This window comes from Oncorhynchus gorbuscha, linkage group LG01, assembly GCF_021184085.1.
Source record: "Oncorhynchus gorbuscha isolate QuinsamMale2020 ecotype Even-year linkage group LG01, OgorEven_v1.0, whole genome shotgun sequence".
Classification (NCBI taxonomy): Eukaryota; Metazoa; Chordata; class Actinopteri; order Salmoniformes; family Salmonidae; genus Oncorhynchus; species Oncorhynchus gorbuscha.
This window is the reverse complement of record NC_060173.1, coordinates 92,707,136-92,851,314: the sequence shown is the minus strand read 5'-3', so window position 1 is coordinate 92,851,314 and position 144,179 is coordinate 92,707,136. Positions and strand designations below refer to the sequence as shown.

The 144,179-nt window shown below is 42.7% G+C and overlaps 3 protein-coding genes and 1 pseudogene across 6 annotated transcripts in view; 1 reads left to right on the top strand and 3 right to left on the bottom strand.

Moving 5' to 3' along the window:
- Window positions 1-13,601: 13,601 nt before the first annotated feature.
- LOC124048827 lies at window positions 13,602-22,077 on the bottom strand (annotated as a pseudogene).
- A 57,079-nt stretch (window positions 22,078-79,156) lies between these two features.
- wdr3 (WD repeat domain 3) lies at window positions 79,157-93,687 on the bottom strand. 2 transcript variants are annotated; one of them, XM_046365976.1, is made up of 24 exons: window positions 93,498-93,687; window positions 92,311-92,512; window positions 91,630-91,839; window positions 91,375-91,493; window positions 90,205-90,283; window positions 89,958-90,053; window positions 89,726-89,818; window positions 88,601-88,702; window positions 88,360-88,457; window positions 88,024-88,125; window positions 87,715-87,945; window positions 87,427-87,520; window positions 87,223-87,324; window positions 86,956-87,038; window positions 86,426-86,621; window positions 86,157-86,257; window positions 81,546-81,657; window positions 81,173-81,307; window positions 81,006-81,056; window positions 80,850-80,918; window positions 80,592-80,735; window positions 80,300-80,472; window positions 79,598-79,691; window positions 79,157-79,509 (listed from the first exon to the last, which is right to left on the bottom strand). In XM_046365976.1, the coding sequence occupies exons 2-24, from the start codon at window positions 92,482-92,484 to the stop codon at window positions 79,354-79,356; spliced, it is 2,814 nt and encodes a 937-aa protein (XP_046221932.1). In that variant the 5' UTR covers window positions 92,485-92,512; window positions 93,498-93,687; the 3' UTR covers window positions 79,157-79,353. The 2 variants fall into 2 exon arrangements, with proteins under 2 accessions (XP_046221932.1, XP_046221924.1); XM_046365968.1 differs by lacking the exon at window positions 93,498-93,687 and adding an exon at window positions 93,311-93,409.
- Window positions 93,688-94,655: 968 nt separating this feature from the next.
- On the top strand, window positions 94,656-127,766 carry LOC124046016 (ganglioside-induced differentiation-associated protein 2-like). Of its 3 annotated transcripts, none has more exons than XM_046365935.1 (14): window positions 94,656-94,921; window positions 96,265-96,468; window positions 100,291-100,430; window positions 100,860-101,013; window positions 101,670-101,758; window positions 102,188-102,264; window positions 102,687-102,846; window positions 105,119-105,269; window positions 105,399-105,475; window positions 105,854-105,930; window positions 106,061-106,200; window positions 110,436-110,490; window positions 111,314-111,457; window positions 111,625-111,815. In XM_046365935.1, exons 2-14 carry the CDS (start codon window positions 96,302-96,304, stop codon window positions 111,676-111,678), a joined length of 1,485 nt encoding a protein of 494 aa, XP_046221891.1. In that variant the 5' UTR covers window positions 94,656-94,921; window positions 96,265-96,301; the 3' UTR covers window positions 111,679-111,815. The 3 variants fall into 3 exon arrangements, with proteins under 3 accessions (XP_046221891.1, XP_046221909.1, XP_046221900.1); XM_046365953.1 differs by lacking the exon at window positions 111,625-111,815 and adding an exon at window positions 127,364-127,766 and having other exon boundaries at window positions 94,664-94,921; XM_046365944.1 differs by lacking the exon at window positions 94,656-94,921 and adding an exon at window positions 94,943-95,100.
- Window positions 127,767-141,510: 13,744 nt separating this feature from the next.
- The window catches only part of LOC124046013 (terminal nucleotidyltransferase 5C-like), a 3,897-nt gene continuing 1,228 nt past the window's right edge, over window positions 141,511-144,179 (bottom strand). The window contains exon 2 of the mRNA XM_046365920.1: window positions 141,511-144,179. This exon is cut by the window's right edge and continues 220 nt beyond it. Coding sequence (XP_046221876.1) covers window positions 143,196-144,179 — 984 coding nt within the window. The 3' untranslated portion in view covers window positions 141,511-143,195.

Sequence of the window (144,179 nt, the reverse complement as noted above, 5' to 3'; positions counted from 1 at the left end):
TGTTTGCAAAAATGTCCTAAAGATATGTTTTCACTTTGTCATTATGAGGTGTTGTGTGTTGAGACAAAAATATTTTGAATTCAGGCTGTAACACAACAAAATGTGTAATACAGTGCCTTGCAAAAGCATTCATCCCCCTTGGCGTTTTTCCTATTTTAAATGTATTTTAATTTTTATTTAATGTAATGGACATACACAAAATAGTCCAAATTGGTGAAGTGAAATGAAAAAATATTAATTGCTTCAAAAATATTTAAAAAATAGAAAAGTGGAGCATGCATATGAATTCACTCCCTTTGCTATGAAGCCCCTAAATAAGATCTGGTGCAAACAATTACCTCCAGAAGTCACATAATTAGTTACATAAAATCGACCTGTGTAATCTAAGTGTCACATGATCTGTCACATGATCTCAGTATATATACACCTGTTCTGAAAGGCCCCAGAGTCTGCAACACTACTAAGCAAGGGGCACCATGAAGACCAAGGAGCTCTACAAACAGGTCAGAAACAAAGTTGTGGAGAAGTACAGATCAGGGTTGGGTTATAAAAAATATATACAACTTTGACCATCCCACGGAGCACCATTAAATCCATTATTTAAAAAAATAGAAAGAATATGGCACCACAACAAACCTGCCAAGAGAGGGCTGCCCACAAAAAACTCACGGACCAGGCAAGGAGGACATTAATCAGAGAGACAACAAAGAGACCAAAGATAACCCTGAAGGAGCTGCAAATCTCCACAGTGGACATTGGAGTATCTGTCCATAGGATCACTTTAAGCCGTACACTCCAGAGAGCTGGGCTTTACGGAAAAGTGGCCAGAAAAAATAAGCAAACATGTTTGGTGTTTGCATAAAGGCATGTGGGAGACTCCCCAAACATATGGAAGAAGGTACTCTGGTCAGATGAAAGTAAAATTGAGGTTTTTGGCCATCAAGAAAAAAGCCCAGACCTCAATCCAATCAATCCAATCTGTGGATTGACTTAAAGATTTCTGTACACCAGCAGAACCCATCCAACTTGAAGGAGCTGGAGCAGTTTTGCCTTGAAGAATGGGAAAAAAAATCCCAGTGCCTAGATATGTCAAGCTTACAGAGACATACCCCAAGAGACTTGCAGCTGTAATTGCAGCAAAAGGTGGCTCTACAAAGTGGTGAATAGTTATGCACACTCAAGCTTTCTGTGTTTTTGTCTTATTTCTTCTTTTTTTTTCACAATAAAAAAAATATTTTGCATCTTTAAACTGGCAGGCATGTTGTGTAAATCGAATGATACAACCCCACCTCAAAAAATATATTTTAATTCCAGGTTGCAAGGCAACAAAATAGCAAAAATGCCGAGGGGGTGAATACTTTCGCAAGCCACTGTAGGTCAAGGGGTATGAATACTTTCTGAAGGCACTGTATGTTTCCTTACCCTGAAAACAATCTACAGCCAAGAATTAAACCTAAAGTGTAAAAACAAATGCTTGGTGTTAGCTTTTCTCATTGGAAAACATGTCACAGTTAGCAACCTGGATACCATGAGTCACTTGTATTACCAGGTACAAATAAAAAATCAATCAATGCAAAAAATGTATGGTAGTAGTGCGCCAACCAATGAAATGTCTTGAAACATGTAAGTTTGGCCACCAGAGGGAAATCCAAAAAAGGCTCAACTTGATCCTCTAGGTCTGGAACAACTGGACCAATGTACAGTGCATTCGAAAAGTAATCAGACCCCTTCACCTTTTCCACATTTTGTTATGTTACAGTCTTATTCTAAAATTGATTAAATAGTTTTTTCCCCTCATCAATACCCCATAATGACAAAGCAAAAACAGGTTTTTAGAAATTCTTGCAAATGTATGAAAAAAACTAACAGAAAAATTAAATGTACTTAAGTATTCTGACCCTTTGGTAGTGATTACAGCCTCAAGTCTTCTTGAGTATGATGCTACAAGCTTGGCACATCTGTATTTTGGGGGGGGGTTTCTCCCATTCTTCTCTGCAGAGTCCCTCAAGCTCTGTCAGGTTGGATGGGAAGCGTTGCTGCACAACTATTTTCAGGTCTCTCCAGATATGTTAGATCGGGTTCAAGTCTGGGCTCTGGCTGGCCCAGTCAAGGACATTCAGATACTTGTCCTGAAGCCACTCCTGCGTTGTCTTGGCTGTGTACTTAAGGTCGTTGTCCTGTTAGAAGATGACTCTTTCCTCCAGATGTGACGTTTGGCATTCAGGCCGAAGAGTTCAATCATGGTTTCATTAGACCAGAGAATCTTGCTTATCATGGTCCGAGAGTCCTTTAGGTGAATTTTGGCAAAATCCAAGCGGGCTGTCATGTGCATTTTACTGAGGAATTTCTTCCGTCTGGCCACTAACATAAAGGCCTGATTGGTGGAGTGCTGTGTTCTTGGGGACCTTCAATGCTGTAGACATTTTTTGGTACCCTTCCCCAGATCTGTGCCTCGACACAATCCTGTCTCGGAGCTCTACAGACAATTCCTTCGACCTCATGGCTTTTTTTTCTCTGACATACACTGTCAACTGTGGGACCTTATATAGACAGGTGTGTGCCTTTCCAAATCGTATCCAATCAATCGAATTTACCACAGGTGGACTCCAATCAAGTTGTAGAAACATCTCAAGGATGATCAATGGAAACAAGATGCACCTGAGCTCAATTTCGAGCCTCATAGCAATGGGCCTGAATATGTTCTGTTTTTTACAAAAAAAAACCTGTTTTTGCTTTGTCATTGTGGGGGGTTGTGTGTAGATTAACAAGGATTTTTATTTTATTTAATCCATTTTAGAATAAGGCTGTAACGTAACTAAATGTAGAAGTAGTTGGTCTGAATACTTTCCGAATGCATGATGCATCCTTACTACTTGACAAAATTCAATAGGCACGTTTTGCTCCTTTTTGTCATTCACAGCCATGTGCTTTTACGGATAAAGAAAAGTCCTGCTCGTCCTTCAGTCAAATAATGCATATGTGACGAAGTAGATCATTTGAATAATGTTATACGTTGTACTGTTAATTGTACATTTCTATGGTATATATGTAATATACATTATTATTTGCAGGGGTTAAACTAAGCCGGTATGGTCCGGTACTGTGCCCCGGGCAAAATAAATAGTGGGGGTACGCCATACCAGTCTATTACAATAATACATTTAAAAAATATTTTTTAAATGTAGGCTATTACACCATTATTTATCATTACCACATGTCAGAGGCTCGACGAATGAGCGAATGGACTTGTAAACGGACTTGTAAACACTCTAAAATGCAATGTGGTTCAAAGAAAACACTGACATTTTGCCAAGACAGGGATGAGTGGACGACACCAACGTGCGCGGACAACAGTGAATGCATAAATTCTGACAATGGACAAATGTCATCACACTTTTTGGTGTTTTGTGTAACAGATGTCTCTTTCCATTCACCACTGTTTGGAGGCTGTAAATATGTTGTGAGTGGATGAACATGCGCAGGTAGCAGTAATGGAGCACTTTGGAGAGATCGTTTGACAATCAGATGACAACATCATAACTGGTTGTGTTTATGCCACAATAAAAGGTCATTTGTTTAAAAGATTCAAGGCAAATCTTTACGACTAGGTCCACAGAGATCCTATTGAATTAATAGTAATTCTATGTAATTCTGTGATCAGGCCCATACATGTTTTTATCACACATATGAGGTCCTGTACCTGGTTAGCTGGGGGTGTTGGCATAGTGGTTAAATGTGACAAGTTTTCTGATGGGAAAATCTAGCACTAAGCATTTTTGTTTGAAAAGGTTTACACCTGAGGTTTAGGCAAGAGTATGGACCCACAGAGATTCAAATCCACACTATTCACTGTCATCAACTGCTAGCATTTTTAGCAACAAAAAAAACAATAGATATAATAGATATCGATGTACCCGAGTGTTTATTTTGGCATGCAATTCATATGATGCTTATATCGAGGGTGTTGACAACCAGTTTTATGAGGAGGGCAAACTGTTAGCATGTGGAGCAACAAGGTCAATAATGGATTATTGTAGATGCCATCTCTATCTTATCAAGACAACTCAAGGTAAAATGAATTTCATGGAAATAAGCTCAATCATCCTTTTAACTGTGACAATCATCTAGGGCTGCAACTACAACAACAACAAAATGTATTCAAATGTTTATGCTTGAGTAGTTCAACTTTATTCCCCAAATACTAAAATTAGTATTTTGGGGTCTACCCTAACTCTATTTAGCCACTAGCTAAACACCACTGGTAAATACTAGCCAGCCCAGTAGTATCTGTTAGGGTAAGGTTCCTGTCTCAACTCTAGATGATCCAGAACGGAGCAGCCAGGATGCTCTCAAACTACACAAAAAATCCACAATCCCTGTTTTATTCCACAACAATTGGCTTACTTCAATACAGGACTACATTTAAGATTCTGCTGCCCACCTTGAAGGCTCTACCTACATACATATGCCAACTTCTAGATAACTACTCCCCAGCATGCACACTTCCATCATTACACAACCTAGTCACACCAGCCACAAACCTGTGCCAACATGAGTGACAGAGCCTTCTCACATGTGGCCCCTCGGCTCTGGAATGCTCTATCGACATATTTCAGCTTTAATTTCCCTGTCTACAACACAACTAAAGACCTGCCTATTCAAGCTCATTTTTAATGCTTGATCGCATAATCTCTTTCAAGTCTATATTTTGCATTAGTAGTCAATGGTTTGATGTATTGTGATGTAGTTTTTTATGCTTTTTTTATGTATTGTTGCTGTTTTTTGTTTTTGTTTTGCTTTCTCCCTTATGCACATTGAGTGTGGAAAATTTGCTGTATTAAATATTATTATTATTATTCTAATAATCATTATTATTATCTAGCTAGCTACATGGCAGTAGCCCACGCTCAATGTGAAGCTTGTTGGTGCTTTCTTCTGTGCGCAAATCATTTGACCGGTGCAGTTTGAGATAATTTATTCCCTTTTATTTATGAAAAGAAGCTGGCCTTTATTATTTACGATTTATTTAGGATATTTTAGCTTAATCAAATTGATTATATTATGGTGTTTCTATTCCAAGAAAAACTCAAATACATATTACTATGTATCGCCTACCTAAAACATCCGTTAATACATTTGAAGTCCTTCAAAATAGAAAATAAATATCTAATGTTAGAAAGTAGAATATCAACTAGATATAGGCTACTATGGGTGGGGTAGACTAAATCATTACAACCGAATATGCCTAATTAAAAGAATGGTGATAAAGGAAACGAAAAATGCTAGGCAGAGCATGTCCAGAGCTTGCGGCTGAGCAGTCCCAGAGCAAAATTGGTGAGGGAGAGAAGGCTAACAAATGTTTGTTTTTTAAATCTGCTCTAATTATGCCCTGCTGCTCACTCCACACTTGCCCACTTACATGCTCTGGCATTCAAAAGTAGCCCTTCTTTAGGTTATCAAAGAACTGAAAATGAATAATAATTTCAATGGATGGACTCAGTGAATGAATGGCTGCAGCAACCATTACATGGTATGACAAGTTGCTTAAATCTTCTTCAGGCTAGGCATCCCGCCACAGCAGGACACCTTTTGACAACTTCCGGTGAAATTGGAGGGCGCGCAATTCAAATAAATAATCATAAAAATGATGGATAACATTTAGGTACATACAGTACAAGTGTCTTATATTGGTTAAAAGCTTAAATTCTTGTTCATCCTACTGCATTGTCTGACTTATAATAGGCTTTACAGTGAAAGCATGCCATGCGATTGTTTGAGGATGGCGCCCCACATCAAAATATTTTTCAACCAGCACAGGCTTCATAAAATCACAAATATTTTAACTTACTTTTTGAAAATCTTCCTCTGATTTTGCAATCCAAAGTGTCCGAGCTACAACATGCATGGTCGTTTTGTTAGATAAAATCCTTCTTTATATCCCAAAAAGTCAATTTAGTTGGCGCCATCGATTTGAGTAATCCACTCGTTCAACATGCAGAGAAAGGAATCCAAAAAGCTACTGCTAAACTTTGTTAAAACAAGTCAAAATATGGTTCTATTAAATCCTCAGGTACCCAAAAATGTAAATAAACTATAATATTTTATTCGCAAAGAAGTATGTTCAATAGAAATGCAAAATTAGCAGGTACCCCTCCTCTTCGTCTCTCGCGCACAGACTCATTTCCAACTCTGACTCCCAGTACTAAAACTCAAAATTCTTCCTCGTTTTGGAAGTTACAAGCCTGAAACTTTGAACAAAGACTGTTGACATCTAGTGGAAGCCATAGGAATTGCAATCTGGGAGCTGGATTTGGATATGACCCTATACGTTCCATTGGAAGAGCATGGGTTTTTCCAGTTGGTCTTTCTTTGGATTTTCTCCTACCATATCAATTGTGTTATAGTCTCATACATTATTTTAACATTTCTACAAACTTCAACGTGATTTCTATCCAATGCTACCAATTATATGCATATCCTGGCTTCTGGGCCTGAGTAACTAGCAGTTTACTTTAGGTATGTCAGTCAGACAGGAAGTGGAGAAATATAGACCCTAGCCTGAAGAAGATTTATATAACAAATGAGGCCTAATTAGACAAAATAACAATTAAGTCATTCAAACAAAATAAGTCATTCATTTTTCCTATGTTAATTTTTTATGAATGATTCCTGACAAATAATTGATGTACTGTCATTGAAACCTGAAAAATCTAAATAGTGATATTGGTAGCTACATTCGCTGCTTAATAATTCTTGAGAGTTTCTGGATTGAAATACCTTTATGTAGAATATCAGAGCACATAACGATATAGGGGGTAAACTCCCCTCTTCCACCAGCAGTATGTAGCACCCACCTGGTCTATTCTCAATAACCTTTTCCACTGTGGCTAATAGTCACATTTTCCCTACTTCTGTGGTGATTTAAGGACAATGCAGTCACTTATAATCCTTTCTGCAGTACAGTATATGTGGGTAAATGCCATAATTGCATAGTGTGCTGCCCTGAATGTATTACATTGGAGTTAGAAGTGGGATATTGAGCTCTTTTCCTGGAATGTATTGTCTACTCTAAACAAAACAGATGTCATTGATATTTACTTTAAACGATGTATATAATTTGAATGAATACATAAACCACTCATTGTGAGTAAGATGACATCTGTTATTTTATTTTTTTATTTGACCTTTATTTAACCAGGTAGGCTAGTTGAGAACAAGTTCTCATTTGCAACTGCGACCTGGCAATGATAAAGCATAGCAGTGTGAACAGACAACACAGAGTTACACATGGAGTAAACAATTAACAAGTCAATAACACAGTAGAAAAAAGGGGAGTCTATATACAATGTGTGCAAAAGGCATGAGGAGGTAGGCGAATAATTACAATTTTGCAGATTAACACTGGAGTGATAAATGGTCAGATGGTCATGTACAGGTAGAGATATTGGTGTGCAAAAGAGCAGAAAAGTAAATAAATAAAAACAGTATGGGGATGAGGTAGGTGAAAATGGGTGGGCTATTTACCAATAGACTATGTACAGCTGCAGCGATCGGTTAGCTGCTCAGATAGCTGATGTTTGAAGTTGGTGAGGGAGATAAAAGTCTCCAACTTCAGAGATTTTTGCAATTCGTTCCAGTCACAGGCAGCAGAGTACTGGAACGAAAGGCGGCCAAATGAGGTGTTGGCTTTAGGGATGACCAGTGAGATACACCTGCTGGAGCGCGTGCTACGGATGGGTGTTGCCATCGTGACCAGTAAACTGAGATAAGGCGGAGCTTTACCTAGCATGGACTTGTAGATGACCTGGAGCCAGTGGGTCTGGCGACGAATATGTAGCGAGGGCCAGGGGACTAGAGCATACAAGTCGCAGTGGTGGGTGGTATGAGGTGCTTTAGTGACAAAACGGATGGCACTGTGATAAACTGCATCCAGTTTGCTGAGTAGAGTGTTGGAAGCAATTTTGTAGATGACATGGCCGAAGTCGAGGATCGGTAGGATAGTCAGTTTTACTAGGGTAAGCTTGGCGGCGTGAGTGAAGGAGGCTTTGTTGCGGAATAGAAAGCCGACTCTTGATTTGATTTTCGATTGGAGATGTTTGATAGGAGTCTGGAAGGAGAGTTTGCAGTCTAGCCAGACACCTAGGTACTTATAGATGTCCACATATTCAAGGTCGGAACCATCCAGGGTGGTGATGCTAGTCGGGCATGCGGGTGCAGGCAGCGATCGGTTGAAAAGCATGCATTTGGTTTTACTAGCGTTTAAGAGCAGTTGGAGGCCACGGAAGGAGTGTTGTATGGCATTGAAGCTCGTTTGGAGGTTAGATAGCACAGTGTCTGTGACGTAGAAGTCCAGGGCAGCATTTGGTTCTTTAACGCACACACATATTCATCACTCCTCCCTGCGCCATTATAAGATAAGTTAACAATGTGGGTCGACACACAAATTAACTTCTGTCTTGGTGCATGCATTTCACACTTATCAATGTTGTGGATGAGCGCATTGTTTGTTTGTTCTGTTCCTCTCTCTCCATCTCTGTAGCTTCCGGGTATGCTGGAAAAGGACCCGAGCTAAGGGAATTGGGTTGGCTTTATAGTGCCTGTCCCAAATGGCTCATTAATGCATATGGGCATATTGAAAGATATTGTCAGTAGTGATGTAATGTTGTAAATGTTATGTTGTGATATTGTTTAAAACCGTGTTGCAATGTATATCCTTTAGTATGTTCAGTTCATGGAAAATGTAGGTTTGTATTGTTAATTGATTAATTAATTAGGGTTAATTGTTCTGAGGGGAGGGGCTAGCCCTACAAAAGGAGCCTCTCTTTCAGTCATGGGGAGGCATTTTTGGATTGAGCTGTGGATGGGGCAGCATTGTTTTTAAGCTGTCCCATAAGGTAGACGTTGATGGCAGTACTGTTGTTTTTTGTTCCGGAATCACTTGTAAATAAACACCTTTGCACAGAAGAACTTTTGCGGCTCCGCCATCTTTTTATTTTGATAGAGGTTAGGTTATTCAGTTTAGCCTTCTGGCCTACTCTACGTGACCAATGACGGGCCGAAAGTATATAGAATGGTGTCGTCTGCGTAGAGGTGGATCAGGGAATCGCCCGCAGCAAGAGCAACATCATTGATATATACAGAGAAAAGAGTCGGCCCGAGAATTGAACCCTGTGGCACCCCCATAGAGACTGCCAGAGGACCGGACAGCATTCCCTCCGATTTGACACACTGAACTCTGTCTGCAAAGTAATTGGTGAGCCAGGCAATCCGAAAAACCGAGGCTACTGAGTCTGCCGATAAGAATATGGTGATTGACAGAGTCGAAATCCTTGGCAAGGTCAATGAAGACGGCTGCACAGTACTGTCTTTTATCGATGGCGGTTATGATATTGTTTAGTACCTTGAGTGTGGCTGAGGTGCACCCGTGACCGGCTCTGAAACCAGATTGCACAGCGGAGAAGGTACGGTGGGATTCGAGATGGTCAGTGACCTGTTTGTTGACTTGGCTTTCGAAGATCTTAGATAGGCAGGGCAGGATGGATATAGGTCTGTAACAGTTTGGGTCCAGGGTGTCTCCCCCTTTGAAGAGGGGGATGACTGCGGCAGCTTTCCAATCCTTGGGGATCTCAGACGATATGAAAGAGAGGTTGAACAGGCTGGTAATAGGGGTTGCGACAATGGCGGCGGCTAGTTTCAGAAATAGAGGGTCCAGATTGTCAAGCCCAGCTCATTTATACAGGTCCAGGTTTTGCAGCTCTTTCAGAACATCTGCTATCTGGATTTGGGTAAAGGAGAACCTGGAGAGGCTTGGGCGAGGAGCTGCGGGGGGGCGGAGCTGTTGGCCGAGGTTGGAGTAGCCAGGCGGAAGGCATGGCCAGCCGTTGAGAAATGCTTGTTGAAGTTTTCGATAATCATGGATTTATTGGTGGTGACCGTGTTACCTAGCCTCAGTGCATTGGGCAGCTGGGAGGAGGTGCTCTTGTTCTCCATGGACTTCACAGTGTCCCAGAACCTTTTGGAGTTGGAGCTACAGGATGCAAACTTCTGCCTGAAGAAGCTGGCCTTAGCTTTCCTGACTGACTGTGTGTATTGGTTCCTGACTTCCCTGAACAGTTGCATATCGCGGGGACTATTCAATGCTATTGCAGTCCGCCACAGGATGTTTTTGTGCTGGTCGAGGGCAGTCAGGTCTGGAGTGAACCAAGGGCTGTATCTGTTCTTAGTTCTGCATTTTTTGAACGGAGCATGCTTATCTAAAATGGTGAGGAAGTTACTTTTAAAGAATGATCAGGCATCCTCAACTGACGGGATGAGGTCAATGTCCTTCCAGGATACCCGGGCCAGGTCGATTAGAAAGGCATGCTCACAGAAGTGTTTTAGGGAGAGTTTGACAGTGATGAGGGGTGGTCGTTTGACTGCGGCTCCGTAGGGGATACAGGCAATGAGGCAGTGATCGCTGAGATCCTGGTTGAAGACAGCGGAGGTGTATTTGGAGGGCCAGTTGGTCAGGATGACGTCTATGAGGGTGCCCTTGCTTACAGAGTTGGGGTTGTACCTGGTGGGTTCCTTGATGATTTGTGTGAGATTGAGGGCATCTAGCTTAGATTGTAGGACTGCCGGGGTGTTAAGCATATCCCAGTTTAGGTCACCTAACAGAACAAACTCTGAAGCTGGATGGGGGGCGATCAATTCACAAATGGTGTCCAGGGCACAGCTGGGAGCTGAGGGGGGTCGGTAGCAGGCGGCAACAGTGAGAGAATTATTTCTGGAGAGAGTAATTTTCAAAATTAGTAGTTCGAACTGTTTGGGTATGGAAAGTATGACATTAAAGTATGACATTACTTTGCAGGCTATCTCTGCAGTAGACTGCAGTAGACTGAATAAGAGGAGCAGGTTTCTGGGCATGGTAGAATATATTCAGGGCATAATGCACAGACAGGGGTATGGTGGGGTGCGGGTACAGCGGAGGTAAGCCCAGGCACTGGGTGATGATGAGAGAGGTTGTATCTCTGGACATGCTGGGTGTAATGGGTGAGGTCACCGCATGTGTGGGAGGTGAGACAAAGGAGGTATCAGGGGTATAAAGAGTGGAACTAGGGGCTCCATTGTGAACTAAAACAATGATAACTAACCTGAGCAACAGTATACAAGGCATATTGACATTTGAGAGAGACATACAGCGAGGCATACAGTAATCACAGGTGTTGAATTGGGACAGCTAGCTAAAACAGTAGGTGAGACAACAACAGCTAATCAGCTAGCACAACAACAGCAGGTAAAATGGCGTTGACTAGGCAACGGGGCCGACAGATAAAACAAACAAGCAGAATGGAGTACCGTGATTAATGGACAGTCCAGCGTGCATCAGCTATGTAGCCAAGTGATCAGTGTCCAGGGGGCAGCGGTGGATGGGGCAGGGAAGCTGGACTGGCGAGTGTTATCCAGGTTTAAAAAACTAACAATGACTAAATAGCTTGTAGCTAGTTAGCTGGTTAGCTTCTGGAGGTTCTTGAGTGTGTTCTAAAAATTAAAATAATAGCGATTCCGTATCACATTGGGTGAGGCAGGTTTCCGGAAGGTATAAACAAATAAAAAAATCGGAAAGAGATAGAAAGTACATATGGGTCCAGTGAGTGTTTGGGACGCGGCGATGCAGACGGTTAACAGGCCTGTGCTAACAAGCTAACAGTTAGCAGGCCGGGGTAAACAAGGTAGCAGTTAGCGGACCAGGGCTAAACAAGTTAGCAGTTAGCAGGCCGAATTAGCAAGCAAGGAGATAGCAAGGGCTGGAGAGTTAGCCTTTGGGGGATGTCGCGATGGGGTGAGTCTGTTTATTCCTCTTCATGCGGTGACATCGATAGACCGGTCGTGGGCCCGGGTATTGTAGCCCAGGAGTATGCTACGGTGGTAAGCACAGGTGCTCTGGCCGGGCTAGCTTCAAGCTAAGTGTTTGGAAATGCTAGCCAGAAGTAATCATCTGGGTTTGCGGTTTAGCTAGATAGCTAGTTGTGAAGATCCAGCTGAAAAATGTTCCGTTTGCGGTGAGAATCCGGGGATAAAAAATAAATAGGTCAGTTATGCTCCGGTTAGCGCCGCATTGTTCGAACTGGCGAGAGCTTTCCGAGCTAAAGGTTAGCTGATGACCGGTTAGCTGAAGACCGCTAGCATAGCTGGTGGTTAGCTGGCTAGCTTCAGTTGAGGGGTTCCGGTTCCGAAGTAAATATAAATACTTTAGGAAAAAGTAGCTACATTGGGTGAGGCGGGTTGCAGGAGAGTATTTGGAAGCTTAGGTTTAGCAAAATGTTTTTAAAGATATGCGAAGAAAAATATGTAAAAACGAAAAAGAAACGATATATACAAGGGACACGATACGACAGGATGACTTACTGCTACGCCATCTTGGAATCAATGTTGTTATGAATGTGGACATATTGTGGATTGACATGAAATGTGATGTCTTAATCTTAAACCCATAGGAATGTGGTAATGAATACAAATTGTTACACCCTGATCAGTTTCACCTGTCTTTATGATTGTCTCCACCCCCCTCCAGGTGTCGCCCATCTTCCCCATTATTCCATGTGCATTTATACCTGTGTTCTCTGTTGTCTGTTGCCAGTTTGTTTTGTTTGTCAAGCCTACCAGCAGTTTTCCCCCTTGCGCCTATCTTTGCTATAGTTTCTGTTTTCTTGTTTCTAGGTTTTGACCATTCCTGCCTGCCACATTGTACCTTTGCCACACCTATCTGGATTACTGTCTTCTGCCTGCCCTTGACCTGTCCTTTTGCCTGCCCCTGTTCGAATAACACACTTTTGTTCATTCGACACTTTCTGCACCTGTGTCTTACCTTAAACGTGATACAAATTTTGGACTCAGGCCATTTTGACATAGATCTGCAGGTGGCAATATGTTTATTAGGATAAAGCAGTTAGATCATTTTAATAAATATCAATAAACAATACTTTTGAATGGTACAGTTAGTTCACTTTTGAAACACCACAGACTTCACACAAAGTCTAGTCTCTGAATAAATGTATATATTTTGTGACAAACAGACAATTCATTTTAGGATTATATGTTTTTGCAATTTAAACAGCATATGTTCTCCAGATCTAATCAAGGGTATTAAACATTCTGTTATTCTACTGCACACACTACTATTTAAAAAAAACACTTTCTAAAATATGTGTTTTATCCTCTTCCCTAAATCTTTTAAGTATGTACACATTCATTATTGCTAATGCCTGGCAGATTATGCTAAACCACATCTACGAAACAACGTTTTTGCTCTTGCCCTAAAGTTAACAAATCTGAATAAGTCAGTCTTCCATCGGAGTTCTGAGGCAGGCAGACGGAAGCACTACTGTGTGAGCTGCTGTCTCCCATTTCAGCCGATGTGAGCACAGTCTCCCCTGTAATGTTTGAGCCTGCTGTAGAAGACAGATGGAGAGGATGCAGGTGAAGGTCAGGAAGCCCACTGCCACTCCAAGACTTGAAGTGGAGTTAGAGTTGTGGAGTTAGAGTTGTGGAGTTAGAGTTGTGGAGTTAGAGTTGTGGAGTTAGAGTTGTGGAGTTAGAGTTGTTGAGTTAGAGTTGTTGAGTTAGAGTTGTGGAGTTAGAGTTGTTGAGTTAGAGTTGTTGCTGCCCATGAGTTGTTCTTTTGATGTTACAATGCTCTCTGCTTTGGTGGTAATGGAAGGATAAGTGATTGTTTTGTACTCTGTCACTCCATCTACATTTTCAGGAACAACACTCCTTCTCCTCCTAATGTTACAATGCTTGAACTTACTGCAGGTGCTCCTCTGACAGAGACGGGTGATGCAGTGGACGAAGCAGGTGGGTACGGTCTCATTCTGCTGCTCAATGAAGCGGAAGGCCGGGAAGGAGATGCAGGCATTATGACTATCTTCGTTTTCCTGCATGGTCATCTGGTCCTTGTTGCTGGCGACAAACAGGTTGAAGTAAGTGGAGTTAGTGAGTGGAGGAGAAATGGAGGGGTTGCATCGGTCCAGGAGCACATGGTACTGGGAGGTCAGGTTGGTTGCCTTGCCTTGCACATGGACTTTGGTTCTCAGCTCAATACCCAGTTTCGGAATGACCATGGGAGTAGTGTGGTTGAGTTCAAGGCTCAAAGTGCTGATGAAACTCTCATTGTTGTCCTACACTGCAATGGAGGATGCTGACATCAATCAGGATGTTGTTGATCAGGTACTCTAGGGGATAGGTGCAGGAGTAGTGATAGCTCAGCGTTATAGGTGTCAGTCATATGATCAGACCACACCACTGATGTTGACTGTCTGGATGTTGGAGAAGTCAGAAAATATCTCTGTGCCTGGAGTGCTGGTTGTCCTGAAGAGGCTACCACAATAATTGGTCGTGTTGAGGGGGAATTTAAACCTACTGAGATATCAGTGTATTCTGGGCGTCTTAAGTTTGTTCTGCATTCACTTAATTGTAGTTGACTGCTCTTTGCAACCATCATGGCCAAAAGGAAAAAGCTTGGAAGATGCATTTTGAGTTCCTTGCTGTGTTGGTATCTTGACTGGGACACTAAAATGTGTACTTTGCTGGTTGTCTCCTGCTTTTTGATTCTGTTGAGATGTATGGAGATGTTTTCATAGCCAAGCAGGGCTTCTTGGGATTGAACAGAAGCAAACTCATAGTCGCTCTGTGTATTGAAACAATTGCATTGTTTTGATGGTTACGCCTCACCACGACTCACCACCTTCCCTCCCCTCAGAGAGTTTTAAGCAGATGCTAAAACCTACAAAAAATGTTGTTAGTTTATTTGGCTCGCTAAGTTAACGTTGTTTTTGTTCTTTTTGTTTTACTCTGCCTGCAAACACGCTGGATGATTCAGAATCCATTGAAGAGCCTGAACGATTCATTGACGAGAGATACTTACAAACTCAAAGAAACATGTCGCTAGTTTCGGAGGATTCAAGGATTCAATGAAAGGCTTGTCAAACTTGATATCTTTGATATATTACGAGAGGACATCAGTGCATTGTGCCAGTCTAGCATTCAGCCAACTTCAGATTGATGATCTAAGGAAAGAGAAACGCTTGGATTGCGTCCTACCTGACAGGTCGCTCCTACCAGGTGGCGTGGCGAGAATCTGTCTCCTCACCATGCGCTCTCACCACTGGTGTCCCCCAGGGCTCTGTTCTAGGCCCTCTCCTATTCTCGCTATACACCAAGTCACTTGGCTCTGTCATAACCTCACATGGTCTCTCCTATCATTGCTATGCAGACGACACACAATTAATCTTCTCCTTTCCCCCTTCTGATGACCAGGTGGCGAATCGCATCTCTGCATGTCTGGCAGACATATCAGTGTGGATGACGGATCACCATCTCAAGCTGAACTTCGGCAAGACGGAGCTGCTCTTCCTCCCGGGGAAGGACTGCCCGTTCCATGATCTCGCCATCACGGTTGACAACTCCATTGTGTCCTCCTCCCAGAGCGCTAAGAACCTTGGCGTGATCCTGGACAACACCCTGTCGTTCTCAACTAACATCAAGGCGGTGGCCCGTTCCTGTAGGTTCATGCTCTACAACATCCGCAGAGTACGACCCTGCCTCACACAGGAAGCGGCGCAGGTCCTAATCCAGGCACTTGTCATCTCCCGTCTGGATTACTGCAACTCGCTGTTGGCTGGGCTCCCTGCCTGTGCCATTAAACCCCTTCAACTCATCCAGAACGCCGCAGCCCGTCTAGTGTTCAACCTTCCCAAGTTCTCTCACGTCACCCCGCTCCTCCGCTCTCTCCACTGGCTTCCAGTTGAAGCTCGCATCCGCTACAAGACCATGGTGCTTGCCTACGGAGCTGTGAGGGGAACGGCACCTCAGTACCTCCAGGCTCTGATCAGGCCCTACACCCAAATAAGGGCACTGCGTTCATCCACCTCTGGCCTGCTCGCCTCCCTACCACTGAGGAAGTACAGTTCCCGCTCAGCCCAGTCAAAACTGTTCGCTGCTCTGGCTCCCCAATGGTGGAACAAACTCCCTCACGACGCCAGGACAGCGGAGTCAATCACCACCTTCCGGAGACACCTGAAACCCCACCTCTTTAAGGAATACCTAGGATAGGATAAAGTAATCCTTCTCACCCCCCCCCCCCTTAAAATATGTAGATGCACTATTGTAAAGTGGCTGTTCCACTGGATGTCATAAGGTGAATGCACCAATTTGTAAGTCGCTCTGGATAAGAGCGTCTGCTAAATACTTAAATGTAAATGTAAATGTAAATGTAGAAACACGGAACTGAAAGGTACTGTAGACTCTATTCATGGCAAGGTGGAGGGGGTGCAAAGGGAAAACAAACAACTAAAAGAAATCTTGCTTGATATACAGTGTCGATCAACGCGGGACAATCTAATATTTTCAGGGATACCGGAGAATGACCACAGCAGAAGCTGTGAGGACACAGTCCGATACTTTGTCAACTCAACTGAAACTGCCCACTGATGTTGTGCATAATGGCACTTTCTCCAGAGTCCATAGAATAGGTAAGGCCTCTGGGAATGGACCTCGGGCTGTTGTTGCATGTTTTGACAAATTTAAGCAAAAGGAAATGATGAAGAGCAGGGGCAGAGAACTCAGAAACACTGATTTTGGAATGAATTATCACTTCCCCACTGAGATCAATGAAAGGAGAAAAAAAGAAAAAGCATTGCCTGAATCATTGAGTCTCCATGGTGATGGATAAACTTTACATCAACGGGCAATTGTTTCAGGACTCTAGAGTAACTCCCTGGTTATTTGAATTGTATGTTCAAATCTGAGTTTGTGTTGTAGTGTATCATGACAACTTCAACTATAATGAATACATGCTCTATTGATCTCCACTTGACAAGGAAAGGGTTGCATATAGCTCAGGTTAATGTATGTAGCCTTCCTAACAAAATGCATGAGGTTTTTAACTTGGTCAACATAAATAATATTCATATTTTGGCTTTGACCGAAAAGCATTTAGATGCATCTGTAAATGATGGGCAAATTAACATTCAAGGATATAGTCTACTGAGAAGGGACAGGAACAGGAATGGTGGGGGTGTTACACTGTATCTTCAGAATCATATACCTTTTAAGAGGAGGGATGACCTTAATGTAGGTTAAATAGAGGCACTATGGGCTCAGGTACATCTGCCTCAACAGGCAGTCATATTGGTAGGATGTGTGTATAGACCTCCTAGCTCTAAGGTGTCCTATCTGGATGACTTAAGCACTGGGTTTGACCAGGCCACAGACAGCAACAGAGATGTATTTATCTTGGGTGATTTTAATATAAATTGGAAGAATCCTAATAGTTTGAATAGAACTAAATTGATGAGATATTCCGAGAATTGTGGTTTGAAATAAATGGTAATGATACTACTAGATCATCCAGTTGGGTCATCGTTCAGACACATGCATTGATCTGATCTTCTGTAATATTCCATTGCAATGTTTTAAAGCCAGATCAATGCCAGTGGTCTGGACAGACCATAATTCCAACAAGACAATGATCCAAAACACAAAGCAAAATCTACAATGGAATGGTTCAAAAATAAACATATCCAGGTGTTTGAATGGCCAAGTCAAAGTCCAGACCTGAATCCAATCGAGAATCTGTGGAAAGAACTGAAAACTGCTGTTCACAAATGCTCTCCATCCAACCTCACTGAGCTCGAGCTGTTTTGCAAGGAGGAATGGCAAAAAAATTCAGTCTCTCGATGTTCAAAATTGATAGAGACATACCCCACGCGACTTACAGCTGTAATCGCAGCAAAAGGTGGCGCTACAAAGTATTAACGTAAGGGGGCTGAATAATTTTGCACGCCCAATTGTTCAGTTTTTGATTTGTTAAAAAAGTTTGAAATATCCAATAAATGTCGTTCCACTTCATGATTGTTGTTGAATCTTCACAAAAAAATACAGTTTTATATCTTTATGTTTGAAGCCTGAAATGTGGCAAAAGGTCGCAAAGTTCAAGGGGGCCGAATACTTTCGCAAGGCACTGTATATGTTAAAACAGCATGCATGATCAGAAGGATAGCTAAATATATACCGGGAAAGATTCTTAAGCAAATAACCCAAGCATTAATTGAGAGTCAGGTGAATTACTGTTCTGTGGTCTGGGGAAATGCGTCAGTAAGTGAAATTAGAAGGCTGCAGATTGCACAGAACAAAGCAGCAAGGATTGTTTTAAGGTATAGATATGATTCTTCTGTTGTAGTCATGCACAATGCTCTTGGTTGGTCATCAATCAACAAGATAATTGAAAAAAACATGCTTATTTTATTTCATAATATACACCATTTAAAACAGCCAAACTCTATTCACAACGGTATTCAGTTGGTAAGAGACAGACATTCAGTAAATATTAGGAATAGACAGTCCACCATCTATGTGCTATCCAGACAGAAAAGAGAAATAGGCAAAATAACATTTTGATTTAGAGCAATAAAGAAATGGAATAATTTAACTGAGCAAATCAGAAACCTCTCAATATATAAATTTAAACAATACTTTAAAACCATTTAAATATAATACGTAGAAATGTTGTGTTGGACTATAGTAGATGAGGAATCAATATCTTCTTAGACTGAGTATTTATCTGGTCAATATGTTAGTGTATTATGTCTGTTTGTAACAGTGTGTTTTATGTGAAAATGTGTTCAGATTATAAATTGTATTTTAATATTTAAGGACTATTGGAAGATTAGTCCAAATGAGGACTAAAAGAGATCCAAATCAAATCAAAACCTTGTAGTCACACCTTGGTCTTAGTATTTTGTGTTTTCTTTAATTATTTGTTCAGGCCAGGGTGTGACATGGGTTTATTGTATTGTCGTATTGGTTTTTTTGTAGGCATTGGGATTGTGGTTGATTAGGGGTGTGTCTAGCATAGGCTTGGCTGCCTGAGGCGGGTGATTCTTGTTGTCTCTGATGGGGAACTGTATTTAGGTAGCCGGGGTTTCACTTTGTAGTTCGTGGGTGATTGTTCCTGTCTCTGTGTAGTTTCACCAGATAGGCTGTAATTAGGTTTCACGTTCCGTTTTGTTGTTTTATATTTGTATCAGTTATTTAATGTACCGCGATTCATTCATTAAATACATGAGTAACCACCACGCTGCATTTCGGTCCGACTCTCTTTCAACAAACGAAGAAACACAAGACACCTTTGGTCTTCAGAAATGAAGTATAGACAATGGCCTGATTCCTTTGTGGCTTTGCTTTAACAGATTTGGAAAGTATTCAGACCCCTGACTTTTCCCACATTTTGTTACATTACAGCCTTATTCTAAAATGGGTTCAATTGTTTAGTTTTCCTCTCATCAATCTACAAACAATACCCCATACCCAAGACAAAATCACTTTTTTTTATATGATAATATAATATTTCATGAAGTAAGCAACAAAACTCAGTCAATACTTTGGTTGTCTAATTTATTGATTCTCAACAATACCCTTCTGACCTTTAAATTCTTCTGACCCAAAGGTTTTCATTATAAAGCACACAGTGCAGTGCCCTACAGGGTTATCTCATCACTTTGCAACTATGTCACTTTGACATTAAACAGAGGGAAAATTGACAACTTTTCTTGGATTCAGGCATTCTTTTTATTCAAATTATTTCCTTAATTTTAGCCAGCATCCTGGTTCCCAGTAACATGCACACCCTCACCATTCTCCACTGTCCGAGATGGAACATGAGTAGGGGTCATGGTTTAAATCGAAGAACCCTTTCCGCAGGAAGGTGAGAGAAAAGCAGCTACTCTTACCCAGAGCCACTTATGTGAAAGTCCATTCAGCTAAAACAACCACCTATAATATAACATACACTATATATATATAAAAAGTAGGCGGACACCCCTTCAAATCCGTGGATTTGGCCATTTCAGCCACACCTGTTGCTGACAGGTGTATAAAATCAAGCACAACACCATGCAATCTCAATAGACAAACAATGGTAGTAAATTAGCCTTACTGAAGAGCTCAGTGACTTTGAACGTGGCAATGTCATAGGATGCCACCTTTCCAACAAGTCACTTCATCAAATTTCTGCCCTGCTAGAGCTGCCCCTGTCAAGTGCTGTTATTTGGAAACGTCTAGGAGGGACAAGGGCTCAGCCGTAAAGTTGTAGGCCACACAAGCACACAGAACGGGACCTCAGAGTGCTGAAGCACGTAGAGTAAAAGACCTCTTGTCTTCGGTTGCAACACACACTACCGAGTACCAAACTGCCTCTTTGTTGGGAGCATCATGAAATGGGTTTCAATGGCCGAGGAGCAGCACACAAGCCTAAGATCACCATACGCAATGCAAGAGTCGGCTGGAGTGGTGTAAAGCTCGCTGCCATTGGACTCTGGAGCAGTGGAAAGGCGTTCTCTGGAGTGATGAATCATGCTTCACCATCTGGCAGTCTGACAGACTAATCTATGTTTGGAGGATGCAAGGAGAACGCTACCTAATATAACATAGTGCATAGTGCCAACTGTAAAGTTTGGTGGATGACTAATAATGGTTGCAGGCTGTTTTTCATGGTTTGGGCTAGGCCCCTTATTTCAAGTGAAGGGAAGTCTTAACACTACAGCATACAATGTAATTCAAGACGATTCTGTGCTTCCAACTTTGTGGCAACAGTTTGGGGAAGGCCCTTTCCTGTTTTTGCATGACAATCCTCCCATGCACAAAGCGAGGTCCATACAGAAATGGTTTGGCGAGATCGGTGTGGAAGAACTTGACTGACCTGCACATGCCCTGACCTCAACCTAATAGAATGCCTTTGAGATTAATTGGAACGCCGACTGCGAGCCAGGCCTAATCGCCCAGCATCAGTGCCTGACCTCAGTAATGCTTGTGGCTGAAAGGAAGCAAGTCCCTGAAGCAATGTTCCAACATCTAGTGAAAAGCCTTCCCACAAGAGTGAACAGCAAAAGGGGGACCAACTCCATATGAATGCCTGTGATTTGGGAATGAGATGTTCGACAAGCGGGTGTCCACATACCTTTGGTCATGTCGTAAATCCTTCTTCAAAATGTGCTGCTTACCGGCAAAACAGTTGTGGTTGAAGTTTTGTGTGCACACATTACTTTGTGTCAGACTCTTTAATGTTGTTACTGTAGCTGTGCCAGCCGCTAGCTAACAGACCTCTGGCTTTTACAAATGTATGTGCTTTGTCATGCCTATTGAATAAAATGCTTCCTCTCGCTTTCTCCCCCAAGCCAGAACGGGTTCCTTATCATCCCTAAACCTTAAACTTATCTTTGTCTGCCAACAGACTTTGCTGTTAAGATAAGTCATTGACCACTTAACTCTCATGACAGTTTTCTGTCTTGTAAGGCTTTTCAGGAGTTTATCAGCTCATAAAGCTCAGTGGTGTTCACATTGTGTGGGAATTCTCTGTTCTTCATTCTGCAACTACCTCCCCCTAAAAAGCAAAGTTTGAAATGTGTTCTCTTGTGACATTGAGTCTAGTGACTCTTGTCAAGGCTCTGGTCAGTCTGGATATATAGTGTGTATATAAGTTTTACTGATCCAAATATACACAATAGCACATCTCCTAGGCAACAGAAACTGGCACAAATATGTCATATGCTGGAAATCATCTTGAAATACATGTAACTACCCTCAGAAAATATAGGCATACCTAATTTTACTTTCTAAAATGTTAACAAAGATCTATAATTAACCTGTCACCAGTAATTCTTTGCTATATTTTCAGATTCCAGACTTTTTCATCTCACATGTGTACCTACCCCTTAACAGTGTACATTCATCAATGGCTTTGCACAAAACTATAACATACTAGTATCTTGCTGTCTGCGGATCAGACATTACACAGCAGACCTAGTTTACACATCTGCCAAATACTTGAGGTGCGCTTGATTTAGCTTGCACTTTTGGGACTATTCATTGGTTCCATAGTACAGGACAAGCTAAATAATGCACAGCTCAAGCATTCCAAAGTATTTGACTGTCACATCTTCTCCTGATCTCCCTCTCTGGCGCTTGAGGTCGCCAGGCTGACTCACACCTGTCGCCATCGTTAAGAGCAACAGTTCTTCATCGGACTCACCTGAACTCCATCACGTTATTAATTACCTTCCCTATATCTGTCACTTCCTCAGTTTCTTTCCAGAGTTAGCATTAATGTTGTTATGTGTCCCTTGTCCAGACGCTGTTCATGTTTTGTTTCCTGTCTGTTGATTCATTAAATATTCACTCCTTATACTTTCTTCTCATCTCCCAGCATCTACATGAACATGTATTTGACCTAGGTGTCCCTCACCAAGAAGAGAAGGAGACGGAGGTTATGCTAGATACCCAGAGAGATGAGAGATGAGCACATACAGTATAATAATCCAAATTACACAAGGGAACAAAGAGATCCAATAATGGCCCTATATCCTATTAAAACACTCATTCTCAGCAAGTACTGTAGGTTATGGCTTTTGTGTGATAGAGGTCAACTGAAGACATTGTTAACAGGTACATTAACTGAGTCATTAGTGCCACTGAAAACAAGAGAACCCGTTTTGATTCACTGTAATTGCTATGTGAGTCAGAATGGCTATGCCAGCTGTGTGTTTTATAATGTGCATACAGTTCGATCGTAAATAGTCTCCAGTTTGTTTGATTTACAGGAACTTTTCATAATTGTCCTCTTTTAAAAACATTTCTTAAAGTTTTTGGGTGTAGGAAAGACAAATAATTTGGGGTTTCCTCGACAAGTGTACTAGCTCTTTTTCTTTATACTGTAAGAATGATTAGATAAAATAACTCAAGTATCCTCCATGCCAATTTACAACCGTCCCTTGGTCCCTCTCAGAAAATGCCTAGATATCCCTGTCCCTGGACAACACTGCCCCCACATTCCCCTTCACTATATATACACCCTGTCTGTTGTGATGAAGACGGAGAGGAAGAGGAGAGGGACAGCGCCACGGATGGACAAATGCCTCAAGGTCTCCCATAGCTCCCCTTCCTCTCTGACTATGGCATGGGGGAGATTTATGGGGATTAGCATCCCCACTTCCCTTTTCCTCACCTCCCTTATCCTCTCCCCTTCACTTCCCTCACCTCCCTCAACTCCCTCTCCTCCTCCTCCGCTCCATGGCATATAACTGGTCCCTGGGATTAATGGAAAGACATACAGGTAGAACTTGAGAGTCTCAGGAGCAGATGAGTTGCAGCAGCGGAAATAGACAGGAAACTAGAGGGAGAGAAGGAGGAAGCAGTGAGAGTGCAGGGATTAGTTTGGTCCTTATAGATACTTGGTTAAGAACAAGCCTGTAGATTAGAAGGTAGGTGATGATAGCCACTGTCTGGAGACTGTGGTGCACTGATGGGAAAACAAGACTTATAAATTCACTTAAAATATGTTTTAGTGTGTACCAGGCTAAAAAGTCAGCAAACATGATCCTTTTAGCCCTCATCTACAAACACATCCACACATACAAATAATACTACCTTTTTAATACCTTCACAAAGTTATACATACTTACAGTGCCTTCAGAAAGCATTCAGACCTTTTGACTTTTTCCACATTTTGTTACGTTATGGCGTTATTCTAAAATTGATTAAATAAATACAAATTCCACAGCAATCAACACACAATACCTCACAATGACAAAGCGAAAACATTTTTTTAGAAAAAAACAAACAGAAATACCATATTTACTTAAGTATTCAGACCCTTTGCTATGAGACTCGAAATTGAGCTCAGGTGCATCCTGTTTCAATTGATCATCCTTGAGGTGTTTCTACAACTTGATTGGAGTCCGCCTGTGGTAAATTCAATTGATTGGACATGATTTGGAAAGGCACACCTCTCTATATAAGTCCCACAGTTAACAGTGCATGTCAGAGCAAAAACCAAGCCATGAGATCGAAGGAATTGTCCGTGGAGCTCCGAGACAAGATTGTGTCGAGGCACAGATCTGGGGAAGGGTACCAAAACATCTCTGCAGCATTGAAGGTCCCCAAGAACTCCATCATTCTTAAACGTAAGAACCTTCCAGAAGGACAGTCATCTCTGCAGCACTCCACCAATCAGACCTTTATGGTAGATTGGCCAGACGGAAGCCACTCCTCAGTAAAAGGCACAGTAAAAGTTTGCTGAAAGGCACCTAAAAGACTCCCAGAGCATGAGAAACAAGATTCTCTGGTCTGATGAAACCAAGACTGAACTCTTTGGCCTGAATGCCAAGCATCACATCTGGAGGAAACCTACGGTGAAGCATGGTGGTGAAGCATCATGCTGTGGGTTGTTTTTCAGAGGCAGGGACTGGGAGACTAGTCAGGATCGAGGCAAAGATGAACAGAGCAAAGTACAGAGATATCCTTTATGAAAACCTACTCCAGAGCACTCAAGACCTCAGACTGCGGCGAAGGTTCACCTTCCAACAGGACAACAACCCTAAGCACACAGCCAAGACAATGCAGGAGTAGCTTCGACAAAAGTCTCTGAATGTCCTTGAGTGGCCCAGACAGAGCCCGGACTTGAACCCGGTCAAACATTCTGAAGAGACCTGAAAATAGCTGTGCAGCAACGCTCCTGATCCAACCTGACAGAGCTTGAGAGGATCTCTAGAGAAGAAAGTGAGAAACTCCCCAAATACAGATGTGCCAAGCTTGTAGCATCATACCAAAGAAGACTCGAGGCTAATTGCTGCCTAAGGTTATTCAACAAAGTGCTGAGTAAAGGGCCTGAGTTCTTAAGTATATTTATATTTCAGTTTTTATAAAATGTATAAAAACCTATTTTTGCTTTGTCAATATGGGGTATTGTGTGTAGATTGATGAGAAAAAAAATATTAAATTAATTTTAGAATAAGGCTGTAATGTAACGAAATGTGGAAAAAGTCAAGGGGTCTGATTACTTTCCCAATGCACTGTTTTGTGTTTGTGTCACACACCCTGGCCGAAAGGGGTTGTGACTAAACTAAATTCAGTAGAATAGATCCGACTGCCTCACCCTATGTTTACACCAAGAGCATACTTCTACCATAGCCTACACAGGTTCTTATAGTTTGGGATTAAGTGGAAGAACATGGAAGGAGGGTCCGAGGCAGATCACAATTCACTGTTTATTTTATTTCTCTCCCAATTTCCATAAATCAAGTTAGCGTTAGCTCTGCACGAAGCACGGAGAGAGGCTATAACACAAAACAATTAACAAAGTGACCTCAGAGTCATCATTTCATTATAAGTGATACCTTCTTAGCAAAACCAAGGTTTACAAAAAAGGCCTTAGCTTCAAAACAAAATGTCAGCTCCCCTTTCAACTGCACCTACCCCTGGGCAGCTGCACCTGAAAATAAAATAAACAAGGGTTATAAAGAGAGCCAATCCCATACAGTATGCACACACTCATACACCACACAGTCATTCTCTCATGAGGCCGTATTAATTCAGTAGTCATTTGTTTCATTCTTTACCATTTCCTCTAGTCCGAAGTGGTAGTTTAATTAGACCAGCTGACCTGGTTCACGGCAGATGATATATCAGATAATATATCAGGGTAAACTGAGCCCCTGTTGAAGTCAACCTGAGTAGAGCTGTTATGTTAAGGAAATGAAATGTCACGTATAAAATGTGTTAACTCTCAGGGGTACAACATGCAACATGTTTAATAGTGGAATTTTTGTAAGAAAAAAAATCATGACTTTAATATACAGTACAAGCTATTTAAAAACCATTGAGATGGGAACTAATGATACATCCTGGGTTTTCCTTAGTGGGATGAAGTAGAGGTAGGTATCCACACATGGATAACACCTGAATAGAAACATGTTTTTCCAAGAAGTTCACACCTCACATCCATTCTGCTGTATTCATTATTTGATGTATTTAATCAGTTAGGTAAATGAACAACAACTTCTCATAATGACCTGTTTCCCCGACATCCCTTGACCCTGCCTAACAGGGTCGCATTGCATAGAACAACAACTTCTCATAATGACCTGTTTCCCCGACATCCCTTGACCCTGCCTAACAGGGTCGAACAACAACTTCTCATAATGACCTGTTTGACATCCCTTGATAGAACAACAACTTCTCATAATGACCTGTTTCCCCGACATCCCTTGACCCTGCCTAACAGGGTCGCATTGCATAGAACAACAACTTCTCATAATGACCTGTTTCCCCGACATCCCTTGACCCTGCCTAACAGGGTTGCATTGCATAGAACAACAACTTCTCATAATGACCTGTTTCCCCGACATCCCTTGACCCTGCCTAACCTAACAGGGTTGCATTGCATAGAACAACAACTTCTCATAATGACCTGTTTCCCCGACATCCCTTGACCCTGCCTAACAGGGTCGCATTGCATAGAACAACAACTTCTCATAATGACCTGTTTCCCCGACATCCCTTGACCCTGCCTAACAGGGTCGCATTGCATAGAACAACAACTTCTCATAATGACCTGTTTCCCCGACATCCCTTGACCCTGCCTAACAGGGTCGCATTGCATAGAACAACAACTTCACACCTGAAGTACCGTCTTATATACAGGTCCATAGAATCAAATCAAAATCAAATCAAATATATTTATATAGCCCTTCGTACATCAGCTGATATCTCAAAGTGCTGTACAGAAACCCAGCCTAAAACCCCAAACAGCAAGTAATGCAGGTGTAGAAGCACAGAAGAAGGAAGTGCATAGTGACAGGGGCTCCTAAAGGTTTTCTAGTCAGTCCAAGACCCTCGTTGGACAACCACCAGGGTCCATTGCACCATGGTTAGTATCTATGCAACTCAACGGCAAACCAACAACCTCCACAGTCAGAGAATTGGAACATGGCTTTACCATGATGAATGTCAACCGACCTGCCAACACTTGATCGGATTACAATTAGGTTACATTATGTGACTGTCCCTATAGGACAGGATAGTGGGTACTTTCTCTGACTTTGTCTCTAAAAGAATGAGACACACATTCTCAGTCACACACATACGCACACACACACACACACACACACACACACACACACACACACACACACACACACACACACACACACACACACACACACACACACACACACACACACACACACACACACACACACACACACACACACACACACACACACACACACACACACACACACACTGTTGTACATGTGTCTGGTTCTGTTAAAGCTATGCACCAGTACAGCACTGATTTACGAGGCACTGAATATTTCTTAGTGATGCCTTTTGCTGCCTTACTCTTTCATGTGTCTCACACACACACACACACACACACACACACACACACACACACACACACACACACACACACACACACACACACACACACACACACACACACACACACACACACACACACACACACACACACACACACACACACACACACACACACACTGTTCTCCACTGTTTCATGTGTGAAAGAGGGCAACTGTGGAGCAGCTGTTTGGATCTGTATCGGGACATGTCCCTCTCCCTGCCAGTGTCTCCACATGATAGTATCCTGCAGGTCACACACACGGGGGGAGGGATGTATTGTATTTCTATGATGGTAGATCAGGGCTATATCTGGACAGATATAATGAGGTACTGTACTGCATATCACATAGCTACTCTCCTCCTCCTCCTCATTCTCTGCACTTCAGATTATTGTGGAGTTTGCCGGCCATCACCTGCTGAATCCCTCACCTCTTTCCCCGTTCCTCCCCCACCCCTCCATGGCCTCCAGTTTAGAGTTACACCAGATGTGGACCCCTACTGTTTGGAAGACTAATTGATTTTGGCCCGCCACAATTCGACTATTGTGTTTGGAAAGCCCAAATAAATAAGTGTATTAGATCTCCTCTTTTTCCCTCTCTGTCTAAAAACTCCAGATATCCTCTATAACAACAGCAGCGGAGGGGGAGAAAAAAAGGTCCCATTTGGTGTACATGGAAAACATTTCTTCACTGGCTTAAGTCGTTTACGGGCCTGCTGTAAGGCAGAGTTCTGAGTGGAGCGGGGCCATAACCATGATAGATAGCCCCTTTGCGCCAGACCGTGCGTGCGTGCGTGCGTGTGTGTGTGTGTGTGTGCGTGTGTGTGTGTGTGTGTGTGTGTGTGTGTGTGTGTGTGTGTGTGTGTGTGTGTGTGTGTGTGTGTGTGTGTGTGTGTGTGTGTGTGTGTGTGTGTGTGTGTGTGTGTGTGTGCACGCACGCACGTGTAAGCGTTTGTGTGTTTGCATCTTTTTCGCGTCTGCAAAAGTGTGTACTCTATGTGTATGTCAGCGACTGTGTGTGAACGTGTGTCTTTATGCACACTGCTGTGTGTGCACACCTACATGCCTCATGTCATGAGTGTGTGCTCGGGGGGACCCCTGTGTGAGTGTGTGAGTGGCGGTCTCTCTGGGCCGGGCCATAACGGTGATGGATGGGCCGTGTGTGGAGGCCATTATTATTTGTTATGTGAGCGGGTGTGTGTGACAGCCAGGCGTAGTGGGCCATACACCTGCTGCGCGTCCAGAGAGTCCGACCGGGAGAACAGCTGGATGCATTGATTTAGCAGCTCACTCCACGGGCTGCAGGAACAAATCAAGCAACAGCTAATAAAACCTGCCTTTATGATGTCTGCTCCATTTGCCCCCCAAACAACTGGCTACATCGTGTGTTTTTCTAACGCCATTTCACAAAATGAAATCCTGGACTAAGGTGTCACTTTTGGACTTTGTGGCCGGTTTCTTGTCTGGGCTTAGTGCTGCGCTAATAGTGTGTGTGTGTGTGTGTGTGTGTGTGTGTGTGTGTGTGTGTGTGTGTGTGTGTGTGTGTGTGTGTGTGTGTGTGTGTGTGTGTGTGTGTGTGTGTGTGTGTGTGTGTGTGTGTGTGTGTGTGTGTGTGTGTGTGTGTGTTTCTTTACACATGCATGTTGTTTTTAAAGTTTTATATGTGTTAGTTTTAGCACCTAGCTGTTAATACTTGAATACTTTCAGTAAAGGAAATATGTGTCTGTTTGTTTTGTGCTAAAGGCCACAGCTGTGAAATGAACGGCATGTGGAAGTGTGAGAGGATCTCACCGTGTGTGTGCTTCTATGACATAACTGATGGGTGTCTGTCTCAGTCCCATGTGTCTCAGTGCAGCTGTGTTGTGTCTCTGTGGACAGAGAGAACAGTGGCACCATTGTGCTGTTATTGTGAGGTTTGGCCTGGTAGAGAATGAGAAGGAACGATAGGGAGAGTGAGAAAGAATGGCAGAGGAAACGATACAGAGGAAGATCTAGAAAACCATTTGGCATCGCTCCTGTTGCAGAGCTTATGTCACGCATATGACATCATTTAGCTCTCTGTCTGAATCCTGAATGGGTATTTATCCCAATATGTCCATTCCTGTACATTTGGAGTTACTATGATCTGAATGCATCTGTCCTGCCCTAGCTCAACGAGATTAGACCCATAGAGCTACATATTGTATAAGCAAACAAGTGCACAGGCATGCTAAAACTAACACATATAAAACTTGAAAAACAACATGCACGTGTAAAGAAACATATGACAACACACACACACACACACACACACACACACACACACACACACACACACACACACACACACACACACACACACACACACACACACACACACACACACACACACACACACACACACACACACACACACACACACACACACAGTGTAATGTGACGCCAAGCGTTCCCCCTTGTCTATCCATACAATATCTAGGGTCTGGTGAGAACAGTTGAATACTAAGTGTTGTGATGTTGAGATAGCTGCACACCTGCTGAATGCACAAGCCAGGCGCTATGTTGTCGTAGGAGCTTTAATATGAAATACTCCGGGTGCCATGGCGTCACTGGGCTGCTGTGTTAAAAGGGCCAGGGTGAGATGCTGTGACAGTCACTAAGTGTTCCACTAGCAGTGTGATGTTGTGATGCTGTGAGGCTGATGAAAGAAGACAGGCTGATTGTGCTGGCCCGCCCAGCTAGCCGGGGTTAGTTAGTTATTGATGGGAGTGTCTTACGTTCCTGGGTGCTGCTATAAATACTTGGAAATAGCAGTTTTACAGGGCAACAAGCACTATTCCAAGAACTGATGAAAGATAAGTGTGAATAATGCATTCATGGTTCCAAATACCTCGGAATGAAAGACGAGGACAAATATTTACAGTAATGTGTCAGCGTCTCACACTCTCGCCAAAATTCTAGCCACTGGTAGTAAAACGTGATTCAAGAATTTGAGTTAAATAGAAGAACTGAGAGATTGTCTTTGACAGCACAGTCACACCAAATTTGGTTCTCTGTGATATCTATTTCAGGAGTCATGCTGGAAGGCCAGGACTGTAAAACACTAAGCCGGACTTGATATGTTAAAGCTATCAGCTGTGTGTGTGTGTGTGTGTGTGTGTGTGTGTGTGTGTGTGTGTGTGTGTGTGTGTGTGTGTGTGTGTGTGTGTGTGTGTGTGTGTGTGTGTGTGTGTGTGTGTGTGTGTGTGTGTGTGTGTGTGTGTGTGTGTGTGTGTGTGTGTGTGTGTGTGTGCATATGTGTATGTGCATATCACTGTGTATTGTCTGTTGACAATAATACTGATATCAACAGCTCAGACAGACAGATCTTCAGCTGAAGCGCAAAGCCACAACATTCCATCAATCTTTTCACCCTTCTGATAAAATGACTGGTGAATGTCACAGTGATGGGGAAAATGGGAAAGGACATGATTAGAGCTTCTTCTCATTTTGTCCCACCTCAGCAAGGATGTGATCTTCCTCATAAAACACTCCTCGCCCTCAGGCTCTGGTAATGTCCAGGACTGGACTTGGCCAGAACCAAGCTACCACAGCTAAACTGAACCCGAGCCATGCCACTGTGCTGCCTACCCAGAACCAGGGCCAACCCACTGTGCTGCCTAATCAGAACCAGGGCCAACCCACTGTGCTGCCTACCCAGAACCAGGGCCAACCCACTGAGTTTGTATGTATTTACTGGTGTTGTGGAATAATTGTTTCAATCAGGTTTAGAATTTCTGATAGTAATACATTATGGAGTGCAGAATTCCAAATACATATTTTTTTGTTCAATTAGCAGCTGATTTAGTTATTCTGATACAATTTGATGTAAGTTATTACTGTATGTAACCTATACATGTGTACACATTCCATAGCATGGATTCCTGGATTCAAACATGGCATGCATGTCTGAGGACACGCTGTACTATGGGGGGTTGGGGTCAAACAGACCACCCAGTTCTAAGGCCAGATGAATATAAGAAAAGGCATCTGATAACCTTTTACAAGGTACTGTATGTGTGAGGGAGGAGAAGGAGAGAGATACTCTCTACAACACTCACAGCACTACCAGTACTAACCCCTGTCCATCTAAACACTAAGCACTTAGCAACAGGTCTTTAGCTCTGTTAAAACCTCGACGCCAACGTGCCTTTGCATGAACCATACATATACAGCTACTGTTGATTTAGTACTTTCCAAATGTATTTCAAATACCATCTGGCAGAATATTTGGTTTTTACAAAGGCATGTAAATACAGTACTTCAAATATAAGTAGTTGTTTTGAGCTGTATTTTCAAACGAGTTAAGTAATTATGTGTTTGAACCTAGGTGTGCCATGGACCCATATGGGAATTCATTCTATGAGGGATCAGGGCCCTAACCAGGGTTTGCATTTCAGTGAGATCCGTAAGGGGGCCATTATCACTTGCTGTAGGTTCATTCACCTCAGTCGATCTACAAACACAGAGCCTATTAGCTATACAATTGTAATGTTATAGGGGGGAAAGGGGGGAATTGAGAACTGATTCACACAGACACGTAGCATCAGTGACTGTTTCGTCAGTTGTAATGATGAATTACATGAAATAGTAAACTTGTTACATAGATATCTCTTTTCTCAAATTACAAAGCGTTCACATTTGTCCTCCGAGGCACTAACCAAGCTCCGCACCAGCAGACATCAATGGAGCACACAGATGATCATATTATCACATTTACATGAGTTAATAGAATATTACTTACAATTCTGTATTCATATCAGTGATTTAGGGCCAAAAAGAAGTGGGTAATGGGTCAACTATAAACTCCAGTGGGCGATGAAGATAAGACAAACAACCACCGATATAAACAAAAATGATTACATTTTTAGAACTGCATTGCTTGCATTTTAATGTAGGTATCGGCCTATAGGGAAGATAGGCCATATGGGGATGTTCATACTGAAACATATCTTCCTAACTTGTTTGTTAAGATTAGTACAGATTTTCTCAGGGGACCCCACATGAGGCCCCAGAACCTAGGTACTAACCGCTCTCTCTCTCTCTCTCTCTCTGTCTCCTCTGCTTCTCCTGCATGTATTGCAGCCTGCCTCAGCCTCACCACTAAGTGACACATCACTGTCTGTCTCAGTAGTCCACTCTCTGTAAAGCAAAGTTACTGACAACTTAGTAGACAATATTTTGCTCCTTCTGAGGTAGGCTCTGTTAAACGTTAGCTTCTTACTTCATCCTTCTTGGATAAGGAATACTAGCCAGAGCCCTTCAACGTTACTGCAATAGAAGTCTCTGCCGGCAGCTAGCCACCTGACTGATAGACATATCTATAAGCGACTATTTACCAGCAGTCATTCTCAGAGAGCTGGTTTTTGTTTGGTGGATGTCTGTAGACACAGCAAGAGACGCGGGACAGTTTTAATATAATAATAATAATAATAATAATATATGCCATTTAGCAGACGCTTTTATCCAAAGCAACTTACAGTCATGTGTGCATACATTCTACGTATGGGTGGTCCCGGGGATCGAACCCACTACCCTGGCGTTACAAGCGCCATGCTCTACCAACTGAGCTACAGAAGGACCGTAACGTTAGTTGTGTGTAACGCATGTTACCTTCCTTACAGGTCAAAAGAAAACCAGCATAGGACAGCATAATGACTGACAAGCCAGGACACCAGGGTTAACACCCCTACTCTTACAATACGTGCCATGGGATATTTTCGTGACCAGATAGTCAGGACACCCGTTTAACGTCCAGTCCGAAAGACAGCACCCTATACAGGGCAATGTCCCAAATCACTGCCCTGGGGCATTGGAATATTTTTTTAAACCAGAGGAAAGAGTGCCTCCTAACTGGCCTTCCAACACCACTTCCAGCAGCATCTGGTCTCCCATCCAGGACCAACCCTGCTTAGCTTCAGAAGCCAGCCAGCAGTGGGATGCAGACATGCTTCCTGCAAAGGCTGTAGGCTTGTTCATTTAGCTGACAAAAGATGCTTATAAGGCCCATGTCGTTATTTTATATTAAATTATTTTCATAGTAAGAAGAATACAATTGATCTTAGCTGAATAAAATAGGATATTTTTCCCATTCCAGAGCGAATAGGAAGTGGCTTTGTTGAATGTAAAAGTGATCATTTGAAAAAGGTCCTATACACTAGTTTTAGAGTTATTTGGCAACTTTAGTTGTAAATGATAAACCTTATGTTATGATTTCAAAGACATTCTATATGGGCTGCATGATGCGATTATAGCCTATTGATGATTTTGGGAAGTTACAAAAAAAATAAGCTTGTGCTCTGTTCCTTGCCTCAGGCTGCACAGCTGTTCTCACATCAAGTGATCAGATTTTCACCCAACAGACTACTCTCAATTTTAATATTTTCTTTACTAATGTGTAATATTAGTTCTGATTTAGAATGGCCCATTATCAAATGAACAGGAACAGGGGGAAAAGACATGTCATCCTTACGCACTTGAATAGCAAATGGTGGCAGCACACCGACCAGGTAGGCTACTTTTTTTTTTGCAGAGCATGTGCTTAATATGAGCAACTAAGAAATAAATATAAAAACACTTATTTCACTCCACACATCAACCACTGTTTGAGGAGCATGTGCTCTCTGCGCAACAGGTGTTATTCCCCCCAAACACTGTATGCCCATGGGCTCTCCAACCCTGTTCCTGTAGCTACCCAATGCTTAATTTGGGAAACCAAGTGAAATCTGTTGGGGAACAGCAAGAAGGAAGAAGGCGCTCAGGAAAGGAATAAAGGAAAGAGAGGAGGAGATGGAAACATGGGACTGAGATATTCTGTATATCTAAAGGGAATGTGTCATCCTATTAAAGAATAATATGAATAGAAAAAAGTCCCTACTAAAAACAAATTCACTATAATTGTAGGCTAACTGTAAGCCGCCCTGCACTATCAATGAACCAACTGCATCGCCTAGGTCTATACATTTTCTCACAGATGTTGGAATGTAGCATAAGGTAATCAGTTCATCTAGTATGCATAATACTACAATCCACACTCAAACACACAAGAGATCTTAAATGTTTATTTTTAACATTTATTTTCACGTTTTTCTGCCGTGTGTAATATGTGGTAGGCTAAGCATTGTATAATGGCACAATCATCATTTTTATACAGTTTTTTTTTGGGGGGGGGGGGTTTGGCTTGGACTCATAACTCATAACTATGCATATATATGTTTTGAAATAATCATCACCTTAAAGGCTGTCCATTTTGTTGTGTTTGGCTTTGAAACAACCTGCTGTTGAATTTCTTTCTTCAAATGTATTTTCACAGTGAAGTGAGTTTTAAAAGCATGATACTGTCTTGATGATAAGTGCTTGACATCAAATGCAATTGAAAATCACATCATAGTGGCAGGTCCTACAGGCTCTAGTTCTGTCACACCTGGACTACTGTTTAGTAGGGGCCTCGGAACATTTACATTGGCTCAGAACAGGGCAGCATGGCTGGCGCTTAGATGTACATGGAGAGCTAACATTAATATCAAATCAAATCAATTTTTATTTGTCACATACACATGGTTAGCAGATGTTAATGCAAGTGTAGCGAAATGCTTGTGCATGTCAATCTCTCATGGCTCAAAGTGGAGGAGAGATTGACTTCATCTCTACTTGTTTTGTAAGAGGTGTTGACTTGCTGAATGCATAGAGGTATCTGTTTAAACTACCAGCACACAGCTCGGACACCTATGCATACCCTACTACACATGCCACCAAAGGTCTCTTCACAGTCCCCAAGTCCAGAACAGCTTATTGGAGTGGCACAGTACTACATAGAGCATTGGCTACATGGAACTCGTCCACATCAGGTAACTGATACAAGCAGTAGAATCAGATTTAACAGATACAAATAAACCTTATGTAACAGCAGGGACTGTGAAGAGACACACAGGCACAGACACACATACACATTAAACACACACTCGACACACACGTACACATTAAACACACACTCTACACACACATACACATTAAACACACACTCTACATTTTGTCCAGCATCTAGCAAAAACACTGTCAGCAGTGTCTGTAGTTGCCTACTTGAGCCAACTACAAGCTATGGTAGTTTGTTTCACATCTCAGGTCCTTGGTCTGTACCGCAAGCGGGCGGAGATAGCCGTTTGAGAGATTGTTGGATGTGCTACTAAAAAAAGGCAACTCTGGAGGCATGTTCGCGGGCGAACATAACAAACAAACCACTGTTCATGATTCCACTCATTCGCAGAGAGGCAGGCGTGATCACAACTCAGTCAGATCAAGAACATAAGCACCTTGAGCTTTGATCAACGCTGGGAGCAGAATTGACATGTTTACCACTAATTGATTTTCTTTATTTTGTACAAAAAATATAGTTTAATTATATTTAAAAAATATCAAATTAGTAGAAATTAGGTCTGAACCTTGGTGTCCTCGTATGTAGTTACAGCCCTGTGAGGGATATAGAGTTAAAAGTCTTTCCAACTGAAACAATATATGTACTGTATACACAGACAGAGATCAGTGGTAAACCTACATATTAAACACACAGAGAGAGGTCAGTGGTAGACCTACATATTAAACACACAGACAGAGATCAGTGGTAGACCTACATATTAAACACACAGAGAGAGGTCAGTGGTAGACCTACATATTAAACACACAGAGAGAGGTCAGTGGTAGACCTACATATTAAACACAGAGAGAGAGGTCAGTGGTAGACCTACATATTAAACACACAGAGAGAGGTCAGTGGTAAACCTACATATTAAACACACAGAGAGAGAGGTCAGTGGTAAACCTACATATTAAACACACAGAGAGAGGTCAGTGGTAGACCTACATATTAAACACACAGACAGAGATCAGTGGTAGACCTACATATTAAACACACAGAGAGAGGTCAGTGGTAGACCTACATATTAAACACACAGAGAGAGGTCAGTGGTAGACCTACATATTAAACACAGAGAGAGAGGTCAGTGGTAGACCTACATATTAAACACACAGAGAGAGGTCAGTGGTAAACCTACATATTAAACACACAGAGAGAGAGGTCAGTGGTAGACCTACATATTAAACACAGAGAGAGAGAGGTCAGTGGTAGACCTACATATTAAACACACACAGACAGAGATCAGTGGTAGACCTACATATTAAACACACAGAGAGAGGTCAGTGGTAAACCTACATATTAAACACACAGAGAGAGAGGACAGTGGTAGACCTACATATTAAACACACACAGAGAGAGAGAGAGAGGACAGTGGTAGACCTACATATTAAACACACAGAGAGAGAAGACAGTGGTAGACCTACATATTAAACACACAGAGAGAGAGGACAGTGGTAGACCTACATATTAAACACACAGAGAGAGAGGACAGTGGTAGACCTACATATTAAACACACAGAGAGAGAGGTCAGTGGTAGACCTACATATTAAACACACACAAAGAGAGGTCAGTGGTAGACCTACATATTAAACACACACAGAGAGAGTTCAGTGGTAGACCTACATATTAAACACAGAGAGAGAGAGGTCAGTGGTAGACCTACATATTAAACACACACAGAGAGAGGTCAGTGGTAGACCTACATATTAAACACAGAGAGAGAGAGAGAGAGAGAGAGAGAGAGAGAGAGAGAGAGAGAGAGAGGTCAGTGGTAGACCTACATATTAAACATAGAGAGAGAGGACAGTGGTAGACCTACATATTAAACACACACACAGAGAGAGAGAGGTCAGTGGTAGACCTACATATTAAACACAGAGAGAGAGGTCAGTGGTAGACCTACATATTAAACACAGAGAGAGAGAGAGGACAGTGGTAGACCTACATATTAAACACAGAGAGAGAGAGAGAGAGAGGTCAGTGGTAGACCTACATATTAAACAGAGAGAGAGAGAGAGAGAGAGAGAGAGAGAGAGAGAGAGGTCAGTGGTAGACCTACATATTAAACACAGAGAGAGAGAGAGGTCAGTGGTAGACCTACATATTAAACACAGAGAGAGAGGACAGTGGTAGACCTACATATTAAACACAGAGAGAGAGAGAGAGAGAGAGAGAGAGAGGTCAGTGGTAGACCTACATATTAAACACACAGAGAGAGAGAGGTCAGTGGTAGACCTACATATTAAACACAGAGAGAGAGGTCAGTGGTAGACCTACATATTAAACACACACAGAGAGAGGTCAGTGGTAGACCTACATATTAAACACACACAGGGAGAGAGAGGACAGTGGTAGACCTACATATTAAACACACAGAGAGAGAGAGGTCAGTGGTAGACCTACATATTAAACACAGAGAGAGAGGTCAGTGGTAGACCTACATATTAAACACAGAGAGAGAGAGGTCAGTGGTAGACCTACATATTAAACACACACAGGGAGAGGACAGTGGTAGACCTACATATTAAACACAGAGAGAGAGATCAGTGGTAGACCTACATATTAAACACACACAGGGAGAGGACAGTGGTAGACCTACATATTAAACATAGAGAGAGAGGACAGTGGTAGACCTACATATTAAACACAGAGAGAGAGGTCAGTGGTAGACCTACATATTAAACACAGAGAGAGAGATCAGTGGTAGACCTACATATTAAACACACACAGAGAGAGGTCAGTGGTAGACCTACATATTAAACACACACAGAGAGAGAGAGGACAGTGGTAGACCTACATATTAAACACACACAGAGAGAGGTCAGTGGTAGACCTACATATTAAACACACACAGGGAGAGAGAGGACAGTGGTAGACCTACATATTAAACACACACAGGGAGAGGACAGTGGTAGACCTACATATTAAACATAGAGAGAGAGGACAGTGGTAGACCTACATATTAAACACAGAGAGAGAGGTCAGTGGTAGACCTACATATTAAACACACACAGAGAGAGGTCAGTGGTAGACCTACATATTAAACACAGAGAGAGAGATCAGTGGTAGACCTACATATTAAACACAGAGAGAGAGATCAGTGGTAGACCTACATATTAAACATAGAGAGAGAGGACAGTGGTAGACCTACATATTAAACACAGAGAGAGAGATCAGTGGTAGACCTACATATTAAACACAGAGAGAGAGATCAGTGGTAGACCTACATATTAAACACAGAGAGAGAGATCAGTGGTAGACCTACATATTAAACACACACAGAGAGAGAGAGGACAGTGGTAGACCTACATATTAAACACAGAGAGAGAGGTCAGTGGTAGACCTACATATTAAACACAGAGAGAGAGGACAGTGGTAGACCTACATATTAAACACACACAGAGAGAGAGAGGACAGTGGTAGACCTACATATTAAACACACACAGAGAGAGGTCAGTGGTAGACCTACATATTAAACACACACAGGGAGAGAGAGGACAGTGGTAGACCTACATATTAAACACACACAGGGAGAGAGAGGACAGTGGTAGACCTACATATTAAACACACACAGGGAGAGGACAGTGGTAGACCTACATATTAAACACACACAGGGAGAGAGAGGTCAGTGGTAGACCTACATATTAAACACACACAGGGAGAGAGAGGACAGTGGTAGACCTACATATTAAACACACACAGGGAGAGAGAGGACAGTGGTAGACCTACATATTAAACACACACAGGGAGAGGACAGTGGTAGACCTACATATTAAACATAGAGAGAGAGGACAGTGGTAGACCTACATATTAAACACACACACAGAGAGAGAGAGGTCAGTGGTAGACCTACATATTAAACACAGAGAGAGAGAGAGAGGTCAGTGGTAGACCTACATATTAAACACAGAGAGAGAGGACAGTGGTAGACCTACATATTAAACACACAGAGAGAGAGAGAGAGAGAGAGAGGTCAGTGGTAGACCTACATATTAAACACAGAGAGAGAGGACAGTGGTAGACCTACATATTAAACACACAGAGAGAGAGAGAGAGAGAGAGGTCAGTGGTAGACCTTCATATTAAACACACAGAGAGAGAGAGGTCAGTGGTAGACCTACATATTAAACACAGAGAGAGAGGTCAGTGGTAGACCTACATATTAAACACACACAGAGAGAGAGAGGACAGTGGTAGACCTACATATTAAACACACACAGAGAGAGGTCAGTGGTAGACCTACATATTAAACACACACAGGGAGAGAGAGGACAGTGGTAGACCTACATATTAAACACACACAGGGAGAGGACAGTGGTAGACCTACATATTAAACATAGAGAGAGAGGACAGTGGTAGACCTACATATTAAACACACAGAGAGAGGGGTCAGTGGTAGACCTACATATTAAACACAGAGAGAGAGGTCAGTGGTAGACCTACATATTAAACACAGAGAGAGAGGTCAGTGGTAGACCTACATATTAAACACAGAGAGAGAGGTCAGTGGTAGACCTACATATTAAACACACACAGAGAGAGAGAGGACAGTGGTAGACCTACATATTAAACACACACAGAGAGAGGTCAGTGGTAGACCTACATATTAAACACACACAGGGAGAGGACAGTGGTAGACCTACATATTAAACATAGAGAGAGAGGACAGTGGTAGACCTACATATTAAACACAGAGAGAGAGGTCAGTGGTAGACCTACATATTAAACACACACAGAGAGAGAGAGGACAGTGGTAGACCTACATATTAAACACACACAGGGAGAGAGAGGACAGTGGTAGACCTACATATTAAACACACACAGGGAGAGGACAGTGGTAGACCTACATATTAAACATAGAGAGAGAGGACAGTGGTAGACCTACATATTAAACACAGAGAGAGAGGTCAGTGGTAGACCTACATATTAAACACAGAGAGAGAGAGGTCAGTGGTAGACCTACATATTAAACACAGAGAGAGAGGTCAGTGGTAGACCTACATATTAAACACAGAGAGAGAGAGAGAGAGAGAGGTCAGTGGTAGACCTACATATTAAACACAGAGAGAGAGGACAGTGGTAGACCTACATATTAAACACACAGAGAGAGAGTGAGAGAGAGAGGTCAGTGGTAGACCTACATATTAAACACACAGAAAGAGAGAGGTCAGTGGTAGACCTACATATTAAACACACACAGAGAGAGAGGACAGTGGTAGACCTACATATTAAACACACACAGAGAGAGAGAGGACAGTGGTAGACCTACATATTAAACACACACAGAGAGAGGTCAGTGGTAGACCTACATATTAAACACACACAGAGAGAGAGAGGACAGTGGTAGACCTACATATTAAACACACACAGGGAGAGAGAGGACAGTGGTAGACCTACATATTAAACACACACAGAGAGAGAGGTCAGTGGTAGACCTACATATTAAACACACACAGAGAGAGAGAGGACAGTGGTAGACCTACATATTAAACACACACAGAGAGAGGTCAGTGGTAGACCTACATATTAAACACACACAGAGAGAGAGAGGACAGTGGTAGACCTACATATTAAACACACACAGGGAGAGAGAGGACAGTGGTAGACCTACATATTAAACACACACAGGGAGAGAGAGGACAGTGGTAGACCTACATATTAAACACACACAGAGAGAGGTCAGTGGTAGACCTACACATTAAACACAGAGAGAGAGAGAGAGGTCAGTGGTAGACCTACATATTAAACACACACACAGAGAGAGAGAGGACAGTGGTAGACCTACATATTAAACACACACAGGGAGAGAGAGGACAGTGGTAGACCTACATATTAAACACACACAGAGAGAGAGGTCAGTGGTAGACCTACATATTAAACACAGAGAGAGAGAGGTCAGTGGAAGACCTACATATTAAACACACACAGACAGAGATCAGTGGTAGACCTACATATTAAACACACAGAGAGAGGTCAGTGGTAAACCTACATATTAAACACACAGAGAGAGAGGACAGTGGTAGACCTACATATTAAACACACACAGAGAGAGAGAGAGGACAGTGGTAGACCTACATATTAAACACACAGAGAGAGAAGACAGTGGTAGACCTACATATTAAACACACAGAGAGAGAGGACAGTGGTAGACCTACATATTAAACACACAGAGAGAGAGGACAGTGGTAGACCTACATATTAAACACACAGAGAGAGAGGTCAGTGGTAGACCTACATATTAAACACACACAAAGAGAGGTCAGTGGTAGACCTACATATTAAACACACAGAGAGAGAGAGAGGTCAGTGGTAGACCTACATATTAAACACACAGAGAGAGAGGTCAGTGGTAGACCTACATATTAAACACACACAAAGAGAGGTCAGTGGTAGACCTACATATTAAACACACACAGAGAGAGGTCAGTGGTAGACCTACATATTAAACACAGAGAGAGAGAGGTCAGTGGTAGACCTACATATTAAACACACACAGAGAGAGGTCAGTGGTAGACCTACATATTAAACACAGAGAGAGAGAGAGAGAGAGGTCAGTGGTAGACCTACATATTAAACATAGAGAGAGAGGACAGTGGTAGACCTACATATTAAACACACACACAGAGAGAGAGAGGTCAGTGGTAGACCTACATATTAAACACAGAGAGAGAGGTCAGTGGTAGACCTACATATTAAACACAGAGAGAGAGAGAGAGAGAGAGAGAGAGGTCAGTGGTAGACCTACATATTAAACACAGAGAGAGAGAGAGAGAGAGAGAGAGAGAGAGAGAGAGAGGACAGTGGTAGACCTACATATTAAACACAGAGAGAGAGAGAGAGAGGACAGTGGTAGACCTACATATTAAACATAGAGAGAGAGGACAGTGGTAGACCTACATATTAAACACACACACAGAGAGAGAGAGGTCAGTGGTAGACCTACATATTAAACACAGAGAGAGAGGTCAGTGGTAGACCTACATATTAAACACAGAGAGAGAGAGAGAGAGAGGTCAGTGGTAGACCTACATATTAAACACAGAGAGAGAGGTCAGTGGTAGACCTACATATTAAACACAGAGAGAGAGGACAGTGGTAGACCTACATATTAAACACACACAGAGAGAGAGAGAGAGGTCAGTGGTAGACCTACATATTAAACACACAGAGAGAGAGAGAGAGAGAGAGGTCAGTGGTAGACCTACATATTAAACACAGAGAGAGAGGTCAGTGGTAGACCTACATATTAAACACACACAGAGAGAGAGAGGACAGTGGTAGACCTACATATTAAACACACACAGAGAGAGGTCAGTGGTAGACCTACATATTAAACACACACAGGGAGAGGACAGTGGTAGACCTACATATTAAACACACACAGGGAGAGGACAGTGGTAGACCTACATATTAAACACACACAGAGAGAGGACAGTGGTAGACCTACATATTAAACACAGAGAGAGAGAGAGGTCAGTGGTAGACCTACATATTAAACACAGAGAGAGAGAGGTCAGTGGTAGACCTACATATTAAACACACACAGAGAGAGAGAGGTCAGTGGTAGACCTACATATTAAACACACACAGGGAGAGGACAGTGGTAGACCTACATATTAAACACAGAGAGAGAGAGGTCAGTGGTAGACCTACATATTAAACACACACAGAGAGAGAGAGGTCAGTGGTAGACCTACATATTAAACATAGAGAGAGAGGTCAGTGGTAGACCTACATATTAAACACACACAGAGAGAGAGAGGTCAGTGGTAGACCTACATATTAAACACAGAGAGAGAGAGAGGTCAGTGGTAGACCTACATATTAAACACACACAGGGAGAGGACAGTGGTAGACCTACATATTAAACACACACAGGGAGAGGACAGTGGTAGACCTACATATTAAACACAGAGAGAGAGAGAGGACAGTGGTAGACCTACATATTAAACACACAGAGAGAGAGAGAGAGGTCAGTGGTAGACCTACATATTAAACACAGAGAGAGAGAGAGGTCAGTGGTAGACCTACATATTAAACACACAGAGAGAGAGGTCAGTGGTAGACCTACATATTAAACACAGAGAGAGAGGACAGTGGTAGACCTACATATTAAACACAGAGAGAGAGAGAGGACAGTGGTAGACCTACATATTAAACACATAGAGAGAGGTCAGTGGTAGACCTACATATTAAACACAGAGAGAGAGAGGTCAGTGGTAGACCTACATATTAAACACACAGAGAGAGAGAGAGAGAGAGAGAGGTCAGTGGTAGACCTACATATTAAACACACAGAGAGAGAGAGGTCAGTGGTAGACCTACATATTAAACACACAGAGAGAGAGAGGTCAGTGGTAGACCTACATATTAAAACACAGAGAGAGAGAGGTCAGTGGTAGACCTACATATTAAACACACAGAGAGAGAGAGAGAGAGAGAGGTCAGTGGTAGACCTACATATTAAACACACAGAGAGAGAGAGAGAGAGAGAGAGAGGTCAGTGGTAGACCTACATATTAAACACACAGAGAGAGAGAGGTCAGTGGTAGACCTACATATTAAACACACAGAGAGAGAGAGGTCAGTGGTAGACCTACATATTAAACACAGAGAGAGAGAGAGAGAGAGAGGTCAGTGGTAGACCTACATATTAAACACACAGAGAGAGAGAGGTCAGTGGTAGACCTACATATTAAACACAGAGAGAGAGGTCAGTGGTAGACCTACATATTAAACACACACAGAGAGAGAGAGGACAGTGGTAGACCTACATATTAAACACACACAGAGAGAGGTCAGTGGTAGACCTACATATTAAACACAGAGAGAGAGAGGTCAGTGGTAGACCTACATATTAAACACACACAGAGAGAGAGAGGTCAGTGGTAGACCTACATATTAAACACACACAGGGAGAGGACAGTGGTAGACCTACATATTAAACACAGAGAGAGAGAGAGGACAGTGGTAGACCTACATATTAAACACACAGAGAGAGAGAGAGAGAGGTCAGTGGTAGACCTACATATTAAACACAGAGAGAGAGAGAGGTCAGTGGTAGACCTACATATTAAACACACAGAGAGAGAGGTCAGTGGTAGACCTACATATTAAACACAGAGAGAGAGAGAGGTCAGTGGTAGACCTACATATTAAACACACAGAGAGAGAGGTCAGTGGTAGACCTACATATTAAACACAGAGAGAGAGGACAGTGGTAGACCTACATATTAAACACAGAGAGAGAGAGAGGACAGTGGTAGACCTACATATTAAACACATAGAGAGAGGTCAGTGGTAGACCTACATATTAAACACAGAGAGAGAGAGAGGTCAGTGGTAGACCTACATATTAAACACACAGAGAGAGAGAGAGAGAGGTCAGTGGTAGACCTACATATTAAACACACAGAGAGAGAGAGGTCAGTGGTAGACCTACATATTAAACACACAGAGAGAGAGAGGTCAGTGGTAGACCTACATATTAAACACACAGAGAGAGAGAGGTCAGTGGTAGACCTACATATTAAACACACAGAGAGAGAGAGAGAGAGAGAGGTCAGTGGTAGACCTACATATTAAACACACAGAGAGAGAGAGGTCAGTGGTAGACCTACATATTAAACACACAGAGAGAGAGAGGTCAGTGGTAGACCTACATATTAAACACACAGAGAGAGAGAGGTCAGTGGTAGACCTACATATTAAACACACAGAGAGAGAGAGAGAGAGAGAGAGAGAGAGGTCAGTGGTAGACCTACATATTAAACACAGAGAGAGAGGTCAGTGGTAGACCTACATATTAAACACACACAGAGAGAGAGAGGACAGTGGTAGACATACATATTAAACACACAGTGAGAGAGGACAGTGGTAGACCTACATATTAAACACACAAAGGGAGAGAGAGGACAGTGGTAGACCTACATATTAAACACACAGAGAGAGAGAGGACAGTGGTAGACCTACATATTAAACACACACACAGAGAGAGAGGACAGTGGTAGACCTACATATTAAACACACACAGAGAGAGAGAGGTCAGTGGTAAACCTACATATTAAACACACACAGAGAGAGAGGACAGTGGTAGACCTACATATTAAACACACAGAGAGAGAGGACAGTGGTAGACCTACATATTAAACACACAGAGAGAGAGGACAGTGGTAGACCTACATATTAAACACACAGAGAGAGAGGACAGTGGTAGACCTACATATTAAACACACACAGAGAGAGAGAGAGGACAGTGGTAGACCTACATATTAAACACACACACAGAGAGAGAGGACAGTGGTAGACCTACATATTAAACACACAGAGAGAGAGGACAGTGGTAGACCTACATGGTCCTTCTGTGGCACAGTTGGTAGAGCATGGCGCTTGTAACGCCAGGGTAGTGGGTTCGATTCCCGGGACCACCCATACGTAGAATGTATGCACACATGACTGTAAGTCGCTTTGGATAAAAGCGTCTGCTAAATGGCATATATTATTATATAATATTATTATTATATTATTATATATTAAACACACAGAGAGAGAGAGAGAGGTCAGTGGTAGACCTACATATTAAACAGAGAGAGAGAGAGAGAGAGGACAGTGGTAGACCTACATATTAAACACACAGAGAGAGAGGTCAGTGGTAGACCTACATATTAAACACAGAGAGAGAGAGAGGTCAGTGGTAGACCTACATATTAAACACACAGAGAGAGAGAGAGGACAGTGGTAGACCTACATATTAAACACACAGAGAGAGAGGTCAGTGGTAGACCTACATATTAAACACAGAGAGAGAGAGAGGTCAGTGGTAGACCTACATATTAAACACAGAGAGAGAGAGAGGTCAGTGGTAGACCTACATATTAAACACAGAGAGAGAGAGAGGTCAGTGGTAGACCTACATATTAAACACACAGAGAGAGAGAGAGAGAGAGAGGTCAGTGGTAGACCTACATATTAAACACACACAGGGAGAGGACAGTGGTAGACCTACATATTAAACATAGAGAGAGAGGACAGTGGTAGACCTACATATTAAACACACAGAGAGAGAGGTCAGTGGTAGACCTACATATTAAACACAGAGAGAGAGGTCAGTGGTAGACCTACATATTAAACACAGAGAGAGAGGTCAGTGGTAGACCTACATATTAAACACAGAGAGAGAGGTCAGTGGTAGACCTACATATTAAACACACACAGAGAGAGAGAGGACAGTGGTAGACCTACATATTAAACACACACAGAGAGAGGTCAGTGGTAGACCTACATATTAAACACACACAGGGAGAGGACAGTGGTAGACCTACATATTAAACATAGAGAGAGAGGACAGTGGTAGACCTACATATTAAACACAGAGAGAGAGGTCAGTGGTAGACCTACATATTAAAACACACAGAGAGAGAGAGGACAGTGGTAGACCTACATATTAAACACACAGAGAGAGAGAGGACAGTGGTAGACCTACATATTAAAACACACAGGAGAGAGAGGACAGTGGTAGACCTACATATTAAACACACACAGGGAGAGGACAGTGGTAGACCTACATATTAAACACAGAGAGAGAGAGAGGTCAGTGGTAGACCTACATATTAAACATAGAGAGAGAGGACAGTGGTAGACCTACATATTAAACACAGAGAGAGAGAGAGGTCAGTGGTAGACCTACATATTAAACATAGAGAGAGAGGACAGTGGTAGACCTACATATTAAACACAGAGAGAGAGAGAGGTCAGTGGTAGACCTACATATTAAACATAGAGAGAGAGGACAGTGGTAGACCTACATATTAAACATAGAGAGAGAGATCAGTGGTAGACCTACATATTAAACATAGAGAGAGAGGACAGTGGTAGACCTACATATTAAACACAGAGAGAGAGGTCAGTGGTAGACCTACATATTAAACACAGAGAGAGAGAGGTCAGTGGTAGACCTACATATTAAACACAGAGAGAGAGGTCAGTGGTAGACCTACATATTAAACACAGAGAGAGAGAGAGAGAGGTCAGTGGTAGACCTACATATTAAACACAGAGAGAGAGGACAGTGGTAGACCTACATATTAAACACACAGAGAGAGAGTGAGAGAGAGAGGTCAGTGGTAGACCTACATATTAAACACACAGAAAGAGAGAGGTCAGTGGTAGACCTACATATTAAACACAGAGAGAGAGGTCAGTGGTAGACCTACATATTAAACACACACAGAGAGAGAGAGGACAGTGGTAGACCTACATATTAAACACACACAGAGAGAGGTCAGTGGTAGACCTACATATTAAACACACAGAGAGAGAGAGAGGACAGTGGTAGACCTACATATTAAACACACACAGGGAGAGAGAGGACAGTGGTAGACCTACATATTAAACACACACAGGGAGAGAGAGGACAGTGGTAGACCTACATATTAAACACACACAGAGAGAGGTCAGTGGTAGACCTACACATTAAACACAGAGAGAGAGAGAGGTCAGTGGTAGACCTACATATTAAACACACACACAGAGAGAGAGAGGACAGTGGTAGACCTACATATTAAACACACACAGGGAGAGAGAGGACAGTGGTAGACCTACATATTAAACACACACAGAGAGAGAGGTCAGTGGTAGACCTACATATTAAACACAGAGAGAGAGAGGTCAGTGGAAGACCTACATATTAAACACACACAGACAGAGATCAGTGGTAGACCTACATATTAAACACACAGAGAGAGGTCAGTGGTAAACCTACATATTAAACACACAGAGAGAGAGGACAGTGGTAGACCTACATATTAAACACACACAGAGAGAGAGAGAGGACAGTGGTAGACCTACATATTAAACACACAGAGAGAGAAGACAGTGGTAGACCTACATATTAAACACACAGAGAGAGAGGACAGTGGTAGACCTACATATTAAACACACAGAGAGAGAGGACAGTGGTAGACCTACATATTAAACACACAGAGAGAGAGGTCAGTGGTAGACCTACATATTAAACACACACAAAGAGAGGTCAGTGGTAGACCTACATATTAAACACACAGAGAGAGAGAGAGAGGTCAGTGGTAGACCTACATATTAAACACAGAGAGAGAGGTCAGTGGTAGACCTACATATTAAACACAGAGAGAGAGAGAGAGAGAGAGAGGTCAGTGGTAGACCTACATATTAAACACAGAGAGAGAGAGAGAGAGAGAGAGAGAGAGAGAGAGAGAGAGAGAGAGAGGACAGTGGTAGACCTACATATTAAACACAGAGAGAGAGAGAGAGAGGACAGTGGTAGACCTACATATTAAACATAGAGAGAGAGGACAGTGGTAGACCTACATATTAAACACACACACAGAGAGAGAGAGGTCAGTGGTAGACCTACATATTAAACACAGAGAGAGAGGTCAGTGGTAGACCTACATATTAAACACAGAGAGAGAGAGAGAGGTCAGTGGTAGACCTACATATTAAACACAGAGAGAGAGGTCAGTGGTAGACCTACATATTAAACACAGAGAGAGAGGACAGTGGTAGACCTACATATTAAACACAGAGAGAGAGAGAGAGAGAGGTCAGTGGTAGACCTACATATTAAACACACAGAGAGAGAGAGAGAGAGAGAGAGAGGTCAGTGGTAGACCTACATATTAAACACAGAGAGAGAGGTCAGTGGTAGACCTACATATTAAACACACACAGAGAGAGAGAGGACAGTGGTAGACCTACATATTAAACACACACAGAGAGAGGTCAGTGGTAGACCTACATATTAAACACACACAGGGAGAGGACAGTGGTAGACCTACATATTAAACACACACAGGGAGAGGACAGTGGTAGACCTACATATTAAACACACACAGAGAGAGGACAGTGGTAGACCTACATATTAAACACAGAGAGAGAGAGAGGTCAGTGGTAGACCTACATATTAAACACAGAGAGAGAGAGGTCAGTGGTAGACCTACATATTAAACACACACAGAGAGAGAGAGGTCAGTGGTAGACCTACATATTAAACACACACAGGGAGAGGACAGTGGTAGACCTACATATTAAACACAGAGAGAGAGAGAGGTCAGTGGTAGACCTACATATTAAACACACACAGAGAGAGAGAGGTCAGTGGTAGACCTACATATTAAACATAGAGAGAGAGGTCAGTGGTAGACCTACATATTAAACACACACAGAGAGAGAGAGGTCAGTGGTAGACCTACATATTAAACACAGAGAGAGAGAGAGGTCAGTGGTAGACCTACATATTAAACACACACAGGGAGAGGACAGTGGTAGACCTACATATTAAACACACACAGGGAGAGGACAGTGGTAGACCTACATATTAAACACAGAGAGAGAGAGAGGTCAGTGGTAGACCTACATATTAAACACACACAGGGAGAGGACAGTGGTAGACCTACATATTAAACACACACAGGGAGAGGACAGTGGTAGACCTACATATTAAACACACAGAGAGAGAGGACAGTGGTAGACCTACATATTAAACACACAGAGAGAGAGGTCAGTGGTAGACCTACATATTAAACACACACAAAGAGAGGTCAGTGGTAGACCTACATATTAAACACACAGAGAGAGAGAGAGAGGTCAGTGGTAGACCTACATATTAAACACAGAGAGAGAGGTCAGTGGTAGACCTACATATTAAACACAGAGAGAGAGAGAGAGAGAGAGAGAGAGGTCAGTGGTAGACCTACATATTAAACACAGAGAGAGAGAGAGAGAGAGAGAGAGAGAGAGAGAGAGAGAGAGAGAGGACAGTGGTAGACCTACATATTAAACACAGAGAGAGAGAGAGAGAGGACAGTGGTAGACCTACATATTAAACATAGAGAGAGAGGACAGTGGTAGACCTACATATTAAACACACACACAGAGAGAGAGAGGTCAGTGGTAGACCTACATATTAAACACAGAGAGAGAGGTCAGTGGTAGACCTACATATTAAACACAGAGAGAGAGAGAGAGGTCAGTGGTAGACCTACATATTAAACACAGAGAGAGAGGTCAGTGGTAGACCTACATATTAAACACAGAGAGAGAGGACAGTGGTAGACCTACATATTAAACACACAGAGAGAGAGAGAGAGAGAGAGGTCAGTGGTAGACCTACATATTAAACACACAGAGAGAGAGAGAGAGAGAGAGGTCAGTGGTAGACCTACATATTAAACACAGAGAGAGAGGTCAGTGGTAGACCTACATATTAAACACACACAGAGAGAGAGAGGACAGTGGTAGACCTACATATTAAACACACACAGAGAGAGGTCAGTGGTAGACCTACATATTAAACACACACAGGGAGAGGACACTGGTAGACCTACATATTAAACACACAGGGAGAGGACAGTGGTAGACCTACATATTAAACACACACAGAGAGAGGACAGTGGTAGACCTACATATTAAACACAGAGAGAGAGAGAGGTCAGTGGTAGACCTACATATTAAACACAGAGAGAGAGAGGTCAGTGGTAGACCTACATATTAAACACACACAGAGAGAGAGAGGTCAGTGGTAGACCTACATATTAAACACACACAGGGAGAGGACAGTGGTAGACCTACATATTAAACACAGAGAGAGAGAGAGGTCAGTGGTAGACCTACATATTAAACACACACAGAGAGAGAGAGGTCAGTGGTAGACCTACATATTAAACATAGAGAGAGAGGTCAGTGGTAGACCTACATATTAAACACACACAGAGAGAGAGAGGTCAGTGGTAGACCTACATATTAAACACAGAGAGAGAGAGAGGTCAGTGGTAGACCTACATATTAAACACACACAGGAGAGGACAGTCACATATTAAACACACACAGGGAGAGGACAGTGGTAGACCTACATATTAAACACAGAGAGAGAGAGAGGACAGTGGTAGACCTACATATTAAACACACAGACAGAGAGAGAGAGAGGTCAGTGGTAGACCTACATATTAAACACAGAGAGAGAGAGAGGTCAGTGGTAGACCTACATATTAAACACACAGAGAGAGATGTCAGTGGTAGACCTACATATTAAACACAGAGAGAGAGGACAGTGGTAGACCTACATATTAAACACAGAGAGAGAGAGAGGACAGTGGTAGACCTACATATTAAACACATAGAGAGAGGTCAGTGGTAGACCTACATATTAAACACAGAGAGAGAGAGGTCAGTGGTAGACCTACATATTAAACACACAGAGAGAGAGAGAGAGAGAGAGGTCAGTGGTAGACCTACCTATTAAACACACAGAGAGAGAGAGGTCAGTGGTAGACCTACATATTAAACACACAGAGAGAGAGAGGTCAGTGGTAGACCTACATATTAAACACACAGAGAGAGAGAGGTCAGTGGTAGACCTACATATTAAACACACAGAGAGAGAGAGAGAGAGAGAGGTCAGTGGTAGACCTACATATTAAACACACAGAGAGAGAGAGAGAGAGAGAGAGGTCAGTGGTAGACCTACATATTAAACACACAGAGAGAGAGAGGTCAGTGGTAGACCTACATATTAAACACACAGAGAGAGAGAGGTCAGTGGTAGACCTACATATTAAACACACAGAGAGAGAGAGAGAGAGAGAGGTCAGTGGTAGACCTACATATTAAACACACAGAGAGAGAGAGGTCAGTGGTAGACCTACATATTAAACACAGAGAGAGAGGTCAGTGGTAGACCTACATATTAAACACACACAGAGAGAGAGAGGACAGTGGTAGACCTACATATTAAACACACACAGAGAGAGGTCAGTGGTAGACCTACATATTAAACACAGAGAGAGAGAGGTCAGTGGTAGACCTACATATTAAACACACACAGAGAGAGAGAGGTCAGTGGTAGACCTACATATTAAACACACACAGGGAGAGGACAGTGGTAGACCTACATATTAAACACAGAGAGAGAGAGAGGTCAGTGGTAGACCTACATATTAAACACACACAGAGAGAGAGAGGTCAGTGGTAGACCTACATATTAAACATAGAGAGAGAGGTCAGTGGTAGACCTACATATTAAACACACACAGAGAGAGAGAGGTCAGTAGTAGACCTACATATTAAACACAGAGAGAGAGAGAGGTCAGTGGTAGACCTACATATTAAACACACAGAGGGAGAGGACAGTGGTAGACCTACATATTAAACACACACAGGGAGAGGACAGTGGTAGACCTACATATTAAACACAGAGAGAGAGAGAGGACAGTGGTAGACCTACATATTAAACACACAGAGAGAGAGAGAGAGAGGTCAGTGGTAGACCTACATATTAAACACAGAGAGAGAGAGAGGTCAGTGGTAGACCTACATATTAAACACACAGAGAGAGAGGTCAGTGGTAGACCTACATATTAAACACAGAGAGAGAGGACAGTGGTAGACCTACATATTAAACACAGAGAGAGAGAGAGGACAGTGGTAGACCTACATATTAAACACATAGAGAGAGGTCAGTGGTAGACCTACATATTAAACACAGAGAGAGAGAGAGGTCAGTGGTAGACCTACATATTAAACACACAGAGAGAGAGAGAGAGAGGTCAGTGGTAGACCTACATATTAAACACACAGAGAGAGAGAGGTCAGTGGTAGACCTACATATTAAACACACAGAGAGAGAGAGGTCAGTGGTAGACCTACATATTAAACACACAGAGAGAGAGAGGTCAGTGGTAGACCTACATATTAAACACACAGAGAGAGAGAGAGAGAGAGAGGTCAGTGGTAGACCTACATATTAAACACACACAGAGAGAGAGAGAGAGGTCAGTGGTAGACCTACATATTAAACACACAGAGAGAGAGAGGTCAGTGGTAGACCTACATATTAAACACACAGAGAGAGAGAGGTCAGTGGTAGACCTACATATTAAACACACAGAGAGAGAGAGAGAGAGAGAGGTCAGTGGTAGACCTACATATTAAACACACAGAGAGAGAGAGGTCAGTGGTAGACCTACATATTAAACACAGAGAGAGAGGTCAGTGGTAGACCTACATATTAAACACACACAGAGAGAGAGAGGACAGTGGTAGACCTACATATTAAACACACACAGAGAGAGGTCAGTGGTAGACCTACATATTAAACACAGAGAGAGAGAGGTCAGTGGTAGACCTACATATTAAACACACACAGAGAGAGAGAGGTCAGTGGTAGACCTACATATTAAACACACACAGGGAGAGGACAGTGGTAGACCTACATATTAAACACAGAAAGAGAGAGAGGTCAGTGGTAGACCTACATATTAAACACACACAGAGAGAGAGAGGTCAGTGGTAGACCTACATATTAAACATAGAGAGAGAGGTCAGTGGTAGACCTACATATTAAAACACACACACAGTAGTAGACCTACATATTAAACACAGAGAGAGAGAGAGGTCAGTGGTAGACCTACATATTAAACACACAGAGGGAGAGGACAGTGGTAGACCTACATATTAAACACACACAGGGAGAGGACAGTGGTAGACCTACATATTAAACACAGAGAGAGAGAGAGGACAGTGGTAGACCTACATATTAAACACACAGAGAGAGAGAGAGAGAGGTCAGTGGTAGACCGACATATTAAACACAGAGAGAGAGAGAGGTCAGTGGTAGACCTACATATTAAACACACAGAGAGAGAGGTCAGTGGTAGACCTACATATTAAACACAGAGAGAGAGGACAGTGGTAGACCTACATATTAAACACAGAGAGAGAGAGAGGACAGTGGTAGACCTACATATTAAACACATAGAGAGAGGTCAGTGGTAGACCTACATATTAAACACAGAGAGAGAGAGAGGTCAGTGGTAGACCTACATATTAAACACACAGAGAGAGAGAGAGAGAGAGGTCAGTGGTAGACCTACATATTAAACACACAGAGAGAGAGAGGTCAGTGGTAGACCTACATATTAAACACACAGAGAGAGAGAGGTCAGTGGTAGACCTACATATTAAACACACAGAGAGAGAGAGGTCAGTGGTAGACCTACATATTAAACACACAGAGAGAGAGAGAGAGAGAGAGGTCAGTGGTAGACCTACATATTAAACACACACAGAGAGAGAGAGAGGTCAGTGGTAGACCTACATATTAAACACACAGAGAGAGAGAGGTCAGTGGTAGAACATATTAAACACACAGAGAGAGAGAGGTCAGTGGTAGACCTACATATTAAACACACAGAGAGAGAGAGAGAGAGAGAGGTCAGTGGTAGACCTACATATTAAACACACAGAGAGAGAGAGGTCAGTGGTAGACCTACATATTAAACACAGAGAGAGAGGTCAGTGGTAGACCTACATATTAAACACACACAGAGAGAGAGAGGACAGTGGTAGACATACATATTAAACACACAGTGAGAGAGGACAGTGGTAGACCTACATATTAAACACACACAGGGAGAGAGAGGACAGTGGTAGACCTACATATTAAACACACAGAGAGAGAGAGAGGACAGTGGTAGACCTACATATTAAACACACACACAGAGAGAGAGGACAGTGGTAGACCTACATATTAAACACACACAGAGAGAGAGAGGTCAGTGGTAAACCTACATATTAAACACACACAGAGAGAGAGGACAGTGGTAGACCTACATATTAAACACACAGAGAGAGAGGACAGTGGTAGACCTACATATTAAACACACAGAGAGAGAGGACAGTGGTAGACCTACATATTAAACACACAGAGAGAGAGGACAGTGGTAGACCTACATATTAAACACACACAGAGAGAGAGAGAGGACAGTGGTAGACCTACATATTAAACACACACACAGAGAGAGAGGACAGTGGTAGACCTACATATTAAACACACAGAGAGAGAGGACAGTGGTAGACCTACATGGTCCTTCTGTGGCACAGTTGGTAGAGCATGGCGCTTGTAACGCCAGGGTAGTGGGTTCGATTCCCGGGACCACTCACAGTAGAATGTATGCACACATGACTGTAAGTCGCTTTGGATAAAAGCGTCTGCTAAATGGCATATATTATTATATAATATTATTATTATATTATTATATATTAAACACACACAGAGAGAGAGAGAGAGGTCAGTGGTAGACCTACATATTAAACACAGAGAGAGAGAGAGAGAGGACAGTGGTAGACCTACATATTAAACACACAGAGAGAGAGGTCAGTGGTAGACCTACATATTAAACACAGAGAGAGAGAGAGGTCAGTGGTAGACCTACATATTAAACACACAGAGAGAGAGAGAGGACAGTGGTAGACCTACATATTAAACACACAGAGAGAGAGGTCAGTGGTAGACCTACATATTAAACACAGAGAGAGAGAGAGGTCAGTGGTAGACCTACATATTAAACACAGAGAGAGAGAGGTCAGTGGTAGACCTACATATTAAACACAGAGAGAGAGAGAGGTCAGTGGTAGACCTACATATTAAACACAGAGAGAGAGAGAGGTCAGTGGTAGACCTACATATTAAACACCTACATATTAAACACAGAGAGAGAGAGGTCAGTGGTAGACCTACATATTAAACACAGAGAGAGAGAGAGGTCAGTGGTAGACCTACATATTAAACACAGAGAGAGAGAGAGGTCAGTGGTAGACCTACATATTAAACACAGAGAGAGAGAGAGGTCAGTGGTAGACCTACATATTAAACACAGAGAGAGAGAGGTCAGTGGTAGACCTACATATTAAACACAGAGAGAGAGAGAGGTCAGTGGTAGACCTACATATTAAACACAGAGAGAGAGAGGTCAGTGGTAGACCTACATATTAAACACAGAGAGAGAGAGAGGTCAGTGGTAGACCTACATATTAAACACCGAGAGAGAGAGGTCAGTGGTAGACCTACATATTAAACACACAGAGAGAGAGATCAGTGGTAGACCTACATATTAAACACCGAGAGAGAGAGGTCAGTGGTAGACCTACATATTAAACACACAGAGAGAGAGATCAGTGGTAGACCTACATATTAAACACCGAGAGAGAGAGGTCAGTGGTAGACCTACATATTAAACACACAGAGAGAGAGGTCAGTGGTAGACCTACATATTAAACACCGAGAGAGAGAGGTCAGTGGTAGACCTACATATTAAACACAGAGAGAGAGAGAGAGGTCAGTGGTAGACCTACATATTAAACACAGAGAGAGAGAGGACAGTGGTAGACCTACATATTAAACAGAGAGAGAGAGGTCAGTGGTAGACCTACATATTAAACACAGAGAGAGAGAGGTCAGTGGTAGACCTACATATTAAACACAGAGAGAGAGAGGTCAGTGGTAGACCTACATATTAAACACAGAGAGAGAGAGGTCAGTGGTAGACCTACATATTAAACACAGAGAGAGAGAGGTCAGTGGTAGACCTACATATTAAACACACAGAGAGAGAGAGGACAGTGATAGACCTACATATTAAACACAGAGAGAGAGAGGTCAGTGGTAGACCTACATATTAAACACAGAGAGAGAGAGGTCAGTGGTAGACCTACATATTAAACACAGAGAGAGAGAGGTCAGTGGTAGACCTACATATTAAACACAGAGAGAGAGAGAGGTCAGTGGTAGACCTACATATTAAACACACAGAGAGAGAGGACAGTGGTAGACCTACATATTAAACACAGAGAGAGAGAGGTCAGTGGTAGACCTACATATTAAACACACAGAGAGAGAGGACAGTGGTAGACCTACATATTAAACATGTTCTCTCAGTGTTAGAGCAGCTAAGGGCTCAGTCTGTACGTGATTCATTCCCATGCCCACCCTTCCCCAGGAAGAGCCACTAAATTATCCAGAGGGGAAAGGCCTGCCAGACCAGAAATTAAGGAGGAAAAAACTTTTCAACGTGAATTATTTGCTGGACATGACTGTGGTGCCCCAGACATCCCTTTATAGCTCCGACTCCCAGCTTCAGAATGGGTTTCCGTCCCATTTTTCCTACTTCAGGGAACTGTCTACACTCCCCCCTTTACCAAACACATACACACACACACACGATCACCTCCACAGTTTCATTATCGCTCAGAGATGTCAACAAAGCCAGTTCTCAGCCCCCGATTTACTGCAGATTTCTCCCTGCAGTGTTTTGGGACACTTGCTGGCCACTGTAAATGACATGCTCCAATCAGTGTTCAGCATTGCAGGAGATGCCATTTGGGAAAGCCATCAGGGCCACTTTACGCGTCTGACCTTCACGTGTCTACATGCTGTAAATATCCCCCTGGCCCCTTTGTAGACAAGCTCAGAGCACAGTAACTTGGAGCGAGAGAGAAAAAATAAGAGAGTGAGAGAGAAAGGAAAATAGTTCGCTCTTCACCCCAGGCACTGCCTCCTGCATCTGCCTGTCAATCAACCAGAACTACCAATCACCAGTCACGGATCATTCTCTGACCAATCAATTAGGGTTTCTCAATTAGGCCTTGTGATTGGAGTGTCCGCCCTGATATGGAGGGTTGGGAGTTCGATCCCAGGGGGTGTACTTGTACATCAAGCTACCTCACGCTACAGAAACAGGAGATAGGTTCCTGCTCTATTGGTCGTTATGGCTCGGGTCAAAGGGCGAGCCGAGCACAATCACATTATGGCTCCAAAGAGAAAAGCAGGATAAAACCAAGGTTAAGGTTAGAATTAGGGTTAGGGTTGAGGCTAAGGTTAAAGTTGAGCTAGGGTTAGGTTTGAGGCGTACTGTGGACATGAGGCTAGGTTTAGGGGTTAGGGCAATGGCTAGGGTTAGTGTTGAGCTAGGCTGTGGACATGAGGCTAGGTTTAGGGGTTAGGGTAATGGATAGGGTTAGGGTTGAGGCAAGCTATGGACATGAAGCTAGGGTTAAGGTTAGGGTTGAGGCCTGATGTGGACATGAAGCTAGGGTTAGGGGTTAGGGCAATGGCTATGGTTAGGGTTGAGCTAGGCTGTGGACATGAGGCTAGGTTTAGGGGTTAGGGCAATGGCTAGGGTTAGTGTTGAGCTAGGCTGTGGACATGAGGCTAGGTTTAGGGGTTCGGGCAATGGCTAGGGTTAGGGTTGAGCTAGGCTGTGGACATGAAGCTAGATTTAGGGGTCAGGGTTTGGGTAATGATTAGGGTTAGGGTTGGAGCGTGCTGTGGACATGAAGCTAGATTTAGGGGTCAGGGTTAGGGTAATGATTAGGGTTAGGGTTGGAGCGTGCTGTGGACATGAAGCTAGATTTAGGGGTCAGGGTTAGGGTAATGATTAGGGTTAGGGTTGAGCTAGGCTGTGGACATGAAGCTAGGTTTAGGGGTTAGGGTTAGGGTAATGATTAGGGTTAGGGTTGAGCTAGGCTGTGGACATGAAGCTAGGTTTAGGGGTTAGGGTTAGGGTAATGATTAGGGTTAGGGTTGAGCTAGGCTGTGGACATGAAGCTAGGTTTAGGGGTTAGGGTTAGGATAATGATTAGGGTTAGGGTTGAGCTAGGCTGTGGACATGAAGCTAGGTTTAGGGGTTAGGGTTAGGATAATGATTAGGGTTGAAGCGTGCTGTGGACATGAAGCTAGATTTAGGGTTATAACATAAGAAGTGACATTTTCCCTCTCAATGATGTTCATTTATATCTGAATTAAATGTAAATATTAGGGAGCCAAACAAAATAATGACAAAAATAGATTCTCAATCTTTCACTTTCTTTCCTTTTATTTCCCCCAAATCCTGATTTGACTTTAGAAATGTTATGCCCCGGGATGCTCAGTGTTTGGTGACGGGATGCTGGGTGTACACTGCTCCTGTGGAGTGTGTTAGTGACCTGCTTAACGGGTCAGTGGGAACTCTGGGTTTGGATGAACGCTGTCATGTGTGATAGAGGGGTATTAGAGGTGAGTTAGCCAACCGACACACCCAGATCTTTTCAAATAAGGTCCCTTTCTCTTACATACACACCCTCACTTTCATTACACATGGTGTGTATGTATTTGTGTGTGTGTGTGTGTGTGTGTGTGTGTGTGTGTGTGTGTGTGTGTGTGTGTGTGTGTGTGTGTGTGTGTGTGTGTGTGTGTGTGTGTGTGTGTGTGTGTGTGTGTGTGTGTGTGTGTGTGTGTGTGTGTGTGTGTGTGTGTGTGTGTGTGTGTGTGTGTGTGTGTGTCACTCCTCAGATGGTAGAGCGGTGTCTCTGTCCAGAGCTCAGGCCGTGAAACTGTCCCTCAACGGCACATCTGGACACCACACCACTACTACAACACACTACTCATACATAAGCTACTACTCATCCAGGATCAACAAGGCTACCAAAATAAGATCTTCTAAGATTTAACTCGTTTGATTTCATAACTAATGGATTATAACTCCTTATAACTTAATATGTAACTTGTAATTACATATTAATGCATATAAAATCATCCTGTATGCACAATTGACTGAGTGTTTAGAGCATATTTTTAGAGCATATTAAACACATAGCATATTAAACACAAACACATTGTAACACCTTATGTAAGGTGTTACAACTAATGTAAATTGCATTTTTTTCCTTAGTTGTCCTTTAGAGGATAAATGGTTGAATCTAATTGAACTAAATAGCTTATTAAGTGTTATTGTTTCAGCTTGTAATGGGTTTAAACTGATTTGACCTCTGACCTCCGAGACATGTCCTCATGTCATGGGGTGTTTAGATATGGAGGCTGACAGAAAACAAATGTCCCTGTGAAAATGTAAATAATTTAAAGCTGATGAAATCCCTGTGCTTCTGGGGAAAGTAATGTTCTGGAATGTTGGTTCTAGAAGGCAGAGCCTTTGTTGGGGTTTTCACCCAGAACAAAAACATGTGGGGTAAAACAATGTCTCAATTAAGACAAAATCTGTGAAAAAAACGTTTTTATTTTTTAAATCTAAACTTTTACTCTACAGTGGACAGTTCTAGGAAAAAGAGATTGGCTCACAGTGTACAGTCTATCAAATGTGGATATAACATTAAAGAGCGCCTAGTTTTTTGTCAACAGAAAACAGCAGACAAGGACCAACCCTGCAATCCACCATCTCTAGCCCCTTGGCCGCAGCTTGGCACAACCTCCCCTCCCAGTCGTCACACACAGTCCAAGCATTGGCAGGAGGTTCTGGTTGGTTGGAGTTAGTTTAAATGTGAAAGGTTACTGCGGTGGAACCTGTCGAAGAGAGGGAGTATCAGGATCAAAACGACAGAGCTGGGATGCACTGAGCAGGTGTGTATGTGTGCTTGTGGGCGTGCGTGTTTTGTGGAGGATATTGTTGAAGGTGGGAGGTGGGAGACAGAGGGGGGTCTGGATTTAACAGATACGGTTACACAGCGAATCACTTACCAGTGCCGATGGGAGGGAAGCTATAAATTGACTAGCCATGGTGACACTTTTTAAAGCGAATGATGCTGCCCAGCGGCTGTACCTCCACTTATCTCCTCTAATCTGCTGGATGGAAACACACTCACCGTCACGCACAGTTAACATTAAATAACAGCTCTGTTACGAGAGAGACAGAGAGAGAGAGAGAGAGACAGAGAGAGAGAGAGAGAGAGAGAGAGAGAGAGAGAGAGAGAGAGAGAGAGAGAGAGAGAGAGAGAGAGAGAGAGAGAGAGAGAGAGAGAGAGAGAGAGAGAGAGAGAGAGAGAGAGAGAGAGAGAGAGAGAGAGAGAGAGAGAGAGAGAGAGAGATATTACATTTTCCTGCCACAAAATACCGCTCCCTGCCATTACCCCTAAATTTAGTGTGGGTGTTCTGGATGGCCACCCGCCCTGCTGACATTCTGCTTTCATCCGTCTTTGTCAGAGAGGATGATCTGTCAGGCTGGCGGTCCTGTGGACATCCCTGGGTGTGACATGAACTTTCTGATAAGCTGTGAACAATGTTGTTGCATGTTAAGGATCCCCCAACGGAAACATGATGTATTACCCCCCCTACCCCCTCCTCTGTTCCCTCATCCCCCTACTCTGTCCCCTCACCCCCCACCTCTGGCCCTTCACCCATCAGAGCACCTCCCAACAGAACGTTGTCATCTCATTGGCTAAACACATGTCCCTCTCTGGCCTTTTCTCTCTCTGTTTGAAAATTTGAGCTGTCTATGCTCTCCTTTCTCGATGATAATGTGCATGTCTCTTTGTCTGAACACTCTCAACATTGAAATACATACATGCGGAATTAATCAATCAATTCTTACTGGAGTAGTTCTTTATCTCTCTCACACACACACACACACACACACACACACACACACACACACACACACACACACACACACACACACACACACACACACACACACACACACACACACACACACACACACACACACACACACACACACACACACACACGTGTGTGCATGTGTGAGAGAGAGAGAAATCCACAGGAATCCACAGAAGTCACATTCATAGCACTGTGCCTTTGGAGGACTCCCTCAGCTATCACTAGACCTGGATACACTAACTTACAGTATGTAAAAACCTCTGGACTTAATCCTAACTTGAGATGCACAGATATCACTTTTTTCACTTAAGTCATGCATATGTTAGAAACATATGTGCATTTAAATTTGGTTTGGATTTGTCCCTATGTGAACTGAGGAACATTTGAATAACACCTACTCGATAGTTACTGTTTCACCTCTACAGACCATGTAGTATCTATGGGGCATAGTTTGGAGGCTGTGTGTATTGCCTTGCCTGGGTGGTTGGGTGTATTGCCTGGGTGGCTGCTGGGCTGAGAGGGTTTGTTATCCCAGCTGTTTGGGGGAAAGCCTGCTCCCATGTGACCAGTGTTTCTCCAGCTGTTCCTGGATCAGCACCCCCAGTGCCCTTTGCTCTGCCAGTAGGACCCACTGAACCTCAGACTACAGTACACTACAGCAGCCTGTTACACACAGCCAGTCTCTCACTGTGTACGTACCCACTAGGCCTGAATCTCAAGGCCAGAGTCTGGAGCACCAGGCCAGACTACACTACAGCCTGCTATACTGAACTTGGTGGGCCTTAACCTCCAGGCCAGTCCAGACTACACTACTAGAGGTTACCTGAGGAGAGCCCCACCATGCCCAGGAAAAGGAAGAAGAAGAGGAGAGGGACTCCAGATTTCAACAGGGAGCCAGAGGTGTTGATGACACAGGTGTTCTCCACACACATATTGCAGAACACCGATCCCCTTACCAACCACGTCATCTCACATTATCTGTCACATCTGCTCCTGCCATGCCCTCTAGTGCTCATCCCGTGTCTCCTTGACCTCCCGCTACTCCCCCAGTGCTATCTCCCTCTCTCTGTGTGTGTGTTTTTTTAATGTATTTATTTCACCTTTATTTAACCAGGTAGGCTAGTTGAGAACAAGTTCTCACTTGCAACTGCGACCTGGCCAAGATAAAGCATAGCAATTCAACACATACAACAACACAGAGTTACACATGGAATAAACAAAACATAGTCAATAATACAGTAGAACAAAAGAAAACAAAAAGTATATATACAGTGAGTACAAATGAGGTAAGATAAGGGAGTTAAGGCAATACATAGGCCATGGTGGCGAAGTAATTACAATATAGCAATTAAACACTGGAATGGTAGATGTGCAGAAGATGAATTTGCAAGTAGAGATACTGGGGTGCAAAGGAGCAAGATAAATAAATAAATCAATAAATACAGTATGGGGATGAGGTCCCTGGAAGGGGTGCGTCACCTGAGTGGGTTGATTCACTGATGTGGTCATCCTGTCTGGGTTGGCGCCCCCCCCTTGGGTTGTGCCATGGCGGAGATCTTTGTGGGCTATACTCAGCCTTGTCTCAGGATGGTAAGTTGGTGGTTGAAGATGTCCCTCTAGTGGTGTGGGGGCTGTGCTTTGGCACAGTCCGGGGGTGTCCTGTCCGGGGGTGTCCTCGGATGGGGCCACAGTGTCTCCTGACCCCTCCTGTCTCAGCCTCCAGTATTTATGCTGCAGTAGTTTATGTGTCAGGGGGCTAGGGTCAGTTTGTTATATCTGGAGTACTTCTCCTGTCCTATTCGGTGTCCTGTGTGAATCTAAGTGTGCGTTCTCTAATTCTCACCTTCTTTCTCTCTCTCGGAGGACCTGAGCCCTAGGACCATGCCCCAGGACTACCTGACATGATGACTCCTTGCTGTCCCCAGTCCACCTGGCCATGCTGCTGCTCCAGTTTCAACTGTTCTGCCTTATCATTATTCGACCATGCTGGTCATTTATGAACATTTTAACATCTTGGCCATGTTCTGTTATAATCTCCACCCAGCATAGCCAGAAGAGGACTGGCCACCCCACATATGCTCTCTCTAATCCTCTCTTTCTTTCTCTCTCTCTCTCGGAGGACCTGAGCCCTAGGACCATGCCCCAGGACTACCTGACATGATGACTCCTTGCTGTCCCCAGTCCACCTGACCGTGCTGCTACTCCAGTTTCAACTGTTCTGCCTTATTATTATACGACCATGCTGGTCATTTATGAACACTTGAACATCTTGGCCATGTTCTGTTATAATCTCCACCCGGCACAGCCAGAAGAGGACTGGCCACCCCACATAGCCTGGTTCCTCTCTAGGTTTCTTCCTATGTTTTGGCCTTTCTAGGGAGTTTTTCCTTGCCACCGTGCTTCTACACCTGCATTGCTTGCTGTTTGGGGTTTTAGGCTGGGTTTCTGTACAGCATTTTGAGATATTAGCTCATGTACGAAGGGCTATATAAATATATTTTATTTTATTTGGATTTGAGGTAGGTAGATAGATGGGCTGTTTACAGATGCACAGGTGCAGTGATCTGTGAGCTGCTCTGACAGCTGGTGCTTAAAGCTAGTGAGGAGATATGACTCTCCAGCTTCAGAGATTTTTGCAGTTCGTTCTAGTCATTGGCAGCAGAGAACTGGAAGGGAGGACGACCAGTGAGATATACCTGCTGGAGCGCATGCTACGAGTGGGTGCTGCTATGGTGACCAGTGAGCTGAGATAAGGCGTGGCTTTACCTAGCAGAGACTTGTAGGTAACCTGTAGCCAGTGGGTTTGGCGACGAGTATGAAGCGAGGGCCAACCAACGAGAGTGTACAGGTCGCAATAGTGGGTAGTGTATGGGGCAATGGTGGGTAGTGTGTGTGTGTGATTGTGTGGGCAGAGACAGGTGTGCTGGAGTCAGAGCAGATCCCCACCAGCTGCAACCTGTTCCATAATCAAGACCTCTACATATACTCAGTCCTGTCTCTTCCACACTGCCAGATCATAATCTCTGCTCAGCCAGTCCATGTTTCTAGCCGTTTGTTCCTGTTGTCCTGTTGTGCCTGTTTACCCTTGCCTGACACTGTTTTCCTCTCCGTTACAGTTCTGCCTGCTCTGACTCTGGTCCCTGTCTCCAGTCCGACTTCTCATCAGTCCTGCTACTCTGTCCTGGATTCCCCACTCTATCCTCCCTTGGATGCCCTCCGGACCTCAACCCCTGTCGCTCCAGCCTCAGCCTCCGCACCTGGTTTCCTGCAACCCGCCCAAGCTTCCCTTGACCTCCACTCCATCTTCCCCCCGTGTTTCAATAAATACCTTGGTTACCTCATCCCAGTCTCCTCGTCTGAGTCTGCTCTTGGGTTCACCTGTTCTGCTCCGCGTGACAGTATCCCTGTTTATACCTGATGCTAGCATGTGTCCTTTGTCCTGATCTTGTCCACATTCTGATTGTGCTCAAATATTTAGACAGCTGTAGACAAATAAAACATGCATTGTAATCTGACTGTGATCAGATATTATAAGTGTAATCAGACAAGAACAGGACAATATCAGGATGAAGGATGCATGTTAGAACAATGTATAAACAGGGCTATAGACACATTAGTAATGAGGACATCAGGTCACAGCACATTGTTTCACTAGATGAATCGGTATACGTGCGCCATGTCGGAGGGGTTAACTTTGATCTGCTGGAGGCATGTCCAATTAAAATGGCGAGAGCTCTGACTGTCAACAGCCAGGTGTCGTGAGTTAAGTGGAATTTAGCACATGACCGCGATGAAATTATACGCTCGTCTTACAAGGTATGAGACAACAGTCATTCAGCTAAATTCTGGACAAACTGTTTTGTCAGAGGAATACCCTCCCATGAGTCTGTGCGTCCAGTATAAGAATTTAAAAAGTTAATGGACCAGACAGCCTTACCATATTCAACAATAACAATCCATATTTTCTTGCCTTTATTTACCGGGGCCCGGGGGTCTCTATTTACTTTGAATGTGTATTTATAAGGGTGTGTGTATGTGTGTGAGGGACCTGTTCTGCACAGGGGTTAAACTGTCCCAGCTGGTCCTACATGTCTGTCATCAGAGCTATTACAATCCCCCTGCAGGGGGGGGGAGAGACATGGGCCAGTGACCTTGAAACCAGTGCTGAACATTACCCCCCCAACCCCCCCCCCCACACACACACATATATATATACCAATATACCTCTCTCAGACTTAGTTTCTATGTGTCTATATAAATGTGTTCATTTGCTACATGCAGGCTGATTGGCTATGAAGTTTGGCTGATTGTCAGACAGCCAGGAACATATTTTTCACACAGCCTGGCCATTTCAGCCAAAGTAGCATTAGCACCCTGCCCTACAGAACATTAAGAAACTCAGTGTGTTGCCGTGGAAATCTTTAACGGAGGACAAAGTGCTAATGCTACAATGGGACTCTAATGAGCGAGCGTCAGTGTTAATTTCTCTGTTTGACAAAGGGCCTCTGTGATCCGTCAGTGTGTCAGCGGTTAGCAGCTAAGGCCTGTGTGCTGTAGCAGGTGTGTCCTCCACACTTCCTCCGTGCTGAGACACACGGTATGTGTCAGCTCAAAGACAGCATGGGGGTCCGTGGCTGTGGAGGGGGACGGGGGGGGTCAGCGGACGGGAGGTGTCCTGCTGGGGGTTATTTGGATCATGCACAGAGTGGTCAGCCTGAACGACAGCTCATTTACATCTCCCTGCGTAACTCTGTAGCCGTGACATCAGAAGCTCCTTATTTTCCCACCAGGCCCCTCTCTGGGCTGAGGCCTGATGATGATTGTTACCTGTCAAGGGTTTGGCTGAGAAACCCAGTGGAAAGAAGAAGAGAGAAGAGAGAGGGATAGTGAGACAATAAAAGAGAAGATGCAACAGTGCGAAGGCTCAGAGAAGAGTGAGGAGAACAGGATAAGAAAAGAGTGAAGAAGGCTGGCTGACTGGGTGACTGGGAGGCTGGGTGAAAGTGAGTGTTTGAGGGGCTTTGTGTGCTCAAGAGAGTGTTGGGGAGTGTTGAGTTTCTCAGAGTGTTGCTGTGAGGCTAATGACTCAGCAGCCATCGTCTCTTCAGAATTGATAATGATAGAAGAGATTTAAACGTGTTACATGTCAATAATAATTTGTTACATGTTACTAGTCATTTGTTACACGTCATTCACAATCTGTTACATGTTATTTCAATTATGAATTCCAAGTAAGCCCTGCCCATGCAGAGATACTAATAGCCAGGACTGGACGGTAGGTAAACCTTTCCAACGCGGAGAACAGTAAGAACTGATCCAGGAGTGTACTCAAGATCTCTGGAGAAAACTTTGCCAGGGAGGGTCAAGTTCTGCTACCTCTCTTTCTCAAATTAGAGCCTCCAGTTGGTTTGGAACACCCCTAAAATATCTCTCTCAATCCACTTCCTCAATCCACTTCCTGTAAAGGGCAGGAACCATTTATTACTTAGGATGTATTTATTCTCACCAACAGCGCTGTTAGAGATCCACTGTCATAGGTACTATAAGGCTATTTTGGGGAATCAGGGTGTCACATTGTGATTTCATCATTACTTCTTGCCAAAGGAAGGGTGATTTCACATTGTGATGTCATCATTCCTTCTTGCCAAAGGAAGGGTGATTTCACATTGTGATCTGGGCCTAGATGAGTTGGCATGCTGGTTTTGGGGCTCTGGATGGTTTAGCTTAGCGGTGGCTGCTAGGTTTTAAAAGTGGCTCAGTTGGGGATCCGTAGAGGAACACACCTCACCCAGTCTGATGGCTTCTGGGTAGTAAAAAACGGCACAGGAATGATCCCATTTGTGACTTTTCATTGAGCCCGGTGCAGGGATCCAGCACGGCCCCAGTTAGCCAGCCTCTGATCAGGGTCCTGCCATGAGCCCAGCGATGACTACCACATCATTAAAGTGACCACCAACTGAAACAGAAACACAGCCGTAGTGACCCCTCTGACGCCTACGCATGCCACTTCACCCTTCTTTAAAGACCAACGGTCAAATCAAATGAAAGTTTACAGAAATACATATATTCCAGCATTGTGGTTCTGTTGAAAACATTGTGCTGTTGTAACACACAAGTTGCGGTAAGAAAATTGATTAAAATGTATGTTAAATGATTTGGCTCATTTTCACACTGCTATCGGATAGCCGAGTGTGATCTGTACCATATTACGGCTGGCATGGATTGGAGATTAATCCGCAGCTGTCTCAGTGAACCTTATCGTGCCGAGATCTCCCGGTTTCCCGGAGAACAGGATAACCTTTTCGTCCCTTGAGGGCGAGCGGCTGGGACCACCTGACACCAGATTGCCTTCCTGGAATTTGGGGAACGGCGGTGTCCGTTCATAGAGCCCACCCCACGAGGGAAGTGGCATCCATGAATTGTGTTTATTTGTTGGCACCCTGTCGTGAAAACCTTCCCATCAACTGCATATTAATCTTGTCAGCGAATTTCCAAGGCTTTTTTTCTCCCCTCTCTTCAAAACCACTCCGCCACACCACGACCTCTTGATTAATTTATGACCCTCTCCTCACTTCTCCAGTCCTCCCTGTCCTCCTCCCTCTCTCACTTTCCCCTCTTCTCTCCTCCATGTTCCTCTCTCCTGCCCTACTTATTTCTCAGTGTTCCTTTGCCCTCGTTACACACGAACACACACACACCTTACATACACACACATAAACACGTAGTAGCCCTGTCCTTTGCTGACACATCGGCCTGGCAGGCTGGTCAGGGCACACCAACATCAATGTATGGGCTCAGCACTGGGCACCTAGAGGACTGCCCTTTCCCCCTCGGAGGAATGAAGAGATGAAGAGAAGCAGAGAGAGGAGGAAGAGTCATGGCAGAAGGTAGTCTCCTTGAAACTTTTTATCTCAGTGTACCTCTCTTGGCTTGCCGCCACAGCAGTAGCGACAGGCTCTTGTAAAGTGGTGTGTATAAACAAGACAAGGCCTTCGATGCGCATTCCTATGCTTTTCCCTCACTTTTCTCTGAATTATCAGGTGCTTAATATGTGTGTTTTATAGGCTTGGGCCAAACATGTGTGCTGGGATTCGGGTTGCTGGGGTCTGGGAGTTTAGAGGCCCTGAGGGACCTATCCACACCATGAGACCACAGCACAGGCAGCACTGTGGGTCCCCCAGCACCACACACACACAAGCACGCACACACATTTGGCACACATAGCAACTGCAAAATACTACACACACTACACTGGGAGATTGGACTCACGTTGAGGATCTGAGCAACCAAGAATAATACTGCAGACAGTAGTCAACAACACATCATGACATCACTGAGCTTATTTACTTGGGTGGGGAGATCAGAATTTCTGTCTAAATTTGGAAGGCTGTTGAGTTCCAAGCCACGTTGACAGGTTGACAACTAATGGAAAATGTCTCTGAAACAAAATGTCTGACACTGAGGCTTGTGACTGTGGGTGACAAAAACAAGTCCAAAAAGACACACGGGCAAGTAATTAGTCAAAGCTGAAATTACTGACTATTCAGCTCCTCACGTCAACTGAAATGCAGAAACTCACACCTGGTGACAAGATCAGGAGTCAGAGGGTTGTCTGCCACTCAAAACCCAAAGGTCACCCGTGGTCACCCCGTCACCACTCTCCCCCGGTCCTCCCACCCTCACCTCGTCTGCACTCTCCCCCTGTCCTCCCACCCTCACCTCGTCTGCACTCTCCCCCTGTCCTCCCACCCTCACCACGTCACCACTTTCCCCCTGTCCTCCCACCCTCACCTCGTCACCACTCTCCCCCTGTCCTCCCACCCTCACCTCGTCACCACTCTCCTCCTGTCCTCCCACCCTCACCTCGTCTGCACTCTCCCCCTGTCCTCCCACCCTCACCTCATCACCACTCTCCCCCTGTCCTCCCACCCTCACCTCGTCACCACTCTCCCCCTGTCCTCCCAACCTCACCTCGTCACCACTCTCCCCCTGTCCTCCCACCCTCACCTCGTCTGCACTCTCCCCCGTCCTACCACCATCACCTCGTTTCCCCCTCCATATATCCTACCACCCTCACCTCGTTTCCACCTCCATATATCCTACCACCCTTACCCCATCTCCATTCTCCCCCTGTCCTCCCACTCTGGCAACTATGGCTCCAGCCTGCCAGCCTTCCAGATTTACCGCCACGCTGAAACATGGCGAAAGGGATCTGGCACTTTCAGAGTACACCATGCGAGAGATGGCTGCAAAGGCAGACGAGTGTCAGGGCGGAGAGTTCAGAGGGCAAAAATAACAGAGACAATGATCGCGGTTATAAATTCTGGCGCAGACGCATCAAGCTGTCCACGCGCTCCTTAGGTAGGGTGTCAGGCCATTGGAAGTGAAAACATTAACCCCATCCTGACTAAAAAGGTCATAACTCACAGCCCAGCTCTGACATGAGTTACTGTCGCTCATTACGGCTGGACAACCTGTCTTCTACTCCCTCTCTCTTTCTATCTCTCTCTATGTCTCTCTCCCTACTATCATTGATGTGATGGTGGGTGGATGTATCCATTGCTAGAGTCTCTGGAGTGTTAAAAGATACTCTTACCCCCTAAAAAATGTGAATGCCCCAAGTGTGCAGCGAGAGGAACCGAAAGCAGTGGTGGTGTCACCCACACTTCATTTTTACAATTCGAACACAACGCTCTCATATGATATGGGCTGTTATTCGCCTCGGGTGTAATTTATATTCTACTCAGGCAGTGTGTGAGGCAGCTTCAGAATGAGGCCCCCCCACTGCTTAGTGGCACTCTGCCCAGGCCAGACCTCTCTGCCCTCACTTCACCAACACTCTGAAAACCTCACCAGAGAGAGGGAGAGAGAGAGAGCAGTCCTTAACACCCCACCCCAGACCAACTCTATTCAAGACCTCATTTCCAACCTTTGATTTAACCTTTGCTAAATAGAAGGGAAACTCATTTATTTGTAAAGAAATATATACAAAAAGGATAGAAGGGACAAACATAGCATTCAAAGGGGTGGTTATGTGTTAATAATTCTTCTTAACTACTTGGCTAAACCCAGATGAAATACGAAGAGCTTAAATCAACATAGACTTTGAATGGACTATAACAGTAGTAGTGCATGATAAATGAAGGATTTATATCGTTTTACAGATTTTTTTGTCACAGTAATTTGGGTATGAAATAAAAAGTGCTGCCAAAGTGGTGTAATCGAAGCGTGGGAGTCACTGTGTGCTTTAGATAGATTTATGGCCCTGCCGCAAGTTAGCCAGATAAAATGTTACTTGAGAGCAGCTGAAAATGTTAGTAAAATGAACAGAGGAATAGAGAGGAGAAGAAGGGATAAGCCTAAAGAAAGCTTAGAGACCAGGATAACACATATCTAATGATCTCACACATGGCACTTATCTTCCGAACAGCTGAAAACACCATTTTTTGCTCCACCATCGATAAAACATCCAAAGGGAGAGTACTTTCAAAGAGATTTAATCTGTTTTCCTTCCTTCCCTCCCCTCCATCCATCCCTCCATCCCTCTACAGCTAGCACCAACCTCTGGAGATCAGGCCTGACTCTGTTTAGCCGGCTGGTGATAAAAAGGTTATCTGCAATGTATGAAGGTGCTAAGCAGAGATCTGTCAGTGTGAGCACGCCTGGGGGCTAGTCAGGGATGGAGTGCGAGGTTAGAGAGGAGGGGAGGGAGAGAGGGAGGGAGGGAGTGAACCGCTTAATGGTTTTATTGAATTAATCACGAGTGAGAGATCAGCCATGGCCAGAGGCAACCACAAGGCCCTAGCTGTATAGCTGGAGCTACACGGCGGGGCGGACGGCAGGGCGGTGATCCCAGCCCATTGGAATGCCTGCTCAGAGCCATGAAAGAATAGACGACTTCAATTGGGTTATTGGTCTGTGGAGAGACTAGTGCGGCAGAGAAAGGAGAGGTCCTTTAACTTAATTAAACACTAATATGAAGCAGTCAGTGACTCTCCCTCTTTGTTCTGGGGGGGGGGCTTTGGAAAGAGGGGGGCTGAAATCTCGACCTTTGTGAATCGTGGTGTCCAGCATGAGGTGAGGTGGGGGGGGGATTAGACGAGGATTTGACTGCGTGTTTTGGTGGTGTGTGTGTGCTTGTGTGTGTGCGTGTGCGTGTGCCCAAGCTGGTGTTGGCTGCCCGGTCCGGTCAGAGGTCTGATCACTGACACCAGGATTACCCTGAGCTCAGAGCCCAAACTTTCCTGCTGACAGATGACTGGGTCCAACACACACACAGGGGACACACACTTTGCACCCTCATCTGACCTCTGGATACGAGTGTGTCTGTGTGCTTGTGTGCATTATGTGTGTGTTTGTTTGGATCAGTGATCGTAGTGAGCGGGCAATAATCCAACAGGCTGGCAGCCAGTCTAACCTTACAGGAGGATAAATATTAGCTACTCAACTCTGAAATATGGAAAGAGTGAATATACTAGCTTTATTGTCCCTGCAATCTGCCTACATTTACCTTTGCTGACAGTAGAGCTGCTAGAGAGTCAGAATCTACCCAATGTATAACATAGCAAAGATGTAAAACAACAAGATTCCAATGGTCTGGAATAGCTCATGAAAATATCTGTTAACTTTGCCCCATATTAAACTAATGCATCGGCATTCCCAGATAATTACTATATTGTATTTATCAGTTTCACGGTGGTAATAAAAGACCAAAGAGCATGTTTGTTTCTGGTTGACTGACAGTTCGACCCTGTTTCTGGGTGGTCTGGGGGGTGGGGGATCTTTGACAGGCCATCCTTACCCTCCTTTCAGACATTTATTTTATTTTCCTCTCTCTTTAAAAAAAAGCTTTAAAGGGAATAGCCGTGCCCACGTCAGGCTTCAATTTCTCATCCCTAAAGGCTATCCTGACATGTTAGACACAGATTCCACATGTTCCCCTTTAAATGAGCCACTCTTTCCCTTTAAAGATTCAACCCCTTCTCCCTCTTGGGCTATTTTGACACACTTTGACATGGTTCACTCTGCACTCATTACTCACAGGCATTTTTGGAATAGCTTCTGATTCCGTCTGATTATTCCATGTTTCCTCGACTTTGTAGCTGGTTTTGACACCTTGATTCAATGGTAGGTCAAACCGAGACATGCCCACTGGAATAGAGCATCCATGCCATCTCTCTCGCTACACTACAGGATGTTTGGGTAGTTAGCCTCCCTCAATGTGTGTTAATTATTTGTGTGTCGAGGGGTAGATCACCAATTATCTTTCCAGTCCTCCTATGCTGCTGAAGTGAACTGATATGGGTAGTTATCTTCTCCTAGTCCATACAATATGTTCAACACACTTGCAGTTAGGCCTTACAGTATATATATATTTTCTTATTTAACATTTATTTAACCAGGCAAGTCAGTTTAAGAACAAATTCTTATTTACAATGACGGCCTACCCCGGCCAAACCCTAATCCGGATGACGCTGGGCCAAATGTGCGCTGCCCTATGGGACTCCCAATCACGGCCGGTTGTGATACAGCCTGGAATCAAACCAGGGTCTGTAGTGACGCCTCTAGCACTGAGATGTAGTGAGACGCTGCGCCACTCAGGACCAATTGGTCAAATTAAGGTAAGGGAGGAACTACGTTCATGTACTATAGAGAAACATTCCAGTATTCAGGCTGACTCAATCATGCAACTCAAAATGAAACTTTTGACCTAAGTAAGGACAGCAGGGTGCACAAAGCTCTACAGTGTGTTTGTGAGTGTGACTCTGTGCAATATTTATGATGTGGGTACAGGTTTTTGGGATTCTTTGATGTAAACTCTATATAAACCTGTATGTCATCGTTGCTATGTGTTTGTGGTTTGGTCCTATACGTACTGGTTCCTGTGTTCCCGGATCGCTGCGTTTATAGATCTATGCAGCCAGGCTTTTCTGACACAGGAAATTGGCTGTCTGTCTGGGGGATTGTGGGCCCTCTGTCCAGCCTCCTATGAGATTCACTCCCAATGTGACGGTAGGAACTTCATCACAATGACAGACGCACTGCACTCTACACTCCACCCCCCAGGAAAACATCCCACAAATTAGTTTCAGCCTTTTTAGAGCTTAGATTGATTATTTGTTTGGACATTGTAATTTCTAGCAGTTGTTTGCATTACTTTGTATATAGTTCTATGTAGGAAATACATAGTTTGTTGAGACCATTTACATTTAAATTAGTATAATTTCTGTCAAATACAGTGCTTTGAGAATGTATTCAGACCCCTAGACTTTTTCCACATTTTGTTACGTTACAGTCATATTCTAAAACAGATAACATTTTTGAAAATACTCAGCAATCTACACACTATACCAGATAATAACAAAGTGAACGCAGGTTTTTAGACATTTTTGCAATAGAAATAGCTGATTTATATAAGTATTCAGAACCTTTGCTATGTGACTCTAAATTGACCTCAGATGCATCCGATTTCTATTGATCATCCTTGAGATGTTTCTACAACTTGATTGTAGTCCACCTGTTGACTGGCAAATGACAGTCTTTGCCAAAAGGCACCTAAAGACTCTCAGACTATGAGAAACAATATTTTCTGGTCTGATGAAACCAAGATTAACCCCTTTGGCATGAATGCCATGCCTCACATCTGGAGGAAACTTGGCACCATCCCTACGGTGAAGCATGGTGGTGGCAGCATCATGCGGTGAGGATGTTTTTCAGCGGCAGGGACTGGAAGTCTAGTCCGGATCGAGGCAAAGACGAACAGAGAAAAGTACCGAGATCCTTGATGAATACCTGCTCCAGAGCCCTCAGGACCTCAGATTGGGATGAAAGTTCACCTTCCAACAGGACAACGACCCTAAGCACACAGCCAAGACAACGCAGGAGTGACTTCGGGAGAAGTCTCTGAATGTCCTTGAGTGGCCTGGCCAGAGCACAGACCTGATTGAACATCTCTGGAGAGACCTGAAAATAGATGTGCAGCAACGCTCCCAATCCAACCTGACAGAGCCTGAGAGGATCTTAAGAGAAGAATAAAAGAAACTCCCCAAATACAGGTGTGCCAGGCTTGTCGTCATAACCAATAAGATTTGAGGCTGCCAAAGGCTCTTCAACAAAGTACTGAGTAAAGGGTCTGAATACTTATCACATTTACATATTTCAGTTTTTTTATTTAATAAATTAGCAAAAATTTCTAAAATTCTGTTTTTTCTTTGTCGTTATGGGGTATTGTGTGTATATTGAAAAATTGAAAAAAACATTTAATCAAATTTTAGAATAAGGCTGTAATCTACCAAAATGTGGAAAAAGTCAAGGTGTTTGAATACCTTCCGAAGGCATTGTATGCCTCCTCCTAATGCTTTAATCATGCTCATTGCAATAAATGCTTTGTGTATTTAGGCTACTTCATGGTTTGTAGCATAATACGGTCTACTATATCCATTTATCCATTTGACAAAGATATTGTGCTCAGTAGCTACTTTGTGAAAGTGTATGTATATTCCATTAGTTTCCACAGTGTTTTTCCTTTCACAAACTAAGTCCCCACTGCTTGTGTGTAATCCAGATTTATGTCAAAGTATATTTAGATAATAACTGATTAAACCTTTGACAAACATCTCATTCCATGTCATTTCATCCATCAGCCCTGCTGCTTTAAAACCTACTCCATAAAACCTCAGGCAGAGTGCTGTTGTTCAAGTGTTTTTGGAACAAATCGGAGCAGAGCTAGTCTAATGGGTTTGTATTTATTTTCTGTGTTTAATTGGACAAATTAATTGCATTCCAGCAGTGGAGTATAGTGGCATTATTGTTCTAGAGAATAAACACGGAGAGGTCCAGCATGGACTATAAAACTGTAGGATAAACAGGGCTCTCAAAGGAAAGTATTGAATGTCTGTTTATGGGTAGTAATATGAAGTGCAGGGCTCTAAAATGACTAATTACATCAGCTTTGTGGATTTCTGGGGAGAGCTCTTGAAAGGTGAAAGTGTGTGTGCGTTTGCATGTCTGTTTTCAGATAATGGGATGAATGTGTGTCTGTTTCTGTATTTATTTGTGTGTGCGTGTCAATGTCCGTGTGCGTGTCCATGTGGGGGGGCTTCATAAGGGCCCAGGGAGGGTTGACCTCGGTGCGGGGCAGAGGGAGAAATGGTTTCCTCTCCCCTGATCTCTCCAGACTATTAAACCATGTTCCTCTGTTCCGCCCAGATGAGTGGAGGCGTGCTGCTGACCCACTCGACATGTGTGACTGCCTGACGCTGTGGAGGGAGCGCCACCACTTTCACCTCCTCGGGCTGCAGTATAACAGCCATGACTCTCTGTGGAACACTGCTGGAAATGGGAATCCTATTATACAATATTTCCATCTACTTTTTCAAATGTTGAAAGTAGAGATATAATATATAATTATATATATAATAATTAGATGGAAATCATGGTTCATCCACATGACCGCTGTAGCTTTATGAATGTGGTGAGAAATAGAACAGCAAGAATGCAAGACATACTAACCATACGGGGTTATTCAGAAAAATAACGCCACAGAAAATTCAATTAGAAACCAAAGAAAAAGAGAGGTAAATAAAGAGAGTAAAAGGGCGGAGGCAGATAAAGGGAGCGTTCATATGGTAACTACCCCAGAGAGAGGTGGTCAGAGCTGGGCATGACTGAGCGTTCTGCCACCTCATCACTTAGACCCTGACTGGATGACCACCAAACCCTCGCCTTCTCCTGCCGCGCTCCCATAGCAACCAGGTTATGACTCAGGGTCTCCTCGGACCGATCCGCCACCCCATATCTTAGTCAGGTAGCTGCAGGCTTATTCAGCTAGAGTGCTGGATGCAGATTTAACCTAACACATGGCTCACTATTGGAATGACTTGTGAAATGATTCACTCACTAACTGACTAATTGTTAACTTACTGTTCACTGTTTCAATCTGTTGGAAAAGCTGAACACGTCCTCCAGTTCAGCAGGTGTTGCTCATAGCTCATCTGAACAACTTCTCAGACTTGTTTGCGGTTGCTAAGCAAAGGCATCCAAACAGAGGCCAAAGAAATGCCACACTGACACTGTAATACTAGAAGACATATAAATCTGTGAAAGATAGGGGTCATGTTCTGTTTGAACTTGAACACTATAGATAATGTATTATTTGGGGTCTGTCACCTCCATGCTGTGGTATGCAACTAATATGATGACGATGCTGTAATGATGTGGAGTTTAGATCAGTGGTCAGTCAGTGTTGGACCCTGTCCTAACCTTAACCATTATGAGCTGAACAGCAGAACAGGTGCTAGGGCTGTAATCTACACTTGGATAGGGGCCTTTAGATTCACATGGACGCCATATGTGGCTACCGCCAAGTGTTTTGGGAAAGGTAAGCCTTCCACCCAGTGGTCAAGTTCAGTAGTGTAGCCTACTGTCTCAGCTAGGTCACCTGTGATACAAGTCAGTATTAGACTTTGGGAGATGTCGTAGAAACTAGCCACTAGGACCAACAGTGAGTGTCTGCCTCACCATACGGTGTGCAAAAGGTTTCATGTTCGAATCCAATGAAAGAATGTTGTTTTTGAGATTTTTGTATTAAGCCTATCCCAAACCTCAACTCTTCGGCGTTAATGCCTATATTTTACCATAACCTTAAACATGTGGATTTAATGCCTCTGGTGCATTAGAGGCCTGTTAGAAACCAGTGATAGAAAGTTGTTTTTGAGATTTTTGTTTTAAGCCTATCCCAAACCTTAACCCTTCGGAGTTAATGCCTAACCTTAAGATTTCAGCATTAATGCCTAAACTTAACCTTAAACTATTTGAAATTTGGAACACCTTTGAAATTTGAGAAACATAAATGAACGTTTAATTCTGACGTCAGACTGCGGGAGCTTGTGACTGTCTAAGCCAATAGACCACTGAAGAAAAAGACGACTGTTTTCTCTCTCACTCCAATCCAACAGTGCCACGGCTGACTATTTTGGAAAACATTGTACTTGGCACACCTGATACAGCATGCCATCATATTATCTGTACAGCCTCTTAACACTTTTGTACATATAGGAGGGGTCCTCTGCATGAACGCAGCAATTACGATACATATCTGCTTTCGACCTGACCTGTGCTTATAGCACTTTTTGATGGTTATTCCATTCTCTTATAAACACTGATCTTGAAACTGGATTTGTCAATCCATATTAATTTATCCAGGAACACCTTTTAAATAAGACTACTAGAGGTAAGCACTTATTCTAAATTTCTCTCTGACAGTTTACTCATCTGAAGAGCCAAGAGTCTGTCATTTTCAAGAACAGTCACAGCTATGGAACCCACTGCCATTTCTCCCAGGTACACTGGCCTGTTGTCTGTGAAAAGCTATGAAGCTGAAATGAATAATAAACTCGGGGTCCGTGAGTATCTGTAGCCACAGTGCAGATGACTGAGATGGAGGGAGGAAACATCATAAACATTTCACTCACTGTGTGCTACAGCTGTTATGGGTGTTCGGTTAACAGCCAGAATATGACATGTTGACGAAAACACCAGGGAAATATTGCTATGAAATCCCTCACTTTTAGATATTGTTTGAGGCAGAGAAAGAGATTACACACAATCAACTGGAAAGGTGCACTGGAGGCTGTACTGAATAAGGCACGGTTAAATTGAATTCAGAGGTTTTACTGAAAAGTAACTTGGGGTAATATTGGGGTCAAACTTTGTTTGCTAAATAAAAGTTTATCTAAGTTTTCTGTTTTGATAATAAATGATGCATTCGAATGCCATTTAGATTCGTTTTTGTAATCTATTGCTGTTGGGTTGTAACAGTGTGTGTATGTGTCTGAGTCCGTTTTTTTCTGAAGAATTTTTAATTTTGGTAGGTGTGACATTTATGGCTTAAAGAGCCAAATCCAGCCTCGTAAAGAGCTGCCGTCCCTTTTTACAGCCTTATAAATACAGAGTAAATTTGTTTTTTTGTCTGACGCGAGATTAAAAAGTGAACAGAGGGAGGTGTTTTAAGGTGTCCATTTCATTCATTCCCGGCACCCTGCGGTCAGGATATAAACAGGATAAAAACGTGTTTGAGGTAGGTGTGAAACACTGCTGTTACAGGATTAACATTCAGGGTTGGGTGGGAAAACGTAAGCAGTCCATCTTTCAGCTAAATTTGCCACTGAAAACTGAGGTGGCAGATGTGGGTACTATACATTTTTGTGTCTTGCTAGTCTTCTTGAAATATGTAGTCTACGTACACGAGGTATAGACCCCCTAAATTCAGCCTGGGTTACAAGAGCAGTGAAGTAAAGCTGAAGCTGCCTTTCTCCTACTGATGGCAGTATAAAATAACTGGAGAGAAGAGGGAGGAGGGGTTGCCAGTAGCTGACTGAATCTAGTTCTGTCCTGTGTGCTCTTTGGGAGCAGTAGTCTTGGTGGTCTGAGACTCTGGTGGCCTGTGACTGATCTGACACCCACCCCCCCGAAGCCCACTTGGGTCCGGTTTGGCCCTGATCCAGCCATGAATCACTCCCCTAGGCTGTGTTACAGGAAGACCCAGAGAAACAGGCCTAAATCATACCTGTCCAAAACCCATGTGACAGGAAGCTAAGACCAACCAGAGAGGGAAAAGTCCAACTCAAAATGTAACTATTAAAGAAGGAGTTTTATATGAATGTTTTATACGAGCCTGTGGTTGCAGGGGGATCTGCTGTGTATACATACAGTACGTCCTTTGGACTTGAGTTAGGGAGCAGTGGATTTATTCATTCACAGGCCTTCTGTAAAACCTGAGGGAGTGAGGCTCAACATGAGTAACTCAGACACAGTTTATTTGGGAAATGAAGCATGTCATTGAATAACACAGTGTTATGTCCTATCAGGATCCTATAACAGTTCAGATATAAAACTAACAGTGTAAATCTCACTGCTTAAGGCCACCCCTGCAGTAGCCTACTGGTCATGATGTGGGGTGTATATATATATATATATATATAAAATCCTGTGGTGATTCAGGCAATAGTGAGAATAGCTCGCTCTCTCTTCTTCCTCTTCCTCCTCTTCTCTTTAAGGAGACCGGTGGCGTCCGCGAAAAACATGATCTCCTCTTTGCTCTCGACCTCCCTCTGGAGGAACTGGAGACCAGCACTGTTGAAACCCAGAACATCCTGGAGCAGAATAAGAGGTATAGTTTTATATGACTTGAGGATCATTAGCCTTTAGAGTACATTTTCTATATTTTCTGATTAGACTCACCCTGATCTCTCGGACTTTAGAAATGGTGTTGATTCTCAGCTCGTCTATGACGGTCAGCAGCATCTGGTTACTGGAGATCTGGCCAAAGTGGATTCTGGAGAGACAAGGACAAGCACAGTGAAGACTGACCCTGACAGTACTTTAGGCTCATCTACTCACACTTCAGGTACCTTAGAGACACCAGACACACACTTGTGTGAGGTTGTTTGCGTATGTGAGAAACACACAAACTGAGTAACAAACACTATTGATTGGTGCAAGGTTGTTTGTTAGCATAACCGTAGTCTCAAGGAGTCATCCTTCCAAATCTCGTTGTGTTGACTCAAATTTTGTAAGTCTGGAGAACTAAGAATTGGATTTTGCGATTGAAAGGAAGCGCTGGCTGTTAACGCTCACATTTTGTTGGCTCGGAGTAGAAATTATGTTTCCCTTCAGGAGAGGCATTTCCTTGCTTTCCCTATTTTCCTACTGTGTGTCAGACAAAGATTTATTAGCCTATGCAGTGTCATTTGTTTTATCTTATGGTAGCTAGCCTGTTGCAAGCCAGACAATTATTCAGAAACAGCACCCAGTCAAAATAGTTGATTGGCTTGATAAGTGGCAATGCGTCACTTGCTTAAATCTAAACTACACCTCTTCCTGAGGAGAACTTCTCCAGGTTTTCACACTACTTGAGAAGCCTGGCGCCAGAGGCTAGCATACCTGAGCAGGAAGAAGAGACAACGGCACACTAGCTCCACCTCCAGGCCGTCCTGGACATAACAGTTGAAGAGAGACAGCAGGTCTGGAATGTAGGGGAACGGCAGGACCAGCAAAGACACCTCCAGCTCACTGGACCGGACCTTCTTTATTACGTCCAAGACGTAGCGAGACGGCTGCAAGAGAGGGAGGAGGATGTGGTTACGAAGTTAACATGATAGTTCTGTTCCTCACTAATCTAGTACCCTTGGCTATGTATGTATTATGATTATTTCAGAAGGAATTAAAAACTTACAGAAACGTTTCCAAAGGCCACAAGGATAGGATTGGCCTTAGGTGGAGGCAACTGTTTTCCGGCTGACTGGCAGGCTATCTGATGCTCCTCCATTTTCCTGCTCTCTGATCTGTACAGCTCCAGAGCCTCCATGACACGCTCAGCCTGAAGAGACACACACACCAGCCATTACAAACTACACACACATGCCAATCCGAACGTGCACACACACACAACCTCTCCATCTCTGCAGTCTAGTTATTTGACATGGAGACTCACAGCTTTGACTGTCTCTATGGTTTTCTTCGCCGCTGGTGCTGCCTCTGCATCTTTGATCTCTCCTGGAACCTGTGAGACACACAAGACAGAGACTGAACGACACGGAGAAAACAAACATTTTCATTTCCACTGGTTTGAAATAAAGTCAGCACTTACCACAGGCTCATCCCCTTTGGCCATGCCCTCCTCAAACTCAGCCTCTCTCTCCTAAAGAAAAACATTTGAGAGGGTGAAAAAGTTCAAGATAAAACCTGATTGGTGTCCACTATCTCCCTTCCCTTTTACCCACAGAGAGAGCATATTTCTGGGGCACCACTACCCACCATCTCCCTCTCTTCCTCCAGGATGATGGGTTCTCTGGTCCTCTCCCAGAGCCTCAGGGACTTGTCGTGAGACGAGGACACAATGTGGTCCCCGTTAGGACTGATGGCCAGACACCAAACCTCCCGATGGTGACCCTGAGGATAGCACGTCACACACATGGGTCAGCGGTTAAAGGTCAACACTAGGGGTGGGGTCAAATCCATTTTCAATTTAGTCAATTAAGGAAGGGAAATGTAATTCCTCCAATGGGAAAGAAAGAGCATTTAGGTAATTGGTTATGTCACTTATCAATTTTCCCCAAAATGTTATCATGAACTCTAGGCCTCATCTCCATATGGGAAATGTAGACAACAGCATGGGAGTGAATGTCACCTCTAAGGTCTGGATGTGCTCAAACTTGTCTGCGTCCCACTGTTTGATCTTCTTGTCCTTCCCCGCTGTGAAGAACAGATGGGTTTTGGGGACAAACTGAAGGAACATGACGCTGAGAAAAGAGAGAAAAAAGCAGACGAGAAATGAAAAAAACAGCAACATGAAAGAGCAGATGGGGTGATGTCATCGGTCAGAGGCAGCTAACAAGGACAGTGTTTTTGAAACTGGAGTTTAAATTAAATATTTTACTGGAAATGGGGAGAATGAAGCCAACATCTATTAAATTATATCATTCAAGACCGTTGGTCAAGCTTCCACACTGAGCCATTTACACTGACCATATGGCTGACAGCTTAGGACGAGGTGTTCTTGCAGTATATTCTATATTCATATTAATATATAAACTCAACAAAAAAAGAAAACGTCCCCTTTTCAGAACCCTTTCTTTCAAAGATAATTTGTAAAAATCCAAATAACTTCACAGATCTTCATTGTAAAAGGTTTAAACACTATTTCCTGTTCAATGAACCATAAACAATTAATGAACATACACCTGTGGAACGGTCGTTAGACACTAACAGCTTACAGACGGTAGGCAATTAAGGTCACAGTTATGAAAACTTAGGACACGAAAGAGGCCTTTCTACAGACTCTGAAAAACACCAAAAGAAATATGCCCAGGGTCCCTGCTCATCTGCGTGAATGTGCCTTAGGCATGCTTCAAGGAGGCATGAGGACTGCAGATGTGGCCAGGGCAATAAATTGCAACGTCCGTACTGTGAGACGCCTAAGACAGAGCTACAGGGAGACCGGACGGACAGCCGATCGTCCTCGCAGTGGCAGACCACGTGTAACACCGGCACAGGATCAGTACTGTGAGCATACTCTGAGCATCACACCTGCGGGACAGGTACAGAATGGCAACAACTGCCCGAGTTACACCAGGAACGCACAATCCCTCCATCAGTGCTCAGACTGTCCCAAATAGGCTGAGAGAGGATGGACTGAGGGTTTGTAGGCATGTTGTAGGGCAGGTCCTCACTAGACATCACCGGCAACAACGTCGCTGAAGGGCACAAACCCACCGTCGCTGGACCAGACAGGACTGGCAAAAAGTGCTCTTCACTTACGCAAGACAGGAATGTCAGTGTTCTGCCATGGCTAGCGAAGAGCCCGGATCTCAATCCCATTGAGCACGTCTGGGAACTTTTGGATCGGAGGGCGAGGGCTAGGGCCATTCCCCCACTGAAATATCCGGGAACTTGAAGGTGCCTTAGTGATAGAGTGGGGTAACATCTCACAGCAAGAACTGGCAAATCTGGTGAACTGGTGCAGTTTATGAGGAGTTGCACTGCAGTACTTAATGCAGCTGGTGGCCACAACAGATACTGACTGTTACTTTTGATTTTGTTCAGGGAAACATTATTCCATTTATGTTAATCACATGTCTGTGGAACTTGTTCAGTTTATGTCTCAGTTGTTGAATTTTGTGATGTTCATAAAAATATTTAAAAAATATTAAGTTTGCTGAAAATAAACGAAGTTGATGGTGAGAGGACGTTTCTTTTTACCTGGGTTTAATACATACACATATACAGTTGAAGTTTACATAGAAGTTTACATAGACTTATGTTGGAGTCATTAAAACAAATTTTTCAACCACTCCACAAATTTCTTGTTCACAAACGATAGTTTTGGCAAGTCCGTTAGGACATCTACTTTGTGCATGACACAAGTCATTTTTACAACAGTTGTTTACAGACAGATTATTTCACTTCATCACAATTCCAGTGGGTCAGAAGCTTACATACACTAAGTTGACTGTGCCTTTAAAAAGCTTGGAAAGTACCAGAAAATTATGTAATGGCTTTAGGAGCTTCTGATAGGCTAATTGACATAATTTGAGTCAATTGGAGATGTACCTGTGGATGTATTTCAAGGCCTACCTTCAAACTCAGTGCCTCTCTGCTTGACATCATGGGAAAACCAAAATAAATCAGCCTAGACCTCAGAAAAAACATTGTAGACCTCCACAAGTCTGGTTCATCCTTGGGAGCAATTTCCAAATGCCCGAAGGTACCACTTTCATCTGTACAAACAATAGTACGCAAGTATAAACACCATGGGACCACTCAGCTGTCATACCGCTCAGGAAGGAGACGTGTTCGGTCTCCTAGAGATGAACGTTCTTTGGTGCGAAAAGTGCAAATCAATCCCAGAACAACAGCAAAGGACCTTGTGAAGATGCTGGAGGAAACAGGTACAAAAGTATCTATATCCACAGTAAAACGAGTCCTATATTGACATAACCTGAAAGGCCGCTCAGCAAGTAAGAAGCCAAAAACTGCCATAAAAAAGCCAGACTATGGTTTGCAACTGCACATTGGGACAAAGATCGTACTTTTTGGAGAAATGTCCTCTGGTCTGATGAAACAAAAACAGAACTGTTCAGGCATAATGACCATCGTTATGTTTGGAGGAAAAAGGGGGAGGCTTGCAAGCAGAAGAACACCATTCCAACTGTGAAGCACGGGGGTGGCAGCATCATGTTGTGGGGGTGGCAGCATCATGTTGTGGAGGTGCTTTGCTGCAGGAGGGACTGGGACACTTCACAAAATATATGGCATCATGAGGATGGAAAATTACGTGGATATATTGAAACAACATCTCAAGACATCAGTCAGGAAGTTAAAGCTTGGTTGCAAATGGGTCTTCCAAATGGACAATGACCCCAAGCATACTTTCAAAGTTGTGACAAAATGGCTTAAGGACAACAAAGTCAAGGTATTGGAGTGGCCATCACTAAGCCCTGACCTCAATCATATAGAACATTTTTGGGGAGAACTGAAAAAGCGTGTATGAGCGAGGAGGCCTACAAACCTGACTCAGTTACACCAGCTCTGTCAGGAGGAATGGGCCAAAAATCACCCAACTTATTGTGGGAACCTTGTGGAAGGCTACCCAAAATGTTTGACCCAAATTCAACAATTTAAAGGCAATGCTACCAAATACTAATTGAGTGTATGTAAACTACTGACCCACTGGGGATGTGATAAAAGAAATAAAAGCCGAAATAAATCATTCGCTACTATTATTATGACATTTCACATTCTTAAAATAAAGTGGTGATCCTAACTGACCTAAGACAGTGAATTTTTACTACGATTAAATGTCAGGAATTGTGAAAAACTGAGTTTAAAAGTATTCGGTATTGTATGTAAACTTCCGACTTCAACTGTGTGTGTGTGTATATAATATATATATATATACACACACACACAGGCAAGAAAAAGTATGTGAACCCTTTGGAATTACCTGGATTTCTGCATAAATTGGTCATAAAATTTGACCTGATCTTTATCTAAATCACAACAATAGACAAACACAGTCTGCTTAAACTAATAACACACAAACAATACGTTTTCATGTTTTTATTGAACACACTGTGTAAACATTCTTAGTGCAGGGTGGGAAAAATATGTGAACCCTTGGATTTAATAACTGGTGTGCCCTCCTTTGGCAGCAATAACCTCAACTAAATGTTTTCTGTAGTTGCGTATCAGATCTGCACAATGGTCAGGAGGACCATTCTTCTTTACAAAACTGTTTCAGTTCAGCAATATTCTTGGGATGTCTGGTGTGAACCGCTCGAGCTGAGTCTTTTTTTCTCCACAGTGTCATGCCACAGCATTCAATCTGTTCAGGCACTGAGGCAGCAAAGCAGCCCCAAACCATGATGCTCCCTCCACCATATTTTACAGTTGAGGTTGATGTTGGTGTGCTGAGTCTTTTTTTCTCCACAGTGTTGTGTCTGTAGATTCATCCGTCCACAGAATACAGTAGTGCTTGACGTGCAGCAATGTTTTTTTGGACAGCAGTGGCTTCTTCTATGGTGTACTCCCATGAACACCCTTCATGTTTAGTGTTTTACGTAACGTAGACTGGTCAACAGAGATGTTAGCATGTTCCAGAGATTTCTGTAAATCTTTAGCTGACACTCTAGGATTCTTCTTAACCTCATTGAGCATTCTGCGCTGTGCTCTTGCAGTCATCTTTGCAGGACGGCCACTCCTAGGGAGAGTAGCAACTGTGCTGAACTTTCTCAATGCATCTTACCGTGGACTGATGAACATCAAGGGTTTTAGAGATACTTTTGTAAACCTTTCCAGCTTTATGCAAGTCAACTATTCTTAATCTTAGGTCTTCTGAGATCTCTTTTGTTCAAAACATGGTTCACATCAGGCAATGCTTCACGTGAATAGCAAACTCAGATTTTATATTGCAGCGCAGCTCTAACCAACATCTCAAATCTCATCTCATTGATTTGACTCCAGGTTAGTTGACTCCTGACTCTAATTAGCTTTTGAAGTCATTAGCCTAGGAGTTCACATACTTTACCCAACCTACACTGTGAATGTTTAAATGATGTATTCAATATAGACCAGAAAAATACAATAAATGGTGTGGTGTTTGTCTATTGTTGTGACTTAAGAGGAAGAGCAGATCAAATTTTTAACAAATTTATATAGAAATCCAGGTAATTCCAAAGGGTTCACATACTTTTTCTTGCAACTGTGTGTATATATAATATTTGTTGTATTTTTTCTGTACCTGTCATCGTGGGCAAACATAGATCTGTGACAGTCCCCAAAGTCCAGACCCCAGATCTTGACATTTCTGTCTGCAGAGCCAGTTGCTATCAAGGCACTGTCCTGAGAGATGGACAAGTAACATTCAGAGTCAAGACAGATTGAAAACATACACGCAGCAACTTTAACCAACACACACTCAAGTATGCACATTCCATTTTCATCTACTGTCACTCATTACATTCATTTTTCGCTTAGTTTGGGGTTGCTAGGATGAGTACCGGTACTCACATGAGAGATGTCCAGGCAGAGCACAGGCAGCTTGTGTCCATACAGAGATAAGAAGAACTTCAGTGTGTCTGTGTAGAAGACCTTGACGGTGCAGTCCAGCAGGGAGACAGCCAACAGTCTCTGATCAGGAGAATATTTCACACACAACACATCCTCATCCAGCTGCAGTGTACGCACGTGTTTCACCGTCAGCCTCCTGCAACACACACACACACACACACACACACACACACACACACACACACACACACACACACACACACACACACACACACACACACACACACACACACACACACACACACACACACACACACACACACACACACACACACACACACACACACACAATTAGAGCCGAGTAAATAGAAACTCCAGTCAAGTGCTCACTTGATAAAAGCGCACTTGAATAACAGCGTGCAGCCTGACTGGGCATAAAACTAGTTGCCTGTAGTATGAAACTGCATTCTAAGTGTTATTGACACTATGTGAAACACTATGTGAAACAGAAGGAATAAAGCTTGGCTTACTTCTGTGCAGCGTCTTCGTCCTTAATCAGCTCAAACTCCCAGAACTTCACCGTCTTGTCAGCCCCGCCAGTCACTATCCCCCTCTGAGGAAATCACATAATTACAGTCAAATAAACAGTCAGAGCAAATGGGAATGTTGTTTATTTTATTTTTTTAAATACTATTTTATGGGCTTTTGTCTACAGATAAGGGGCCTATGGAGTTGTACACTACATGTATTGTGGATGATGTCGAATATGGACAGAAAGAGGCAGACACAGACAGTACCTGATCAGGAGACAGACAGAGGGACCACAGAGCTCCGTTATGGGCGTCGACAGTCTCCAGGAGGGTACCTGATGCCAGGTCAAAGATCTGAATCTTACCACTCTGATAGAGAGAAGGTTAGCCTGGGTTACACACAATAGATTAATACTGGATAATACACTTATACAGTAGTTTGGTGTACGTTAGTGTGTGCATGCGTGTTACCTTGGTCCCTAGGATGATCTGCCTGTCTCCAGGGACAAACAGGGAGCAGAGGGCGTAGTCACACGCCATGGTGCGAATCACCTGCAGGGTAGACCTGTGACGGGGTAGAGACTTCCCGTTAGACACCCAATCAGAATGTAGAAAACTGCTCATAATACAGTATGTGTCTAGGAGTCATAACATGTGTCACCTTTAAAAGATGCTGGAAAGCCAGCTTAGTGAACTAGATTTAACTTGTACAGTGAAACCACATGGTCACGTCAGTCCTGTGTGACCGGACTTTCCCACCTGTTCCAGACTTTGACGGTGTCCCCAGAGGCGGAGAGGACAGCGATGTTGTCTGAGCTGAAGGCCAGCGTGCGAGCATCGGTGCGGTGGCCTCCCAGGGTGAGCCGGGAGGTCTTAATGCCCGTGGGATTCTTGTCAGACGTCTTGAGACTGTAGGTCTCCACGGTGTTGTTCTGGAGCAGCATGGCTACCTTCAACTCCCCACCCGCACACATCAGGCAGTCCACCCATCTGGGATATACATGAGACTAAATGTTGGTTGGTTGATTGAGTGTGTGAGAGAGTGCACGTGTGTGTGTTGCTGTGTACCTGATATTGGCGGAGGCCTTGATGTTGGTTAGTCTCACAATCTCATTTGCCAGTTTCCTCTCCACCACAGGCTCTGGGGCATCCTCTGCATGCTGCGCATCCCTACACCAGAGGGCAGCAGCACCTCATCTTTACATTTCACCAATTTCATCAACATAACTGTATTTATAAACATTGGAAGTATTTAGTTTGATTGGAATTAGATTCCACACATTTTCTTATTTCAAATAATCTCTGAAGGCTTTGCAGTATCTGCCTGGCCCAACTTGGGCTATCTGCAGGCTGGTCCCTGCCGTGGCTGAGGTGACAGTGTGATCTCTACTGTGTGCAACATACCTGGCCTTCTTCTTGGCTCTCTTCAGCTTCTTGGCCATCACCCGCTCCACCTCGTCCTCCGGCAGCACACTGAACACCTCCAGCACTGTGTCTGAGCCCTGAGAGAGAAGGATGTGGAAAAGGAGGAAAGATCAGAGGGGGGAATACACATTACATTAGTGATCTGAGAAATGTATGACAACAAATCAATATTACTGGAGGGTAAGTAAGACTGTACCAACATTAAAAGGTCAAAACTTACATGGCACGCCAGGACCTTGGCCTTGGCATCGGTAGTCATGGAGACTACCCTGTCCCTGGCCTCTCTCAGCAAAGAGCCAGCTTTCTTACAACTCAGGATCCTCTGTGTGAGAGAGAGAGAGAGAGAGAGAGAGAGAGAGAGAGAGAGAGAGAGAGAGAGAGAAAGAGGGCAAGAGGGAAAAGTATGAAACACAAACAGATTTCAGATACACATGTATTAGACAGCAACGATAACTAACAAACTTCCGTACTTGACAGTGTTCCGTACACGTGACCAAATAATTGATATACTTACAGGTCAACTGTAATATGAATACCATTGTAAGGCACAATTTCTCCTCTTACCAGCCAAATCAATGACGAGACCATCTCTTCATGATTGAAGAAGGCAATGGAGCTCCGTAGGATCTTTTTAAAAATGGCGGGTGGGGAAGTGAAGGCTACTGAGTAATAGTGAAAGGGGGAGATATGTCGTATGCGGAAACGCCTTTTTTCACCCGATTTGTCCAACTGATCACCTATAAAATTGTTATAAAACACCATAAAGTTATCTTCAGATGAAAACAGCGGCTGTCACGGCTTTTGAGTCATGATGGCTTGCAGTGATGACGCAAACAATGACTGCATTCAGTTGACTACAATTGACTACGTATCCATTCCCCTTTGCTTGTCCCTTACACTTTCTTGTTTAGTTTTTTTTTTATCTGCGAGAGAAGTGCTACCCCTGGTGGAAAGGCTGTACAGCACACGTGTTGCATAATGCGTCGTACAATATGTTGTGATACGTCACAATGTATCGTACAGCATCAGAGTGGGCAGATTTTTAAAACTTTTCTCAAAAACTATTTGTCTATTAACATGTCAGTCAACGCTTGAATAGAAACTTAGTTTACACCCCGGATTTTGATGCCAATAATCACTCAGTCCCATTAGTTTTCATCGCAGCCTCGTTTGAATGCAGCGGTACACAAAATCTGTACGGAACCGTGTTAGCTACCGTTACATATGCCATTCATTACTAGCTACTATACTTCTTCAGAGTTATTTTCTAGATGAACAGATTCACTTGTGCTGCAGGTAACCAATCATGGTGTTTTGCCCTGCAGTGGATCATGGTCTGTCCTACCTCCTCAGGGCTCTCATCCACAACTTCCTCCTCCTCATCATCATCAAGTAGGCTTTTTCCTTTCTTCTCCTTTGGTTCACCAGCCTCTCTGCCCTGAACGACGGACAAACCGAGAGAGAGTGAAGGACTCAACTAGCCTTTTATTCAGATAAGATATTTTCGACCTTTTCATTATTGTCCAAAATATGTAGTTATGTGTGTAGAAGGCTCATTGTAGCTCCTCTGTGCTTACCTCCTGTAGGTAGTTGACGTCCCAGGCCCGGAGCTCACTGTCGGCTGAGCCTGTTATCAATCTACTCTCTTGGTTCAGCAGTGCCATGCCCCAGACCTGACAAACACACAACCAAGGGGATCCAATCAGATAAGTGTCTCTCAGAAATGACAAACTAATCAGACAAGGGATCCAATTACCTCTTAGTACACCATACAATGTCAACAACACGTGACAATCAAATGTTAAGACAGGCAGGAGCACTCACCTCACTGCGATGTCCCAGCATGGTCTTAAAGCAGTGCTGAGTGTCCAGGTCCCACCACTTTACAAAGCTGTCCTTGGAGCTGGAGAAAACAACAGAAAGATCATTCAGACATCAGGGGGGGATGTAACTTTCCCTAGCTGGTATCCAACCTGCGCTCCTCGTCTTTCAACACCAGAACACTAAAGGCGTCCGAATGTTCCCAAAACAGTTCAAGCATATATTCTGACATTTTGTGAAGTTGTTAGTTTTGGTCTTCGGCAAGGGTTTTTTCAGCTGTTCGTGCAAACGACATTTTTTCTCGATGCAAGACAAAGTTCGTAGCCGAAGGCTACGCCCTTTCGTTGGTAATTGGTCAACAGTAGGGATTCTTAAATAAAGTGTTCTCGTGCACATGTTTTTACTTGAGAAATACTGCACCAAACATCTTAGTTAGATGTCAAATTAAGCGACTAAGATCTCTGCAAAAACATAAATTAATGACAGATCTTTTTGTTGAGGAAGTGTATACTGGCTACGGTATCAAAAAATAAATAAATTGAGCGGCGGTCTTTTAAAGGTCATGAAATTTGAAGATATTTGAAGGAGAGCTAACCAAAGTATGAAACATGACTTGCTTCTACATTGATAAAGTTTGATCATAAAGTTACTGGTCCCCTCCCCCATGTCAAAAACTTGGAATCATTATTAAGGGGACAAGGTGACATCACCTTAACTCTCATTTTAATACACCAATGGTAACATGATATTCAATCAGCATGGAACAAAAGGGGGGGGGGGGGACTGAAGCAGTTGTCATGTCAACACATGCATCAGCGCTGCTATGAACCGCATTACAAGAGACACGCCAAATGGGAGATATCATTGATACAATTTCAATGTTGTTTGAGTTGCTTTATGTATCACCAAATTAACTTGAGATGATTTTACTGCAACACTGCATCCAAGTTCCTCGACATAGGCGTTTCAAAGAGCTGTCAGTCAAGGCGAGCTCATGAATATAAGCTCCCTGCCCAATCAGCCTGTCTTTTCAAACTTCTTGGTAGTTAGCCATGAGAGAAAAAGTTATTTTCAGAATGACTGTTAAACACCTTTAAGGGAGTATGCCGACGCCTTAACAGTACCAAGGGCCAAGACAGAAAGTCAGAGCCCTACATATGAGTGATGTACTACCTGGTGACCAGAAGGTTCTTGTCTTTGAGGAAAAGGGCCTGTGTGACAGCGTCTTTGTGTCCTTTCAGTCGGTACAGACCACACTCGTTGATCACATCCCACACAATCACATCCGTGTCCTGAAAGGAAGAGATAATAATAGGCATATCACTAAACATATTTTAAATGCAAACGCCTTAGCTTGATCATGACGTCAGGACAGTGGACATCCCTGGGGACCTTGCCATCTCTATGGCAGCATAGTTCTGTTCTTACCCTGGATCCGGTCACCAGCTGAGAACCGAGAGTGTCGTAGCGGATCACAGTGACTGCGGACTTGTGCCCGTTGAAGGACACGTTGCTCTCGCCGTTCAATAGGCTGAAGATGCGCACAGCCCCGTCCTCGTAACCCACGGCAACATAGATGCCATCGGGGGAGGGGCAGAGGTAAGTCACCTCGTGCTTGTTCCCCTTGAGAATAAGAACCTGGGACAGAGGAGAGGACAGTTTCAAAGGAAGACATCTGACCTAATATGTCATCTCTCACTATGAGGAAATACTGGTGATATATACAGTTACAACTTGGTATCACTGGCCAAGTCATCTTATTTGAGTTATCGACAGCCATGAGTTACGACCTTTCAGACCCAATTATAAGAGCACTGTCAGCAATGATGACCCTGATTTTAATTTTACCTTTATTTAACCAGGCAAGTCAGTTAAGAACAGATTCTTATTTTCGATGACGGCCTGGGAACAGTGGGTTAACTGCCTGTTCAGGAGCAGAACGACAGATTTGTACCTTGTCAGCTCGGGGGTTTGAACTCGCAACCTCCCGGTTACTAGTCCAACGCTCTAACCACTAGGCTACGCTGCCGCCCACTTGACATCGGCTATGACAGCAGCAGTAGCCTACTGAGTCAACCCTACATGAATAGATCATCCCAAGTCTCTCACCTTCTCTGCTTTACGCACGTCCCATATGAAGACATGCTCGCAGGCAGCCACAGCCACAAAGCGTCCTCTCTCCCCTCCTCGCATGGTGACAAAGGCGATGTTGGCCTTCTGGCTCCCAATTACTCCGAACACGGCGCTGGCAGCATAGCGCAGGTACTGCTTGGTCAACCCCATGGTCGCAAGATCAGGGCAATATCACAGGCTAGAGAGGATGAGACAGTGATTATGAATATCATATGATGATGGATTGGAGAACAGACAAGGAAAGACAACTGGAGCATCAGCTAGCCCTTCTGACTTCAATGCATTACAGAAGGGCAAGTGCATCAGCATTATGTAGGCTAAACGGTGAAACAAGTGTACAATGTGCATTATAGCAAGCCTGGGTGCCAATCTGTTTCTGCCCCTTGCTAAAAACTCCTTATGGAATTGTCCTGCTTGGCTTGACAAGGAGTAACGTTAGGCAAGAGCACAAACAGATCTGGGACCAGGCTACATTATAGCTACAAAACAATGTATACAACAGTTACTAGTAGTACTGTAATAGCTAGCTAGCGAAGTAAATTCTGACAACTACATTTGTTAGAAGACTTGGTGAGATCCAGTGACCATGTGAGACCATAGCCAAGGACAGCAAATGTGTAACGTTACCGTTAGGCAAGAGCACACACAGATCTGGGACCAGGCTACTTATAGCTACATCATACAAAACAATGTATATAACAGTTACTTGTACTGCTGTAATAACTAGCTAAGTCAATTCAGAGAACTGCATTTGTTCGAAGACTTAGTGAGATCCAGTGAACATAGCCAAGTTTCGCTGCAGTAGCTGGCTAGCTATGTCGCTAACTTTAACGTTAGGCCCACGTGGTGTTCCACAGCATCGCTAATAAACCAACTAAATTACACAGTAAAACAAGCAAAACATGTTTTGAGACTGATTGATAACCGTTTCGTTTACACATTTATGATGTATACTTTTCCCAATTGTTTATCTTACTTGAATAATGTTACTAATTCCCAGATTGAGGCATCCAGTCAGTGATGTTTTCTGACTTATTGGCACACGAGGAAGACCATACTAATCAAACACAGTTGGTCGAACACAAACACGTAAGCACACATTGATGTCTCTCAAATTTCAGAAAGGCAGATACGACAATGCGTATATTAAAAACATGTGTTACCTGAGTATTGTACTTATGGTTGTTTTGCAATATATGAAACTAACGATCAATCACATGGACTTTTATATGTATCCATTACTTTAGTCTGTATAATGGGTATTGTGTTGTTATTTTACAGAAAATATCTCCTCAGCCATATATTTGACCATATCTAAATGCCTAAATTTACCGACAATATATAAAACTCTCGAGGATTTACATACAATTCCACTCCTCTGAGTGGCGTTGTCCTATGCGTATTACACAAATGTTGTGATTTATCGTGAGACCCTAGCCATTATTCCGTAATATTTTTGTGAGTGTGTGTGTCTTCTACGGAGGGATAGGTGTGTTATTTGTCATGATCAAAGATTTTATTTCATATTGACAAGATAGTCGAGTGACCACTCTAACAATGGAAATACATGTCCTCAAAGATGGAAGACAGGCGGGAGGAGGCGAGATCAGGTGGGACCATTCAAGCAAGACAGTACAGTATGAAGCAATATTTGGTTTGGGGTCCTCTCACCTCGAGGTAAAACATTTCAGTGGCCCCCCTCGTGACAGTGGTGAGAAAAGTTTTAAAGTAAATTTCCTAAAATTCTACACATTTTGCCATGGGGCGGAGAAAAGAAAATTGCAGTTACAGATAATTTCCTACAACATCTGTAGCCATGAAATGCTTTGAAAGGTTGGTCATGGCTCACATCAACACCATCATCCCAGACACTCTGGGCCCACTTCAATCACATCCTGCCCCAACAGACCCACAGATGACACAATCTCTATTGCACTCCACACTGCCCTTTCCCACCTGGACAAGAGGAACACCTATGTGAGAATGCTGTTCATTGACTACAGCTCAGTGTTCAACACCATGGTGTGAAACATGATCAAAAGCTTTTTAAAAAACAACAACGTTATTTAACTAGGCAAGTCAGTTAAGAACAAATTATTAGTTACAATGATGGCCCTATGGGACTCCCAATCACAGCTGGTTGTGATAAACCTGGAAATCAACCTGTCTGGGTCTGTAGTGACACCTCTTGCACTGAGATTCAGTGCCTTAGACTGCTGCGCCACTCAGGAGCCCACACTGCATTGGTGTTGGGATAAACGCTCTGACTGTAGTTAATATATACATTTTTCACACGATTCATCCGACGTGCATCAATCACTACTTCGCGGTCTTGTTTGAGTAGACAGATGTTGGGCAGAGTGAACCCTCTCGCTTAGCGTCTTCCTCTCTGTCGCGAATCAGCTGATCAGGAACTCACCAAACTGTAGTAAACGTGACAGTACGATGGGAATTGGCTATATCTAATCGAGTTTTGCAATGTTTGGGATGTTAAGAACATCACGAACACCCTCTGTATTCTTCGTTTTTTGTAATTCAGTCATGCTCTGTGTCGACAACTAATAGATTCGTAGACAAAAGAAAACGGGTAGGTGTAACATTTTCTCCTGTAGCTTCCTGATATATAGATACATCTTTAAATTCCTTTCCATTTTCGGCATGCTACTATTTTTCTGCCGTGCTAGCAGATACATTTGCGAATCAAAGTAAAAAAGAAGGCAAATGCTACACTGGGAATGTGATGGTCAGCTGAGCTCGAGCTCCATGGTTGGTGATTATGACATATTTCGTTTTTTCATAATTAGATGTTTTCCCATATTTATCCATTAAAATGGAAATACCTTTATGAGTAGTCGCACAAGCAAAAACACTGTGGGAAATGTGAGAGGAATACTATTGTTCGTCAAGTGTATTTGACCCATGCTGCAGTCAACAAAAATATAGACCAACTAGCTATATGTTTATCTTCATTCTGCATTTCAATACGTCCTTATGGTGCTTTTGAATTCCCTGTCTGTTTAGGTTCACTTCAAGGTAATGCCCTCCCCTCTCGTGCCATAAGCTCCAAAACAGAACTGTTCCTAGAACGCGGCCAGTCTAATGTTAGACAGAGGCCCTCAGTCATAGGTGTTGACATGGTATGTAGTTAGTCTCGAAAACACAATCAGCTATCTTAAATAGCTGCAGGTTCTGGAAAAAAACGGAGCCAGACCTTGCTTGCCTGTTTCACCCAATTTTCTTTAACTGCCACCTAACCTCACACAAGTGGATTCATTATGTGAGGCTTCATTTTCAGGCTGAATACTAGAGGTTAGAAGTACTGAAAACGGGATGGTTTGTTACTGTCTTGACTCTAGACACTGGAAGCTATTTTAAAACTGTCAGTCAAAGCCTTTCTTTGATTGTGCAAAAATGCTTTTGCTTTGCAAAATGTTTTTTTTTTTTTATATTGCCAAGCCTACTTAATTATGAACACTGAAACACCCATGTAATCACCAATTGTGACTGTCTGTCTTTCCTTGTCATAGATGCTTATTTTGAGTTAAAAAAAAAAAACTTTTAAATTGAACCTTTTTATTTAAATAGGCAAGTCAGTTAAGAACAAACTCTTATTTACAAAGACGGCCTACACCGGCCAAACCCAGGCCAATTGTGTGCCGCCCTATATGACTCGAAGTCACGGCCGGTTGTGATACAGCCTGGATTTGAACCGAGGTGTCTATAGTGACGCATCTAGCACTGTGATGCAGTGCCTTAGACTGCTGTGCCATTCAGGAGAGTGGTTGGGTTAAATGCGGAAGACACATTTCCGTTGAATGCATTCACTTGTACAACTGACTAGGTATCCCCCCTTTCCCTTCCTTCCTATTTGGTTCCTGGATGTGGACACTGAAAATACACTTTAAAGTCTTTCTCTGGCTTTGTTTGCAGTGTTGAGCATTGAGGTGCCAGCCAGCGCAGTGCAGGAATGGATCCTCTGGGAGCACGCTCTCAGTTTGTGGAGGTCCAGACTCTGTCCACCTGGGAGTGGCAGCCGGACCCTGAGGGAGAGGAGAAGGAGTACAACTTCAGCCAGCAGGCCTTCCTATCCCCCTTCCCCTACAGAGAGGACATCAACAGGAAAATAGTGCTCTAGTGAGTCGCACACATACACACTGGACCTCTGTCTCTAGTACCACTTTTATCTCTTGGTTTCTCTCTTTTGCTCTCTTGCTTTCTCTTTTTTTTCATCTCGGGGTTTCTCTCCTTTTCTCTCACAATCGTTATTGTCAAACTCGTATCAAATGCGTTTGTTGATGGCTATAAGGTCTCAAGGTGTAGCCCTGGCTCTTTGCACCACTGTGGATCACCCCCCTCAATAAACACACTCTTTCTCTCTCCCACCCCCATCATTCTAGCCTCTACCTTATAAATCCTCTTTGTTGTGGAGGCTGAGCACATGATGTGTTCAGAGGTTCCACTGGTAGGAGTCTCTCAGTAAGACATTTGTACCCAGGCTGCCCCAATCCCTCCTCACATTCCTGCTGCAGTTAAAGGAACAGATCTCTGGGCTGAACTTGGGCCTATTTACACAGGTCTTAGGAAAAGCACTTTTCTGCTCCTGTTTTGACTTAATTTCCAGGAGTTGACACAGTGTCTTGATTGACTTGCACTCCCTTTGAGCAAGGATCACCACAAGTGTCACTTGCTTAAAACGTTAAAGGTCAACTGCCCTTGAAAACCAACTTCTTTTGAAAATGGCCTATGTGGCATCGATATAAGTCAGAAACATGTATTATAGTATCTCAATTGACTACAAAGTGTAAATAGAATAATTTTGGTCGTAAAGTCACTTGTCCAAAAGAGTTTGGTAAGTGACTGCATCATTACTTACTTGAGGGATTGGATTACAATTATGTAAAAAAAAATGGATGCCCCCTTTTTCCTATTAACACTTGGTGGCACTGTTTTCACAGAAAATACTGGGTGAGACAGTTTTGTGGCCCAGTGCCCTGGGTGGGTGTCGATATCTCCTTAGGATGACTAATTGTATAGTTGAAAACGAGCAAACCCCGTCCAACTGGTGCAAAACAAATTTCCCATTAGACACTGTAGCTTGATGTGCACTGCAAATATTGATTGGGAAATAGCTCCTCTAGTGAAAATGGGCTTCTGTGTAACAATCAGATGGGTTTGTCAAATGTGAGACTGTGCCTGGTGTTGTTGCTGAGAGTTGGTTACACTAGCTATTCGCTAGCATGATCAAATAATGTAGGTAGCAAGGTGTTGTAGAACAAGTGTCACATGAAACACATTCCAGACACTGGTTCTTGCTGTCTTGGCATAACTGTGATTTGACAGAGTATTGATGAAAAACGAGGCTGTGCACTTCTCCTTTAACCACAAGTGTGTACAAGGCCGAAGATACTTCGCTCATTCACATCCAACCTTTTTGAAGTAGCACTGCAGTAATTTGCCAAGGAAGTGTGAGGACGCAATTATGATTTTTTTTCCATAGCTTGTTTTGCTACCTCAAGCATTTTAGTGAAGTGAAACAGACGTGTTTCACCGTAAACTTGATCGTGTGTGTGCTTTGCTTGTGAATACAAAAACCTAAGTAGCACAGTTCCCTTCTGATTTGATGTCCAAAATAAAGGTTTTTGAAGTTTTCATTCTTTTTCATAGTTGTTGAGATGAGTCTATATTAACTAAATATGCAGGTTTTAAAAATATATACTTGTGTATTGATTTTAAAGGTTCTGTACACAATGGTGCAACGACGGTGCTTTTTTTTGCGACTGCGCTTGTTTTTTCGTGTTTAAATAAAACATTTTAACCCTTTTTCTCCCCAATTTCGTGGTATCCAATTGTTGTAGTAGCTACTATCTTATCTCATCGCTACAACGTACGGGCTCGGGAGAGACGAAGGTTGAAAGTCATGCGTCCTCCGATACACAACCCAGCCAGCCATACTGCTTCTTAACACAGCGCACATCCAACCCGGAAGCCAGCCGCACCAATGTGTCGGAGGCTACACCGTGCACCTGGCAACCTTGGTTAGTGCGCCCGGCCCGCCACAGGAGTCGCTGGTGCGCGATGAGACAAGGACATCCCTACCGACCATGCCCTCCCTAACCCGGACGACGCTAGGCCAATTGTGCGTCACCCCACGGACCTCCCGGTTACGACCGAGCCTAGGCGCGAACCCAGGGACTCTGATGGCACAGCTGGCGCTGCAGTACAGCGCCCTTAACCACTGCGCCACCCGGGAGGCCTGCGACTGCGCTTGTTAAGTTTGGCGAAGTAGGCTGTGATTCGATGATAAATTAACAGACACCGCATCGATTATATGCAACGCAGGACAAGCTAGATAAACTAGTAATATCATCAACCATGTGTAGTTAACTAGTGATTATGTTAAGATTGTTTTTTATAAGTTTAATGCTAGCTAGCAACTTACCTTGGCTTCTTGCTGCACTCGCGTAACAGGCAGTCAGCCTGCCACGCAGTCTCCCTGTGGAGTGCAATGTGATCGGCCACAATCGGTTTCCAAAAATGCAGATTACCGATTTGTTATATGAACTTGAAATCGGCCCTGATTTATCGGTTGACCTCTAGTATGAAGAATACAATTGAACATAGCTAAATAGTAAGGATATTTTCCCTAAAGGATTTGAAGGAGTGCTTAACAAAGAAACAGGTACTCCTATATGCTTAATTTAGAGCTATGTATGTAACTTTAGGACTATATGTTTAATTTTGAATACATTCTAGGTCTGCATGATGCGACTCTAATGATGATTTGAAAAAAGTTGCATGAAAGGTATGAGCTCTGCTTTGTTATTTTGTGCAGGCTGTACACACTTGCACAATATTTGACAAGCACTTGATAATGCCTCGAATTTCCTGGCATACCCTTTGTGTGGTAGTAATGCCGCATAAAAAAAACATGCCTTTTGTGGCCGTTGTGCCCTTAGGCTGAATATAATCATTAAAATTCCCTTCTCCCAGCTGCATGCTCCGATGCACCTCACTCACATGGCTCTCCGTCACATGATCGGGTCTTTCTCACAGGCTACAAGTGAAGACCAACATATCGGGGACGCAACTGCGCACGTCCTTAACCAATTCCGAGGCGCATATTAAAGATATTGGAAGAACTGTCCAATTTCACTTTGTCAGCCAACAAGATGAGTAGGCCTAACGAACAGCAAAAGCACTAGAATATGTCGGTCTACTATCCCCCATAGTACAAAAGTTGTCCTATGCTATCTAGAAAGAATTTTGATTTTTATGGTGAAAAATGATCTTCCCCAAACTTAAAACTCAAGCGCTGCTAATGTATGGCAGTTAGGCTCTGCACCCGTTGTAAAACAGATTAATGTGCTTAATTTTAAGAACTTATTTGGCCACTTTAACAAACCTTAACAAAACATATACGCCTATGGGCTAGGCTACATGAGGTGTGCGACTATGATTTGAATTCTACTATGTAGAAAATAGTAAAATAAAGAAAAACCCTTGAATGAGTACGTGTCCAAACTTTTGACTGGTACTGTATGTTTTTCCAGCAGTTTCGATAATATCAAAAGCTGCACTTAAGTCTAACAAAACGGCTCCCACAATCTTCTTCTTAATTTCTATGCATTTTGCAATGGCTAATGCTGTGTTCTTTTGCCCAAACATATTATTATTTTGGGGATTATTATTGTTGTAGGCATGACGTGCCAACAACAATCTTGCCAATGAAAAAGTAATACAAGTAGTTGGCAATATCAGAGGGAATATGGATCAAAGTTTGCCTTTTTGCCCAAAATTGTATTGAAGGTAATCCAAAGCTTTCATTGTTTATATTACTTTGTTTCATAGTACAGTTTCTTCTTCTTTTTAAGTCAAAGGGAGATATGAGATGGAGCTTGAGTATGGCCAATACAGTTAAGACATCTGACCCTCTTTCATTCTGCTGTCATCTCTCAGTAATGGCAATGTTGCCCTGCTGAACTGCACAGCGATCGTAAACACGAGTAATGAGACTCTGACGGACAAGAACCCTATCTCTGAGAGTATCCACACCTACGCTGGGCCTGAACTTCGAGACGAGATGCTCAAACTGAAAGGTAGGGGGCACCACTAACTCATCAGGTTAATGACAACATGACTGGTTTGCGCTCAGTGGGCACGAAACATGAGAAGTACCGCATCCGTTTCAAAACACTATCTCAACTTGATCAATCAGAATGCTTATTTTTGATGTCCAATTAACTTCTGTTGGTTTGTCTCTACTGATCATGACCTTGTGTTAAGCTGAGAAAGTGAATGTCATGTGTCAACATAATGTGAGCACTGTGGAGACAACACATTACAGACAGGTTTTTATACAAATGCATATTTTAGAAAAGGAAAAAGTGTTGGTTTGTGTCCATTGGGTATTGTTGCTATGTAAATCTCCTTCTAGGCTGTGTTGAAGGTGAAGAATGTTATCTTGGTGTGTTCTTTGTGGGATCTTGATATACTTGTATTACCGGTATGTATGTGTTTATCCACAGGATGTCGGACAGGCGAGGCAAAGATGACCAAAGGCTTTAACCTGGCGGCGCGCTTTATCATCCACACGGTGGGCCCCAAGTACAAAACCAAGTACAGGACGGCTGCTGAGAACTCTCTGTACAACTGCTATAGGAACGTCATGCAGCTCGCCAAGTAAGACATTAAAGATGCACTGTGCAGAAATCGTTCTGCCATTTCCTGGTTGCAGAAATTCGAATAGTTTGCCTAATTTCAGTTTGTTACAAAACAAGCAAGTATAGTGTAGATAATCATTGTACCATCTAAACCACTGTGCAAGCTGATTAGGCATATTGATTAGATCACAGCTGGTTTACATATAAGAGAAGTGTTCTCTCCCCACAATACCACACAGGTGTGTGTGTGTAACGTGAGGTGCTCCCTTACAGCCTCATGCCTCTATCCACAGGGCCTGAGTAGTCACTGAATTGTTTGATGAGCATGAAAACGATGTAAACCATATGCCATGGTCATCTCGGTCACCATGTTTCTCAAATCACTTTTTTGTCACATGCACTGAATACAGCAGGTGAAATGCTTACTTAACCAACAATGCATTTTAAAAAATTTTTTTGTTTTGTTTGATATTATGTTATTTATTATTTTAAATGCAGAAGTTACACACAATAACATAACACAGCTATATACAGGGGGTACCAGTACTGAGTCATTGTACAGGTGAGGTAATGTGTACATAAACCACTTTACTCTGTGGTGTGTACTGCACTGTCAATTGAATGGGGTTTGTGGTGTGGCTACTGTTAGTATGTTTGAGCTGTTTGTGTCTGCAGAGAGCAGGCTATGGCATCTGTGGCCGTCTGTGTGGTCAGCACAACTAAGAGAGGATACCCACTGGAGGACGCCACACACATTGCCCTCAGTAAGACACGCACAGCACACACACACACGCACAGCACACACACAGAACACACACGCACGGCATACATTCACTAAGTTAATGATCTCTTATACATTAGCGGATAGTACACTGTCACAATTTCATGTAGTTAACTTGTGGCTGTCAACTATTAACACTGGAATGATGTTCAGTAACTCATCCATGACCCCTGACCTATATGAAACATATGAAGATGTGTGCAATAATAATTTATTGCATTTATATAGCACCTTTACAAATGCAGTAGGTGCACAAAGCGCTTTACATTGTAAGGGGGAAACTCACCTATCCCACCACCAATGTTTAGCACCCACTTGGGTGATACAAAGCAACCATTTTCTGCCAGAATGCTCACTACACATCAGCTAGCATATCTGTTGTCTGTTACGGTGTGTATAACTGTGTTTGCAGGAACGGTCCGCAGGTTTCTGGAGAACTATGGAGAGAGCATAGAGACGGTGGTGTTCGCTGTGACAGACACAGAAGAGGTGTGTTCTTTTTTTCCTGCTTTACATGCTTAGGTTTTACATGCTTAGGTTTTACATGCATATAATTGCACTGGCTTGTTCATTTTTCTTCTGGTGTGAAATTCAACTTAAGGGGAATGTTTGGAGCATGAAATATTTAAGCTGTGTTTCGAAGGCAAAGTTTTCTTGTGATTACTCACCAATTTGTTTTTCATAGAGAACATTAAATATATCAAATATAACATGAATGTTTCAGTTTGAGGTAATTATTCATGTCGAAGATGGCAAACACACAAAAAGACGGTGTATTTCACAGATAAGAGGGAAAGTGCACATAGTGATTAGAAACTGAGGATGTGTGTGAAGGTTTTTGTGTTAGAAAGCATGTGTGAATGTGTGGCATCTTAATATCTGTGTGGTTAACATCATTTTGTGTGTCACAGCCCACATACAGGAAACTGCTGCCTCTCTACTACCCTCGTTCTGAGGAAGAGGAGCGTGCCAGCCTGCCCCTAATCCCGACTGACGTTGGGAACTCTGAAGGTGAGCCTGTAGTCCCAGAGAGACAGATCCGCATCGCCGAGAAACCAGGCTGTCTGGAAGGTAAGACTACATTTCCCACAACCCCCTAGATGTGACTCATCTCTGAGCTGTTGTGCATAGTGGTTTCAATAGGGTTACCATAGCAACAACATCAGGGCCTGAAACAAACTTTTTGATCCACCAGCCACTGTGGCAGGTAGATTTTAAAAAAGAACATCTACCAGCCAATCAGATTTTTTTACCAGCCAAAATATTTTTTCCGACATAATTATACCATAAACAAAAAATGGATGAGCATGCTTTGTAATGTTTCTAAAGCAATATATGTATTACTAGCAAAAGTGATCTGGTATATTGCAACATTTTTACCCCAAAGATGTAACCCAAATCTTTTAGCCAAAATAGATGAGCCAAATGTTCAGCTGCTGTTTTAAGGGCAGGAGGTGACGGCACTTGGAGCGGCTGGAGTTGTCAGTGACAGTGTGACTGACATATGAGAATCTGACTGCTTCAGCGAAGACATGCTACTGTACTCAAACATTAAAAAACAATCTAGCTTGTGAACAAAACATTGTAAATAGCTAAGAAACACAAAGAAAAAACACTCACTTTAGTAGACTTGAAAAAATGAATCTTCACTTCAATCACAGTGCGCACAGCTCCCCAGCCAGGCAGTGTTTATGCACAATGCGCAAGGTAGGGTATATATATAATAGGATTCATAGGTCTTTGTGTGATTAGGTACCAGCTATGAAACAGAAAGAAAAACACTTCAAAAACAGCTACTGTATCATTTATTTATAAATAAAAAAAATGTAAGGCTCTAAATGTGCTCATGCTTGACTTCTAACTCTATTTTTATTTTCAAATACAAGTGAAATGCTCTCACTGTGGAGCCCTGACCACCTGCCAACGTGTCTGGTGAAATAAACATCTACCCGCCAATTGCAAAATCTAGCCGCATTTGGCGGGTGTACAGTTTAGGCCCTGAACAACATCCAGTCCATGTAGGTGATGCATTGTGTAAATACATGGTGATAATAGACCTGCCGCCACCGGCAGTTCTTCATCTCTAAGCAGCAGCTGTCCTGGAGTCTGAAGAACACAGTCCTGGCCAGTACTACCTGGTTTAAAACCAGGTCATTTGTATCCATGGAAACGCACTCAGTGGACATGGGAGAAGAATGCAGGATGATCTTTCATAGTCGAGTTAGTGGAACATCTCAGTCATACCCTCTGCCAGTGGTGGAACACACACTACACACAGACAGACAGAGTGATGGCTCTTACATCAGTGTGGAAGGCATTAGGAGCCTAATTGTTAAATTAAACATGTCTCTCTGTTCGTTCATCTTTTCCACTGAGCGCTACCCTGACAGGTGCTCTGATGGCAGAAAGGAGGATGTACAGGTAACTGGAAAAAATAATGAAAACACTTGAGTAAATGAGGGATACAAAGTATATTGAAAGCAGGTGCTTCCACACAGGTGTGGTTCTGGAGCAATTAACATCCCATCATATTTAGGGTATGAAAATGCTAGGCAAGACATTATTTTGGCTACCATGGCTATGCCCCCATACACAGGGCATGAGTAGTCATTGAATGGTTTGATGAGCATGAAAACGATGTAAACCATATGCCATGGCCATCTCAGTCACTAGATGTCAACCAAATTGAACACTTATGGGAGATTCTGGAGTGGTGCCTGAGACGGCGTTTTCCACCACCAACAAAACACCAAATGATGGAATATCTCATGAAAAATGGTGTCCCATCCCTCTAATATAGTTCCATATGCTTGTAGAATCTATGCCAAGGTGCGTTGAAGCCGTTCTGGCTCGTGGTGGCCCAATGCCCTGTTAAGACACTTTATGTTGGTGTTTCCTTCATTTTGGCAGTTACCGGTATGTCTTCAATAAAGGAATGCAGAATCCCTCTTGTGTTCAGATATTTTCTTGAATGTTGAAAAGGTTTCTCATCCCGTAAGGTTGTTTTAGTTGTCTAGATGTGTTGATGTATATGAATATACTGGAATGGTATATTATCTTTAGTTACTTACATTAGCCATGTGTATGCTTTTATGCCTTAATATTGCCTCTCCTTGGATGACTGTTGTCCATATGGGGCTCAGCCCTAGATTAAAAACTCCAGACCTAGAGGTGTGAGTCAGGCCCAACGACAACAAACACTGGAATAAACACACACACACACAGACTTTTCAGAGCAATGGTTTCAAAATATGATATTTGTTGATATAACAGTTAGGGAGAGTGTATTTTCTTTTAGAGTTGAGCCATTTTCATAGATTGTATCTGTGTGTGTGCTGTGTAGTTGACTCTGAGGCGGAGACTCTCGACTCAGACCTGGGCCAGGTGGGGACTCATGCGTTTTCCCGGATGGAGGGAGACGTGGACAAACAGCGCAAACTAATCCTGCAGGGCCAGCTGTCTGATGCAACCATGCAGAAACAGCACCAGAGAAAGTGTGTTACACAACTTGTACACTACATCCCTACCATGCATCCTATACCCTAGTTTTACCAACATTTACAGTACACCCTAAGCCAGTACAGTGTTTCTGTAATGTGTTAAAACCTCTCCTATCTTTGCAGTTATAACCGCTGGTTATGTCGAGCCAGAGCAGAGGACTTGTCTGACATAGCAGCACTGAAAGCCTTATATCAAACTGGTGAGTTCAGTGTGTGTCTGTATGTGAAATCCTTTTTCCAGCTCATTGAACACAGCATCCGGGGGTGAAATAATCAGTTTTATAATTTTTCTTTCTCAGGATAAAAAATGACCAGTAATGAAACAGCCTCTGTTGTCATGGCAGGACATCTTTCTTTCTCTCCTTCTCTTGCTTTCTCTTTCCTCAAACTCGTTAATTTAGTTAGTTGGATTGCTTTTTATACTTTTTCAGCCATAGATCTAATATAGTGAGGCTCATGACACCCTCCTTTTTCACTGAATGTAATTAATTGTTCCATGTCTCCTCTAGGAGGCAGTGTAGTAATACTGGCAGGCTGCTGGGCTTATCTTTTAGTGGTGTGTGTGTGTGTTTCCACAGGTGTTGACATGTGTGGCAGGACAGTGATGGTTCTTGTGGGCAGAAATATTCCTGTCACCCTCATCGACATGGAAAAGGTACCAGGCTTCATTTGGAGGCAACATCATGAACATCACCGTTTTAGTTGCACAATAGAAAATAAATCAATATTGTTGCTCTGTGAACAAACCTTGACCTCTCCACCATGTGTGTGTTACTTCACTACAGGCCCTGCTGTACTTCATCCATGTCATGGACCACATCACAGTGAAGGAGTATGTGATGGTTTACTTTCACACTCTGACCGGAGAACACAACCATCTGGACTCTGAATTCCTTAAGAAACTTCATGAGATTGTAGACACGAAGTAAGAGGCACACCACATATTTTACTGATTTAGTGAAGAGCGAGAGAGAACTGAAGTCTAGAGACAATTACAGACTGTTGGTTACCAGATACGACAAGTGAATCAAATCTGAATGCATAAGATGAAACCGTTCTCCCTTTGAATGGGGATTTACCGTGAAATTGCTCTGGGGTCTTTAACACCCCCCCCCCCTTTGTTTTTTACACTGCTGCTACTCGCTGTTTATTATCTATACATAGTCACTACCCCTACCTACATGTACACTGCTGCTACTCGCTGTTTATTATCTATACATAGTCACTACCCCTACCTACATGTACACTGCTGCTACTCGCTGTTTATTATCTATACATAGTCACTACCCCTACCTACATGTACACTGCTGCTACTCGCTGTTTATTATCTATACATAGTCACTTTACCCCTACCTACATTTACAAATGACCACTTTCTGACAACTGAAACGGGATAGCTTTTGGGTACACATACGTTTTGGAAACCTGGAGTCTGTTATGGAACGGCTTCCCAACGCTCTGAGAAGGTTCCCAGAAAATTATATATTGGCGGTGACACAGCCCAAATCAAAGACACCAACATTCCGAAAATATTTGCTTTTCTGGCCAACTCTACAAACGTCACTGATCAAACAGCTCGTTGCTGACAACAATCGGCCATGAATGAATTTCATGTGCAATTGAAGAAAATGGCATCAGGTTCTACATGACTTCTAATCTCCCCTCTTCTGTTTCAAAATGTCACAGCAGCATACATTTTAACTTTGCAGTGCCAATGTCAACACTATACACCATAACCATGCATACCCTCTGCTTTAGTACGTCTAAGACGAGGTCGACTACTAAATACTTTTTTCCCTGTCTACGGACACATTCACACTGCACTAGAGCTGAAAACCAGAAGCCTTCTCACCTCAACTCCACAGCCATGGATAAGGCAGCACCACCCACAGTACTCCAACTTCTCAGCAGTGGTCGTACTACACAACTTCCTCTTTCGTGAACAATGTGACATTACAGTCTTTGAAGCTAGTTGTTATAGTCATTGAGAGATTCTACAACCGACTGTATTTTTTAAAATCTGGCTCTAACCAGAATAGAAAGAGGAATGGGAGGTCCCAGTACACAACTGAGCAAGAGGACAAGTACATTAGTGTCTAGTATGATAAACGGAGTCCTCACAAATCCTCAACTGGCAGCTTCATTAAATAGGACCTGCAAAACACCAGTCTCAACGTCAACAGTGAGGAGGCGACTCCGGGATGCTGGCCTCAACTGGCAGCTTTATTAAATAGTACCCGCAAAACACCATATTCCCTGCTGTTGATTGTGGAATGTTGTCCCACTCTTCTTCAATGGCTGTGCGTAGTTGCTGGATATTGGCGGGAACTGGAACACGCTGTTCTACTTGTCGATCCAGAGCATCTCAAACAGGCTCAATGGTTGATATGTTTGGTGAGCCTGCAGGCCATGGAAGAACTGGGACATTTTCAGCTTCCAGGTCCTTGCGACATGGGGCTGTGCATTATAATGCTGAAACATGAGGTGATGGCGGCGGATGAATTGCATGACAATGGGCCTCAGGATCTTGTCTCGGTATCTCTGTGCATTGAAATTGCCGTCAATAAAATGCAATTATGTTCGTTGTCCGTAGCTTATGACCCAAAGCCACCATAGGGCACTCTATTCACAACGTTGACATCAGCAAACCACTCGCCCACACGACGTCTTATACGTGTTGTGAGGCCGGTTGAATGTACTGCTAAATTCTCTAAAATTACGTTGGAGGCAGCTTATGGTAGAGATCAGAGCTGTTGCCAGAGAATTGGTGGGCATTCCTGCAGTCAGCATGCCAATTGCACACTCCGTAAACTTGACATCTGTGGCATTGTGCAAATTGTAGTGGCCTTGTATTGTCCCCAACCCAAGGTGCACCTGTGTAATGGTGCTTATATTTTTGTTCACTGAGTTTCCACCAGTAAACAGTATGCTGATGGGATAGTAGGTCCATCATCCAAATAAACCAGCTTACAACCAGAAGAACATGTTTGATAACTCTTGGCACTGCTGACTTATTTTCCCAGTAGTTGTGATGAGCAAGTTATGTCCCACATAAGAGAAACTATGTAGTCCTCCATGTCTGCACTGCACTGCTGCTCTAGACCAGGGATGGGAAACTTTGAGGGTGAAGGGCTGTGCGTACCCACATCCATACCCACACATACAGTCAGAGCCAGCCCTAGCCTTTTTTGGGGCCCTACGTGAAATTTTGTTGAGGGGGGCCCACCTTGAGAGCAAAACATTTTAGCTGCCTCACTCTTGACAGTGGGGAGAAATGTTTGCCATTTTTAATATATCTGAGTGAGAAGTAAATCAATGGGGTTCCCCCAGGCGGTAATTCAACTATGATTACTACAAGTTTAAATTGTTGGCTAGACTAATTTACCAATCTAAAAAATGTTAGCTGACATGGGATAATTGAGTGACTGTCAGTGACTGATATAAGAGGAAAAACTGCTTATGCACAACCAAATTTCAGAATTACTATTCTAACTCTCAACAGTAAGTTGAGACCCCGACTGAGTTCCTTTTTGGAAATTGATCGAGCCAGCTGCCCATCTCTGTTCTAGACCAATAAATGGACCTGCTACATTAGGAATCATCTTACCTATAGCTCTTTAGCGTTGGCTCTTGGAGCAGAGGTCCATTTTTGGCAATACTATTCTTCCCCTAGGCCAAGAAGAGAGGAACTCATGATCCTGTCCGGCTGGGGAGAGCGGCTGGTCCACCAAAGAGACAGATTTTGTTCCTTGAGGACTGGCCCAAACAAGGCTCTACTCCACCTCCCTGTGGGGTCTTTTAGGTCTTTCAGAACACCGATGAAACAATGGTTAAATGGTCATTTGTTTGGGGTGTTATTTTTCCAAGTGTCCTGTAAAAGTGTCAGCATGCTTCAGTTCGGCTGAACCGAACGAGTGTGCTCGCATACTCCCTTAAAAGACCTTAACTTGAAAAATGAGAAACTACTACGTTTTAGCCGAGGAGGTCTTAGTCACGCAATTTTACATCTAAGATTTTTGGTGCAGTATTCCTCTAACTCGTTTGCATGCAAATAAAAATCATCTTTCATTGAATGACAAGATTTTATTTAAGAATCTGTACTGTTGACCTGGCACTGACAACGTGGCACTGACAACGTGGCACTGACAACGTGGCACTGACAACGTGGCACTGACAACGTGGCACTGACAACGTGGCACTGACAACGTGGCACTGACAACGTGGCACTGACAACGTGGCACTGACAACGTGGCACTGACAACGTGGCACTGACAACGTGGCACTGACTTCGGCTTGCCTCAAGAAAAAACGACGTGTGCCCAAACAGCCTTACTGAAGTCCAAAATGTCACAAAATGTTGTCATAATATATGCACAAACTCTTCCGAATTGTTTCGGCTGGGAAGCAGGCAGACTCCTGTACTGGCCATGGGTGGTTACTGTCTACACAATGTGCCTCCGAGTGATGGGTTGGTTCCACATTTGGGGACTAAAACCATGTAATTGCATGTTAGTTACATAGGCAGGTGTAGACTATTGATGTTGCATGTCCATGTCAGAGAGGCATGGGAAAGGGTAGAGTGTGTGTGTGTGTGCTGTTGGATGGCCTTGGGTGATTTAATTTTTTTTCTAGTTTGTGTTCTTTTGACAGTACCTTGGCCTGAGGACACCGCAACAATTGGAGCACTTTTATGGACATTTTGGTCGTTTTGTAAAAAATCTCTCTGGTTTGTTCAAAGGACCCAATTGTCTGCAAAAAGAAGAATAACCAGCAAACTGTTCTGGAAATACTTGAGTAAACCTAAGCTGCTTGAAGAACTTGATGGCAGTTAAAATGGGTGATCCATCACTGGAAATGAAACTGGATTGCTATTTAGTTGAATGTTAAAGCTACAATGTAACTTTTTGGGCGACCCAACCAAATTCACATAGAAATTCTCACATTCTCATTGCTAGCAAGTCTAAGAAGCAGTAGATCTGTTCTATGTGTGCTATTTCTATGCTTCTTGTGCTTAAGTCTTCTTTCCATGCATATTTTTGATATTGCGTTTTTTTTTCTTCTCAAGGGCAATAATAAATCATTATAATAATTATAACTATTTAACATGCTAGCCAATAGTGACATGTCAATAAATGGCTTTTGCTTTGTTTTGTATTCTAGGTTTAAGAATAACTTGAGGGCTTTCTACTTTGTACACCCCTCTTTTCGCTCTAAGGTAAAGTCAACAGTACCCCTGTTTTACTGCTTCTCAAACACTTTTTAGGTGTATTTCTACTACTAGGTATTATTAGGATATGTACACTATATACCAGGGTTGGGGTCAATTCCAGTGAGTTCAAGTACACTGAAATAAAAATGATTTTCAATTAGGAAAATTTGGACTTGGAATTTGGTTTACTTTCTGAATTGACTGTTTTATGCCCTCTGTTAAGTTTACAGTCTTTTCTGACCAAGATCAGCAGGGCTCTTTTCACACGCACACACAGCACCCCACTACTGTTCTGTAGTTTCACCAAGACTTCTTTTGGCTGTGAGCCTCCCTGACACATTACCCTGTTCAAGCTTCAACCTCTGGTCTCATTTGCTTTGTTACTGAGTTGAATCAGCCCTTTAGATGGGAGAAGGCTCACAGTTTAGCAATCTACTAATTGGTCAATTTAAAGGATCCAGGAACTCTTGAGGTAACTTGACTCTGAGGTGTGTATGAGAGACGCGCCAGGCATTGTGCTGGGGTCATTAGAATGCATGCTGAAAATGGTTTGGAATGGGAAGCAAAGCACACACTTGCGTAGTAAAGAGGAGAGGGAAGTCTATTGGCCTTATTCAATCAAATCTAATAAGTGGATTTTAGGGAGAAGTACATTCGTCTCAATAGATTACCACTTAAATACAGTGGAAGGCTTCAGCCAAAACACATCTGTGTTATAAACAACTATTACAATTTAACCTTCAGGGCAAGTCCAATTGTAAATACCCCCCCCCATTTTCACCAGTTTCTTTCAATGTTTCTTATCTAATGTTAATTTCTCTTGTGTCAGGTGTCCACCTGGTTCTTCACTACATTCAGTGTGTCAGGGATGAAGCAGAAGGTCCATCATGTAGAGACCCTCCAGCAGCTGTTCACCTGTATCCTGCCTGAACAGATAGACATCCCTCCCTTTGTCCTGGAGTACGATGCACGGGTGAGGCCCTACACACACTATTCTCTCTGTCTAGCTTACCAAACTTGCTGACCTACATCTACAGGGCTACACACACTCATGCATTGAGTTGTGGGTATATTCCCACATTGTAATTGTTGCACTTTGTGTGTTACGATTTTAAAATGTAACATGTACCTTATCTTCAGGCTATTTTTGTTGGTTTGTTCAAAGGACTGAATTGTCTGCAAAAAGAAAAATAACCAGCAAACACTTTTGAGTAAACCCAAGACATTTGCTAAAATGGATGATCCATCACTGGAAATTAAACCGGAATTGTTATGTAATAGAATGTTAAAGCTGCAATATGTCACTTTTTGCGTAACCCAACCAATTTCACATAGAAATGTGACTTATAGATCTGTCATTCTCATTGAAAGCAAGTCTAAGATGCAGTAGATATGTTCTATGTGCGCTATTTCTATGCTTCCCGTGTTTAAGTTTCATTTTTTGTTCTACTTTCGGTTTTGTACACCAGGTGAAAATACAATATTATCAGTTTTGGAAAATACAGTACCAGTCAAAAGTTTGGACACCTACTCATTCAATGACTTAATTATTTTTACATTTACATTTAAGTCATTTAGCAGACGCTCTTATCCAGAGCGACTTACAAATTACTCTTTTCTACATTGTAGAATAATAGTGAAGACAGCAAAACTATGAAATAACACATGGAATCATGTAGTAACCATAAGTGTTCAAGAAATCAAAATATATTTGAGATTCTTCAAATGGCCATCTGTTGACAGCTTTGCACACTCTTGGCATTCTCTCAACCAGCTTCACCTGGAATGCTTTTTCAATAGTCCTGAAGGAGTCTTGCTGAGCACTTGTTGGCTGCTTTTCCTTCACTCTGCAGTCCAAACCATCTCAACTGGGTTGAGGTCTGGTGATTGTGGAGGCCAGGGCATCTGATGCAGCACTCCATCACTCTCCTTCTCGGTCAAATAGCCCTAACACAGCCTGGAGGTGTGTTGGGTCATTGTTCTGTTGATAAACAAATGATGGTCCCACTAAGTGCAAACCAGATGGGATGGTGTATCACTGCAGAATGCTGTGGTAGCCATGCTGGTTAAGTGTGCCTTATTCTCAGTAAATCAGTGTCACCAGCAAAGCACCATCACACATCCACGCTTCACGGTGGGAACCACACATGTGGAGATCATCCGTTCACCTACTCTGCGTCTCACAAAGACACGGCGGTTGGATCCCAAAATCTCACATTTGAACTCATCAGACCAAAGGACTGATTCTCCTTTCTGGTTCTCCTTTCCTGTGGCGATGAGAGCCAGTTTCATCATAGCGCTTGAAGGTTTTTGCGACTGCACTTCAAGAAGCTTTCAAAGTTCTTGAAATTTTCTGGATTGACTGACCTTCATGTCTTAAAGTAATGATTGACTCTCATTTCTCTTTGCTTATTTGAGCTGTTCTTGCCATAATATGGACATAGTCTTTTACCAAAGAGTGTGCAAAGCTGACCACAAAGCGAAGGGTGGCTACTTTGAAGAATCTCAAATGTATTTTTGATTCGTTTAACACCTACTTGATTCCATATTCTTTCATAATTTTGATGTCTTCACTATTATTCTACAATGTAGAAAATAGTAAAAATAATGAAACTGTTGAATGAGTAGGTGTGTCCAAACTTTTGACTGGTACTGGATATTTCACAGCGGTTTAGATGATTCTCTACACTATACTTGCTGCTTTGTCACAAACTGAAATTAGGCAATCTATTAATTTTAGCAACCAGGAAATGGTGAAGCGATTTCTGCATAGTGCATATTTATTTTAGTTATTTATTCTGGGTTATTTCAAAGTTACTGGTCAGTCGCTAAAATACCTCCACTGATGTAAACACTTGATATGCCTGTTTAGTATACTTACACAGGTCTGTGTGTTCTACTTAAAACTCCATTTGTCAGCTGGAGTTATCACCCTAAATCAGATGGAAAGGAAAAGCAGAACTGAAAAGGAATGAGCGTTACACAATAGCTCTTTCAATATATCTTTTTTTGATCTTGTATTGAGATGAAGCAGAGAGAGGGGAAACGATGCAATGATTCCTTACTGGCTCTGGGTGACTTGTTAGTTTGTGGAGTTGGTTCTTTTGTAAGCTTATGCGCTTATAGTGGTGCCTGGAGAAGTGTGTATACTCTAATTATGCTAAAACATTTCCAAAACGCCCGCCCCGTGAAGGAAAGGTGCCCTATGGGAAGAATTCTATGAGAAACGGTGACTTTTACACTCTGAATGACCTAAAATCATAAATTCCATATTGGTCTTTCACAGTCAGGCCAACCCAAGCTGTACTGGGCAAGTAGGCTAATATTAGTCCTCCTATTGAAACCGATAAATGAGACTGTCAACTGAGTCCGAAATTTACAGGTTTCAGATTTTCTCTGTCACTTTTTTTGCATAAATACAACACAATTGTATGTTCTAATGCCATAACAATGCTTAAACCACGTCAGGAGACCACATTTGAGGTCTGGAAAAATCTAATGTTGATTTGAGTGTAGTTGCCTTTTAACTCAATGTGTGCAGGCACGTAGCACTGTTTGGTTAGCAGTATTTCTGTTGTACATGAGATGGAGTTTGCAAAAGAAATGACCACTGGATTGATGCTAATTATCATTATATTCTAGCTCCAAAGTAGACTATGCCTAACATTTTAATATAGTTTTTGGGAAAGCCTTTCCATCTACCAGAAGACATTTAGGCCTATTATTAGCATCCCTGTACTTTTCCTGTTGCTTCATTGTTTGACACCTGGAGATTTTACTTCATATTATGAGGCATTACCTTGCTTCAAAGTAGCATTTTTTTTTTTTGACTTACTCATGCGTTCTATTGGTTTTCTTTAAACTTTCATTGTCTCGCAGCCGACGGCATTATCCTAGTCATATTAGCGGCCCATGAAAGTTGTTGCATCTTTAAATCTCCCTTCTTTCAAAGTTTCTAACCGATATTTCCATCTCTGGCCATGAAACCGCTCGCATGTGCGGTGCTTATTTTAGAATGGTGTTTTCCTGCAATTGAATTTTGGAACATTCATGCGTAAGCCTACTGCTATGTGTACATTGTTGTGCCTAAAATGTGAAGAAATGGTAGTTTGGCAACATTTTAAGATAAACATTCTAATCTGTTCCATCAGCCTTATTAATTGATATGGCATATACATTCGGAAAGTATTCAAACCCCTTGACTCGCATTTTGTTATATAACAGCCTTATTTTAAAATAGATTAAAATGTTGTTTTCCCTCACTAATCTTCACACAACATCCAATAATGACGAAGTAAAAATTTGGTTTCTATAAATTATAGAAAATGTGTGTATTATTTTACTAAAATATTACATTTACATAAGTATTCAGACCCTTTACTCAGTACTTTGGCAGTGAGTTCAGCCTTGAGTTTCTTGTGTATGACGCTACAAGCTTGGGACACCTGTATTTGGAGTTTCATTTATTCTCTACCAGGTTGGATGGGGAGCATCTCTGCACATATATTTTCAGGTCTGTCCAGAGATGTTCAAGTCCGGGCTCTGGCTGGGCCACTCAAGGACATTCAGAAACTTGTCCCAAAGCCACTCGTGCCTTGTTTTGACTGTGTGCTTAGGGTCGTTGTCCTGTTGGAAGGAGAACCTTCGACCCAGTCTGATGTCCTGAGCGCTCTGGAGCAGGACATCAGTGTACTTTTCTCCTGTCATCTTTCCCTCGATCCTGACTAGTCTCCCAGTCCCGCAGCTGAAAAATATCCCCACAGCATGATGCTGCCACCCATGCTTCACCGTAGGAATGGTGCAAGGTTTCCTCTAGACGTGACGCTTGGCATTCAGGCCAAAGCGTTCAATATTGGTTTCTAGAGACTAGAGAATCATTTTCTCAGTCTGAGTCCTTTAGGTGCCTTTTGGCAAACTTGAAGTGGGAGGTCATGTGCTTTTTACTGGTGAGTCCATCTGGTTGGTAGAGTGCTGCAGAGATGGTTGTCCTTCTGGATGATTCCCCCATCTCCACAGAGGAACTCTGGAGCTCTGTCAGAGTGACCATCTGGTTCTTGGTCACCTTCCTGACCAAGGCCCTTCTTCCCAGATTGCTCAGTTTTGCCGGGCAGCCAGCTCTGGGAAGAGTCTTGGTGGTTCCAAACTTCCTCCATTTTAAGAATGATGGAGGCAGGACTCACGTGGGACCGCCAAAAAAGAAGGCAGCACATTAGAGAGCTCCTAATACCCAAATGTAAATACTGAAATTTAACGGCACACATTTTCATTTTTGTCTTAATATATTGACTGGTAGTACAGTTTAATATAAAGATAATTCACATTTTGAAACTTCTCGCTAAACTTCAAGCCTATTCACAGAAGGCCACATTGGCTAGCAAACAAACAGCAAGTCCTCCTGAATCCCCCCCACCAAGACATGGATAAAAACTTCAGAGCTAAAGGAAAAAGTTGATGCGATACAAAAGAGGATGGATGAGGCAGAGGGATGGATTTTGACAGTGGAGGATGCCATCTCCCGCCTGGAGAATGGTAGTGAGAATCACAAGAAAAAGCTGGATATATTGTGGAATTGTGTCGAAGAACTTGAACAGAAGTAGGAGAAATACGGTGATGTTGGTTAATCTGAAAGAGGGGAGTGAGGTTGGCGGTGGACTAATCGTGTGTGTGCGCAGAAAATCACCGAAGAAGGATTTGGATTTGATGACTTGAACGAACCCATCGCAGTTTAACCATGCCTGACGAGAATAGGCCCCCGAGAACGGTTCTCATCCACTTCTTACGATTTACAACCTGGGACAAGGTACTTAAAGCAGCAAAAGAAAAGGGTGGTTCAGTGTGTAGGCCGCCAGCTGTCTTATTTACCCGGACTTGTCCAAGGAACTGGCAATAAAGAGGAAGACGTTTGCAATGGTAAAGAAACATCCCTGAGAAGAACATCAGGCACACACTGGCATTCCCAGCGACCCTGCTCTTTTATTTTGAAGGACAACATGGAGGCAGATTTTTGCTAGAGTAAGGTGTTTAGCCTAGATAAAGAAGATAAGACGAAGTAAACTACAAGTTGAATTGTATGCTGTTTACTATACAAATGAAGGTAGCTTATGTGTTTGCGGAACACAGGGGAGTGTTGCTAATTTAGCCTAGGCTTTCAAGTGCCTCACAGACCATAAGGAATTTTGAGTTGAGACTGCAGGTTATCTATCATCAAGAAGCAACGTTACGTTCCTAGTTGCTATGTTTTATTTTGGGATTGGTTTTCTACGTTTTATTTAACTGTTTTATTGTACAGCTGCAGCATATATCGTGAAATGTTATATACCTGTGTTAAATGGGACACTTCACACTCACAGGCTGTAACTAATCAACACAAATATGGCTAATGGTTATGTAAACATAATCTATTGGAATATAATGGCACATGTGTCCAAAAAGAAGAGTGGAAGGGTTGAAGCAGTAGAAATTAGACACCCAGTTTGTGGTTTGGAAGGGATTTGACAAGACATTTTACAGATGGCACATTTCAAACTGCCTGCAAATTGACATTTCAGTTACATGAAATGGATAACAAAAAGGCAGAATATGTACTGTTTTATACTTTTTAAAACAGTTTTTATGAGGGAGGTGAGACGCTAGGCAGGCTATTAGCGAGACAACTAAAAATGCTGAACACTTCTAACATAATTCCAGCAATTAAGAAGGGCAATAAGATAGTGACTTCAATCAAAGAGAAAGTGTGTTTCAATCAAAGAGAAAGTGTGTTTCAATGTTTTTATGAAGATTTATAATAGATGCATGATTATATAGGTGAACATATTGGAATCGGACAATATTAACTAAAAATGCCAACATCGGTATCGGCCGATGTCTATTTTAACGCCGATGTCAAAGCTGACGTGCATACCTAATATAACGTAGGTACATGATGTAATGATGTGCAATACAGCGTTCCTAACCTAGCCCACAATGTCTGCTGTGTGGGTCGAGCAGTAAACAAGTCGAGCAGTCATTTGAAAGAGTAAGAAAATTCAAAGGCCGAAATTCATGAAAGCAAAGATAATGGAATTCATTGCCCTTGATAATCAACCGTTCTCTGTGGGTGATGTTGGCTTTCGCCGACTGGTCAAGCGCCAGAACACACTACCAAGTCCGCTATTTTTCAGATGTTGCCCTACCAGATGGCGCCACTGCTATTAGCGTCACGCCATTTGGGTCTTTGCGTGTCAAAAGATACAGTACCACTGTCAAAGCTGTATAAACGTCTGCAAACAAAGGCCATGAACGATGTGTTTTCAATACCGCTTTGGTAATAAAGCATAATTTGTTCGACCGCAACTTCGGGGGAAGCTACAGTTGAAGTCGGAAGTTTACATACACATACATACACCATTGCCTACAAACTCAGTTTTTCCCAATTCCTAACATTCAATCCTAGTAAAAATTCCCTGTCTTGGGTCATTTAGGATCACCACTTTATTTTAAGAATGTGAAATGTCAGAATAATAGTGATTTCCGCTTTTATTTCTTTCATCACATTCCCAGTGGGTCAAATGTACATGCACTCAATTAGTATTTGGTAGCATTGCCTATAAAATGTTCAGCTTGGGCCAAATGTTTTGGGAAGCTTGAGGAAGGCTCCCACAATAAGTTGGGTGAATTTTGGCCCATTCCTCCTGACAGAGGTTTGTAGGCCTCCTTGCTCACACACTCTTTTCAGTTCTGCCCAGAAATGTTCTATAGGATTGAGGTCAGTGCTTTGTGATGGCCACTCGTTTTACTGTGACTTTGATGTCCTTAAGTCATTTTTGTTGTGTTTTTTAAAATTTATATAATTTGACCCCTTTTTCTCCCCAATTTCGTGGTATCCAATTGTTTTAGTAGCTACTATCTTGTTTCATCGCTACAACTCCCGTATGTTATCCGGAGAGACGAAGGTTGAAAGTCATGCGTCCTCCAATACACAACCCAACCAAGCCGCACTGCTTCTTAACACAGCGCACATCCAACCCGTACCAATGTGTCGGAGGGAACACAGTGCACCTGGCAACCTTGGTTAGCGCACTGCGCCTGGCCTGCCACGGGAGTTGCTGGTGCGCGATGAGACAAGGACATCCCTACCTCCCTAACCCGGACGACACTAGGCCAATTGTGCGTCGCCCCACGGACCTCCCGGTCGCGGCTGGTTGCGACAAAGCCCGGCCGCGAACCCAGAGTCTCTGATGGCACAGATGGCGTTGCAGTACAGCGCCCTTAACCACTGCGCCACCCGGGAGGCCTTTAAGCCATTTTGCCACAACTTTGGAAGTCTGCTTGGGGTCATTGTCCATTTGGAAGACCCATTTGCGACCAAGCTTTAACTTCCTGACTGATGTCTTGAAACGTTGCTTCAATATATCCACATCATTTTCCATCCTCATGATGCCATCTATTTTGTGAAGTGCACCAGTCCCTCCTGCAGCAAAGCACCCCCACAACATGATGCTGCTACCCCCTTGCTTCACGGTTGGGATGGTGTTCTTCTGCTTGCAAGCCTCCCCCTTTTTCCTCCAAACATTACAATGGTTATTATGGCCAAACAGTTCTGTTTTTGTATCATCAGACCAGAGGACATTTCCCCAAAAAGTACAATCTTTGTCCCCATGTGCAGTTCCAAACCGTAGTCTGGCTTTTTATGGTGGTTTTTGAGCAGTTGCCTCTTCCTTGCTGAGTGGCCTTTCAGGTTATGTTGATATAGGACTCGTTTTACTGTGGATATAGATACTTTTGTACCCGTTTCCTCCAGCATCTTCACAAGGTCTTTGTGTTGCTGTTGTTCTGGGATTGATTTGCACTTTTCGCATCCAAAGGACATTTATCTCTAAGAGACAGAATGCGTCTCCTTCCTGAGCGGTATGACAGCTGTGTGGTCCCATGGTGTTTATACTTTCGTACTATTGTTTGTACAGATGAACATTGTACCTTCAGTCATTTGGAAATTGCTCCCAAGGATGAACCAGACTTGTGGTGGTCTACAATTTTCTTTCTGAGGTCTTGGCTGGTTTCTAATTTTCTATGATAAGCAAAGAGGCACTGATTTTGAGGGTAGGCTTTGAAATACATCCACAGGTACACCCCCAATTGACTCAATTGATGTCAATTAGCCTATCAGAAGCTTCTAAAGCTATGACATTATTTTCTGGAATTATCCAAGCTGTTTAAAGGCAAAGTCAATTTCGTGTTTGTAAACTTCTGAAATAATGTCTGTAAACAATTGTTGGATTAATTACTTGTCATGCACACAGTAGATGTCCTAACCCACTTGCCAAAACTATAGTTTGTTAACAAGACATTTGCGGAGTGGTTAAAAAAACGAGTTTTAATGACTCCAACCTAAGTGTGTGAACTTCCAACTTTAACTGTAGCCAGCACCAATACAACCAGCCTGAAAACAGAAACTGCAGAGTTGCAAAGGAAAAGCCATATCTCTTTCCAGTGTTTGTTGTGCCCATCTTTTTTATTTGCCAGTCTGCCCTAGAAGGCCAACATCCCGGAGTCGCCTCTTCAATGTTGACGTTGACTGGTGTTTTGCGGGTACTATTTAATGAAGCTGCCAGTTGAGGACTTGTGAGGCCACTGTTTCTCAAACTAGACACTCTAATGTACTTGTCCTCTTGCTCAGTTGTGCACCGGGGTCTTTCTATTCTGGTTAGAGACAATTTGCGCTGTTCTGTGAAGGGAGTAGTACACAGCGTTGTATGAGATCTTCAGTTTCTTGTTAATTTCTCGCATGGAATAGCCTTCATTTCTCAGAACAAGAATAGATTGACGAGTTTCAGAAGAAAAGTCGTTTGTTTCTGGCCATTTTGAGCCTGTAATCAAACCCACAAATGCTGATGCTCCCGATACTCAACTAGTCTAAAGAAGGCCAGTTTTATTGCCTTTTTAAATCAGAACAACAGTTTTCAGCTGTGCTAACATAATTGCAAAAGGGTTTTCTAATGATTATTTAGCCTTTTTTGTAAATGATAAACGTGGATTAGCTAACACAACGTGCCATTGGAATACAGGAGTGATGGTTGGTGATAATGGGCTTCTGTACGCCTATGTAGATCTTACACACAAAAAAATCAGCCGTTTTCAGCTACAATAGTCATTTACAACATTAACAATGTCTACACTGTATTTTAATGGACAAAAAAGTTGCCTTTAAAAAAAAGGTAATTTCTAAGTGATTCCAAACCTTTGAACGGTAGTGTATGTAAATGCCAACAAAATAAAATGTTTTGTTTTTGTGTGCAACCTTTTATTTAACATGGCAAGTCATGTAAGAACAAATTCTTATTTACAATGTAAGACTACCCCAGATGACACTGGGCCAATCATCGCCCTCCCAATCATGGCCGGATGTGATACAGCCTGGATTCGAACCAGTGACTCTTGCACTGAGATGCAGTGCCTTAGACCGCTGCATCCATGTGTGGGTTTCAACTATTTAACTGTAATGAATGCTTAAAAGGCTTCTAAAATGTTAAATATCTTTTTTTTTGACAAGAAAATAATTGGATATCTGTATCTGCCAAAAAAGTAATATCGGTGCATCACTAATTTATACACATCCTCCTTTTCAGCGAGCCCTATAGATATGAGTACAGAATACCTGGCTATCTGATAATCTAGGTAAGAGGACATGGACTGTACTATAACAGAAGAGGATGTTAGAGCTGCCATTTTATCTATGAAAGCAGGGAAATCCCTGGGTCTGGACAGCCTTCCTATAGAATATTATAAAAATTCAATATACATTATTAAACCTGTTGACAGTGGTTTTCCCAGGAGGCATTTAAAAATGACTCCCTTCCGGACACCTTTAATGAGGCTTTGATATGGCTGATTCCTAAAAAGGATAGAGATACTACAGAACCTGGGAATTTTAGAGCGATCAGCCTCAATGTGGATAGTAAGATTTTTACGAAGACCCTAGCAATACGCTTAGAAGGCACTACCTAATATTATACATAGTGACCAAGTAGGATTTATTAAGAACCAGACTTCAACTGGGCGGCAGGGTAGCCTAGTGGTTAGAGCGTTGGACTAGTAACCGAAAGTTTGCAAGTTCAAATCCCTGAGCTGACAAGGTACAAATCTGTCGTTCTGCCCCTGAACAGGCAGTTAACCCACTGTTCCTAGGCCGTCATTGAAAATAAGAATTTGTTCTTAACTGACTTGCCTAGTAAAATAAAGGTTTAAAAAAAAACTGATATGAGGCTCTTACATCTCATTTAGTTAAACCAATCAAATATAGTTCTTATCACTGCTTTCTCCTTAGATTCTGAAGGCATTTGATAGGGTAGAGTGGGCTTTTCTCTTAAGAATCCTAGAAAAACGTGGTTCTGGCCTGACTTGTAAATGGATAGGGTCCTCTATTCTAATCCTAAAGCATCATTACAAATGGAATTAGGTCTCCTTTTTTTTGTCTTTCTAGAGGCACAAGGCAGTGTTGCTCGCTCTCCCCTCTCCTGTTCACCATAGTTTTAGAGCCCTTGCGACAATGATAAGAACAGATCCAGAAATAAGGGGTGTACATTGAGGAGGAAAATAATTCAAGCTGCTTATGTATGCAGATGATATTCTACTGCTGGACTCTGATCCTCTTCAGTCTGTACCATGATTACTTGTATTGAATCATATTCTAGTATGGCAGGCTACAAAATCAATTGGAATAAATCAAATACAGTTTTATCGACCACATACACATAGTTAGCAGAGGTTAATGCGAGTGTAGCGAAATGCTTGTGCTTCTAGTTCCAACAGTGCAGTAATATCTAACAATTTCCCAACAACTACCTAATAAAAGACACAATTCTAAAGGGGTGAATATGTACATAGAAATATATGGATGAGCGATGGCCGAGCGGCATACGCAAGTGCAATAGATGGTATAAAATACAGTGTATATACATAGGCTATGAGTAAGATAAGATATGTAAACATCATTAAAGTGGCATTGTTTAAAGTGATTAGTGATCCATTTATTAAATTGGGTCTCAATGTAGGGACCAGCCTCTCTGATTTAGTGATGGCTGTTTAACAGTCTGATGGTCATGATAGCTGTTTTTCAGTCCCTTGTTCCCAGCTTTGATGCACCTGTACTGAACTCTCCTTCTGGATGGTAGCGGTGTGAACAGGCATTGGCTTGGGTGGTTGTCCTTGATGATCTTTTTGGCCTTCTTGTGACATCGGGTGCTGTAGGTGTCATTTGAGGACAGGTAGTTTGCCCCCGGTGATGCGTTGTGCAGACCGCAACACCCTCTGGAGAGCCTTGCGGTTGAGGGCGATGTAGTTGCAGTACCAGGCTGTGATACAGCCCGACAGGATGTTCTCAATTGTGCATCTGTAAAAGTTTGAGAGTTTTGGGTGACAAGTCACATTTCTTCAGCCTCCTGAGGTTGAAGAGGTGCTGTTGCTCAGTTTGTCTGTATGTAGTAATAAGACTTAATATTTCCTGGGGTAACAATGTGAGAAATAATACATTAAAAAAACTAAATGCTGTATAGTTTCCTAAGGACTCGAAGCGAGGCGACCATTTCTGTTAGCGCCATCTTGCAATTAGTCAGAAGCAATGCCAATTAATGCCATATGTTTCTATGGAACCGTTACCCTATTTAATTTCAAATGGGTTCCTACTGGGATTAAATATTTGGGCATTAAGTTGAGCTTAAATTTGGACCAAGTGAAGAGACACATTTTGAGCCACTACGATTAAAGATTAAGACCAATTTAGAAAAATGGTAAAAGGTAACTTTGGGGAAAGATCAATGTGATTAGTGGTTGTGGTCCCACAATTGTATTATATCTATGCAATGTTACCTATGAATATTTCAGACTGAACAACATGACAAATGAACTAAATACTTTGTGGGATCGGGAAAAACACAGGATTAATATGAAGAAAATGTGCTCACCAAGGGATGTTGGAGGCTTGGCTTTACCAGATGTTACATTGTACAATTTATCATTTGAAATGGATATTTTGGCAAAGCTTTGGGGCAAAGGGATGCTGGCTTGGATTGTATAACAATAGATAACAATAAAGTTATCCTTTCACTTCTGTAGATACTCTCACATAGTCTTACATGGGAGTTTAAATGGACCTCTCCCAACTCAATTTTGTTACACTCAGAAGTGTAGGAATAGTACACAAGATGTGGAATTTCACATCTAAAACAAGGATCCTCATCATTGTGGCACAATCCTAGGCTACGGATTGGGACGAAGGCTGTGTACTGGAAACAGTGGCTAATGAAAGGAATTCATACTATAGGTGATCTGTACAATGAAGATGTTTTAATGTCTTACTCCGATTTGGTACGAAAATAGGATGTTGGAGACGAGGGACATTTCTGGAAATATTTACAATTGAGAGAATGTTTGTTAACCGGTTATCAATGAAATCCAGGAAAGAACACAATAGCTGAGTATTTGGAATTACCCAAACATAAAGCAGCCATTTTCTACTCAATATTTCGTCATCTGCAGAGTAAAGACTGTAAACACCTCAGAACAATATATCAAATTGACCTAAGTGTGAAATAGAGGATGATAACTGTTTGAAGATCTTGTCCAGCTCAGGGAGGAACATAAGGGAAGCCAGGGGGAAATGTAATATAGGATACTACATAGGTTTTATTAGACCCCAACAGGGCTTCGTAAGATGGGGCTGACCAACAATTCTCTGTGTTGGAAATGTCAAAAAGACACTGGGATATGCAACACGCAATATGGGAATGAACATTAGTTATACCTTTCTGGAAAGATGTTTTGAAATATCTGGAGGACTGTCTCTTGGGCAATAGAACGGAGTTACATTAGGTAATAAATTAGGAATTTGCACTGATCACTGTTGGTATCGTTACAGCAGCTAGAGTAATCCTGAGAATTTGGAAGGGTCATGCCTCCAATCAATGTTGGAGGTTGCATCTAATGAACAAATGGTTGCTAGTATCACTGATAGAAATGACAATTCTAGAAGCTGGATGCATTTTATTTGTAATGTTTCTAAGACTGGGAGGTGATTACTTGTGAACCCATTCAGTTCTGTATTGTAACTTGTGAGACACTATTTGACTGTGCTATGTTGGAGGATTTGTATTGATGTCATGCTCAATGTTTTATGCTGTACAATGTTTTATTTTTTTATTTGTTTGTGGAAAAAATAAATCTAACAAAAATAAAAAGAATGATTGAGGCCACTGGGGACCTTCAGTGCTGCAGAAATGTTTTTGTACCCTTCCCCAGATCTGTCTCAACACAAACCTGTCTTGGAGCTCTACGCACAATTCCTTTGACCTCATGGCTTTGTTTTTGCTCTGATATGCATTGTCAACTGTGGGGCCTTAAATAGACGTGTGTGTGTGTGTGTGTGTGTGTCTTTCCAAATCATGTCCAATCAATTTAATTGACCACAGGTAGACTCCAATCAGCTGTAGAAACATCTCAAGGATGATCGATGGAAACAGGATGCACCATAGCAAAGTGTCTGAAACTTATGTAAATAAGGTATTTCTGTAAATTCATTTTAAATAATTGTATCAATTTTAGAATAAGGCTGTAACGTGGGAAAAGTCAACGATTCTGAATACACTGCACTTCCGCTAGACTACTTGGATGCGTATCAGTGTGGATGAAGAAGGGAGTATGCGCAATGCCCACTGAAAGTGTGTATGTGGTCTATATCTGCAGTAATACACCACTGTGCTGATATCTCTTCTTGTCCTTGTTTTGCCTTGCCTGTGTTTGGTTAGATTGGGTAGGGAAGGGAATTTCTTTGAAGTGGAGGCTCCATTATGGATCTATCTGTATGTAGATTAGTTGATGTTGCAAAGTGTTGCACTTTTAGCTTTTCATGCTAACTATGGTAACTACCTCAGTCTCTCCCCTCACTATCCTGGCCTATGAGTGCATCAACAGCTGGACTGCAGAGAGGCAGGTGTTAGCCCTAACCCTTCAGCTTTCCCTGCAGAGCGGCCGGTGTTAGCCCTAGCCCGTTAGCTTTCCCTGCAGAGTGGCCGGTGTTAGCCCTAGCCCGTTAGGTTTCCCTGCAGAGTGGTAGCTTTCCCTGCAGAACATTAGTTTAGTTTAAATGATCTTTCAATTTTCAGACCAAGCGTTGGTACCATGAGGGTTTAGCCACAAGGCTGTGAACAGAGAGAAATTACCTCATGAGGAAATAGTCGACACAGGGAATTGAACTGCCCAGAGGAAGTAATGAGTATTACTGTACACAGGCCTGCTTACCACTTTCTATGTTGGAAAATTCTAGAATAGTGAGATGTCCACTGTTGTAGATGCAACTCAGTACATTACAATAATGTACCAGCAAACACTGCCATTTTAATGACTTCAGGGTTGTCTACTCAGTAGGCATTCCTATCCAGAGACATTTAGTTGAAATATGCCAGTTTGTGTACAGTTGAAGTCGGAAGTTTACCTACACTTAGGTTGGAGTCATTAAAACTCATTTTTCAACCACTCCAAAAATGTATTGTTAACACACTATAGTTTTGGCAAGTCGGTTAGGACATCTACTTTGTGCATGACACAAGTCATTTTTTACAATAATTGTTTACAGATTGTTTCACTTACAAATTACTGTATTACAATTCCAGTGGGTCAGAAGTTTACATACACTAAGTTGACTGTGCCTTTTTAAACAGCTTGGAAAATTCCAGAAAATGATGTCATGGCTTTAGAAGCTTCTGATAGGCTAAGTGACATAATTTGAGTCAATTGGAGGTGTACCTGTGGATGTATTTCAAGGCCTACCTTCAAACTCAGTGCCTCTGCGTGACATCATTGGGAAATCAGCCAAGACCAGCCAAGAACCAAGTCTGGTTCCTCCTTGGGAGCAATTTCCAAATGCCTGAAGGTACCATGTTCATCTGTACAAACAATAGTATGCATGTATAAACACCATGGAACCACGCAGCTGTCATACCACTCAGGAAGTAGATGCGTTCTGTCTTCTAGAGATGAATGTACTTTGGTGCGAATAGTGCAAATCAATCCCAGAACAACAGCAAAGGACCTTGTGAAGATGCTGGAGGAAACGGGTACAAAGTATCTATATCCACAGTAAAACGAGTCCTACATCGACATAACCTGAAGGCCTCTCAGCAAGGAAGAAGCCACTGCTCCAAAACCGCCATATAAAAGCAAGACTCGGTTTGCAAATGCACATGGGGACAAAGATCGTACTTTTTGGATAAATTTCCTCTGGTCTGATGAAACAAAGATAATAGAACTGTTGGCCATCATTATATTTGGAGAAAAAACGGGGAGGCTTGTAAACCAAAGAACACCATCCCAACCGTGAAGCACGGGGGTGGCAGCATCATGTTGTGGGGGTGCTTTGCTGCAGGAGGGACTGGTGCCCTTAACAAAATAGATGGCATCATGATGTAGGAAAATTATGTGAATATATTGAAGCAACATCTCATCTCTAACTGACCTAAGACAGGGAATTTTTACTAGGATTAAATGACAGGAATTGTGACAAACTGAGTTTAAATGTATTTGGCTAAGGGGTCTGTGAACTTCCGACTTCAACTGTATATACACTCAGGTTTGTGTGCTCTACTCAACTCAAACTCAACTCCGAGGCAAACCAGGCCTACAAATGAACGAGAGAATTATACAATCACTCTTTAATATCTTTCATTTGATTTTCACTTCTGCTTTCATTGCCTTTTTTGGTAACATCTTTTTCGCAGTAAAAATGCTCTCCGCCGACTACTACTATATATACACACAGTGCAGTGTGTAACCTGATAGTAAAATGTCAAGCAATGTTTATAGCCTCATTGTAATGACACGACCTGTATGTATTTGTCCGTGTGTGTTTTAGGTGTGAACCAATCAGAACTCCAGCAGAGAGAGAGAAAAGCCAAGGACTCTGAGGGTGTTTCTCAAAATGCATACTTCCATATTCCACGCAAATAGGCGCACGGGAGGGTTGAAGTATGAGTCCAAATCAAAGTATGCGAAACAGCACCGAAGGCACTTCTTGAATGCACACTCCGTTTTGGACATATTTTGAAGTATGCATTGATGCTTGCTTCAATGGAAAGTATTAAGGAAATATGATGCAACAACGTTAGAAATGATGGAGAATTTCCTGAAATCATTGGTGGCCATTATTTTAGCTGAAGCAGAGTAAATACACTCTGACATGTTGCCTATTCACATCTCAAATGTTTCCTGACTACAATACTTTATCATTATATGTTAATAAATACATGCTGTGTTCATTTTGGCATGTTTAACTGCCTACGGACCGTAGATAACAAGCACATAAGTCAGGCTAATAGGGCTAACTGGCTAGCTACCAATGTTAGTCAGCCAGATAGCTACAAATAATTGACATATTGCAAAATATTAGCTTTAGGTCATTTTTGCCTGTTAATGAAGTATCTGGTTAGCTACATTTACGATTCTCAAAACTAGCTGATAATTATAAAGTAAAATGTTGCTTTGTGAATATCTTGTTTTGTCTTGTTGCCATTGTGGCTGGAAGAAGGTTCAGTGACTGGGGAGGTAATACAGTAGGGGGAGTGCGAGTGCTTCTCAGATGTGATGTGTTATGCATTCTCCACACTCTCGTCCTCATAAGAACGTACTCAATGAGAGTGAGAGTGTGGAGCACGGTAGTATGCATATTGAGAAACACCCTGAGACTCATTCTGCATTAATATCCAAGTGAGAAGGAGGTTTCTACCACATACGACTGGGAAAAATCCACTTGAATGCCCCTCCAACTGGTAATTACTAGTGGGAACCTTGTCTATCACCCCTGCGCTCCAGCCATGTAATTTTCAGCAGATAAATGCAACAACAAAGCAATATATATTAATATGGTTTGTGAACACTCATTTGTTTACAAGCATAATAGCTGTACTTTTAATTTATGGTTGAGGCAGCTGGTCGGCTATAAAAAATAGAGTTGCACACTATGAACTCCCAGTAATTTATTGGGTAAACCAATGTTTTGGCATCCCTGTGCCGCCTTGACCTGGTTCAAGCATTCATGACATTACCCTTTATTTGGACAAACGGTGCAACCAATGACAACAGTGAGGGGTGTGTCAGTGTTATTAGGTTGATTAGAATGAATTGAGTGACACTGTTAAGACTATAGTTTACAGCATGAATATATTAGGTTATTATCATATGGCAACATAATTAGATATTCTACATAATATTAGTATCAACATACATTGTTTAAATTAATTTCACAGTAACAGAAGTTTGGACACACTCGTTCTAGGTTAGTTTAAAAAATCAAATAAAACTTTTCTACATTGTAGAATAATAGAGACATCAAAACTATGAAATAACACATGGAATCATGTAGTAACCAAGAAAAGTGTTAAATCAAAATATACTTGATTCTTCAAAGTAGCAACCTTTTGCCTTGATGACAGCTTTGCAAACTCTTGGCATTCTCTCAAACAGGTTCATGAGGTAGTCCCCTGGAATGCATTTCAATGAACAGGTGTGCCTTGTTAAAAGTTAATGCATTTGAGCCAATTAGTTGTGTTATGACAAGGTACAGTAGAGTTGGTATACAGAAGATAGCCCTATTTGGAGAAAAAAAGTCCATATGGCAAGAACAGCTCAAATAAGCAAAGAGAAACGACAGTCCATCATTACTTTAAGACATGAAGGTCAGTCAATGCGGAACATTTCAAGAACTTTGAAAGTTTCTTCAAGTGCAGTCGCAATGTGTATTTTCCACCGTGAAGCATGGAGGAGGAGGAGGTGTGATAGTGCTTTGCTGGTGACACTGTCTGTGATTTATTCAGAATTCAAGGCACACTTAACCAACATGGCTACCACAGCATTCTGCAGTGATGATGCCATTTTATCTGGTTTGCACTTCGTGGGACTATCATTTGTTTTTCAACAGGACAATGACTCAACACACCTCCAGGCTGTGTAAGGGCTATTTGACCAAGAAGGAGAGTGATTGTGTGCTGCATCAGATGACCTGGCCTCCACAATCACCTGACCTCAACCCAATTGAGATGGTTTGGGATGAGTTGGATTGCAGAGTTTAGGAAAAGCAGCCAACAAGTGCTCAGCATATATGGGAACTCCTTCAAGACTGTTGGAAAAGCATTCCAGGTGAAGCTGGTTGAAAGAATGCCAAAAGTGTGCAAAGCTGTCATCAAGGCAATGGGTGGCTACTTTTGAGGAATCTAAAATAGCATATATTTAGCATATATAACACTCTTTGGTTACTACATGATTACATGTGTTATTTCATAGTTTGTCTTCACTATTATTCAACAATGTAGAAAATAGTAGAAATTTAGAAAAACCCTTGAATGAGTAGGTGTGTCCAAATTCTTGACTGGTACTGTATACATTTAATTGTTTCCAATTTAATGTTTGTTACATGGAATCTTTTGGTTCAACCATAATGCATAATAAGCATCTTGGGTGTACATATTGGGTGTACACTGATAAGCTGTAGAAAGAATATATTCATTAATAAGACTTTAAGAGTTCAAAGCATGTGAGTGCATCCAACTGGTAATTAACACTTTCATACTTGGTTATGAACGCAGCATAACTACATCTACAGTCACATGACTGGCTCCACTTCCATGTTCTGACCAGCAGGACCCCTGTGGTTTAGCTCTCTGACCAGACTATAAGCCACCCAGGGCCTCAGTGGGCGTTGTCTGGGACCTCACAAGGACAGTATACCGGACGCTGACACTGAAGAGCCTGGATACTGATGAACCTAAGATGATGTTTTTATTAGCAGTGTGATGCAATCAGATGACAGACGGATAGAAGGATATATCTCTCTGTGACGGAGCCTGTGTGAACTCACCAACCTATCCCAGGACACTCCGCTGGCCTATCTTAAAAACCTGCCCTCCTGTGTGAGAGTGACATCGCTCATGTTATGTTTCACATTTTTTATTTTTGCAAAACTTCACCGAATGGTCGTTTTTTTTTTCTTTGTGTGTGTGTGTGTGTGTGTGTGTGTGTGTGTGTGTGTGTGTGTGTGTGTGTGTGTGTGTGTGTGTGTGTGTGTGTGTGTGTGTGTGTGTGTGTGTGTGTGTGTGTGTGTGTGTGTGTGTGTGTGTGTGTGTGTGTCACTTGAAACAATGAAACCATCAACACACTTCTACTGCTTCTGTCAGAGAACATTCATTAAATGCCATAGAAGTTAATTGTTGAACGGATTAAGAGCGTTTGTTAAAATAATAAATACTAGCATTCTTTTTTTTCTCTTGAAAACACAGGCAGATAGTTTGTTTCTGGAGTGTACTTAGTGCGGTACTGTGTGTAAGAATGTTTTTTTAATGAAGAACCAAACGGTTCCTATTTTTCTTTACATTGAATTTATACCATGGGATGCTGCATCTTCCAATGCCCATTATCACAGTTAAAGTTACACGCTAGATGTTAGGAATGCAATAATAGTGCAGCATCCTAACTTTATACATCTTGTATCCAGAATTTATTTTGCACAAATCTCCTAGTGACATCAATGCGTAATTTTGGATTTCTGAATACCAAATGAACTAATGATTGTGTTCCGCATGCGGTCAGTTTTATTTTATTTACCTTTATTTTACTAGGCAATTCAGCTAAGAACAAATTCTTATTTTCAATGATGGCCTAGGAACAGTGGGTTAACTGCCTGTTCAGGGGTAGAACGACAGATTTGTACCTTGTCAGCTCGGGGATTTGAACTTACAACCTTTCGGTTACTAGTCCAACGCTCTAAGCACTAGGCTACCCTGCCGCCCAGTTACTTCATAAGTATGTTTAACTTTACCATGGAGTCAGTTACTTCATAAGTATGTTTAACTTTACCATGGAGTCAGTTACTTCATAAGTATGTTTAACTTTACCATGGAGTCAGTTACTTCATAAGTATGTTTAACTTTACCATGGAGTCAGTTTCTTCATAAGTATGTTTAACTTTACCATGGGTCAGTCAGTTTCTTCATAGTCAGTTACTTATAAGTATTTAACTTTACCATGGAGTCAGTTTCTTCATAAGTATGTTTAACTTTACCATGGAGTCAGTTTCTTCATAAGTATGTTTAACTTTACCATGGAGTCAGTTTCTTCATAAGTATGTTGAACTTTACCATGGAGTCAGTTACTTCATAAGTATGTTGAACTTTACCATGGAGTCAGTTTCTTCATAAGTATGTTGAACTTTACCATGGAGTCAGTTACTTCATAAGTATGTTTAACTTGATTCTCCTTTGTTACCTCTATTACATTGTGATTTTTTTCACTGTATGCCAGCCTTGCTCTACTGTCAATTAACGCACAAGCTTTCCTGAGACATGTAAGTATCAGCTGTAGTTAGTGTTGTTTTATTGGGCTATTAGAGAGAATATGTAATCAGAGATTTGAGCTGCATCCCAATACATTCTGTGTCATGTTAATGATGTAGAGTTTTTCATTTTGAGTTAAAGACATGAAAATAAACAGTTGTACCATTCTGATTTAGTCTGACCTTGTGCTGTTTGAAATTGTATCTGCTGCTTACCAATATTGTGAGGATGTGTGCGCTTTCGAGAAATACACTTATACATTGTTTTTGTGAACTTTTATTACCAGTTCCTTATCTCACCCTAACTTGTAAGCTCACTAACAAATCACATTAATCACAACAAGGAACATTCAAAAGACGTTGCCATGATTGTTTTTTCAGTGTAGGATTTTTGTTTAGTCTGATCCAGTTTGACAATATGTACATGTATAATCATACTGTACTCTAATGTATGAATTGTAATGATTCAAGTCCACGTTGAACATTTGATTTTAAAATGGCTTCTATCAAACCGTTGTGGAAGCATCTGTGCCATGGCCCAACATTACTGTAAGGACAGGAGAAAACAACAGATAAGCAGTGGAGGGACAAACAGCAGGTGTTTGACACGGAATCCTTTTTTCCCATTACACTTGCCTTCCACAGAAAAGAGCAATCTCTTCCAGGAAGCTGTGAAGTGGTCTCATTGACTAAAACCTGTCCGCGCTACTCTATTTCCCTCTTTTCTCCCTTTCCTCTGCTCCCGTGCCCCTTTCCCTCCACCTGCCCTGTCCCTAACCCTCCATCCATCACCTTTATCTGGTCTTTTTTTTGTTATCCATTTATTAATCAAAGCCGGATTAAAACTCTGGACAGAGACAAAGCTGGAAGGAGCGAGGGATGGGATGAAAAGCGGGGTAAATCCATCATTCACAGACTTCCTGTTGTGAAGGAGGGATTACTTGGGTACAATGGTGTGGTGGACAAAGCAACATACACACACCTGGCCACCTTTCGCTCTGCTCTCCACAGAGGAATGGGTGAGAGAGAGGTCAGGCAGAAGGGTCAACACTGCTACACTAACAGCGATTAAGAGAGACATGCTCTTTTAGTTTCTGATCACAGAAAGTGTGTTCTGTTTCTGGCTTTCAGTTTCACTAATTTTTACACTGGAGGATGAAGAAGGGATCCTTTGGAGTGCTGCCCATTTAATTTTCTATGTAGCTGTTGATTAGTAAAGGACTTTAGTCCCAATGGGCACTCTCTTATGTGGATGATTTCAAGGTTGTCAATGATCACCATGTGCTTGAGTCCAATACACCTTACATCTCTTCCTTTGATGTGGAATAAATGCGGACTCCACAGAAACCTGACTTCCAGATGATTACACACACATATATATATACATACATACATACATATCAGTAATTACTTACAGTTACACACGCTTAGGAGAATAGTCTGAACAGATCACCATCAAACCACATTTCTTTAGTACACAGAACACATAAGACCTACGAGTGACCCTGCATGTGATTGTAAAACATGTAGCCTAAGGCTCGCCACTGCACATTTCCGTCTATTAGAGCAGCCAAGAATTACTCCTCTGAAATATCTGCACTGTTTCATGTTGGAGACAAACGCTGACGAATGTTCACCTTTACTCTAACTATCCATTCATCAAAGATTTTCTGCTGTAGTGGGGGGGGGGCGGGCCCTTCCCAACAATGCAGAGAAGAAAAAGGGAAATAATAACGAGGAATAAATACACAATGAGTAACGATAACTTGGTACCACTTGGTACCAGTACCGAGGTGATGTGGTGATGTGCAGAGTTACGACGTAATTGAGGTAGATATGTACATACACTATAGGTAGGGATAAACTGACTAGGCAACAGCAGATGATAACAGTATGTTATGAGTCAAAAGGGTCAATCCTGGAGTCTCCTAGAATTGGCCTCTGGGAGCTGCACAGCTAATGCCTACATTATTAATACAGTCTCCCCAAATTATTATGGTTTTAGGGCTCTATTCAACCTGTATTGCTGAAGTGTTACAGATTGGGCAATAGACATTAAGTAATTTCAGATTGAGCTGACATATGCTGAGTTTGAGTGTTGGGTAGGTTACTTTCTAAATGTAATCCATTACAGTTACTAGTAGCCTGTCCAAAATTGTAATTATTCATGTAGCTTTTGGATTACCCAAACTCAGTAACTTAATATGATTACTTTGTTATTTTGGATTACTTTCCCCTTAAGTGGCATTGGAAGACAAAAAGTATCCATCAAAAGCTTTTGGTGTGTTATCACAGTGGTCTCTGTCTTGTGGTCAGACTCACTCAGGTGGAACAAACTTAAACTTGCGCCTTTTTTCAATGATGAATTTAATTCCATTGAGAAAACACAAAAAGGTGACAATGTATTTTTTGCATCTTTTCTGGAATTCAAAGTAATCCAATAAGTACTATCTAGTTTTTCAAAAGTATCTAAACTGATTTCAAAATTTTGTAACTGGAAGTTCACACACATAACTGGAAGTTAGGGGAGGGGGTCAAATGGTGATATAGAGGTGCTTCTGAGAAATGTCTCCGCCGGAAACATGCAGTAGTGCATGCAGGCCAGTCTATTCTCTCACTCTCTGTCTTGCTCTCTCCGTTTCAACCACATTGGTATCTGCCTCAATGGCACTCCTTGCTTTAGGGCTGTTGCTGGGGGGAAATGGGGGATGTTTGTGCAGCTTATCCATTTCCTGAACGGGAGGGACAGTTTGCTCAAACTGCTATATTTCTCAGAAGTTAGTTCCACAGGCCACGACTGAGGCCTACAGAGTCAGGAGGATGCCTCAGAGTGTTGTACAGTCATGCTGACCAGGACTCATTGCGATAAGAGGTGTCACGCTTTATTTCTTCCCCCTTTTACACACACTAACACACCGAGTGGATCTCTGTTTTACACTGCTCTATAGAGAACACAACTCATTTCAGTTGAATGCATTCAGTTGTACAATTGACTAGGTATTACATTGCCCCCAGCACTGCTTGTGGAGCTGAGGCTGTGTTACCCAGAAACTCTTTCCCCTTCTCTGAACTTCTCCTGACTTTGAGCCTACTACGTGGACAAGCCCAGGAGTGGGGGGTTCACTAACATGTGGTCCCAGTCTGTATCAAGCACAACAAACACACAATCAGTCATGTCATCACACCCTTTAAAACAGATGTGATCGGTGCTATAGATCACCTTGATCAACACATTTTTGGGTTGTACATGTGAGTTACATCAACCTTAAATCAACCACAGAGCTAATTAGTGGCATTTGGCCCAGAGACCTCAGATACAAACCAAGTAGAGCAGAGGAGATATTGTAGAGATCATCAACTTGATTCAGCCGCAGGCCGATTTTCTTGAGCGGATGGTCTGGGGGACGGAACATAATTTTAAAAAGTCAAATTGACCACAGAAGCCCACTGATATTTGACTAAAACATTCATTTCTAAATGTGCTTACATTTGTATACAATCACATCTTTATGGGAATACTTGGGGACAGATTTCTAAAATTATTATTATAAATCATTTGAAACTGATTTCCTGGTGTTTTTACAGTCTTTTATGTTCAACAATAAAATGTTAATATAAAAAAATTAAAAAGTATGTATATTTTGCTCTGAAAATTTTGGGGGGGCCAAATATAACCACCCACTGGCCACCAGTTGGGGAACCCTTCTGTATCTTTTAGGATATATTACCACAACTGTGTGTGTGTGCGAGAGAGGACAGTCGGGTTCATTGTGGCCTTGTCCCGATGGGGTCTCTCCCTCGCCCCTTTCCTCCCCCTCTAAGCATTCTGCTGCATGTTGCATTTTCATTGTCTCTCTGCATATTTCTATTTGCAGTATTCCAGAAATCAAGCATTGTTTGGCCTGGCCATACGCTGGGCTGTTTTTGTGTGTGGGTTTCGGATGGTGATTGTCTATTGGGCTGGACAGGGACCTGGGAGGGATGCATTGTGCCCACCCTCCTGTCACCTACCTCTATGTGGCCACTGATGCCCACAGGAAACGAGAGTTTTACCATCCTGTAGCCGCAGAAGCCTTTAGAGCATGACAGGCATGCAGTTATACTGAGGACACTGACAGAGTGAAGTGTCATGTCTTTGGCTTCATTAAAAGGTGAAGACTTATTTTACCAAATCAATTCTCTGTAATTATTATTACGTGATTAAACTAATTATATAAATGTAATTAACTAGGAAGTCGGGGCACCACGGAAAACCTTCAGATTACAAAGTTAGAATTTTTCTGAATATAACTTCAGATATTTTAATATCTGATCAATTAGTCTATTAATGAATTATTCTTTACCGTAAATTTGTAAATTGTTGGTTATCTGCACAAACCCAGCCTGTCCTATAAATCATCTGTACACCAATTGGTTTAATCAGTTATTTACTAACTAAACAATCACAGAAATGCATAAACAAACAAACAGTAGATATTGGTTACTAACAATGATAGGGAAGATCCCCTAGTGGTCTAAACCGATATGACGGCTTTGGTGGACAAAGGGAAGGGGGTGTGGACAGAGAGAAGCGGGAACACAGTGGATAATTATATTCATGGAAATGCTAATCCTTTGCACACGAACGCTCACTCAAATTGGGAATAATTGAAATAAATAAATTTCTGCCCATATGTCTTTTCTCTCTGCTGGAGAGTCAGTTCGAGTCTCTCTTTCTGTTTCCCTGAAGGTCAAAGTCTTTCGTGGTTAGAATGAATACTTCAGAGTACCATTCAGAAATGTTCTCAGAATAGATGTTTCGGCAGGTGTCTGTATTCTAGTCCTCGGTTTACGTCATTTCTAGCTGCAGACTAGTACTTCATATAAGATTTGCTCATATTCTGTAGGGATTGATAGTCTGAGTTTAACCATTTCCAGCCGTGTAGCCAATGCTCCACGTGGTATAGTTTTGTTACTCAACTATTCGCAATCACAGCATCCGCTGTAGGTTTACTTAGTCTTGGTACTGAAATCTGTGCCACCTCAGCTTACACTGAGGTATGCGTGGTCTGAAGAGGATTACCTCAGAAGGGGTTTTTATTCGTAACAATAGAAAAGGTGGTTCTATGACACCAGATCATGTCTGTACTCATGGCGGCGTGGTCGCTGACTATTTAAACTTTACAGGGAATAAAATTCTCTCAAAATTAAAGGTTAACATCACATCATTTAACAAATATCTTTACTCATTAATTTTATACAAGAATTAGATGCAAACCCCATAATTGAGAATTGTACAGATTGAGATATAGTTGTGTGTTTCCTGTCCTTCGTGAGGTCACAAAATGAAACACACTCAACAGAACTGTCCCTTAAGTGTCCATGGACCTTTTCTATACTCTCAAAAGGTGGACATTGTTTAAAACTCCCATTATGGGGATTTAGGAGCCAAGTGAAATCCCTTGTTTACTGTGGTCTCCCTCTCTGCATGAAAAGGGGAGAATTTACGACCCGAGATAACAGAACCTGGCTGTAGGAGAGAGTGAGAAGCCACGATCTACACCCAGAAAGGTCCACGTCTGACAGAAGTGTGCTTTGGAATTTAGTGACAGAGGCTATTTAAAGTTTACAAATTTTAAAATCAGTCCCCCACTTGGCTTTAAAGGCTAAGTAAGTCTATTCGGTATTGCTCAGATCGCACGGCAGGGATGTCAGTGCCATCAGCATATGGCGTCTAAATTACATTTTGCATAGAGCTTTCAATACAAGTAACAAAGCGCATCACATTGTAAAATAAAGAAGCAAAGGCAGGTGGGAGAAAATGTGTAATTAAGATCATACATTAAAATTATCTTTATAAAAAAGAAGTTAAAGTGTCCAGCAGGGAATTAAAAAGAGGCACTGAATCTGCAAAAGTCTAGGAGCCCGAATGCCAGATTCCCGATCTCCTTTCGTTTTCAACCTAGACTTGAATGACTTACGGGAGACTGTTCTGCAATCAATTCAATAAAGTCAAAGGAAGAGTTTAAATTATACAGAAAGACAGTGCGAGTGCCTTGTGTTAACGGCAATGACTACCCATTGACGGCGGTGGAAAAAGTGGTTAAGAGATTGTGCGGGGGACACCGCTGAATCACTTAAGTTACACAATGAGTAATTCCCAGCAGATAAATAACCTTTTTATTAATGGCAGCAGGGTGTGATTCAGTGTCTACGCTTGAGGTTTCCAGCATTACGTATGGATGGATAGTTTGAACACTTTTTACCCAGTTCTTTAAACACAAAAAAAAAGTTGTGATTGATCAGGTTCACACTTCAAGGTATGAAAGCACTAGAATACCAAAATCTCACCAGAATCCAGATTGTTGGCTGACCTGCTCTGAGAGAATAGTGAAGTGAATACTGATGGATAGTTAGCCATTGGACTCTAGGTAGGCCCTGATGCTTCCAAGTGGTCCAATGCAGCATGTTGGGAAAACAATGTCCCGCCCATTAGAAAACCATTACATGGAACAGACCGCATCAAAATGAGTTAGTTCAGCAATTACAGGCGTAGGAATAAGACCTGAGTGTTCGTAACCATTTCCTTATTGTGATCGAAATGAGAAAAGAGGCTATAGACCAAGTTGCTTTAGTCTAATAATATATATTTTTTTACTACACATGAAGTTGAGGAACAAGTTAGCTTAACTAAGGCAACAAAACATGCACACAATGTACCCACTGACACACATCTCAAAGTGCAACCAAACATTTTAAAACCTAAACACAAAACACATTTAAAAATGGTAAGAATTTACAGAATAGCAACACCATTACTCTGACAACATTTGGGATTCAATACTTTATTTAAATGTTGTTTTTCCCTCTTCAAACACATTTTCCTGATGTACATTTCTATCCAAGAGGAAAACTAAAAGGTAAAAGTGCTGAAATGAAATAGTATAATGATATCAACATCATAATCAGAAAGCTGACAGCTCTTTGCCATTAAACCATTTCAAAAAATAAAATGTGCAAGAATTTCATATCTTTAACTTAACTCACATCCACAGTCATCCTCATACACACACAAAAAAACATCTGCTGTAAAATTCCACAACTCTTAATGCAAAAATAGCAAAGAGCTTCAAAAAGGGATCATCACTTTCCAAAAAGATAAGACTTGCTCTTTGAAAAATCACCCCCCCCCCCCCCCTAAATCCAGACAATCGACAATGGAGGGGACCATAACGCAAAATCACATGGAATTACAGCAGACAAGAGGGGCAAAAATAGGACAAACATCACTTGCACCATCCATGAAACATACGACCCCAAATATGGGCAGCGATATATCATGTAGCCAAGCCTGGTCACACCCATTGTTATCTAGGGGGAGCATACAGAACACTCATCTCTGTTTACAATTGATAAATAGGCACACATTCCCAGTTAGGATAAAGACAGACCACAATAACCATAACACATTCAGGCAGGGTAAGGGACACAGACACAGAATTTACACGAATTCAATATCAGTGAGTCTACAACCCTGGTTCTGGAGAGCTACTGAGCTGCTGGTTCTGGCTCAAAGCTCAATTGAGTTATCACTTTGCATGGTGGTAAACATTTGTGGGAATGACTGACAGCTCCTCTCCACCTGAATTATGAAGTAATGCTGTGGAAAAAAAGTGACTCATCAGAACCAAGGTTAAGACCATCGGCTCCAAAACACAAGCTTTCACAAATTAAAAATGGTCTCAGGGCAGAGACAGATGAGAAGTCTTCTCTAATATACACCAGAGAGAGAGACAAATACCAAGTATAGGAATCTGGTGGCCAAGATGGGAGCACAATTCAAAAACAAAAACGTTCCAAGGTTCAAAAAGTTCACACCCCAGCCTTCAAAAGTCTGAAACAGCCCTTCAACACATTTAACCTCCCTGAGAACCAGCTCACCGCCAACATACAGTCTCCTCCATAGCTTATGTACAGGTACACTCTCCACTAGCTGGGTATGGAGTAAGACAAGGCTCTAAAGTGCTTCCATTGAGTGGGGTGTACAAGTCATTTGACGCCAGACAGTTATGTATGGCTTGTCATTGCACTAGCTGCAGGTGTTGCTTTGGTTTTGATAAATTGAAGGGGAGGGAGGTGGGGGCAAAAAAAATAAATGCAGACAGAACATGACAAATAATTACTGGAATGACTAGACAGCTAAGTTTCAAAGTATGGTTTGGGGTTGGGCTTAAGAAAAACACTTCATGACACCAAAAAAAAAAAAAACACAAAAAAAAGTCTACATACATAATTCAATGGGAGTGTCTCAACCCATAAACGAAAAATAGAATTCAACCAAACGCAAATTTCATAGTAACTAGTAGCAACTATTCTTAACTAATTCTCTCTTCTCCCACCCACAAAAAAAAACATATCCCACCAAATGTAAAGGCACTTAAGTGCTTAGTTGCTGGTTCAGACTTTGGTCCACACCGAATGTGCCCACATGGTGGCTAAGCTAAAGCTAACCCAGGTTAAAATTGTCCCATTGCCACCCACAAAATAAATTGCTGTTCTGTGACCCAGCACACAAGATGGTGAAAAATATATATATTACATAGATAATGTTATGAATATGAACACCGGTTCAAAAATTGCATTCATGTGTTATTTTTAAAAATGTATAAAAAGAAAAAAAAAAAAAAAAAAAAAAGGACGTTGGTTACTTTTGTTGCACACAGAACTATTCATGAGTTCAGTGTTTGTCCTTGCATAGGCTCAAGCAACACTGATCCAGATGAACCCCAAAACTATTAAATGTGTTTTAACCATGTACAGTCGTTCTCAGTTAATGTAAGACGTACAGCCTACAAGGGCCATCATTGCTGCTTGCCAAACTAAAGACAGCACATTTCCTAGCCAACACAGCTCTCAAAACATTCAAGGTTCCAACAGCTACATAAAGCAATTTAAACACCTTGGAACAGTTTCTTATCTCGTATTATTTTGTCCGTACATTGGTTTCTGCAAGCATGGACAACAGAAAGTGTTACTACTAACATGGCAACCTCCGTTGTTAGGGGAAATGAACCATAATGACCTGATTGAAATTGTACCATTGATTTATAATATTTAATGAATGTGTTGTTTCCTGGGTCACAATGCCTTTTCTGAAGCCTTTATTAGTGGGTGGCCCTTGGACTAAAAGCAGTGTCCACGTTTAGTTTGGGCTGCTGAGCCAGCTCAACGTGCCCCGACCCATGACAGTGACCCGCTCCAGAGACCATGCCGACCCTCCCCCCCCAGGCCTGTGAACGTGGGGCAGATAACCACATCCTAGCTCTTATCTGGATGTGCATGTTAGTTTGCACAAGTTGATAGAGCAGCAGCTGGCACCTAGGGAGTGTAAGCAGAGTAGAGGGACAGGGAGCAGGCTGCTGGCACTTACACAAGGAGTTCAAGAGCAAGTTAGCATTTCTGTGTTGGAGAGCCAACCCGGGGGGGGGGGGGGGGGGGGGCAGGAGGGCAAACGGTTGAGTCACTGCTGCTCATCCATCAGTGAAAGCAGTGTTGCCTTCAAGGTCCAAAAATAAGTCCCTGGGTTTGGACAGAAATACTTAAGGCGAACAGTTGGCTCACTAGACTGGAAATTAAAATTGTCAGGTCAGTAGAAAAGGAGATGGGGGTGCAATTTCTAAATGGGTTTTAAAGTTTAATTAGGGTGAGGGGGGGGGGGGGTACTCGGATGCCTGTCGTACAGCAGAGTACAACTTCTGCCATGTAAATCAAGACGCGTGAGGTCCAAAATGGGAACGGAATTCCAGACACTTACATTTCGTTGAATGTGCCAGGCAGGCAGCAGTGCTCCCCTATCCTCCCATGACCAGAAAAGGGTTCACACCTGCCCCCTGCAAACCCTTACGGGGTGGTGGAGGGGGAAGTGAGTCAGCCCCCACGCATAAGGTTGCCGTCACACACTGGCACAACCTCGCCATTCTCTACCTTACACTCCCTCCCCACTTTAATTGTTGGCTGCAGTTACAGCAATTGGCTGACCTGCACCAGACTGGGATCCCATTTCAGGCCACTGCCTGCAAAGGAAGGCCTGCAAGGGGTTCCAGGGCCCCGCCAAGTGGGGCTCCTTTTAAGGGAAAGGACAGTCTCTCCCTGACTTTCAGACTAGACTCCAGAAAGAGGGAGCTGAAGGCCCTGTCTTGTTCTCCAAATGAGCTTACAGTACAGACCCCACCACATGGACCGTAAACTCTGACATCTGAGTGGTCACTGCTGCACCAATGTTTTGGAAGAGGTTTAAAAGAAAAGAATAGCAACTCCCCACAACATACATTAGCCACAATCGGTGAGCAAAAAGGCCCAAAACACTGTATGGTGTGCTTCTCAATACTCATTCATGGCTTCCTTTGCTAGGCTCCTTTCAAGCATTACCACAAACAGGTGAAAGGTTTGGATAGGCAGTCTACATTTCTACTTGACCCGTTGCATGGAGGAGAGGATACTAGGGAGAGGAAGCCACTTAACACTATTGAGATGCACCCTATATAGTATGAACTATTGTCTATACATAGTATTGGCTGAACAGATTTAGGAAGGAGGCTAGTCACAGCAGAAAATAAAATACAAATTCTCTCTACAAAGTCTACAGAGCACAGGCACTCTGGGCAGCACTGTGCTAGTGATATTGGGTCAGATTACCTTTCCTTTTTTACACCTTGGCTTTAAAAACAAAATGAGCCACTCCTCTGCCTCCAGTTTAGGTTGGATGCCTTCTAAGTGAGATGGGGACAGTCATCTCACTAGTAGAAAATTCCTCAAAACACTGATGAGCAATCCCATACTGCTCATCAGTGAACTAAACATTGATGTCATCTCAGGATTACCTTTTACACTTTGTGCTTCACATCTCTTTAGTTAACCATTTTTTTTTTGACAATTTTTAACTTTTTTTTTTCTTCAATACACACAGAAGCAAAACCCAAATAAACTTCTAAATATTAGTTTCCCTTTCTTTGAAGATGGACCAAATACACTTAACATGTGGGCACCAAGTAGAACTCATTCTTGAATCAGGACGTTAATTTGAAGCCAATTTTCTCATTAGGGGAAACAAAAAAAAAAACATTAATCTGAGAAAAGGCAAGAAAATATAATCAAAATAACACTTAAAAAATATCACTTGATCCAATGATCTTGACACCTCTGTAGATAAGGAATGAGAAAGGAGAAGGGAGACCAAAATAAAAACTAAACACTTGGCCATTTAAATATATCCTTTATGACTACAGAGCGAAATTTATTTTTTGGGCATTTCTATTTTTTTGGGCACATCTGACTTCTCTTTTTTTCCCCCCTTTCTCAAAGCAGCAGTCTTCGGGTTATATGGGTCTCAGTTACATGGCAGCCATGTTGGAATATTCTGGTTACACGAGGCAACGTAGTAGTTGCTGAAGTTGTGGTCTCGGACGTAGGGTGCCGGCTGGTAGTAGCAGGTGACACTGGATGCGTCTGGGATGGCGTTCTGCTCAGCCAGCACCCTGAAGGCTGTCAGCGAGATTAGGTTAAGGGTCTGCCGCCTCTCGTGGCCCATGAGGCACACCGTGCTCTCGTTGACAACACGCCGCAGGATCATGAGGTAGTCATACTTGCTCTTCTCCTCACCCACAAAGTGACTCTGTAAGTAGGCTTCCAGCTTCCGTTGCTGCTCACCAATGTCGGGGAAGTCGATGAAGAAGCGGGAGCACATATAACGCTCCAGGCCCTTGAACTCCTCCTCCGAGGTAGGCCGGAAGTCTCTCACCAGTAGGTTGCAGTACTTGAGAAGGCCACCGCCACGGATCTCCTCCGGCCGCTTGGTGGCGATCAGTTTGTTCATGAGGTGGTCCAGAGACGCACCAAAGTCCCCGTACACGCTCTCACCCACCACAGTGGGGTGGAAGTGGCGAGACATAGGGTTCTCCGGCGAGAAGTCGTAAAAGGAGAGCAGCGAGTCCAACACGATCTGAAATGAATCCACGCTGAACTCAAACTGCCGGCGGATAGAGTCCACAAACTTCAGCTCCACGTTGCGCCCGTTGTTGTTGGAGAGGGAGATGAGGCTCCAGCGGTCCTGCTCTGTATACACCTTGACCAGCTTCTGAACATAGACCTCCTTTAGAGTCATGGGGGTGATCTTCTCCTTGTTCACCCCCTCAGGGAGGAAGTCCAGCAGAGTGCCCAGCACCACATCTTTGACCAGCTGGAACCCTGACTCCAGGGGCAGGTCCACCCTGAAGATGATGTCCAGGTCCTTGTAGCTCCAGCCAATGTCCTGCACCAGCACATGGCTGGCTGTAGAGCCGTTCAGACGGACGTCTTTCACTTTAATTCCCCT

Coding starts and splice junctions, on each gene's coding strand:
- wdr3 (XM_046365976.1), bottom strand. CDS start 92,484: ATGGGGTTGACCAAGCAGTACCTGCGCTATGCTGCCAGCGCCGTGTTC. Junction 90,054..90,204: donor TGCTGGGACATCGCAGTGAG/GTGAGTGCTCCT, acceptor TGTGTTTGTCAG/GTCTGGGGCATGGCACTGCT. Junction 86,622..86,955: donor GACGAAGACGCTGCACAGAA/GTAAGCCAAGCT, acceptor TGTGTGTTGCAG/GAGGCTGACGGTGAAACACG.
- LOC124046016 (XM_046365935.1), top strand. CDS start 96,302: ATGGATCCTCTGGGAGCACGCTCTCAGTTTGTGGAGGTCCAGACTCTG. Junction 102,265..102,686: donor CTGTGACAGACACAGAAGAG/GTGTGTTCTTTT, acceptor TGTGTGTCACAG/CCCACATACAGGAAACTGCT. Junction 105,931..106,060: donor CCCTCATCGACATGGAAAAG/GTACCAGGCTTC, acceptor ACTTCACTACAG/GCCCTGCTGTACTTCATCCA.